The sequence below is a fragment of the Temnothorax nylanderi genome, unplaced genomic scaffold, assembly GCF_030848795.1.
Source record: "Temnothorax nylanderi isolate EJ_2023f unplaced genomic scaffold, tnyl_v1.0 TNYL_tig0201_pilon, whole genome shotgun sequence".
NCBI lineage: Eukaryota > Metazoa > Arthropoda > Insecta > Hymenoptera > Formicidae > Temnothorax > Temnothorax nylanderi.
Genome location: NW_027249263.1, coordinates 145 through 128,770, shown reverse-complemented (window position 1 = coordinate 128,770; position 128,626 = coordinate 145). Strand labels below are relative to the sequence as shown.

Genomic DNA, 128,626 nt, shown 5'->3' with positions numbered 1-128,626 from the left:
ACAAGTCTGGCTTTAAAACGACCATCCTGTTTTCGTCATAAGATCCAGCGACAGGTTAAAGGTTGCACCTGCTTAGAGGGTTTTATTAAGTCCCATGTTTTCATTTTGATCAGAGAGCTGAGTTCTTCAGACGATCACGTAAATTGGAATGTGCAGGCTGATTTCGGTTTGACGAGTCAGAGGAAACATCAGAGTCATCAGAGATACTTTGATCAGTGTTGTCAGGCGGTTGATCATCGTTTGAACCATCAGAAAATGAGTCTTCAGATTCAGAAGTTTCAGACTCTCCTCCTGAACTCTCACTTCGATTTTGTGCTAAGGAAAGTTCAATTTCAGTGTGTCCTTTTTCAGCTTTTTCATTAAAAATTACATTATCAGAACAGGTAATGTCTTTTTCTTCGGACAGGTAGATTCTATAGCAGGGCGAGTCCAAGTCATAGCCGACAAAAAATCCCTTTTTTGACTTCTTCTCAGTCTTAGCTAGTTTGTGATCTTGAATTAAGATGTAGCAATCACATCCAAAGCTTCTTAATTTCCTGATATCCAATCTTCGTCCAAACCACAATTCAGCAGGACTTTTACCTTTTACTGAGCTTGTCCCAGTTTGATTTAGGGTGAAAACTGCATAATTTATGGCTTCGGCCCACAAGTTTTCGTTTAAGTCTTGGGCATGTATAGCAGATCGAGCTGATTCAATAACTATACGCATTTCCCTCTCAATTCGTCCGGTTTGTTGAGGTGTGTAAACATTTGATCGGGTATGAAAAATTCCAAGTTCATCCAAAAGTTTTTTTGTATCTGCATTCTTGATTTCAGTACCATTGTCAGATCTTAGACACTTGATCTTTCTGTCGAATTAATTTTCCACCATCTTCATGAAGACATCAAGTTTAGAAACAGCTTCATCTTTCGTTTTCAAGAAATAGACTGTTCGATAGTGCGAGAAATCATCCTTGAACAAAAGAAAATATTTGGCTCTTCTTAGAGATTTAATATTCATTTCACACAGATCAACGTGAATCAGATCTAAAGAATTTTTGGCAACTTTCGGATTTTTAGGATGAGAAATACGATGCTGCTTTCCATAAACACATCCTATACAAACGTAGTCATTCCAGTCGTCGACATGCTTGATGCCATGTTTATTCAGAATATCTCTAACATACTTAACGTTTTGGTGAGCGAGTCTTTCGTGCCAAGTTTTAATAGAGGCTGTCAACAAACACTTGTCAGACTTTTCTCGACGAAACATCATTTTATACAAGTTTCCGTCTCGTTTAGTAACTGCTACAGTTTCTTTTCTATCCAAAGATTTAAAGATTGATTTATTTGCATTTGCAGTTTGTATATAACCTTTATCTAGCATTTGAGTGACAGAAAAAAGATTGAACGTCATCTTTGGTACATACAGAACATTTTTCAAAATAATTTGATACCATTCTTTTCCATTAAAGGCTTCTAGTTCTACGTCACCAATTCCAATTCCTTTCAGTTCAGTGGCATCACCAATCATAACCATCGTAGGCTCTTCGAATTCAGCAAAATTAATTAACAGTCCTTACGTGAAGTCATATGTTGTGTGGCAGCACAGTCCTGATACCACGAATCATTGCAATCACACTTTGATTTTATGTGATTTAGATTTGCAGTCGACAAACCAACAGTGATGAATGCGCGACGATTTGATTTTTTGGAGTCATTTTTTTTTTCAGATTCGTCATTCTTCTGGTTGTTGTCCTCACTAGAGTTTCCTTTTGGGCAATTTTTGGCAAAATGACCTTTTTGGTTGCATGTATTGCAAGCATAGTTACCTTTACAATAAGCTAGGTACTTGGCGCATGGTTTACCTTTGTAATGTCTCTTTACGTGCCCCTTCTTACCACATTTGAAGCATTCAATAGATGAATTTTCAGATAAATTTCCTCCTGCGTGTGACTTTCCGGATTTATTTCCTTGTTTAGAGATAAGAGCGTTTTGAAATTCACTTGACTGCTTGCCCTCATTTAGTCTATCTTCTTCCAATCGCAGACGTTCAAACAGTTTGCTTATATTCTTGTCCTCACCGCTAACATTATCCCAGGCAGTGCGAAGGTGATGAAGCTTGATGGTTGGTAACATTCCCAATATTCTAGTCATAATCCAGCTTTCCTTGACCTCCTCACCTTCGGCTGCTAAGTCCTCGGCATACTGTTGAATTTGCATGCAATTTTCAATAACTGACTTGCTAGTGTCATACTTATAACCAAAGAATTGTCTCTGCAAACCCTCGACTGTGAGATCAGACTTTTTACCATATAGTGTATGTAATTTGTTAAGCATTTGATGTGCCGAATTACAGTTGGCGATCTTTTTGGCTACATTACTGCTTACATTTAAACCTATAAACGTTTGAGCTTCAAGATCCTGCCTAATCCATGTTTTAACTGCCTCGTCGGTATTCGGTCCTTGAGGCTTTACTTCTACACCGGTTGCTACTAAAAATAAACCTTTCGATTTTAATGTTAAGTTTAGTTTAAACCTCCAGGAGACATAGTTTACATTTCCCTGCGAATCTTCTGACAAAATCTCCATTTGTGACTTGACTGAATCCATGACTTTAGCGGAATTACCTAATCCTAACCTTAATAATATATTCAAGGAACGTAGTCTTATACAATTACTAACTTATATGCTAATTATACTGACTTTAGGTTTTACAAAACGCAATTTGTACTTGACTGACTTTTTAGACTGACTATTTTTATAAGACTTTACACAAAATGCAGTTTTAACTTTTCGACTGTGTATTTGCTGACGTTTGACTGACGTTGTATCCTCGTTGACGCACTGACGTGAAATCTTGACGATAATCCTCTCATTGAATCCATAGAAACCGACAAAGCGATCCTGGGCCCATAACCTGTTAATACTGGTATGGATTTCAAGGACTAAATTAATTTTTGTGGTGTCGAGAATATGTATTTGAGTATCGAATAGCAGAATAAAAAACACCTTTCATTCGAAATATCAATAACTGAATCCTGCTTTACTTGATTTAATTTGCAGTAGCTTACAATGCTTTTACAGTCGCTTACAACTCTTTTGCGCACGTTAATATCTTGCACGCGGCTCGCACGGCTCGCAGTAATGTAGAGAGCATGATATAAATATAACGATGAGAGTCGTCTAGATAATATTCGAACTGTGATTGGTCAAAAGTCTGATCACCAGTAAAACAATTACAACTCAACATCTTTCCATGTTAAACTCTCGAAACCAAGGTTTTAATGCCTGTCGGTCATAGAAATTATCGAAGTAGAAAGTTTCCTTGCACGCAGATTCGTGGACGATCGATAACTGAGTCGCGTCCCACGTCTCCTTTCTGACACGCATCATCAAATCACCAACCGGCGTCTTGATGGAGGGGTCGGCCTCCTCCTCTGCCGCCTCCTTAGCCAAGTCGTCAGCCAACTCATTTCCGACAATACCAACGTGCGCAGGGATCCATACCAAAACAATCCTCTTCTTGTGAACCCTCTCCAATTCGAACAACAACATTCTAGCTTCCGTAACATAACGATTTTTGTGGACGTTTAAATGATTATTCCGTATGGACTCAAGTGCCGACTTACAATCGGACAAAATAATTATATTATTTCTTCTCGAGGTACTCTGATGAACCATCAATTGCAAAGCAGACCTGATAGCAAATGCTTCCGCGGTGTACGACGAACATAGAAAAGGTAGACTCATTTTATATGCGATGTCCTGGTCACAAATAATCATACTAGCACCCGTAGAGCGTTTAGACTCATCGTATGAGCCATCCGTATAGATAATTTCTGGAGAACATTCCAATTCATACTCATCAATAATTTTTTGAATGAGCAGTCGGTCAGGGTATTTATTACCCTTTCTGGATTTACCAATCAATGTATCTACAGCCGGCTTAAATGTATGAGCTCCAAAAAGAATCCCGAAAAATCTCAAACTTTCTCGATGGGCCAATCGTATTCCTGTAGGGGATTGACTTCTTCCAGATCTCGGATAGGAGCGACAACCTGTACATCGGTTGACGAAAACGGGCGTAGTTCTCACAATCCAGCAGCCGTTGCAGTTTCTGGCATAGACCATTCCGATTGTATACAATAGCCTTGTTGACAAAATTTCTGCCGAGCATGTCTGCCCGATCCCTAAGCATTCTCACCTTGGCCTCTGCAACAATGACATTATTGGGAGTACTGTTTCTGTATCCCAATGCCGTGCGAATGCCCATATATTGAGACCTTTCAAACTTGAGCTGAAATGTGGAATCCCTGGGGTAATATACAAAGCTGTCATAGTCCGTGATTGATCTTACGAGACTCTTATATAACATGAGGGCAGTATTAACCTCCATGCCCTTGGAGACTCTACACAAATAACTCATAATGGAGTTTGCTCTGTTTACCTTTCCTCTCACCTCCTGAACCTGACGATGAAATTTCAAGCTATTGTCAAGCCAAATACCTAGGAATTTTGCCTCACCACTATTATACACATCACAATCTCCAATCCGGATCCTCAAATTCTTGTCCAGATAGCCACTCTTGGCCTGGGGGGGCGTCGGGCGCCGGCCGGTGGCGGGCTGCCTTCCTCCTGGGGTCCGGTGCATCGCCTGGTGCGATGCTTCCGGATCCCTGGGGGGCTGGTGGCCTGGGGGCGGTCGGCGTTGGTCGTCTCCTTTTGGTCCTGCCGGGTGCTACCGCGTTTCGCTTTTCTCGTTTGTTTTGGGGGTTTCCGTCGTCGGGTTCGCGGGGTCCTCCTGGGGTTGGTCGGCCGTGGCTTGCCGCTCGCTGCTGTTTGGGGCTCCGGCCCCATTGCTTCGCAATGGGTGTCGGTAGCCTCTTTGTGGCGGCGGACCGCGGTTGGTCGTCCCCTGGGGGATTTCCGTGGCCCGCGGCGGGGACTTTCCTTCTTCTAGTTCTTCGCGCCCTTTCCCTGGGTCCCGTGCTTGCGCGGGGTCTAGGGGAGTGGCGCGGCTCTTCTCTCCAGCCGAGTACCTCGGCCTGCTCATGCGGACTCGGGAATCGGGTCCGTCTTTGTGTTGTAGGGCTTATGTCCCTCTTTCTATACGAGCGCGGGTCGCGCTCGTGTTTTGTTTATGTGGAATCCCTCTCCGGGTAGAGGTGATTCCTGTTCGTTCAGTTCGTACACGTCCTGTAATGGTTCGTGTACGTGTAGTTATGGGATGTGGACCTCCCTGAGAGAACTGTCCTCGTAGCCGATGACGGGATCCCCTCGATGCGGCTGTAGATCGGCGTCGCACCCGTCATTGTGTGGAATCCTCGAGGTAGTGGGATGGTGGCGCGTGCGTCTATGCTATCCGACTAGGGATAGCTTCTCTCGGGGATCGAAGCATCCCTGGTTAGACCTCCCGTGTGTCTTCGTCTTTGGTTTACGTTTTTCTGTCGCCTCGAGCGTGAGGACTGTTGTGACACGTGAAGTAATACCTCGTGTGTCCCGCGTGTCGTAACTATAGTCCGTCGTGCGGTATTTTGGGAGAAAGTTTTTAGTTGCGGCGGCGACTTGGGCCCGACACGTAGAGTCCAATATCGTCCGCAAACTCCACGGCTTCCACACCCTCAGGCAAATCAGCACACAAGCCCTGAGTGAACACAGAGTATAATGCAGGACTAAGAACAGCGCCTTGCGGGAGCCTCTTGAAGACAAGGCAATCCACGAATTCCCGCGAATTGACGATGAATCGTACCCTTCTTCGGTATAGCCAATTACTAATGAATCTGATTATACCGGCGGGGCAATCTAGCGCTCTCAATTTGTCCAACATAATGCGGTAGTCCACACAGTCATATGCCGACGATACGTCGAGGAAGGCCGCCAGGGTATACTCACCCGCACATATAGAGGCACGAATATCGGAGGTGATTCTTACCAAATTATCCGCGCACGATTTGCCTCTCCTGAAGCCACTCTGGGTTGAACTAAATTTTTCCTCCTTCTCAGCCCACCAAATCAGTCTTTCATTGATCATGCGCTCCATCAGCTTGCCAATACACGATGACAAAGAAATAGGACGAACCTTCTCACGGCCAACTTTATTAATAAAAACAACCTGGTACTCCAGTCAATCGGCTGGTAGAACACCTGTGAACCAGACAGTGTTAAACAATTCAAGCAAACAAACCCTCCCAGACTCCGGCAGAACTCTAATCATTTTGTACTCCATGCCGTCCAAACCCGAAGCAGAATCTCTCTTGATCATATCGATAGCTTGATCGAGCTCAAATCGCTGGAAAGGAGCCTCCAACTCGTCATCCGTGTGACCACCACCAAAATCCGTAACTGGTTTGGTCCCCACAAACGGAAGAGATGGGTTGTTAATGGTTCTTTTAATTTCCTCTTCCCTGTTATTCGTTTGCCATTTATTCCACTCAAGGTTTTTCCTAGCATTCTTCAAAATTGGCATAATGTTCCACACATAACTCAGACTGGTGAATCTATTAATATCCTTGCAGAAATTCTCAAAGTTTGCCTTTTTTCTCCGATTGATGGTTTTCTTGGCAAGAGCACATAGTCTCTTGTACTCAACCCACGAATGCGGACTTTTACTTCTCTTGAATTCAGTAAAGGCAGACTTTCTGTTTCGGATGACCAACTCGCATTCCGCATCCCATTTGTGTGACCTTTTACGTTTGCTAGGGTCCTCTGGACCTGCCAGGTTGGGGCGATCGCCTCGTCTGCCAGAAGCTGTGGCAATAGCCTTTCTGAAAATATCAATAAAATGATTATAGTAAGTCTCAAAATTATTACTAAATAGAGCAATATTAGGGAGAAGAGAAGAATCAATTTCGGGTTCCACCAAATCGTGAAAACGGGACCAATCTGTTCTCTTAGAAGATAACTTGTTTGTAATTTTTCTGTAGATTTGCGCATGATTGTCAAAAGAAAAGAAAATAGGGAACTGGTCACTACTGCCCCAGGTCTCATCCAACTGCTGGTAGTCCACTCTATTAATGACACCCTCCATTCCGAATAGAAGATCCAAATTAGAATCACGCTGTCCACAGCAGCCCACTCGGGATCTAGTGTTTGTATTGACACACATAAGATCTTCGTCGTTCATAAGATTAAACAGAGTTTCACCATTGTCATTGGTGGAGTCGCAATTCCACACAATGTTATGAGCATTCAGGTCACCAAGTATGATAGTGTCATTCTCATTGCAATTAATAGAATTGAAAATTGATTGGAAATCCCGGCGAGCAATGTTCACCCGAGGGTGTCTATAAATCGCAACGATATTAAGATTCCGATGTAAATTTTTGGTCCTAATATTGACTACATCGTAACCAGTCGGGAGAGCACCAGAGATTGGCAGTACATCAAAGTCAATATGTGACCGAACGGAAATCGAAACACCTCCACTACCAAGCAAGTTTTTACTGTGCACAGACTTAAAATTCGAAAAAAAAACGTGTTTACGGCCGGAGCATCTAGTTTCGGTGAGTACAACGATGTCATAATCCATGACATGTTTCGAGAGCTCATTCTTGCTGCTGATGTAGCCTCGACAGTTCCATAGTAGCAGTTTAAATTATTGCGAGGGGAGAATAGAATACCTCTCACCTTCAGCTGAGTCGCCCAAAAGATCGCTATATCCTTCAAACTCCCTTCTCTCCATACCCTCTTCCTCATATGATCTGAAACGATTTCTTTCTTGGGATGATAACTTACCGCCAGAACCACCGTAATCACCCGAGCCAACCAAGGCGCCGATCAAGAGGTCTCGTGCCTCGAGAATCCTCTGCAGTAATTGCAGAACATTTTCGATTGTTTCCCTGATCAGGGTGTTCTTCCGGAGGCGGGACGCAACTCCGCGCCCCTCATCCGCATCCCCACGGGCAACCTTCGACCAAGCCGTCCCGTTTCGGGCTGCAGAAAAGAGGATACCTCTTTTTTCCTTAGAGATATCACTCGCATGTGGATCGAATTGCTTGTAGTAGTCACGTACAGCACCGTGAGACGAATCGCGCTTATCCTTAACACCTCCGTCTGCCGGGGGGACAGACCTCGGCGTATCTCCGTACGAGGAGCAACAATCGGCGTCTCCCGGCGCCTGTCTCGGTCCATCCTCGCCATCTCAGAGTATGTTCTACTCCTGGAGGGGGCAGGCAATCCCGGCCAGGCCTCAGAACTCGAAAACCTGTCGTATGACCTCGCAGGGGGCGACTCACCACCCTCAACAATCCGCAACGCGCTGTGGAATGATATGTTACTATAAGCCATAACAGTTTGGGAATAGGTCGTGAATGCAAGGGTAGGTTGAGTAATCTATTCGAGTTCGTATCTTAATATAGTCTTTAATCCCACAAGTTTCAGAGTATGTACAATTCCGCGGATACGTCCGTATGCTAGCGAGTTACGATGCCGAATGTCTGCCTCTCTGTCCCCGGGATCTCGTGGTCGTTTTCTCCTCTCCGGACTTCGTGTCCTTCGAGGAGTCGCTCGTCATGTTTCGCTCAGTTTAATGTTATTAATTATTGTTTATGTCTTGCCTGTACGTTCCCGCTTATTGTTACCTATGTTTCTGTTTTCCCAATTTAACGTCTTTTCCTATTTACGACTTCGCTACCTCTTATTTTCGATTCGAGCTGTTTCGGCGGTTAAATACGACGATATAATCGCCACAACAGTATTAATATTTCTGGTTTTTTCATATAAAGGACAACCCCTAAAAGTAGGCTTGTGTGGACCTCCACAATTACAACAGCGTAGGGATTTGTCACATTGGCCATTGCGATTTGTCACCACAGATTATACACCGCGTCTCGCTTTTGCACGCAATTTTAGTGTGACCAAATCTGAAGCAATTAAAACATTGCCTCACCTGAGGAACATACGGCCTAACCCTAAGACCGACCCCACTGGTAAAAATTTTCAAGTCTCGAACTTTATCCTTCTTAAAGGTAACTATGATATTATCACATGATCCTTACAGGGGGGCGGTACGCCACCGGCGTCGTCATTACTAGCACTACTGCGGATCGGAGTCTGCTATAATTTCTTCGTGCGCATTTCCATTCAAGCCGTATATGCGACGTCCGCCAAAAAACTCCAGCTGCATGATTTTACAATCAAATATCGCATACCGTAACATAGAAGCGAGGCGCCGATGTTCTAGCGGACGTCGGTGCTCGCCTTTGTAATGCGAGACGTATATATATTGCGACTATCATTATATTTTTTATACACCGCCATTATAATTTTTTCTGACGACTTCTCCGTTCTGCAACCGTCATTGAATTCAGTCGCATCGAGTCCGCGCAAAGTGGTATACGTGTTTTTTACGAGTTTTTGTGTACGAACGCGTGTTCGAACGTGTTCTGTGATTTTGTGATGCCTCCGCGCGATAGAAAAATGTTGTTTACGACGAACATGTTCCGACAGGTTCGACGCGTTATCGGGTCGATCATCGTCCCGATGACGTCATTTCTTCCTTTGTCTCGCGTACTGCGTAGATTGTTTTACGTACTGCGTAAATTTGTCTTTTACGTACTGCGTAGATAGATTGTTTAGTCTACGCGATAACCACCCCCCTTTTCCTGGAAAAATGTTGTTTACGACGAACATGTTCCGACAGGTTCGACGCGTCATCGACGAGACACGCTCCTACTTATAATGCGCTATCGAGTTAGTCTTACCCATTGTGCGCCGCCTAGCGGCGACGTTGCGAACGTACCCCGCGGCGCGACGCGGACCCCCCGCGGACACCCCCGCGCGGACCCCGCGGGGCGACGCGCACCCCCACGCAGACCCGCGGCGCGACCGCGACCGCGAACGCGGACTCGCGGCGCGGGTGAGTCATCCCGGTGAGTCATCCCCCGGTGAGTCATACCGGATATGAGTCATACCGGTAAGTCATACACGTGGTATGCCAAGGTCACCCCCCTCACCCTCACCCCCCGCGAAATCCGATATCCTTGAAACCCGATATCCTTGAAATCCGATATCCTTGAAATCCGATATCCTTGAAATCCGATATCCTTGAAATCCGATATCCTTGAAATCCGATATCCTTGAAATCCGATATCCTTGAAATCCGATATCCTTGAAATCCGATATCCTTAAAATCCGATACCCCGCCCCTCCCCCTCCTCCTCACCCCCCCCATCTCGCGTTATCTCCTTGTAACCCGATACCCTTATGTAACCCGATACCCCGCCCCCTCCCCCTCCCCCTCACCCCCCCCGCGTTATCTCCTTGTAACCCGATACCCTTGTGTAACCCGATACCCCGCCCCCTCCCCTCCCCATCACCCCCCGCGAAACCCGATACCCCCCTTCCCTCACTCCCCCCTCGGAGCTCCATAGTTGGAACGCCCTTAGATTAACTACTCATGTTTACTTGTTCTTCATTCGGTCCATTCGCTCGTATATTAGATTTTTCAAATTTATTTATATGCATTTTGGATTTCGCGTGACGCTCGATTTGTGACAAACCACCAACAATAGTTTTATTACAAATGCTACAAAAAAATGAATTTGCGTCATGCACTTCGCATAGCCATGGTTTATATTGCTCGAGATCTAACCATTGTGGCCTAAAATTTTGTTTATAATATAGTTTTTTTTTAGCAATTACATTATTATTATCATCTGAGTCATTATTATTATTACATGATATATATTTTTTAATATGTTTTTTATGCCGCGCAGTTTCCGCATGTCTTGTTACACGTGATAACCAGCTGCATGAAAAATTTTTCTTGCACACTGTACAGTGAAAGAAATGCTCGTTAAATGGCACTTTGCGTATCCAAGATTTGAATGGGTCATCACTAAGCCAAGCTTCTGAAAAGCTTGACTTCAGATTTTTCTTTAATTTATTACTTGTTTCCATTTTTAAATGAAAAAATCTAAAAACAAATGTAATAAAGGAATTAACGTTAGCTAGCCACATTTATTTTCGAGTCGTTAAGGTAGGTAGTTGTCTCGCAAATTGCAATTAACAAGAAAAATTTGAAACTTTTAACTACACGTTAATAAATGTGGTATCTACACATTTGTACAACTTAAAAGTAATTGACCGTCCCGATTGTATTATCGCGAGACAACTACCTTAAATCGCCACATACTCCGTGAGACCGCTCGACTTTGTCGCATTGTTATTTGTCACGTTGAAAAATGTTTGGCGGTCTACTGGACTGAAGGGCTATGAAGACCACACCCACGGAGGCGCTAGAAACTGCACTCTGTATGCCTCCACTAGATCTTACCGTGGAACATGCAGCCAGGAGCACAGCATACAGATTAAAGTGTCAGGGAGAATGGAGGAACACAGGTCTGGGACACACAAGGCTCGACCTACTCCAGAAAAACTCTTTCACTCTAAAACAAGATAGAACCCTAAGGAAATACCAGTTGGTAAAACACTTCACGATACGTATACCAACTAGAAAAGAATGGACGGACCCGAAGGTAGTCAGGGACCCCAATGTGGATCTATGGTTCACTGACGGGTCAGGCATCAACAACCGCTTTGGAGCGGGATTCTATGGACCGAAGGATGACCACAGGGAAAGTATTCCTGTGGGAAGCCACTCAACAGTTTTTACAGCTGAGATACTGGCTATCCTGAAGTGCACGAAACACCTCCTAAGCAACAACACAAGGGGAAGGAAGATAAATATCTGCTCAGACAGCAGGGCAGCTATACTAGCGCTGGCAAAAACAACCACCGAATCAGCACTGGTTTGGGATTGCATGCTGGCGCTGGAGAGACTAAGTGGACTAAATAAAGTCACCTTAGTTTGGGTACCTGGGCATCAAGGAGTACCCGGAAACGAGACCGCAGACTTACTGGCTAAGGAGGGAGCAAGTGAAGCACCATCTGACCAGGTAGCGGGAATACCCTTCGCAGTAGGAAAGGAAATCATCAAAAGCTACCTGAAAAGGGAGCACTTGACCAGGTGGGAGAAATTAAAAACCTGCCGCCAGGCCAAGACCTTGATGAAAAACAGCAGACCAGGAAGAGCTAAAGAACTACTGGCGCTGAGCAAACAAAAACTGAGAGTGGCGGTGGGGCTGCTCACTGGCCACTCCGCCCTACTCAGAGCGCACCTATTCAACCTCGGACTCGCGGAACAAAAAGAGTGCCGCCTATGCGGGGACGAGAAAGAAGATAACGTGCATATACTGTGCCATTGTCCGGCACTTATATGCAAAAGATATAAAACCTGGGGACGAGTGTACCTAAGTCCCCAGGATCTGGAAAGTGCTAGGGTTATAGATCTAATAAACCTGGTACAAGGCTCAAGACTGACCTTAGAAACCTAGCAGGAAAAAGAGTGGGGAGGCACAAAGGATCAGTAAGATCTAGGTGCCGTCGGGGGCCCCAGTGGAACCACCCACTATTCTACTACTACTACTACTACTACTACTACTGGACTGAAATGTGGCGAGCTAGGATTAACTAAACAGATTAAAGACAGAAATACCTGAATATATATGAAATCGTCACTTCTTCACAAGACAAAGACTCGTTAGTTCACTAATTGTAAGAGCACAATTCAATTAGTGTAAGTCACAAGACTGTTCTAGGATAAGACACACTGCCACTGTAAATAACTTGAGATCGAGTGCGCCGCGGGCGCGAAGATCCGGGGTTAAATACTCGAAAAGTTTATAAATATTCCCGGACCTTCGCGTCCTGGTAACAATAAATCAAATTAATGCAAAGATCAGCTAACGGTCGATCAACTGTTTCGATCCCTTTTTCTAAGAGAACTCAATTGATTTCGAGATCGCGTCAACAGCCGATCAGCTACTTTTTTTCAAAAACTGATTTTACCATTATTTGCCTCCCTTGAAACCCTAAAACTTTTATATGAAACATCTTACCCAAAAATGTTTTATTTTTAAGATAATTAACTGTATTACTTAAAACAAAACACCCTATGTGTGTATATATACACATATATGTATGTATATTCATATGTATATGTATAATATAAATAAATTTTGTGTATGTATATATATATATATATATATATATATATATATACATATATCAAAATAAAGTAAATAATAAATTATATAATATATGTATAATAAATTATATATATATATATATATATATATATGTGTGTATGTGTGTATGTGTGTGTGTGTGTGTGTGTGTGTGTGTGTGTGTGTGTGTGTGTGTGTGTGTGTGTGTTGTATATATATATATAAAATTTATTATATATTATATGTATTTATTATTTATTTTATTTTTATATATATGTATAGTTTACTTATCACATAATTTTATTTTTTTCTTTGACGAGCTATAAGTGCGATTAATATTTATATATATTGCATAGTTTTGTTTTTTCCCCTGACAAGCTACGACCATTTTATAGCATTATTTTTTAGTGGAATAGGCCTACGGGGAAACCACTAAAAAAAAGAACGCGTCAATTCACAATAGTACCTCCCGGGTGACGCAAAAATCTATTGTGATAATTATATAATTTTAATTAATTATATAGTTATATAATTTTACATATACATATTATTGTATATGCATAGCCTCGAATAGTAGACGAGAACATTTCGTCGCGCCGCGCCGCCGAAGAAATCTTCTCTCGCGTTCACGAGAGATTTCTCGCTTTTCCGCCAAGCTAGCCTAGCCGTAGCTGGCCGTGGCCGGCCGGCCCGGTGCACGGTCACGTGGCTTCCAACGCGCGAGAAAGAGAAAGAATATATGTGGCTGTCCTTGTCTATTATTCCGAAGCTGGCCGAGGCTCGCCGAGCCCCGCCGAGGTTCGAGCGCACACGTACGTGCCTTCTCTTCTATGGCTGCGTTTCGCTATTCACTCGCAGTACTGACAGCACTGTAAATCCGTTCCAATATACGCGGCAGTAAGCTGTCAAAGCGTTTTCGTGTTCATGTGACGTCATAGATTTTGTCGTCACTTCCTACTTTCATTACTGCGGCTCGCGAGGTGAGGCATTCGCAGTCGTAAGAACATGCCCAAATAGCCAAATCTGTTCGAACAAATAATGCCAAATACTTGCTACAAATTTTAGTTTCAGAAATGGTACAAATTTGCATCAAAATTTGTTTTATCAAATGTTGTCGGCAAACTGCTAGCAAATACGTATCAAAACATGCGTACACAATTGACGCCAAATTGATACCAAATATCGAGCAAAGCTTAGTAGTACCTGATAACAAATTGGCATCAAATTGCCGCTAAAATTAGTTGACAAAACCTAACACCAAATTAATGCCAAATATTGAGCAAATTTTGGTGACAAAGCTTGAGAACAAATTGACGCCAAATGCCGAGCAAAGCTTAGCAACTACCTGATAACAAATTGGCACCAAATTGCTGTTAAAGTTTGTTGACTAAACCTAACGCCAAATTGATGCCAAATATTGAGCAAATTTTGGTAACAAAACTTAAGAACAAATTGACGCCAAATACCAAGCGATGTTTAGGGCGTTTCATTCAAATGGCGCGACACGTGAGTCGCCACTTTCAAAGCGCCCCCACCTCCTTCCTCGCTCTTGTTCAGTGTCATGGCCGCTCTTGCTGCGTTTCTTCGGACGAGACGAGTACGTTTTCCTTCTTTCGTAACTGATTGAGCTAAGCGGCACGTATTCTGGAGACCAACCGAGCGAGATTCGACTTCCCAAGGAGAGCTCACCGCCAGGAAAAGGAGAGCTTGAGGGAGGATTGAGGCGAGGAGTCCGGTCCAGCGAGCAGGGCCCTTCCGATATTCTCATTTGGGACGCCATATTGGAAGATCGACATTGATCGTGGTAGTACAAGGGGCTCTGCAAGGTTAATTCTCGTCTTAAGATCTGGAATTGCTCTCATTCTTGTGGCTCTGGTTTATATTCTAGCCCTAGAATTGATCTCGTAGACAAAAGCAGAGGCCCCCCTCTCTTTTCTTTTCTTTTTTTCTTTTCTTTTCTTACTTTGATTTCAATCAGTAATCCAGACTCCTTAATTCCGCCCTGTAAGATCTGGTTAATTCTCGTCTTGAGATCTTGGAATTGCTCTCATTCTTGTGGGTCTGGTTTATATTCTAGCCCTAATGTAATTTTAATATATGCATTACAATTTTACACTGTCAAATAATAAATAATATCGTTTGATAATAATAACAACAGTATAGATAATAGTAACAATTTTATTACTTGACTTATTTCATTCTATTTTTGACAACTCGTATATACATTAATTGTGGCTAAGGTCTATACTATGTCATAGTGTAGATCTTAGCTACATTTCTGGCAAGTCAGTCCAAAGTATGCGGCTTTGTTCTCTATCCTTTTTATCTGTAGCAATTTTATTTCTTTTTATTTTTTAATTATTTTTTATGTATTATCTCTTATGTATCAGGTTTCTGAAGAAGACTAAGTATATAAAGTCGAAACGTAAAACGTTAATTGTATTTAAAATTTGTTTAATTAAACGAGATTTTGTTTTTAAATTTAAATTGATGACCTTTTTATAACTCGAGAAAATCAGCCAGCCTTCCATCCTATAAGTTTATTTTGTACTGTTAGTTTAATTAATTTAGTTATATTTTTTTCCATTAACATTCCATTTGTTATAGTGATTGTGCAGTAGAAAATCTGAAAAAATAAATGTTTTTAAAAAGTAAAGATAGTATATATTTTGAAATCTATGTATTTTATGTAAACATAACATTTAAATTTATTTGCAGTTTATTTTAGAACATGCCAAAAAACACCGTTTCATAAGCTTTCTAAGAAAGTTAAAAGGCAGAAAGTGAATGTTGAAGTTGTAGAAGAACTCAATTCAACAGATTCTTTAATTGAATTCGATCAGTCGCATATTCAGCAAGCACATGCTTCCGTTAAAAGCCAAAGTTCCGTAATACCAGATTTTCTTCATAATCAAAAAGAATCTGAACTTTCTCATTATTCTTAACTTTTTCATCATTCTGAACTTCCTCACCATTCTGAATTTTCTAATAATTCTGATCATTTTGAGTACTCTGAACACTTTGATTTCGAAAATAACGATAATTATAGAGATATATTTAACATTAACAGACACACCGGCAACAATAACGAGGCTCATTCAGATGACAACGATGATAATTCTGAAAACTGCGAGAATAGTGATGAGAATAAAAAATATTCGAAATGTTTCGTGAAAACAAGAGTTATAAAGAAGAGTTATAAGAGTATAAAGAGTTATACTCTTATAGTCTTAAAGAAGAGTTATAAGAGTATAAAGAATATGTAATATTATGTAATAAAATGTTTCATTCTACTTGCCGTTTGAATCTGATTAAGGCAAAATTGTAATATTAGTTTGAAATAGAAACAATTTAAAATACAAGGGAAATGCTTTAGTTTTATAACTATCATATTCTTGCAATATTAAAAATTTTACATATTCTTTCTTTGATTAAAATATTTCTCAAAATAATCTTGGAACTGTTGATGAAATATCGTGTATTTTTTTATCTGTAAAAGTTTAAAGTTTTGTTTGAATAGTTTAAAAGTTTTGTTTGAACGGTTTAAAAGTTTTGTTTGAACAGTTTTTTTCTGCTGTATATTAATTTCTATTACATCAAACACTACAAAATTCACTTCGGTTGCTTGCACCTAAATGATGTATATTATTCTTTTGTTATTTCTTTCTGACAACAGTACTGCATTATTCCATCGTAATCGACGAACTATGCACATTGTGAACATTTGTTTATTTCAATTTTGCATTCTTGCAAATAATAAATCGTGTTTCAAGTTTGAACTAGTTGTTTAAATATGCACGGTAGTTATTATTGTATGATTAAAGAAAGGAAAGTTAGTAGTATTAGGCTTATAAGAATATTGTTTTAGATGCATTTTCATAGAAATTATACTCGTGTTTTCAGTAAGATTCTATAAATCCTTCTTATACCGGCCAATGCATTATCTGCGCACGGAGTATGTGTTCCAGGCATTATATAAGATTCTCGAGTGTTTACAAATATTGTATGTGCTGTTGACAAAGTTAAATGTTTGCATATGTCAGTAAATTCACATTGTATAACATTTACTGTAATTAATATATAATTAATTATTTTATTGCCACCGTTAGATTTTATAAATGTCTTATAATGTTTTATAAATATAAAGATTTCTTTTAACATATGTAACATATGTATAAAATAATTTATTGTAAATCAATAACAAATTATATGCTTTTTTATAATTTAATGCTTTTAATTTTTCCTTAAAAAAAAATATTTTAGTATTTATTAATGGCTACGTAACAAGGCTTGCTGCAATTTGGCGTCAAGCTGTGTCATCAAGATTTGCTCGGTATTTGGTGTCAATTTGGCGTCAAGTTCTTTCGTCAAGGTTTGCTCGCAATTTGGCACAAATTTGCTGTCGAGCTTTTGTTGGCAAGCCTTGTTCACAATATGGCGCAAATTTGCCGTTGAACTTTTGCTGCCCTGTTTTGCTCGATATTTGGCGTCAATTTGGTGTCAAGTCATGTACACAAGCTTTGCTAGCAAAACACAAGCGTATTGCAGACACAGATCGCACCGAATTTGTCGACAAGTTTTGCGCGTGTCTATTTGGTGTCTATTTGGTTACAATTTCCTGACAAATTGTTTACTGGGTGGCGGCTATGGCGGCACCTTTGGAAGAATTGGTCCTTGTGGACCTGGAAGGCAACAACGAGAAATATACAGTAATCGTTAGTCACGAACAGTGATCGGCAAAAATTCTGTTTTTAGTAATGATATCGGCGGTTATTTTTAATTAATAAAAAATAAAAAATTTGAATGTTTTTAATTTTAATTAACAAAAAATTGGTAGGTAATTAATAAAATACTAAGCTCTAAATTTAAAATAATTATTAATTGATTGAAAATATAATACTCTGTCTGAAAAATTAATAAATAATCAGAAATATATTGCTCATAATTTAAAAATTGGCCATTATATAAAATAAATTGTCAATTTTTAAAAAAATTACTCATTTAGAAAAAAATATTTATAATTTTTTAAAAAATTAGTAGTTTTTAAAAAGTAAATTATTTGAACAATTAGTAGATAATTATTAGAAAATATATTACTAATTTTTTTAGAAAATTAGCATTAATTAATTTTGTAAAGTATCCGTTTTTAGGAGTATATTAGTTGCAGTAGAAAAGAAACGATGACGTTAACTATACTAAATAATTTTTTCATACTGAAAATTCGTGTTTTTTGGGAAAATTTGCAATTACTAGATAAACTATAAACGTGCTTTGCACGCTCCCTCCCTCAACCCCTTCCCCATCAATATAACAATTATAATTTAATTATAATAATAATTATAAACAAATAATTGTGAATTTTATATGTTTATATACGTATTTTTCTTATTTATTCAGATATTTCTTGATATTTTTAACGTTTCTAACTTGACGTTGGTTACCTAGAAAAACTTAATAACTGAATCAAATGATTTCACTCTAGATAAAGCAACATATATATAATTTTCGTTGATTAAACACATCTATTCTTTAATCACACCAACTTTATCAAACATTTAAGTTTGAGAATTATTGTTTTTTTTTTACAAAATTATATTTTTTAATATAAATAAAGTTTAATTGTTTATTATCGACTTTCTTTGAATGTTTTTTCTGTTTTTTTATTGTTCTTTTAAAAACCTTATATGTACAAAAAACCCAGGTGGAAATCTGCCTCGATTTGCCGAGATTAAATACAGGGCCTGTGTAGAAAAATCCAGTTTGGAATATCCGTCTAGGTCCAGAATACACCCTAGAAATTTACCTTGATTTTACCGAGACAAAGAATAGTCGGGAAAATCTACATGGGTCCTAGATTCCCAGGTAGCAAACACAAGTCATTTTGACGTCAAATACTAGTCATGTTTGTACAAATGACGTCAAATGACCAAAAAGCGACTATGTCTTTAAAAATGACATTATACTGACGTTATTCCATAACATCATTATGACGTCTATTTTTAGTCATTTTTGGTTAGGTTAGTCTATGACATCGGCGACTAATAATGGACGTTTATAAGACGTCATTTCTTAGACCATCTAAAGACGTCATTTTAAAGACGTCTTAAAGTCGTCCAAATAAGGTCTTTTTGTAATATAACTATTTTTACTTCTTAATATTGTTTAATAAAGTAATAATAAAATAAAAACCACAAAATTAACTGCAATATGTTTGTTTAGCAACTTTATGATTGAAGTGGCGAATTTATGGTATAAGTGGATGTAGTTGCGTGTGATTATAGTTTTATGATAACTATTTCACGCAGTGTTATAGCTATCAAGAAGATTATCATTACAAGATTTTTGAACACTTTAAAGATGTACCTGTTATAGACAAGTACAGTTAATAAGGAAGCATCAGGGTGAGAAGATCGTCACTGTCCACTAGATCATCGAAGTCAAGCGACTCGGACGCGGTACTGTACTAGGATGGGTGACCGCCTTGAGAGCGGCTATACGCACATGGCATGTAACGAAACAGTTAAAAAAGTTTTTTTTTCTTAGATAAAGAAAAAAAACATTTTTTTATAAACGTTTATCAAGTAGACATTTTAACATTTTAATTTCATAAAAAACATTTCTAGAAACCGGTATGTCGTACAATGGACCTATTTTTGCCGTCAATAAGACGTCAGAAAATGACGTCAATTGTCTGTGACATTAGACCGTCATTTTAACGTCATTATGCCGCCAGTTAGTGACGTCAGGAATGGTCAGTAAAGGACCAAAATTTGACGTCAAAATGACTTGTGTTTGCTACCTGGGTTGCCACTGACAGGTTTTTCCCAAATTAGATATGAAACTATGCATGGGGCCTGGATTGGATAATCTAGCTTTAAATACCCTAATAGGTCCAGAATATAATCCTGAAATTTACCTAGTTTTTCCCAAGATAAAATTTATGTACTATAATATCAAGAGACACGGTAGTGTTTCGCGCCAAGTACGCGCGGAGCGAGACGCACCGTGACTCATTTACGCGAACGCACGAGTTGCGAGTACCCGAGATTTTGAGATCTCAATAACGAGTAAACGGATCAAGTTCTAAGTAGGCTAGGAATAAGTAGGCTTGGTGTGATCGATAGCTTGGGGTCGATTTATATAATAAGTGTTTTTATTTTTCCGCTACGTGCCCTACGAGCGGAGACGATGCAAAGTCTGAAATGGTAAATTTTACAATTAAGAATTAAACGTCGTCGTCGTCGTCGCCGTACGTACGGTTGCTTTTGCCTCGATAGATGGCATTTAAGAACATCTCGAGCGTCCCCCCGGGTCCCCTCCATGACAGTGTTGCTACACTGAAAAGAGACAGCATATACGCGTACGTGCGCGCTCGTCGCTTAGTGCGTTTGCAGGGACAGCGCGCTGTCAGTCAGTTATATAACCTAGAAATACATATCGCGTTCGCGCGTAACACCGTGGTCTCTCATCGTTAAATACTACTAAGTACGATCGCTTAATTCCCAATTTCGGTCGCGTCACGCAAGGATCGAAGTGCTACGAAATTAGGATGTGGGTGTGACAAGAGGCAAAATATCAGCGGGTCGGAGCATCGACATATCGATGGGTCCCCAGGTAGCAAACACAAGTCATTTTGACGTCAAATTTTGGTCCTTTACTGACCATTCCTGACGTCACTAACTGGCGGCATAATGACGTTAAAATGACGGTCTAATGTCACAGACAATTGACGTCATTTTCTGACGTCTTATTGACGGCAAAAATAGGTCCATTGTACGACATACCGGTTTCTAGAAATGTTTTTTATGAAATTAAAATGTTAAAATGTCTACTTGATAAACGTTTATAAAAAAATGTTCTTTTTCTTTATCTAAGAAAAAAAAAACTTTTTTAACTGTTTCGTTACATGCCATGTGCGTATAGCCGCTCTCAAGGCGGTCACCCATCCTAGTACAGTACCGCGTCCGAGTCGCTTGACTTCGATGATCCAGTGGACAGTGACGATCTTCTCACCCTGATGCTTCCTTATTAACTGTACTTGTCTATAACAGGTACATCTTTAAAGTGTTAAAAAATCTTGTAATGATACTCTTCTTGATAGCTATAACACTGTGTGAAATAGTTATCATAAAACTATAATCACACGCAACTACATCCACTTATACCATAAATTCGCCACTTCAATCATAAAGTTGCTAAACAAACATATTGCAGTTAATTTTGTGGTTTTTATTTTATTATTACTTTATTAAACAATATTAAGAAGTAAAAATAGTTATATTACAAAAAGATCTTATTTGGACGACTTTAAGACGTCTTTAAAATGACGTCTTTAGATGGTCTAAGAAATGACGTCTTATAAACGTCCATTATTAGTCGCCGATGTCATAGACTAACCTAACCAAAAATGACTAAAAATAGACGTCATAATAATGTTATGGAATAACGTCAGTATAATGTCATTTTTAAAGACATAGTCGCTTTTTGGTCATTTGACGTCATTTGTACAAACATGACTAGTATTTGACGTCAAAATGACTTGTGTTTGCTACCTGGGTCGGAGATATGTAGTGATAGTCTTGACCGTTTACTATGTTTACGCGAGCGTTACTTCTGTGATAACTTACAATAATTCACTCGTTTACGTGGAGGAATTATCGTATAAGTTACTACAGAAGTAACGTTTGCGTAAACGTAGTACGTGACAGATAGTGTGTGTGTATGTATGTGTGTGTGTGTGTGTAATCATCAATATATTATATAATATTATATATTAGAAGGTGCATCCAAAATCACACACGTATGCATATGCCGTCTTGTAAATGTTTTGTAAATTGCTGTCTTGTAAAAGTTGAAGAGAATGAGAAAGTGATCTGTAGCGCAATTCGTATTGTAGGCAAGTTATAATATTAATTGAATCGAGTCCATTATATTATTTATGATAGACGTTGATTTTATATCTTAGTGTCTGGAAATATTAATTATTCACGAAAGCAATAACAACAAAATAAATGTTGGTAAATTTTACGTTTGTATTCAGCAATCTCTAACATTTTAAAAAATAATTAAATTAAATATGTTCTTCTCACACACAAAAAAGATTAGACTCTAAAAGGATTAATTAATATTTAATCTAAATGTTAAATATATCTATCATAATAAAAATTATAATAGCAAAGTTTTTGGAAGTGGTGGACAAACCAGTTTATATTTTTAATGCAAACTTTACCTCGAATTTTTATATTCGTCAGTCATCAGAGGATTTTTTCTGCAGATATTTGAAGACTGGTGGATAATGGATTTTCTCGTGATTGAGCGCATACACGATTCTCTCTATTTAGATACTAACTTTTTGAATTCTGTTACAATAAAACTTTACTTTTTAGTATGGCGAACTCTTTGGTAATGAAGTTTTTAACAAGGTAAGATTTAAGATTATGTAATATAATTATAATTAAATTATCGTTTGGGAATATTATATATAACATTAACATAATTATTTTTTAAGGTAATTATGAAGGAGAGGGGCTTTCTTACCGATTGGCTGAAACTTCACAATTTTGTATATTTTGGTGCGTAAAACATAAATCTGTAAGTTAAAACTGTCGCTCTCAAATTTAGGAAAAACATTATTAAGTACTAAAATTGACTGTTGCGTAGTTAGAATGTCTGTTATACCAACATGATGTAGACGCACATGATCATGCGTAGTGACGTAAAAGTACATGGAATTACAGTACTATAGTGCAGTATAACAGCAACCTCTCATAATAGTCTGGCGCCTTTAACGAAAATAATCAGCCACTAACGGAAAAGGAAATTCTGAATGGTATTGGTTACTGCTTAACAAACGCGAAAGACTGGGACGGACATCGCGCAAAGAGGAACAAAGTACAAAACCTAGAGTAAAGTTCTATTTTTAAAATTTGTAGGCTAAGCTATATAATAAATAATTAAGTCTGTTAATATAAAGTGTGTTTAATTTTAATATGACAATTTATTTTGTTTTGCCGACGATAAATAAAAATATTTTCTTTTTTGGGATAAACGAGTAAAATTATTATTAAAACATCCTTCGAAAATCCTTCAAATAAAATATTGGCCCAGCCGGGATTCCAGGGAATATTTTAGGGAAAAATTTTAGATTCAAGCCTGGGCCAGACTGGATTATAAAAATAATTATGGTACAAACCAAGCAAATATCTAGGAAAATTATAGGTCCCAGCTAGATTCCAGATAATTTTTTTGAACAAATTCTGGGCGCAATCTTGGGCCGACCTGGATTCAATAATAGGGCCTATACGAGTTAGGCGTCCCAAACTTTACACAGGCCCTAGCTAGATTGTCCACCTAGGTCCCAGAAATATTTTTCAAAAAATATATGGGGCCCTGATTGTTTCCAAACAAAATTTCTACCTGGGAAGGTTAAAATATAAAGTTTTAAAAATTCGCAAATATTTGAGTCCGCCATATCCCAGGTAGCACATACACGTTTCAGAAATGTTTTATAAGCGTTTTTCCGAAACGTTTTATAACCGATTTCTAGAAACGTTTCTCATGAGTAAAAATGTCCATTCGAAAAACGTTCGATGGAACGTTTCTTTTCCAATAAAATAACGTTTAAAAAACTATTATAGAAACGTTTTGTTAATGATAAAGACATTTTAGATAAAGACATTTAAAATTCCTACTTTTCACGTCTTTTGAACGTGTTTATGACGTCTTTGAGACATGCGTGAGAATGTTCTAGAAGCTTTATGCATATACCATCTATGACGTCTATTCTTTTTCGAAGAAATTCATGAACTGGTGCACATTCGTGCAATAAGTTAAAGTGAAACAAAATATACTTGTCTCACTCTAACTTAATTGCATTACTGATGTGCACCAGTTCAGGAAGTTCTTCAAAACGGAACACACATATAAATGTTCTTTCAATGGCCACGTTCAGCAGAACGTTTATTTTGCAACTGTTGGAAGTTTTCTAAGCTCAGATTTGTCCGATGACAAATAGATAAAGACCGGTAGGACAAAATTAATTTAAGTAAATAAGTGGATATATGTGCATGGATCAAATGATTTATTTTGTGCAATAATAATTAGTGCAATATAAATTTAAATGTTTCAAAAAAGGCTATTAAAGCTATTATATATATATATAGATAAAGCAAATTATAATTTTGAAAGGAAAAATTTAACAAATAGGTATTTTTGTTAACTGTAGAAACGTAAAAAGTACGTTTCTTAAATCATGGTTTTAAAAACATTTTTGTTCAAACGTTTCTTAATGGTTCTTTACGGTTATGAAACTATATATACGTTCAAAAAACATATATGAAACTAATATGTGCTAAGGTAAACGTCCCAGTGGCCGGACGGTTAAGCATGATTTGTCATAAATAATACAATTTATAATATTTAGAAAGATGTTTAATATAAATATTTGTATTTATTCGAAAACTTAAGATTCCCTTAAGCAGGGAAAAATTATTTTAACTCACATATATCAATTAATAATTTAATATTTACATAAATAATGGAGCGTGTCAATGTACCAGTGGCCGGACAGCTGAAATAGGTTGTGGCTTAGTGTCCGGACATACTTTTGTCCCAGTGGCCGGACAGCTGAAATAGGTTAGAACCTAGTGTTTGGACATAACTTGTCCCAGTGGCCGGACAGCTGAAATAGGTTAGGGCCTAGTGTTCGGACATAACTTGTCCCAGTGGCCGGACAGCTAAAGTAGGTTATGGCCTAGTATCCGGGCATAACTTGTCCCAGTGTCCGACAAATTAAAAAATTATACTTATTTTAACATTTGTAAATGAAGATAAATTGTCGGTGAATAGTTTTAATGCCTTTAAAAACATGTAATTATTACACTTACCGCAAAAATCTATCAATTCCAACAAGCGACACTGCATGACACTAACCTCTCATTTTTTAACAAATTGCGTTCGCACATGCGTCCGGCGATTGGGACTACTGATATTTTTAATGTACCAGTATCCGGACACTCAAAATTATCGTTTTAATTGTGATTTTTAGGATGAATTTCGTCAAAACGAGTTTCTAACTAATCTTTAAAATTAGATAATTGATTATTTATTTACAAATATAATTAAATATCCAATTTTTATACTATTAGCTATATGCTTGCGCTTAACGAATCTGTTAACGATTGGCCATCATTTTGACAAACAACAGTGTTAGAAAGAGAGATTGTATATATATGTCCTAGCATATAAGTATATTCATATATAGAAGCGCGCGGCGCAGTCGGCATTGTTCGGGGGACGTCGGTCACGTGAGCCGACCGTGACTCGGTTGCGATGCGAGCCCGGGCAGTGTGTGAGGCTGTAGTCGCATGCGCGGGCCGAACATGCTCGATCTCGTCGAAGCACGAACGGCCATTCGTTACCGAAACGTAGATCAAGTAGCACGTGTATACGATCAGTCAGTAAAACGGATGTTGCATCATCCAAGAGATTTGTTAATCACTGCCTCGAAAGGGACATTGTTTTATCCCGCATCCGAACGAGAAGTTCCACGAAACACGAGAGCTGGCCGCTCAGTTAATTACACGAAGGAAGGAGGGCCAGTATTCCAGTATATTTCGAAGAAAGGAAGGACGACTATTGCCGTTACTGTTTCAAGCATTCCCTCGTAGCTAATTATTATCAACATTAATAAGAGGGATTCAATTACGGCGCAAGCCAGTCACGCCATCCTTTCAAGGATGTGCCTATCCAGAAGCGACGATTCTGCTGTTTGTGAGGTAAACCAAGAAATCTATCGATGTTTTGCTAGTTGAACAAAGCCTTAGGTAACGTGCGTTACAGTCGGCTTGTATTCAATCTCTCTTACAGAGGCCACGAAATTTGTTTACCTCAAGGAAGGTCATCTTTCGGAAAGAAAGTCCTTCTTATGATAACAAACCTTTCTGGTTTTATAACGAAAAGCTGAGCTCAGTACAAGATACCTTTTCATTTAATTGATTGCAATCAAACAAGTTTGTCAATTTCATTACGATTCATTTTGATAGTTCGAGAAACACGATTCTTGTGAAAAGTGCACATAAATGTAAAAGAAACTATGTATTCTATTTTCATATTAGTTAAGTTATTCTTAAACATATTAAGGATTTGTCACGACTATCTATTGCGTTAAAAAGATAACAATCATTACGGTGGTGATCTTGTTTACCATCTCTCGCTTAGAATTATTGAGTCATAATTTCCAACGCTGGAAACTGAATATTTCATACTTTACCATTTCTTTAATTTACTGTCTGATATTTAGTATGTATTCTGTGGGTGATAATTTCAGATGAATGATCCTTTTCATGATATACTTTTCTATGAATATTTATAGTAACCATTTTATGGTACTTTTAAAGGTTTACATGCTTGGATAAGTCTTCTTATAATGACTTAACATTAAAAGATGAAAACGAACAGAACCCTGAAGTGTTCTCAAGAAATACTACCACATTGAAATCAGATAAAGAAAGGAATCATTCACCAACTAATATTTATATTCTTTTCATGTATCTATTGCGTCACTGATTTATTGTGTGTATGTACATATGTTTTTATCTACTGAAACAAATATTATCTAGCTTATAAGAGAAAATATATGCAATCTCTCTCGAACAAAATAGACTTAAATGGATGTGCCGCTCCCTCCTTAAGATCAATATTTCTTTTGTTTAACAGAAGTTACACAATCCAACATATTTCTAACAAACAGACACATGCTCATTTAATCAATTTTTTTAAATACAAAAATGTTTAATTAGGTTTACTTCTATTTTCCAATTAATTGTTAAATAATAAATTTTTTTTACAATAATTATTATTTTTATTTTTAATTGTTTAAATAAATAGTAAATATTTTTCTCCAATTTGTCCGGCCACTGGGACGTTTACCTTACCTGGGATTGGATTTATTTTTTGGAATTTTTAAAATTTGTTACAATATGCAAAATCTACACCAACAATATCACATATATACAAAAAGGTCTAAAAAAATATTGATAATAAAGTACCTTTGAATCGGGGGATCACTTTTCGGGGGATCACATTGGATTTTTTTAATAAGAAATTACATTAATAAGAGATTTTCAATTTTCCACCGAGATGACTGGAAGTACAAGTACAAGTAGCGCTAGTAATACGCTTATGCTAAGCTATGCATTTCGTGTGCGATGGCTCTAATGGTAGCCACACACACTTTTCATAAAACGTTAACAGGTTTTGACCAATCGCGTATATCCGTCCCCTTCGTCTTGCCCAGTATCTCTAATTGTAATATTGTCAGTTACCTCATGTTCATACTTGTCTTTGCCAAGACAACTTGTTTCAGAGTCAAGGATAAAAAATTATTTTTATTTAATTGTTAATTTTCTGAAAAATTAAAAAATATTTTTTTAATTACTAATTTTTTGGAAAATTAAAAAATATTTGTTTTTTATTATTTTTTTTTAGAAAATTAGAAATTATTTTTATTCAATTATTTATTTTTGAAAAATTAGTTATAATTCTCGATTTATTATTAAATTTTCTAAGAATTAAAAAATAATGTTAAACATAAATAATTCTTGTAGAAATAATCTTTTTTTGAAATTATTTACAAATTGTTAGGTAAATAAAAATAAGTTTAAAAAATTTTTATTTTTTTGGCACTTAATATATTGTATTTTGGCTTATTAATGATTGCTTTGACATTTAAAAAATAAATAATGAAAATTTTTTTTGCCGATCACTGGTCACGAAGATGCGGAAAAAGCCCGAAAAGGTTACTAAATTAATATAATTAATATAATAATAAATAATTTCGATATTTTCATAAATCTGAAAACTAATTCTTTTTTATATATTTAGAATAGGTGCTCCTATCGTCGTGTCACGTCGTGTCTAAGATAGATTAAGACGGTTATATTTCTTTCTTATACATAACAGTCGCAGTACTGCTGATATCGTTCCGTTATTGCAGCGTTATATGCGGTAAAAGCAACAGAAGTAATTACGGAACGATCTTGCAGCTGTGCTCAATGACATCACATCGTCAGTACTTACAGTGAATACAGAAACGCAGCCTATGTGTATGTGTCCCCCACTCTCGTCCAACGAGTCAGGCTGAGTTCTATATCTAACATCCCTGTTGGCCATATGCTTTTCAACAGTTGTCAAATTCTTCTGATGTCAGGTTGTTAAATTTGAGTGCATTAATGCAACTTTCCGCATCGTTTTCTGGAACTAAAATACTTAACATTATTAACATATAATTTTTAAACTTGTAAGAACTTACCAAAGATTTTCTGATGTTCCCGTTGAGTTAGTTTTGAACTTTCTGCTTTTTTGGCAAAATATGTTTCCCAACTGCTGTTTTAAGAGAAGATTTTAAATTGGCAAGGTTAGTATATAATTTTCCGCGTTTACCTGTTCGATAATATTCCTATAAAAGCAAATTTTATAAAGATAAATATCCATACTGATCTTTTTTAATGAAAAAATGGTTACTTGACCCTATCAGTCATCGCTTATGTTTTGAAACATTTTTATTTATTAAAATTTAAAATTATAAAAATTTTAAAATTAATTACACAAAGCAATAAAAAACAAATTCATTACAATCGTAAAAAAAATTTTGTAAAGTAAAATTATAAAAAGTATTAGTCTTTTAATAAATAATACAGTTTACAAAATTTTATAATTTATGATCGTAATACAATATTTTTTTGTCTTTATGCAAGTAATTTCCAACATAAGATAAGATAAAGATATATACTTTATTTACTCCGAGGGGGCCTTAAAGGGCGTTTTTGAAGGGACGTACCCAACCCCCTATTCAACTCATCCATTACCATCACCATTCCCTTTCCTTTGGACCAACGGTTTAACGTCTCTTCCGAAAGACAGAGCCCAGTTTTTCCATCTAGGGATACCTCTTTCCGCTAGATGGGGGGGGGCAGCATTTTTGCTGAGAAATTCTCAGTGGCCTAGCGGGATTCGAACCCGGTTCTCCGGATTACGAATCTGGCGCTCTACCCACTAGACCAGCCGTCACCCCTTAATTTCAAACATTTTTAGGATTTAAAATTTTGTTTTATTTTTAGTTATGAATTATTATGAATTATTTTATTTTATTTTTTCTGATTTTATTGTATATCTACTTTAAATACAAAAATTAAATGAAGTAAATGAACTGTCGTTGCTATAACGTAATGCGATTAATGTATTATTATCTTTTTATTTTAAATAAATAAAAATGTTTAAATCAAATGTATAACTGGATGGAGTTAAGTTAATAATTTTGTCACATAAATATTATTATATCTTTGTGTTCTAAATTTCAAATAAACTTACTAATTTTTTTTCAGTAGGAAATTTTTCTACAATAATATTTCTTTTTCAAGTCTATAACTGTCTGCCATCGACATCTTAATACTATTTTCTTCGAAAAAATTCGCACAAGTATTGATCAATAATGATCTTTGTTCATCATCAAATTTTTCATATTTTTTGTAATATTCTACCAACATAATGCCCTTTGGGGTTTCATTTAAAACTAGCATTTCGGCCCGCGCTTCGCGCGGGCCTCAAAGCTAGCGCGTGGACTTCAAAGCTAGGAAACTATTATCCCTGGGATTTATTGATTGTCATAGCAAATGCCACTCTAATAGGAAACTGTCTTCGTTTGAGCTTAAACGGGAGTTCCGAGTCATTTTGAAGGAAATATATCCTTGGTAAGAAGAAAATGTACAAAGTCTTTAATCATGTGTTCTTTGTATTTCTCTCTCTCTCTCTCTCTCTCTCTCTCTCTCTCTCTCTCTCTCTCTCTCTCTCTCTCTCTCTCTCTCTCTCTCTCTCTCTCTCTCTTTCTCTTTTAAGATATTGAGCCTTTTTTTTTTGTTTCTCGTTGGAGGAGGAAAATGCCTAATGCATACCCTAGGGCCGGTCCCTAAGGTTATGCCGGACTTGCACCGGCTAAAAACCTCCCCCAGCCCCCACCCTTGGTATGATGTGTATAGTTACCCACCATTATTGGCTCTCATTCATTTTTTCTCCATAATTTACCAAATTTCTCGATATACTACATTTTTAGTAAAAGATGTATTTTTTCCTTCAATTAAGTGTCCTTGTTTGTTGGTTTCTTCTATTTTTATTTTTACACTTTCTCTTTTTGTTGCTCTAGAAAATTCTACATAAAGTTGTCCATGTGCAAATACTGTATTTCTTAGATATATTCCTACCTTTTTTAATGTTTGTCCTTGGGCTTTATTTATTGTCATTGCAAATGCGACACGTATTGGAAACTGTCGCCTTTTAAGCTTAAATGGTAGTTCAATATCACTTGGTATGAAATCGATTCTCGGTAAGAATACAATTTCTCCTCTTGCTGGCCCTGTCATAACCTCCGCATGAATCAGGTTTTGTTTCAGTTCTCTTACAATCAATCTTGTTCCATTGCATAATCCTTTCTTTGAATTTAAATTCCTTAAAAGTATTATTATGGCACTCACTTTTAATTTTAGTCGATGAACTGGCATTCCACTTGGTGTCACACTATTTAAAAACTCCGTTGGAAAATTTAAATGTTCTTGTTCTTCTTTACTCTCAATAGAGTCAATGGATAAATATTCTTTTTCTTCTCCTTCCATTAAACCTAAAATGTTGTCATTAATTTTAAACGTGTCCTCATTTTTTGGACAAAGAATCGCTCTATCTGGATTTTCCATTATTTTTTTCATAGTTATTTTTTCTCCAAAAATCTCTGTAATTAATGACTCTTTACATAAAAATTCGTGTGGAATTTCTATTGTATCTTGTTGTAGTCCATCTGTATTCGTCAAGTTACCCTCTCCTAATTCCATTAGCCAATTTGCAAATTCTCTTTCTTCCCCTGTTCTCATATTTTCCTTAAGCTTAATTTGAATTACTTTCTTCCATATTGGGTTGTGTTTTACAGTTGACTCAATTATAGCCGTTCTGTTTGCATGAGCCACTACAGGTAAATTTTGTCTGAAGTCTCCTGCAAAAAGAATTACTTTTGCCCCAAATGGTTTTGTATTCCTCATCAGATCTCTTAATAATTTATCGACTGCTGTTAGAGCTTGTCCTACAGTCATGCTCACTTTATCCCATATTATTAGTTTCGCAGAGATTAATTCTCTTGCTTCCTGCGTCTTTCCTCTGATATTTGATTTCGTTGTCTCATCTATTGGTATTGTTAGCTTGAACAGACTGTGATATGTTCTTCCCCCCTTTAGAAGTATTGCTGCTATACCTGTAGACGCACATGGTAAAACCACCTCGTTTCTTCCTCTGATTACACTTAGTAATGTATTAAACAGGTATGTTTTTCCACTTCCTGCAAATCCGTCTATAAAAAATAATCTTTTGACCTCATTCTCATTTTCAATTGCTCGCATTACTAAATCGTACACGTGCTTTTGCTCTGCATTTAATGTCAACAATAAATCTTCTCCTCTACTTCTTTCCTCATTTAAATCATATTCTATTTTAGTAATTGTCACTGGCTTTGGTTTTGGCAATTTGAAGTTTACGCAGCTAGTTCCATTATTTCTCATAATTTCCTCGATATAATTCATAGCTATATTTTCTGGATTATCCATATTTCTATGTACATAATCTTCAATCATGACGTCTTTATATTTATTCCAAAGTGTTGGTACATCTGTAGGTGTTCCATATATGCAAATATAAGCAAATAGCTCTCTAATTTGTGCAGGCATTTGGCTCTCTTTCGCTTCTTCTAGCGTTTTGTCCCATTGATCGTCTGATTCTATCAAATTCCTTGTTTTTGCCGCATCCTTGAACATCTCATAAAGAACTCCGTTAACAGTTCTCAAATCCTCGTAACATTTAGCTCCCCTAACATGTAAAAGAAGCAGTCGTAGATAATATCTTTCATTATCTTTTATGCTTACTGTAGGGGAGACCGGGGCCTAACCGTCGCCGGGGTTGAACCGTCAAATCAAATATCTCGGAACCTGTATATTGTGCGAACTCGCTATTAACATTGTAAACGCTGCTTATGGTACCCATGTGACCAACGGAGTTTCGGCAGGTTATCTGCCGTGTTATGATTTTTACGAGGGCAAACGTGTTTTCGGAAGGTGAAAGTGAAATTTTCTGCGCGTGGAAATTTTGTAATATCTGCAATAATATTTGCTCTCCAAATCTCAAAGTACGTGATTATAAAGAGTAATGCATGCTGAACACGAATCCAGTGTAGTTTTTTCATTATCGTTGATGTCTAATATTTCGTGGGCGATCAAACCTGAAACTTGTGCTTGGGGCTTATCCGTCAGTAAGCACCCGGGGTTTATCCGTCAGTCTCGTCACTGTGGCGCGCCGGGCGCACGACTTCGGCTCACGGCGATTTCAGGTTAGGTTTCCCTCGAGCGTGATTCTGTCTTCCCTTGCACGTGCGTCAGTTTGTATAGGAGGGAAATGGTACGCACGTATCGTTGCAGAACGGGTGTTTTGGCCGACCGAAAAGATGGCGGACCGTTGTTTTCGAGATCGCTCGCGCTCACGGCACGTCGCGGCGTCGGCGAGGTACGGCGAGGCACGGCACGGCTCTGAGATCCCGCGATTTCCGCGCGAGAGTTGACATGCCGCGCGCGCGGTAGATCGTCCCGACTCCCGGCCGCGGTAAATCGTCGTTGTTGGTCGTTGTGTCAGTAACAGTCGCGCATGCGACCGCATCGTCCAGCGTTCGCCGCATCGTCTCGGCGTCATTGTCGCCGCCGTTGTAGTGGTGGTGGTGTCGGTGGTGGTCATCGTTGTCGTCGTCGTCGTCGTCGTGGTGGTGGTGGTGGTGGTGGTCGTGGCCGTCGTCGTCGTCGTCGTCGTTGCTCCGTACAAACGTAAATCACAGAATCCCTGGGTCCTGACGGAGCGATTCCGACGACGTGTCGTCGTCGGCGCGTCGAGGAATCGGCGCGAGGACGCCGTCGATTCCCGTCGACAAGGAGCAACTCAAGAAGGCAGTTCTTGCGGTGAGAAAAGATAAAATAAGAAAAATGCCACACAAACAGAACCGCAGCCTTCGACGAGCAGTGGGCGTAAATCGAAATCAAGGAAGCAGCAGCGGTCGGATTCTGACGAAGACTTGGATAATACGTGCTGCGTGTGCTCAAAGAAGTTGACAATAAACAGAGCATATGGGAAACAGTGCATTGCGTGCGAGCGTAGGGCACACAACACATGCGTGCGCTTGTCAGGATCTGTATTCACGTGCCTAAAATGTTTTATGGAATAGGTAAAACAATTATTTTTTAATAAATTTTTATATTTTTCTCTTAAAAAACAATTATTAAAATGTATCCTATCATTTTTCAGGATTAGATGTATGTATATGTATTGAAAATGCAGTGTGACGGATAAACCCCGGGGGGGGTGACGGTTAAACCCCGGCATTTTTGAGATTTCAATTTTTCCACCGTTGTCGTTTTTGCTCTATACCGGTTAAACAAAGCGACGTAGATAAAAATTTTCTATATAAATTTTGTAGCTAAAGGTTCACTCTTTACAGTGGTATACCACGTTTAACTAAAATTATTTATTTTCTTGTTAAAAATCGGCACCGAAAAAAAACTGACGGTTAGGCCCCGGTCTCCCCTATATAATCTGGAAATGATCTTTTCTGTTCCTTTTTGACGTAGTTTCCATTTTATTTCTTTTTTTTCATACACATATTGTGACGCAACCTCTGTGTATAATAAATGCCTCGCTCTTTCATCATCTTGATTCAATTTAAACCATGCTGTAAGTGTAGTGTCCCTTCTCTGCGCACTTATTGCTGCTTGCTCTTCATTTCCCTCTTTAAAATATATCATTTGACGATTAGGCAAATGAACTGCCAGTCTTATTACTGTATGAGACTTCATGAACATTTCATATCCGTTTAATCTCCACATTGCTTCTGGTGTACTAACATATCTTGCATCCATGAATGATTTTACCTCATCTATTTTAATGAGTCTCGTTCCGTCTCTTGCTTGTACCTCAATGGCAGCACAATCAAATCCTTTATGAATATACTTGTATAAATATTTAACGCTCTTTACTGATGAACATATTTCCAAATTTATGTGCCGATCATATTTCATTAATAAATATGGCGAATATGGCACTACCCATCGATTATCAATTTCTTTTCCTCTTACCTTGTATTTTTTCCCTGTATTCCTTCTTTGATACATGGGATATCCATTCTCATTTGCTTTTGTTTTGTCTCTAAATTCTTTTGGATAGCCTTTTGTACACTTTCCTTCTTCCCCTATGCAAGGATATCTTCTCGATGTGTCGCTACATGGTCCGTGAATCATATGCCTTAAAACCATTGCATTAATAAGCTCTGGATACCTTTCTTCATCAGGGATTTCAGCCCATACCATCTTGTCTATTATTTCTTCATGCCTTGGCTTTTCTTCATCACCTAACATTGCAAGTAAATGCAAATGTGGTAGTCCTCTTTTTTGGAACTCAATTACGCTTACATAGGCTATGATTTTTCCGAAAATTTCCTTTCGCATTAGATCTCTCATCAATTCTTTTACATCCAAGTTGAAGGTTTTTGCTAATAAATCTGGACGATATTCTACCTGGCATCCATCAAGGTTTTCCTTAATTGACGGAGACTGTGGATTGCATGTCATTGTTAAAAAGATATCTGGTTTCCCAAACTTTCTCACCATAGACATTGCATCTTGATATCTTTCTTGCATATTCCTTGGACTTCCCATAAATGATGATGGTAATATTACTGGTATACCAGCTTTAATTCCTTCATTTTGTTCTCGATTATCTAGGTGATCCATTAACCCTGAATACAGTTCTCATCTTATCTTCGGCTGATTTAATTTAATATAATTAAGTCTATTAGCCTCAGTTTTCATATAGGCATCTAGTATGAATTGACACCTCAACTTACCTGCCATTTTAAATTAACTAAATTCTTTTCTAGGTGCCAGCAAGTAAGCATAATAATTCATCTGAGAAATTTTATATCCTTGATATAGAGGATTATTTGATTTCATTTCAGAATGCCATCCATCGTTGCCATATGGATATAATAAAGGATAACACATTGGGTCACATCTTTTATCCAGAATTGAAATTTGTTGAACATCGTTCGAATTTTTGTTATATATCCTAATGTCTCTCTCAAATGGAGGCTCACCATCAACATTATTAAAGACCACGGCTATTTCATTTGCACATGGGGCATTATACCTTCTTTTATCTTGTTTCGGATCTTTTCTGAACGACAACATCAAATTTGGTGCTTGAGTACCCTGAGGATTTAAATCTATTTCTATCTGACGCATCATCTTAAACGTCGTCGCTAATGAATTGTCATGCTCCATGAGAATTGTCAACTCTCTCATCAGACTTGCATCACAGCCTTTATTTGCTTCCTTTTTTAATCTTTGATTTACAGCTTCTTCAGTATCTATAAAATAAAGCTGTGCAAAACGTGGAGCTTCCCCTTCTCCTGGACGCATTGACGTCGAGGTCAAATGATAATATTGCCCATGAATTTTCAAGCAATAAGGCGCAATGTTCACTATTTCCACAGGATTTCTATTTCCTGGAGCACCCATCGAAGCCATTGCTAATGCACTATTATATAAACGAATATTCTTCACAAAATTCCTAGATTGAGCATATTTTCCCATGTATAATTTTCGTAGAAATTCCGGACATTTTATTGGTTCCAAATTTATCTTTTCCTTTTGGCAACAATATGTAAATATTCCTTTATTTTCATTTTCACATTCAAAGTTTAATGATTTGCAAAAATTACATATCACATTTATTAGACCTAATTTGTGAACTTTTACTTTAATTTCCTTCTCCTTTACAATAAGCGCAACATGATAATTTAAGTCTTTTTCTTGGCGTATTCTCTCAGCATGCCTGTGTGCACGTCTTTGCGAAACAATTTCCACTCGTTTTCTTCTTGCTTCCTTATTTTCATCGGCTCTCCTTTGAATATGTCTCTGGACATCTCTTTCTAAACGTTGTGTCCTCTCCTCATCAGTTTCTAACACCCTTTGCTGTGCATGTCTCTCTGCATCATTTTCTAATCTCTCCCTCCTTTCCTCCGTGCTCTCACTTTCTCGCTGTCGTTGTCTTTGCTGTGTTTGTCTCTCTGCAGCATTTTCTAATCTCTCCCTTTTTTCCTCCGTACTTTCACTTTCTCGCTGTTGTCGTTTACGCATGCCCTCCGAACTCACTCTAGACAAATTTCCTTTTCTTCTCTTTCTTGGTATTTTTCTCAAATCCACCAAATAACGCAATGTATATTAAGAATTAAGTTTATCCGTCTTATTAATTATAATGATATTTTGGTCTTTTATAATAATTTTACAATTCCGTTCTTACATATGTTTTTTTTTAATGTACACATCCGGATGTCTATACATCTATCCAGATCGATTTATCAATTTCCGACAACTCGGTAAATGAAACACACGATATATATATATATATATATTTTAATAACTTCCCAACATCTATCTTTTTATCTTTTTTTAATAACTTCCCAACATCTATCTTTTTATCTTTTTTTTAAAATAATATTTCGAATATATTTATTTTATCATTTAATTTAAAATCCTAATAAATTGTCTTCTTTTGTGAATAGACTTACCCTATGTTAGAAACTCACTTACCTCACTTGCCTTAGTTACACCATTATTCATGAGAAATGAAACAAAATTTGCGAAAATTAGGGCAATTACGTACATTTTCATTTTTTTAAACCAAAATCGAAAACTCTCTCTCTCTCTCTCTCTCTTCTCTTTCTTATAATGTGTGAATATCCTTCTTTTTCTTAAGAAATGGAAAGACAGGTAACGTACATTTTTTTTCAATGTATATATTGCGCAATATATGTGTTGTTTTAAACAAAAATCAAAAACTCTCTCTCTATCTCTTTTCTCTTTCTTATCATATATGTGTGAATATCCTTCTTTTTCATAAGAAACGATAATCAATAGTATAATATCATAATGAAATAAAAAGGAAATTAATATTTAAGATACATACCTTTCTTCTTTGTCTCTTTTCTCTCTCTCTCTCTCTCTCTCTCTCTCTCTCTCTCTCTCTCTCTCTCTCTCTCTCTCTCTCTCTCTCTCTCTCTCTCTCTCTCTCTCTCTCTCTCTCTTTCTTATCATATTCTATTTTCATTATACTTTATTAAGTTGCGTTAGTTCTTAATTTTACAGTGTATATATTATTGAAATTGGTCATATTTTGTTGCGTCATATTTTGTTACTCAACATCCTATCAATTGTTTGTATGCTGGATCATTGGTTGCTCGCCTTATGAGAGAGAGCATGCTCATGCTTTGTAATTACAGTACTGTATTTCTATCAAACTCACATCAACTTTTGTCTTTAATATTTCGCTCTTGCTTACATCATGTGTATCTTTGTATTATGCCTTGTAATTACAGTACTGTACTTCTATCAAACTCACATCGACTTCTGTCTGTAACATCTTGTAACTGCTATATTGTTACAACTGCTATAGTATGTAATTACCATATTATTGTAACTGCTATATTACTTTTTTGCCCTTTAGCCTTGCTTGGGCATAATAAATCTATCTATCTATCTATCTATCTTTCTTATGATGTACGAATATCCTTCTTTTTCTTAAGAAACGGAAAGACAGAAAGTCAATTAATAAAATAAAAAGAAAATAAAACAAAGAGACAGGTCACGTAAATGAAATAAAAAGGAAATTAATATTTAAGATACATACCTTTTTTGGTTATATATATATATCTCTCTCTCTCTCTCTCTCTCTCTCTCTCTCTCTCTCTCTCTCTCTCTCTCTCTCTCTCTCTCTCTCTCTCTCTCTCTCTCTCTCTCTCTCTCTCTCTCTCTCTCTCTCTCTCTCTCTCTCTCTCTCTCTCTCTCTCTCTCTCTCTCTCTCTCTCTCTCTCTCTCTCTCTCTCTCTCTCTCTCTCTCTCCTCTCTCCTCCCTCTCTCTCTCTCTCTCTCTCTCTCTCTCTCTCTCTCTCTCTCTCTCTCTCTCTCTCTCTCTCTCTCTCTCTCTCTCTCTCTCTCTCTCTCTCTCTCTCTCTCTCTCTCTCTCTCTCTCTCTCGCTCTCTCTCTCTCTCTCTCTCTCTCTCTCTCTCTCTCTCTCTCTCTCTCTCTCTCTCTCTCTCTCTCTCTCTCTCTCTCTCTCTCTCTCTCTCTCTCTCTCTCTCTCTCTCTCTCTCTCTCTCTCTCTCTCTCTCTCTCTCTCTCTCTCTCTCTCTCTCTCTCTCTCTCTCTCTCTCTCTCTCTCTCTCTCTCTCTCTCTCTCTCTCTCTCTCTCTCTCTCTCTCTCTCTCTCTCTCTCTATCTCTTCCCTTCTCTCTCTCTCTTTCTTTCTTTCTTATAATGTGCGAATATCCTCTTAATGACTTTCTCTCTTTCTTATAATGTGCGAATATTTTCTTAATTGCTCGTGACAGTCACGAATTGAAGTGACTGATTTATCAGTTTTGACATATCATATGTGAAAGCAGCAACTTCATAACATAATTCACTTAAAATTGCTCGACCTATGAACGATATCATTTGTTAATTTTTAAAATTTATATTTATTTTTTTAATTTATATTTATTTCACATATGATATGCAATTCTTTGAGATTCGGTCAATTATTCCCAAAAAACATACCGGTTTCCAAAAAATCGGTAACAAAAAATTATACACTTTATATTTTCACTACACTTTATAGCACTCCCCGAAAAATTCTACCCCTCTTTCATATGTAATTCTTTGAGATTCGGTCAATTATTTCCGGAAAAATTGGAAAAATTAGAAAAACCGGTTTCCAGAAAATCGGTAACAAAAAACTATACACATCATAGCACTCCCCGGAAAATTCTACCCCTACTTCATATACTTTTGGTAAAAATTCGATCCACTAACGAATGAGTAGTTCGCGGACAAACGGACGGACAGACAAACAGTCGGGTTTTATATAATAGTATGAAGTATGATAGTTGATAATGTTATCATAGTAATTTCGTCTGATGGAGTTGACGATCTTCTATAAGGTGAAAAACGAGATGATCTCGATGTCGAAGGCACATCAGATTCAGTTGATAGAGCTGGGGATGATGGTCCGCTTAAGTTGGAAAAATTCATATTTGGTATTTCCAGCGGAAGAGGTTTAAAGAATTTCTCCACTTCTCTAAGTTATTTTCGAATAATATTTGAGTGCCAAGATCGAATGATTTCAGAAGTTTTTCGATATGATGCTGCTTTATGATTTTAAGTATTTTTATTACAACATTCTCCCCTAAAAAAAAAAGTATATTTTATATTGAAACATAGGTGTCACAAGAAATTTACTTACTTAGAAGATGATCCACTAATTCTTCTTGATTCCAACTTCGAAGTAGCAATCTTAATTCCTCTCTGTCTTTATTATCTTCTAATAGTCGAAATGAATCTTGTGGTGCAATTAATTCGTTTGAAGAACTTAAGTTTTCGAACATTAGTTGCGCAGTTTCATTGTGAGGATGTTGCAAATTTTCATTCTAATTTTGATGAATTCGTGAATTTGCTGTCGTAGCTGTCAATTTTGAAAAAAAATTTTCGAAAACTTCAGGTAAATCATACTGATAAATATTTTCACCCAAAGAAGCGGTAGGATTTATATTTTCGACGCCTTGAGGTACCGATGAATTATTATTTATATGGGTTTCCATTCCTTCCTGTGTAGTATCTTGACAGCTAGATTTAGGGATAACTTCTTTATCATTCATTATCTGTATTCTATAACAGTCACAGAGCGACGTTTGGCTGCGGGATATAATTTGACCGTCAGTATAATATTGTAATATTACTAAAAATATAAATAATGACATTGACATTGCTACGACATTAATTTCTGTTTCGCGTCACCACCATATATAATCCGACATTTTGGGGATATCCGACATTTTTAATCCAAAATTTAGAATAAAATTTAGAAAAAATAAAGGTTGACAGAAAATACTGAATAACGATTCGTGCGAAACAGAAATTGTACAGAAATCACATAAAATATCATCAATTCATTAGGGGAGACCGGGGCTAACTCGACACCGGGGCAAACTTGACACTAGGCTTTTTGCCAATTTAAATCTATCGTAGAAACTTGCCTTTATTCCTACTGTAAATGCGTCTTTATGTGCCAGTATTATCAACGGAATTTGGTAACATTCTGAGTTATAGTGTAATTTTTAACGCGACATAAGCGGTTTTGATAGTGAAAAGTAATTTTTCTGATCTCTCGAAAATGTCTACTCTTTCATCGAGCTTTACTCTTGCGAATCTACCGGTAAGTGATTTTGATGGGAAATTCGATGCTTTATATGAATCCGATAATAGTATAGTTTTTGCATATTTTCAAAATTTTTATATTTTTGGAGTAACAAAAGTAAAAAACGACGTTCGGGGCAAAGTCGACGGGGCAAAGTCGACACGCTGTTTTATTGGCTCCCAATAATAAACGATGCTTGTGATGTAGCTATATGGCCCATGACAAATGTGTGCGCACGTGTAATCGCGAATTTACTTGCATAAATTGTTTTTCAGACATGAGTTTAGATGAAAATAATTGAATGTTTAACAATTTTTGTTCTCATTATTTCCAATGATTGTTTTACTTAATTCTAAATTTTTGTACTTTTTAAATACACGATAAACAAATGTATATTTAGTTTCAGACAATAAAAAATAAGTTCCAGATCAAATTGTGTCGATCAGGCACAGTGTCGAGTTTACCCCGGCATTTTTCAATTTGAAAATTTGTCTTCGCGTCACTTTTCCTTTCCTGGGGGCAAAACTAAGCGACGTACAGCAAAATTTTCTTAAGCAATTTTGTACCTGAAGGAACGCTCTTTAAATGTGTACCATTAAATTTGCTTGAAAATTTTAATTAATTGTTAAAAATTGCCTTTGAAAAAATTGTGTCGAGTTAGCCCCGGTCTCCCCTACTTAATTTATATACAACTTTTTGTTCTTATATAGAAGTATAGGTATAATATTTTAAGCAATAGATTTATAATATTTTTTTATCCGTATCATTGATTTGCCTTTAGCAGTTTTTATTAAAGTAACTGGAAATCATCCGATTATATCATTCGGAGATATTATAGAAAATTATCCTAAGATCGTTTCATCAATTTCATACGCTAAAAAATGTTGCCTATATTGCAATCTTTGCAACTTTTGACAAAAGAATAAAACTTCATCGTTTCGAAATAAAATAATGTCTAATATCAAATATATTTCAACATAACTTCCAAAAGTTGCTATATAGTTGTTTATATTGTTATACTCAACGCCTTTATACTCTATACGAGAATACAATTTGATATCTCCTTCATTAACATTGTTTAATTTTTTAATAATAATAGAATAATAATTACTCGATATTTTGTACTTATCATCGAACTTAAAAGTTTTATTTGCTAGATTTTCAATTTTTATTAATTTATATGCAAATTGTAATTCATATTTTTTACTTAATGTAAGACAAATGTTTTTTCGAGAAGTGATACAATGGGAGTACACTTTAAATTGCCGATGCTTTGCCTCATATTTAAAACACCAGAGTTTCCTTAAAGGTCCAGATTGACGAATAATTGTTGGATAATGAGTTAAATTATGAAACTTGGGCTTCAGCGTATCATTAAATAGTTTAATGTAATCACTATTATGTTTTTTAATTTTGTTTTCTAATAAAAAAATGTTCACTTCGTCAATTTGAAAGCAAAGTATAATATCAATAATTTGAATAAAATTAATTAGAAAATTCCAGACTTCATCATCAGATGGAACTAACAAGGGGAGGACCAGGTAGTGCCCTCACCGATTAAAAATAAATTTTTAATATGTTGTAGGGTTAACCCCCCACTAATTAATGGTAAAGTGGCACGATGCAATACTCGAGCATTCGCAAGATATTCGCATCGAAATTTACTTATTTAGTCCATTCGCCAGGTCGATTGAGCATTTTTATCGAGGTTGATGGCTTAAGTTAATGTTTTTTTATGTTTTTTGGGTCGTAGAACAAGAATCTGTAAATAGTTTTTTCGTAAGACAATGCAATAAAACATTATTAACAATTTATTTGTTTAAATTGCCCTAGCGATCAAACTATACATCCTATAAAAAAATGAACTCAAGAAAATTTGTTCCTCTTTTCACGACGAATAAAATGGCGTTCGAATTTTTCCAAAATCTTCATTATTGACGGAAATATGTCAATTTTTAGGTAATTACTGCCTACGCGTCGCGGAGTACCCTAAGAGCAAAAAAGGATAAAAAAGGAGCAAAAAAAATAAATTAAATTAAAATTAAAGGAGCAAAACTCGTGTGGTACAATTGAGCGCGAGCGCGCACGCCTAGGGTACTCCGCGACGCGTAGGCAGTAATTACCTAAAAATTGACATATTTCCGTCAATAATGAAGATTTTGGAAAAATTCAAACGCCATTTTGTTTGTCGTGAAAAGAGGAACAAATTTTCTCTAGTTTATTTTTTTATAGGATGTATAGTTTGATCGCTAGGGCAATTTAAACAAATAAATTGTTAATAATTTTTTATTGCATCGACTTACGAAAAAACTATTTACAGATTCTTGTTCTACGACCCAAAAAACATAAAAAAACATTAACTTAAGCCATCAACCTCGATAAAAATGCTCAATCGACCTGGCGAATGGACTAAATAAGTAAATTTCGATGCAAATATCTTGCGAATGCTCGAGTATTGCATCGTGCCACTTTACCATTAATTAGTGGGGGGTTAACCCTACAACATATTAAAAATTTATTTAAATCGGTGAGGGCACTACCTGGTCCTCCCCTTGTAAGTCTCCAACCATAAGAGGAAAATGCATAATGAATGTCATCATCTCTGTAGCTGACATTCTTAAATGTTTTTTTTTTCTAAATGTGATGATGTGATTTCACCCGAAATATTTCCAATTTTTTTTGGTCCATATTCAAAATTTTGTTTTCTTGAATTTAAAATTTTTAGATCAAAATATTTCATTTTTACTGTAAAATAAGTAATTGCATGACATAAATTGTAGTGGCAGACTCCCTCAAAAATATCATGCATGACGTCCACATAATAGTTTTCAACTACATGAAATGATGAAATATTATTTAATAAAGAATTATTTTTAATTCCAGTGCGTTGTGAATTATTTATCTTTAAGTCATCATCGTGATTTGTAATTGTTCGCATCAATTCCTTATTTTCAGTGGTTAGTTTTTTACAATCCACGTTTTCTACTTTACAAAGTCGACAGAAGGAATTACTCGAAAACGATTGATTAAAATCTAAAAATTAATTTAATCCTAAGTTATCCCCAAGCACCAAACCCAAGATAAAATGAACGCGTAAAATTGAGTTTTCATCTATTTTAATGTCTATACCATTTATTTCTAAATATTTTAATTTATTTATAAGAGACTGAAAACATTTTTCATTCCCATAATTTTTTACATCAGTAGATTTTATAATCGCAGCAAAAAATACATTTTCCAATTTAGATTCTTCCACCGGAAAACACGGAAAAGAATAGTAAACATTACAAATTGAATGAACCTTGGAGTGAGATCCAAGAGGATTATTAATTTCAAACTCATCCAAGTACAAGAAATATGGCATCACTATTTTATTAGAATATAACTACCGTTTCGATGAATTCCATTAATTGCGTCATCAATTGTAAATTCTTGTACATTTTCAATGTAATTCTCACTTTTTAACCATTTATACAATAAATATTCAGTATTTAAAATTTTGAAGAGATTTCTACAATTTGATATCAGACTACCAAATTCGTTGTGTACAGAACTGTTTGCTTGAAGTTTATTATTGACAAATGATTTCATAATATCCAATAATGGATCAATTAAACATTTGTTCGCGTATTCCTGTATTTTACAAACATCTTTCCTGGAAAAATTATTATTATTGTAGAGAGTAAGTACAAATTCCGTAACAGAATTAACCATTTTTTTAAGCGACTCTTCCATTTAAAACTCAGAAACTGAACTATTCTCTATTTCAATTATTTCTGATGGGGAGAACACGATAACTAGGGCCCCTTGATTTGACTGTGGTTTCTGGTAGTATTTTTTACGCTGAACAAAAATTTATATAGGTCTTATAGGGCTAACTGCTTTAGTTTTCGAGATATGCAGTATTAAAGCTCAAAATAAATATAATATAAATCTTTACTTTTTTAAATTGGTAATTATGCATAAAAGGGAGTCTCTCACTCAGGAGGGTGACGTTGACAATATATGTCAAAGTCAAGGTCATCGGAGAGGATGTTCCTTTTTATTCATAATTACCTTTAAATTATTAGATATAATATTGTATATTATCGTATAAATATATATCGTACAAATAATATGCAAATAGAAAAAAAATTCCAGTTTATAAATAAAATATACTCTTTATAACATACATTATGGATCGAAACTTGAATCATCATCAGAATTGTTGTCACTGCCAAAATCAAATTCTTCCTCGAGTGACATCTCACGATGACGTTTCAGTGGTGGCAATATATTAGTAATATCTTCTTCATCTTGCGAAAGAACTTCAAGATTTTTCAAAAAAAGTCCGTCCCTTTTTTGTCCATCAATGTAACCAGGATACACTTTGGCCATGTCCTCGAAGAATTGCATTATTTGAGAGCCAAGATCACAGCGATATTGTTTTTCCAAAATGTTTTTACGGTAGTAATACAATGCCATGTACTGATAAAGTAATTGAGTTGATTTGCGAGATATTATTGATTTTTTTAATAGTTTATTCTGGTTTTCTAAATCATTAATAGTGTTCAAAGAATTTATCTGCAGCCAAAAATTCTCCAACACTGTGATTAGTGGTGAGATGAGTGCATGTGGGTCCAAAAAGCTGTTCTACACCATGATATTGCTTCGCTTGGTCCGTACATATTATAGTGTACACATACACACACAATTGAAGTATTATTTAAAAATTTATATTAACTTTCTACGCATGAAAAGTTCATGCATACACTTTTCATGCGAACCGAGGTTCACCCCCACCTCCCTCCTGCTTTCGGAGGAGGTGCGGTAGTTCCTCCCTCGCTTACATGTGTACTGTTTATACACACACAATTGAAGTATTATTTAAAAATTTATATTAACTTTCCACGCATGAAAAGTTCATGCATACACTTTTCACGCGAACCGAGGTTCACCCCCACCTCCCTCCTGCTTTCGGGGGAGGTGCGGTAGTTCCTCCCTCGCTTACGTGTGTACTGTTTATACACACACAATTGAAGTATTATTTAAAAATTTATATTAACTTTCCACGCATGAAAAGTTCATGCATACACTTTTCACGCGAACCGAGGTTCACCCCCAACTCCCCCCTGCTTTCGGGGGAGGTGCGGTAGCCTCTCCCCCGCTAACGTGTGTACTGTTTATACACACACAATTGAAGTATTATTTAAATTTATATTATATTTATTTTGAGCTTTAATACTGCATATCTCAAAAACTAAAGCAGTTAGCCCTATAAGACCTATATAATTTTTTGTTCAGCGTAAAAAATACTACCAGAAACCACAGTCAAATCAAGGGGCCCTAGTTATCGTGTTCGTGCCTTTCTGATGTTCGCGTTTCATTAATATCATCGTATGACGTACAAACGGGATAATTAGCCCTTCGCCCGCATAAGTTTTTTTGGCACCTTTACGCCGCATACCTGGGTCGTTTTCGTCCTGACGTTTTTTTTTAAGTGTTAAAGTGTTACAAAAAATCTGAAAAAATTCATGGAGGTAATTCAAACCTTCAATTTGAAGTATCAATCATAAAATTATAAACAATTTAATTTTTTCACATAATTTGTATTTAAAAAATGGAGCAACTGGGGGTAAAATCATTTGTTTACTCAAAAAATCATAACTTTAAGACAAATAAAGATATCGAAATGAATCAAAACGGAAATTGAAAGGGAAAAACGTACCTTTCATAAAAAAAATATTGCATGCAATTATTTTGAAATTAAATGCTTAAGTTTGCGACCTTAAAATTGCCAATAAATTAGCCCCAAATTTCGTAGTAAAAATAGTAATAAATATTTAATAATAAAAAAATTAGTAATAAAATAAGTAATAACTCAATAGTTAAGTATCCCAACATTACTTTATTGTTTATCTAGAAAAATACATTAATGTAAGTCGTAAAAAACACGCTACACAAAGCACGGCACGCAGCACGTAACGCGATGATCATCGCAAGTTGGTTTCTTGCATTTCACGCAGCAATAGTTAGTTTTGCGATCTTTATCACTCGGGCAATAGGCAATAGATATTTCCTCGACCGACCGCTGCGCCATTTTTGTCGAAAAACTGAACAAAAACATTTTTGTAATTTTTTTTGCGGTCAGATGTTTTTATGAGACTTCTACGGACACAATGAACACTTTAAAACGAAAACACACAAAAAAATTACTTACGTTTTTGGGCAACGTTCGCCGCACACGTGGGTCGTTTTCGTCCTTTCAAGAATTGACGCCTTGAAACTCGGTAGGCGGGTTCTCGGGGAGCATAACTTTTTTTACGGATGCGCAGTGGCGCCCTCTCTATCCGTTTTCAAAAGTTACAACTACATTTGATTTTCGCCCGGACGAAAACGACCCACCTATGCGGGCGAAGGGTTAGAAACTAAAGCAGTAGAATGACTAGCACTTGCATCAAATTCCGTGTTATTTTGTATATCATTTTTAAAAACTAAAGATGTAGTAGAATGGCTAGCACTTGCATCAAATTCCGTGTTATTTTGTATATCATTTTGTGTATCATCGAAGTTACAATCTTGACTTTCAAATTTATTACCAATATCTTTATCATTTACATGTTTACGGGTTATATGCTTTTTAAAGCTACTTAAATTTTTAAAAATTTGAAGACAATTGGATTCACAACATCTAAATATTGAATTTGTTTTCAAATCATGACTGCGTTTAAAACGAAAAATCAGTAAACATAAAGACTTAAAGTCTTTGTTACAAATATAACATAACATTTTGTTTTAAAATGTATGAAATGTATGAAAGTATCTTATTCGGGCGAACTGGTACCAGGGATTTAGTTATCTCAGTCAATTGACAGCAGCTCCTCCCAGTGGGGTAAATTCAGTTGTAATTATCAACCACACAATATTATAATGATTATATAGGTTTACAAGATATAACACATAAATATAACGCAATTCATACAAAGTATTTAAAGTACCGCCAGATGAACATGTAAGTCATAAAGGTAAGAGTGGCAACGCAAACCAAGAATGTAAGTAATAAATGAGAATGATGTAATGAACGTATCATCACTCAAGCATAATAATAGTAGTGAGACCCCCGATAAAATCCGATACGTGACGGTAATGCAGTTTAGTAGTGTGAGAAATCTGATGCAGTCGATTCGAGCAATCTACACCGCGTTTTGTCGCTACCGCGTGTTTCGACCGACTACGCAATTTTCGCGTCGCTGCGGGAATCGTGAGCGCGGACCGGTAAACGAAAAGACGATCGGGCTGAACGCCCCTCGCCGTGCCCGCTGTCGCTAACCGGGGACACTTTTCGAGGGCGATATTTTTCAAACACATTTTAATATTTTAAAAGAACATATATCTATTATATTTTAAATTACCTTCAGTAATATATCTCTTCAACTCGTAGTTATATATAATCAAAGACACTTCAATATGAGTTTTATAGGAGCTCAATTCGTTTCAAAAACGGTCCCAAACTCCTAACCTATATTAACATTGTTTATTTTAATTCATTAAATAGCCACACAAATATAATATAGTTATAAAATATAGTATATAGTTACTCGTGAATGTTACTTCCCAAGCAGCATTTTGACGTCCGCCCGACGTTAAGATAAACACACTTAATAGACGGAGAGCTGGCTACGAAAATTGAGAATGATAAGGTGCAGTCAAAATTTGTATATGAAAACCCTCCTTACTATCTGAAAAGCACGTAGCACTGCAGCCAGAAGTCGTTCCCGGGGAGGGAAGCGTGGGCGGGCGGTCAAACGCGTTTATTTTTAATCAAAATAAAATCTTTAAGTGCAGTTCTGATATTTGGTGAAGTTGTAGTTTTTAACTGTAGAAATTACGGAAAATTATTGCCAGAAGTCTAAGCCGGGGCTAAAACGTTGCCAGAAGTCGGTAAACTTGTAAAAAAATTGTTTAAATTTTAATGACAAGGTGCAGTTCTGGCGATTTTGTTTTTATATTATTTAAGGCTTAAAAAAATTGGATATTAATTGCCAGAAGTCAAAACGATGGCTAAGTATGTGAAAAATGATAATATCGTAAGAAGTCAGTAAAACGGAAAACGATTCTTTAAAATTTAAATAATAACGTGCAGTTCTGGCGATTTTGTTTCTATATTATTTAAGGCTTAAAAAAATTGGATATTAATTGCCAAAAATCAAAACGATGGCTAAGTATGTGAAAAATGATAATATCGTAAGAAGTCAGTAAAACGGAAAACGATTCTTTAAAATTTAAATAATAAGGTGCAGTTCTGGGAATTCGTTTCTTTTATTATTTATACTGTTAGTGAACTATTTATGCAATTGCAGAAGGGGCTAAGTGAGGGAAATGCATAAAAAAACCATAATCATGCCGAGTAAGCGCTGAACTGTTAAAACCGTTAAGTGTTTGAAACACATTGTGCAAAAATAAATTGCATATAAAAATGTGTCATTAACTAAATTCAGAAATAAGTAAGCAAAATATGAGGTCAATAGTAACAAAAACGTAATTAAAACCACAAGCCATGAATTTTCATGTCCCTCGCATGAGGAAGCGGATACAAAAATTGTATTCCATGCTACAAATATTGATTATGCTGCAAACATAACAATTAGATGTTCTGATACAGACATATTAATAATTATGCTCGGAAACATGCATCATCGTAGAAGCCAAAGTAACATTTGCATAGAATGCGGTGTGTCAAATAAGCGACGTATAATTAATGTAAATAAATTATACAATTTACTTGGAGATGAGTTATGTAAAGCTTTACCTGGCTTCCACGCATTCACCGGCTGTGATTATAATCCAGCGTTTTTCAGAAAAGGCAAGCAACGCCCCTTTAAAATATTATCTCAATCGGAAAAATACACAAAAGCTTTCTCAGATTTAGGAAACATATCGTGTAACAAGGACAAAGTTTTTCAAGTACTAGAAATTTATACGAGTCACTTATACGGAATCACATCGAAAAAACGAATTCAATCAGTCAATAGTGCTCGATTTGAGATGTTCTTAAGAAATTATAAAATAAAAGATATTAATGAGCCCTTTCAAAAAAAATCATTTAAAAATTTCGACGCATCCAGTTTGCCTCCTTGTCAGTCAGAACTACGACAGCAATTTGAAAGGGCGAGATACATAGCAAATATCTGGTCAAATTCACACTTAAAAGTACCAACGGATCTCGAACGTTATCTAAGTCGTCTACAGACGATTCCGAGTCTCGACATCGAACTCGCGAAACTCATGTTCGACCGTTAGACGCCGTGCCGTCGTAAGCGGTGAGATCCCGACGACGGGCAGAGGCGCCGTACGGCAAACCGGGCTCGTGCGACGACCGGGCCCGCGAGGACCGGCCGCCTAGTAGTGTGTCACATTGTTTTGAGCCTTTCGACTCACGAGACTCCTAGAGATATCATTGCCACCTTTGACTAGAGAGGATACGGCCTTAGAGGCGTTCAGGCATAATCCCACGGATGGTAGCTTCGCACCACCGGCCGCTCGACCGAGTGCGTGAACCAAATGTCCGAACCTGCGGTTCCTCTCGTACTGAGCAGGATTACTATCGCAATGACTGGTCATCAGTAGGGTAAAACTAACCTGTCTCACGACGGTCTAATCCCAGCTCACGTTCCCTGTTGGCGGGTGAACAATCCGACTCTCAATTAACTCAATTACCGTCAACAGTCAAAGATGTTATAATAAATTACGAAGAATCTGAAGGTAAAGTATTTAATTATTACATGATACATACTTTTCATTGTACAACAGTTTTTATAAAAATGTTAATTTATGTTCCAGATGATGAATCTGATATTGATTATACCAGCGACGAGGATATTGATGATCAGTCAGATTGTGAATGTTAATAATAAAAATACTATTTTTATCCTGTAAAGAGAGAATATATTATTTTTCAAGTATAAATTATTAATACTTTTGTGTTATTTATATTTATCCTTCGTTTTGCTGCTTGTAATTTATCTGTAATTCATTAAAAATTTTATTTATAAAAAGATAATTTGCCAAAACTGCACGTTATTATTTAAATTTTAAAGAATCGTTTTCCGTTTTACTGACTTCTTACGATATTATCATTTTTCACATACTTAGCCATCGTTTTGACTTCTGGCAATTAATATCCAATTTTTTTAAGCCTTAAATAATATAAAAACAAAATCGCCAGAACTGCACCTTATTATTTAAATTTTAAAGAATCGTTTTCCGTTTTACCGACTTCTTACGATATTATCATTTTTCACATACTTAGCCATCGTTTTGACTTCTGGCAATTAATATCCAATTTTTTTAAGCCTTAAATAATATAAAAACAAAATCGCCAGAACTGCACATTATTATTTAAATTTTAAAGAATCGTTTTCCGTTTTACCGACTTCTTACGATATTATCATTTTTCACATACTTAGCCATCGTTTTGACTTCTGGCAATTAATATCCAATTTTTTTAAGCCTTAAATAATATAAAAACAAAATCGCCAGAACTGCACCTTGTCATTAAAATTTAAACAATTTTTTTACAAGTTTACCGACTTCTGGCAACGTTTTAGCCCCGGCTTAGACTTCTGGCAATAATTTTCCGTAATTTCTACAGTTAAAAACTACAACTTCACCAAATATCAGAACTGCACTTAAAGATTTTATTTTGATTAAAAATAAACGCGTTTGACCTCCCGCCCACGCTTCCCTCCCCGGGAACGACTTCTGGCTGCAGTGCTACGTGCTTTTCAGATAGTAAGGAGGGTTTTCATATACAAATTTTGACTGCACCTTATCATTCTCAATTTTCGTAGCCAGCTCTTAGACTATAACGTTGGTATCCAACGTTTTCGCTACGTCGTTTCAACCCTCTTTTGCACTAATTTGGGGAATCAAATTTAGGTTGTACCAACGTTGGGATCCGACTTATATAAGTTAACAATTAAAGTAATTTAAATCGACCTGACTGGCAATATATATAACGTCTTTTTGAAAAAGACGTTATATATATTGCCAGTCAGGTCGATTTAAATTACTTTAATTGTTATTCTATGTACTGGCGAAAGAAATTTATCATTCTGTTTATATAAGTTAAATTGAGGTTACATTTTTTCCACCAGTTTTAAAGTTGGTATAAGTAATTTTTGTAAACTTTGATTTTGTACACTCTGCTAGACCTGAGGTTATTTTTTCACAACGTACATTTTAGGTGTAGTTTTCGTGCTTCCATTCAAACCATATGACGGCATTGGTGTAATAAATGTATCATAATACGTACTTATCAATTTGGCACAAATAAAATGGCTTTAGAGGAAAAATATAGTTGCGCAGTCTTTGATACTATTGTAATTTTGCCATAAATACACGAACCCAGCACTGAAAATTTATAACAAAACCCACTTTATTGATAAATGTGGAAATGATAGGTCGAAATTAGACGAATCCCTTCTAAAATATTCCAATTTACTAAATATTTTATTAAATAACTAAAATTTTCAAAATGTAGATTTTAATTTTTTTTTATCAAAATTACTTTTAAAATAAACATGTTGTCAAAACTTTAACAACAGATATTACATAAATGCTTTAAATTGTTAATAAAGTGCGTTAAAAAATATAAATCTAAATATACTGGAAAATGGCGGATTATTTGCCTTCTTCTTTGAGGAATGAAAATGGTGAAGTCAGCGTTCCACACTATATCAAACTTTACGTAGTAAAAGGTGCGATAAATTCTACTAAGATTTGTCTTCTCGTATAAAATAATGAACTTTTTCAGACTTTTGCAAACTAAGTAGTATACCACTGTAGGCAAAATTGTACCTATATTGACTAAAAGTCTTAAAAGGTCGCCAAACTGACTTAACATGTCGATAAAGTATCGATTAGTCGAAAATTCTATACTAGATTTGCGAATGAGTCGTATATCTTAACCAAATCCGACCTATGCAATACCATCTATGGTGATGTGATGTAGGTTATGGTTATGGCAGCCGTGCAGCCGAGCGAACGCGCTTTCGAGCTGTAAACCGCGCGCGCATTGCTTCCCGACGACGATAACCGCGTGAGATGGACCGGTTCGGCCGTGGATCGTCAACATTCGTCGCATCGTCCTCGTAGCTCACGCACGACGCCGCGAATTGCCGTCGGCGATCCCGCTTGACGCAGCACGCGCTCTTTCTTGAACCGGGTCGAAAGAAAAGAAAAAAGAAAGAGACGAAAAGATACGTCGTTCGCTCGTCTCGGGGCCCGCGAACACCCTGTCGAAGGTACCAGCGAGATACCTCGCCGAAGCGTCGTCGCCGTCATCGTCGTCCACGTCCTAGCACCGCCACGCGTCGCTAGAATTTGTTACCATTTCTCGCGATTTCTTAACGTCAGTCAGAAATGACCACAGCCGACGTTTCACAACGTTAGCGTTTTACAACGTTTGATAACAAAACGTTGGTTTACGTTGGGAATTACGTATTGAAGTCGCTCGAAAAGTGTGGTGCAGAGTATAACGTCAGGCAAACGTTAAATATCTTAACGTCGGGTAATAGGACTTAAACTGTTTCAAATTTGACGTTGGGAAAGTGATAAAAAAAGCACGTCGTAATTTTAACGTTAAGACAACGTCCAAAAAACGTTAGTAATTATAAGTTACATTTTATAACTTTCTTGGACCGCTTACAACGTTGTGATTAGTAGAAAAGTAGTCCTTAGTCGGAAAGTTAACCGAAAAATGCTGCTTGGGTTACAATTCCGCTGAAGCTGAATTTCACAATTTTTCACACAAGAAAATTTTAAAAAACTAATAGTATGCAACAAAGCACAACTACATCCTACAAATTATAAGTTATAACGCGTATGTGAACTGTGGTCATGGAAGATCGAAAAACACATGAAAATCGGTATAAGTTGATGAAGTGGATACGTTACCTCAACAAATATTTTATTCAGTCAATGTCCAGTTTCACATTTAATGAATGAGTTTATTGATTCTACTAAACACATTCATTGGGAGAATGAACTTTTTTATTGATTTAATTAAATGTTACATTAAGCTAAGAAACGTTCAAGTACATTCTATTAACAAACAGCGATTCGTGATTTAATTAATCCTATCATTGACTAATGAAAAATATTCAATGTACGATTCGTAATATCAATTAAAATTCACTGTATCAATGAATTTCAAATCAATCAACGTTATTTACTAAGAGACAAAATGGAATAAAAAATCCTATAATACGAAAATATAGGCTATATGAGGCTACAATAGTTTTTGAGTTATAATTAGTGATTAAAATTTGCCAACAATATTGCGCAATAATATTGCGTACAATTCGCGCGCTCAGGCTCGTAACTACACACTTATACCGATTTGTCATCTGTTATTAATTTTTACAAGATAGATAATAAATAAATTGATTTTCACAAATATTTCTCCGCGTGATAAAAATAAAAATAAACTTTGTTTCTTAAATGTATCAAAATATAAACTTTATAATTCTATTTAAATGTAATAATTAATCAACCATTTATATTGTTATTTAAGAAAGAATTAAATATTTTACGTACAACATTTATAACTCGTTAATATTAATTGACCACCGTATGTAATACCCACACAGGCACATATATAAGAATAAATCAGCTGTGCAATAAAAATCAATATCACCTGATTTGTAGAAATCAATAACAGATATGACAGATCGGTACGCGCGTATATGTATATAGTTACAGATCTGAGCGCGCAAATTCTACGCGATATCATTGACGATCGCTCATAACTCAAAAACTATTGCAGCCTCAAAATTTTGGTATTAGGGTTTTTGACTCTATAATTTTACCTTTAGAATACACTGTATTAAAGTATTGTGAGACACTCTGTATATTTTTTCGTTATTTATTGTATTAATTTATTTGCCGTTGCGCTGGTAAACTGCGACTATATATACATACATATATATGTACATACGAGGTGTGATCAAAAAGTTCGTGGAAAAAATTTTTTTCTGCCGACGTGGCAACACTGTAAGCTTCTATGGTGGTTTGGCGTCTAAGGGGAAGCCTTTTTTACGAGCCATCAGTGCAAATTTGGTCACAATCGAGTGCATACGTATTTTTCTGTGCCAGTATTTGTGAACGCAGTTTTTTTGCGCGGTCAAAATGGAGCAACCCAAGGAACATATCGCAATCAAAATGACGTCATTTTAACGTCACATTGACCAAATTCACATCATTTTTTGGTCAATATAATGTCAAAATGACGTAATTTTTTAATTGCAATGTGGTTCCCTGGGGAGATGTTTTATCCGAACAAAGAACCAACATCAAATTTCTCGTGAAATTTGCTAAAAGCATTCGCCTGATTTAGCCACTTACGACTTTTTTTGTTCCCTAAAGTTAAAACGATTATGCGGGATGAACATTTTGAGGATGTGAAGAGCATTAAAACATCTCGCTCCATTTCGACTGTGCAAAAAAACTGCGTTCACAAATACTGGCACAAAAAAATACGTATGCACTCGATCGTGACCAAATTTGCACTGATGACTCGTAAGGCTTCCCCTTAGACGCCAAACCACCATAGAAGCCTACAGTATTGCCACGTCGGCAGAAAAAAATTTTTTCCACGAACTTTTTGATCACACCTCGTATATGTAAGTATATATCTAAATATTGAAGTAAATTATGTGATACATTGACATCTTATATCCAAATAAATCCGGTAAAGCTAATACGTTAATATAATTATGTGAATTCATTGTATTTACATATGCGTTATTAAGTAAGAACTAAGTTTTATACACTGGGCAACAAAATTATCGCAACAAAAATTTACGTAAAAAATTTGCCCAACTTCAAATAAGCATAACTCCGCGAAAAATTGTCGTATCTGAAAGATTTTTTTTTCATTTTAAAGGGTGAAGTCTGTATTTTAAGGAACCATTGTTAGATTTTGAATTTAGCCTCCCGCTCTCCCGCCGTTCTTCCAAAAGTAAGGACGTGTTACGTCTCCAAAAAATTGCATACTTTGACACATTCTACGGAGTAGAATGAATTTTTTTCGTAACTATCATGGCAACCATCGTAAAATATGGACTTTTCCCTGCAAATTAAAAAAAAATTAAGTCTGTACGATTTTTTTTCGCCGAGTTATGGCTTATCAAAGTTACCTATGCATTTTTGTGCATTCAATCACCGCCAACATTAGTATTACCCGATGAACACTACGGGGACGTTATTGGTCGGATTTTGCCTATCGTGTGTGTGTGTGTGTGTGTGTGTGTGTGTGTGTGTGTGTGTGTGTGTGTGTGTGTGTGTGTGTGTGTGTGTGTGTGTGTTAGCAGAGATTTGGGCACACTGATTTTCATTCAAACGAGGAATTGTTACGATTTTGTCGTTTGTTTTCGAATTAACGATACAATACAGTGATTGCAATACTGTGAAGTTATACTTACAGAAGTAATGTACTGTGAAGTTACTTACTTCAGTATTACAAAACTTCACAGTATTGCAGTCACTGTATTGTATTGCTCATTCGGAACCAAAAGACAAAATCGTAACAATGCCTCGTTTGAATAAAAATTAGTTTGCGCAAATCTCTGCTACACACACACACATACACGATAGGCAAAATCCGACCAATAACCTCCCCGAAGTGTTCATCGGGTAATACTAATGTTGGCGGTGATTAAATGCACAAAAATGCATAGGTAACTTTGATAAGCCATAACTCGGCGAAAAAAAATCGTACGGACTTAATTTTTTTTTTAATTTGCAGGGAAAAGTCCATATTTTACGATGGTTGCCATGATAGTTACGAAAAAAATTCATTCTACTCCGTAGAATGTGTCAAAGTATGCAATTTTTTGGAGACGTAACACGTCCTTACTTTTGGAAGAACGGCGGGAGGGCGGGAGGCTAAATTCAAAATCTAACAATGGTTCCTTAAAATACAGACTTCACCCTTTAAAATGAAAAAAAAATCTTTCAGATATGACAATTTTTCGCGGAGTTATGCTTATTTGAAGTTGGGCAAATTTTTTACGTAAATTTTTGTTGCGATAATTTTGTTGCCCAGTGTAGTTTAATAAAAAAAATTCATTAATATAATGGACAGATCATAAATCCTTCGATATTTCGATACATTGGTTCAATGAATTCGGTTATTGAGCCAATGTACAAACTTTATTAATTTATAAAATAATACGTTAATATGATGAATGTATTTTATCACTTCTATGAAATTTTATGGTACACATTTAATGAATGAGTTTTTTTATTCCACTGAACACGTTCATTGGAAGAATGAACTTTTTCATTGGTTTAATTAAATGTTACATTAAGTTATGATACACTTGAGTAGGGGAGACCGGGGCTAAACAGTCCGTTTTTTTTTCTGTGCCGATTTTTAACAACAAAATAAATAATTGTAGTTAAATGTGGTATACCACTGTAAAGAGTGAACCTTTAGCTACAAAATTTATATAGGAAATTTTTGTCTATGTCGCTTTGTTTAACCGGTATAGAGCAAAAACGACAACGGTGGAAAAATTGAAATCTCAAAAATGCCGGGGTATAACAGTCTGCACTGCATTTTCGATACATATACGTACATCTAATCCTAAAAAATAATAGGATACATTTTAATAATTGTTTTTTAAGAGAAAAATATAAAAATTTATTTAAAATTTTTATGCGAAACATTATTAAAAAATAGTTACGAGGGTTCCTCTTTCCGCAGAAGTCACCCGCCCGACTTGTTTTACTCCTCGACGTCCGATGACTCTATTCGGTGTCTGAACGGTTGTAATTCCCGTCTCATCCATATTCCATATGCAGTGAGCCCGAAAATGTCTTGGAAATGCACCCGGACTGCTTACTGACCGATTAGCCCCAAACACAAGTTTCAGGTTTGATCGCCCACGAAATATTAGACATCAACGATAATGAAAAAACTACACTGGATTCGTGTTCAGCATGCATTACTCTTTATAATCACGTACCTCGAGATTTGGAGAGCAAATATTATTGCAGATATTACAAAATTTCCACGCGCAGAAAATGTAACTTTCACCTTCCGAAAACACGTTTGCCCTCGTAAAAATCATAACACGGCAGGTAACCTGCCGAAACTCCGTTGGTCACATGGGTACTATAAGCAGCGTTTACAATGTTAATAGCGAGTTCGCACAATATACAGGTTCCGAGATATTTGATTAGACGTATTTACCCCGTAGACGTTTTAGCCCCGGTCTCCCCTACAGTATATTAATAAACAGTGATTTGTTATATTAATGAATCCAATTATTTGTTAATAAAAAATATTCAATGGCATATTATATTATCAATTAAAAGTTCATTATATCAATGAATTTCAAGTCAATGAGCTTCATTCATTGATACTACGAACAATATTTTTTTCAGTATGTACAGAAGTTAGCACGGCAAAAGCGGCTAAATCTATCAAGCGAGCGAGTGCGAATTTCTAAGCGAAAAGCAGTGTTAAGCGGTTGTACGAGCGGTACTATAAGTATACTGAGCGGGTGAACAACGAAAACGAGAGCTCCTGGTTGTCGCGATTATCCTCTTATAAGATCGGAAAAAAGGCCCTTTCTTCAATTAAATTAAAGCATTTGAAACAATTAGAGGAGATCGAAGGGCGACGTGCCAGGATTGGAAGCCAGGAGACGTACGCGAAATGATTCGCCCCTGCGAAGTGAGAAACGCGAATTTCGGTTGTGTGATTGGCGGGAGGCGGTCTACGTCATCGCATCGCGCAGATTTACGGCGAGTTTTGCGTTGGAAGATCGTTGCTGGTGTTTGACAAAACAAGTTTACAACATGGATTTTTTTCACGTATAAAAACGATTGTTGCTTGACTTTGCAATAAAGAGCCCAGTAAACAATTTGTCAGCAAATTGTAACCAATTTGACACCAAATACGCGCAAAACTTGTCGACAAATTCGGTGCGATCTGTGTCTGCAATACGCTTGTGTTTTGCTAGCAAAGCTTGTGTACATGACTTGACACCAAATTGACGCCAAATATCGAGCAAAACAGGACAGCAAAAGTTCAACGGCAAATTTGCGCCATATTGTGAACAAGGCTTGCCAACAAAAGCTCGACAGCAAATTTGTGCCAAATTGCGAGCAAACCTTGACAAAAGAACTTGACGCCAAATTGACACCAAATACCGAGCAAAGCTTGCCAGCAATCTAACAGCAAATCTAACAGAAAATAGATCAGATTAAATGCATTACTGTTATAAATGATTTATTAATTATATACTGTGCCCAAACTAGATAATAGCAACTAAAAATAAAATTGCAAACAAAATTATAAATTTCCGATATTTTTTACGAAATATAAATCTTTGATGATCCATTCATTATTCATTGTTTACATAGATGATATGTTAAGCATAGTTTACAGTATACATAACGTAGATGTTATGTAGATTATTATATTTTACACGTAAGACCCTGCGCACAATAGAGCATATATTATGAATAAGAATTATAAATATTAAATATTAGGATTCTGAATTAAAAATAATAATTAAACGTAACACATAATGGAAAAGGATAAAATATAAGATATAAATGTGTAGGAATAATATTCCTACACACATTTACATATCCTAATATTTAATATTTATTACAAGAATATTCTTATATTTATATATTCTAATATTTAATATTTATTCTTATTCCTACAATAATATGATCTATTATGCGCAGAGCCTAAACGTCCAACTCTGTCCACTTTCAGATTTTCCCCTGTAGATAATAAATATCTAGGGCTGCGTTCGGATTCCCCACCCGAGTGCTAAAAATCCTATAGTATACATATGTTACGTGCACTACAGATTTTCAGCACCCAGGTGGGGAATCGGAACGCACCCTAAGGGTGCGGTCACATGGACTTATATTTTCCGCGTAACGCGTATCGCGTAACCAATCAGAAGCGCGCGAATATGCGTAACCAAAAATGCGAAACGCTTCTAAATTGGTTACGCGGTTACGCGTTACGCGGAAAATACATGCCATGTGACTCCAGCCTAAGATATCTCATGCTTATCTCTTCGGGAGGGGGGAGGGGGTAATGCAAAGTATAAGAAGTGATGGCGCTGAGTACTAAGCTCTTACCGGCTATAAAACGATTATTATCAATCCATATGGATCTTTAATTCTTAACTTCCCATTAAACAGGGAATCCACCTCTTAAACAAGGTATACGCGGAATGAAGGCCGGGCCGGAATCAAACTACGGACTTTTGAGTTACTATAATTACTCGCGCAGCCACAGAACCACCCATTATCCTCAGTTATCCCACCGCCGTAGAGTTAGCAGACAAATTAAATATTTTTGAATTATTCTTTTTTATATAATTTGGGAATCTTTTAGGGAAGTTTAGAAAAATTAAATAATAATTTTTTTGTTATTAACAAAATTTTATCGAGCGTCAAGTTAGCAGATAGCAACTATGTTTAATGTGTACAATGAATATTATAGAATCGATTGGAAATCATTTGGGGATTACATCTTCGTTGTAATCTTTATTTGGGAAAAGTCGCTTTTTTATAATTTAAATAAATCTTCGGGTAATTATGAAGGAAAGTGGCTTCCCCTCACCGATTTAGCTAAAACTTAACAAATATTGTGTATTTTGGCGTGTTAAATTCGAATATAAAAGTTAAAATCGTCGCTCTCAAATGGAACAAAAGTTATCAAGTGTTATCAATTGTCAAAATTGACAGTTGTGGGATGAAGAAACCTACTTATTTTCTTCTATTTAAAAGTACACATGTAAGCGGCGAAGTCCCTCCCCCGCATAAAAAAACTAATCTAACTCCAAGCCTACTTCGAAAAACCTGAAATTAAAATTTGGTCGAAATAGGCTTGGAGTTAGATTAGTTTTTTCTATCAAATTTTAATTTCAATTTTTAGAAATAAGCTTGGAGTTAGATTAGCTTTTTTTATGCGAGGGAGGAGCTTCGCCTGTGACGGAGCCTCTCTCCCGTCTACATATGTACTTTTAAATAAAAGAAAATTGAAGATTACATATTCTTCGGATTCCCCCGATTGATTATCACTGTCGCAGTCACAACATAGATTTTTATCAAGAGAGCCGCAAAAAAATATCAAAATTCGGAAAAGACCCTATTCTGAATAATTATCGGTTTTTATTATAATAGTATATAGTATATTTTAAATTTCGCGCACTTTACGTCATTGCGCATGCTCTCTCTGATGCTCACGTACCTATAAATTCAGTCAAATCGGTGAGAAAGCCGACTTTTCCCAAATAAAAATTATAATGAAGATGACATCCCCAAATGATTTTTAATCGATTCTATTCATAGTACACATTAAACATAGTCGCTATCTGCTAATTTGACATTTAATACAATTTTGTTAATAACAAAAAAATATTATTACCCAAATGTTTAAATAATTTTCCTAAACTTCCCTAAATAATTCTCAAATTATATAAAAAAGAATAATTCAAAAATATTCAATTTGTCTGCTAATTGGACTACTCTACAGGGGTAGTTATCCCTTAGGGGTGACCGACAGGTTGCGTTCTCTGGTGGCAACCACGGGCAATCGCGCTGACTGGCGAGGCGAACCGAGTGCGTCCAGGGGTCGCTTCGCGCTGGCGTGGGTTCGTCCGCCGCAGTATCGCGCGTCTCTTCGTGCTGGTCGTTTCTCGTTCGATCTTGTCTCGCGTGTAGTACATCGTAAAGTTACCAGACGTAAAAATGATCGCGACGTGAATTCCACCACGCGGCCACGGGGTGTTTCTCTTTCTCTCTGTCCCTCGCGCGCGCGATAGCAATTGTGTACACATTATTCCCGGCTGATCTGCGCAATCTAGGAGGATGCGGCGCATCGCGGCTCTGCTGAGCTTGCTTGTCTGCGTGTGTAAGTACCGCACCGAACGGAGTAGCGTAGAATGTACACCACAGAGCTCTTCCCTCCCTTCCCACTGACCTTCCCGCGGGTCTGTCTGCCCGTCGGAATGAATCACGCGGAGGAAAGAGAGCCGATCGAAGTTTCCGTAACGATGTCTCCTAGCTTCCTCTCCCCTTTCTCCCTCTTTCCTTTCTCGCGATCCCGTGCCGATCGTCTCGCTGATTCCGGCCCGCTCCGACCGGTTACCGCGCGCGGTCTCTTCCCTCTTCCTTTTTTGACCGTCCGACGTTGTAATTACGGCTAATTGAGTTCGAATCGCGCGCCCTGGCTGACCGGACCGATTTGAATTCACAAAGGAAAAAAAAGGAGAGAAAAATCGGAGGGCGTTACGGAGCGGCCACGAATCAGGGTGTGTGAAGTTGGCACCCCTACTTTAAAATTCTGTAGTTTTGATTAGAGTTCCAGTTTCTTTTCGAAGAATATAGAAGTATTTTTATGTTTATAAAAAGAGTTCACGAATCATCCCTTTGCCCTCGCGCGGGCGATTATCCTACAATCGTCGCGGATTTTATGGCGCTATTGATTCGGGGATAGACCGGACCCGTTGATTCGAAGTTACGCCGGTCGGATATCGCCAAAGGGGCGGAAGGGTATCATTTCGTGCGCGAAGAAACCGCGGGGGTATCTGGCGAATGCATCGGCACGATACGGTAAGCGCGATACGTTACACCGAGAGCATTGTTACACGCTCGATGCACGCTGTTATTTCGCGATAAAATCGCGTAACTCGCCGAGTGAAATATTTCCGTCGTTACCCGACTGCTTTTTGAGCGTACGATTAACATCGTCTCGAGTGATGCATAAAGAGATTTCGGAATGTCCTGCAAGACCCTTTTGATCCCTTCGCGTGCGTCAGAGAAACTATTCTTTCGTAAATGCTTATTATTTTCACTCAAGTCGCGCTTGTACCTCGCGTGAAAGGCATTGTATTATTTTGCGCATAATTGCTTGCATGTCGATTATTCTTGTTGGCACTTTATAACGACTGTTTTTAACGCGATATATACTCTCTAAATCTCATAGAGTAATATATCACTAATACATTACAGTGATTGCGATAGTCACTCCAAAAGAGAGGGTTGTCACTCTAATTTGAGTAAATGCGGGCACTCATAAGATAGGAGTGAATTTTTTACTCAAATTTTTAGAGCGGCTGCTCTACCGGAGTGATACGATCTCACTCTAAAGCTGTAGTGAATCACGATTTACTAGGCCGGTATTCATAATCAAATCTTATTTCAAGACCGTCTTAAGTAATATCTTAAGATGCTAATACGGCTCTGTGATTGGTCAATGACATTTTAAGATTGTACTTAAGATGGTCTTAAATATAAGAACCGATTATGAATACCGGCCTAAAGATCGACTGATAAATGACTAACAGAGTGAAATTTTCTACTCAAAATTGTAGACATAATTCACTCCTACAGACACTGATCTACTGCACTCGAAAAGAGTGCCCTTTCACTCAAATGGAGTACAATTTCACTCCAACTTATAGGGCGCAATTTTACACTTTCTTACAAGTGGCGAATCACTCGAAGTGCACAGGCTCAATTTTCACTTTTCGTTACACTTGCATTTCACTCGTTTTGAGTGATATTTTACTCTTCGACTTTTAAAGAGTAGAGTATTGCGGAATGTTAGCAAATATTGCTCGCATTCCGTACAAAAATGACAAATCGGGAATTTGTATGCTACTCTCCCCTCAAACTTCCATCGGTGTCATCGAACTCATGAGTGAGATTAAGAATTATTTCAAACGTTGTGTTCTAGACCGCGAATTTAAGAACCTGTTATCCTATCGTTGGTTATCATTCTCTATCAACTATCTCGGCTATCGCGCCGCCTTTCAGACAGGATGAAAAAAGGAATAGAAATGAGGGGGAAGGTCACAACTTTCTCTCTGCAACGCAAATTGAAGAGTTACGAGGAAAAAAAAGAACCTATTCTCTCATCTAAATCGGAGCTGGCCAATTTGCGCCCTTCTCGCGGATCCTCCCTCGATTCTCACGAGGACTCGACGGCGAGACAGGATCCAAGTAGTGAGGAAAGGATGCTGCCACTCTCCACCATGACGGTGGTTCTCCTCTCAAAGAGGAGGAACCGGTTCGATAGCCGCGCACACCTACACGAGAAGCGACGAGTGTACGCAGACTCGGCGCACATTGCGGGGAGAGAGGGGAGGATGGTGGACGGAAGGGGGAGGTGGTTGCCGTGCGGTATTACGTAGGTATATACATATGTACCCAATATCGGCCACCACCGAAGTTAAGGGGGAGAGAGGGGGCGAGACAGGGGGTGCGCGCAATGTATGAGATAACCCTCGAGTACGCTATGGTGCCCCGTGGTTGCTACCCTTCGGTAGATACCCCTCCCCCTTCTCTTCTTCCCTTCACCTTTCTCTCCGCTCTTTCACTCGTCCCGCCCAGGCTGCGCCACTCACCGGGCACCACTTGGCCATTCATCTTGGTCCGGTGCTCCTAATTACACGTCTCGAGTTACGGACGAGAAACCGGGACCGCAGGAGTTCGGGAGACGTCCCGTGCCTCTGAAAGGAAGATAGGGGGAAGCAGGGGACACGTCGGAGCACGGCCCCCCGCGTCGCCCGCTCGCGCGATCATCGTCCTCTTCTTGTTCCCCGTGCGGTGATGAGGTCCGGACTCTCTTTCGCTATCCTCCTGTCTCTGTTTCTCGCCGGCTCGTCTACCTCCCTCTCCCGCGAACGACGACTTTTTTATACCGCTCGTCACTATGGGTCCTTTGTACGCGGCCGGCGCGCGCGTTTATTTTATACGCCGAATGTTAGTCAGCGCGCCGCGCGATCGGCGATTACTCGCGGCGCGTTTCGCGTCTTCTTCCCGCTCGCGAGTTATTAGCCACTCGCTCTCGCTCGTACGTTCTTTCTCCTCTCGTTGCGTGACGTCGTAAGCGTACGCGTGTCTCGCTGCAGGGAGCGGCAGAGAGGGAAAAAGAGAGAGAAATCATATTAGCCCTTTGATCCCTTGGGCTGCTGAAACGACTCCGGAAAGAAACAAAGAGAGAAAGAGAGGCTAATAAAGACGCGGGTGGCGCGTAACATGTATAAAGAACGAAACCTACGTTCTTTTTTTGGAAACGCCGCCGCTGCGCCGCGCCGCACCGGTCGCCGACACGCCGCACGTACTCGGACGTGTTGCGACCGTTGCGACTGTTCTTGCGACGCGGATACGCATAGAGAGTACGTGCAATTTCAATCCAATTATTTCTGAGCGTCTCAAGAACTCGCCGCGACACCCTTTACATTTCTCGCACGTGTTTGACGCAAATAATTACATTCGCGATACTTTTAAAAATGTTTTTTCCATATTAAGCAGAAACTGAAAAGACTACAAAAGACTTACGCCTTTTAAACAGCAAAAGGAGACGTTGCACGAACGCAGATAATGAATTACACGAGCGTCTGACGGCGCGGATTCGAGATATCGAATCGATGTTATCTAAGGGATGCACGCCCATCGGACGGCGCAATTTTCTTGGAAACAGAACTCCTTCATCCGGTGCTTGTCGTCCCGTCGGGCACGTGGAACTGTAAGATAAACTTTCTATCGTCCGAGATACTGAAATTCCGGCTCGTCTTTCGGCAGGAAGCACGCCTCTCTCCCCGGCGTCTTTTCCCCTCCCGGCCGCTGCGCCGTCGATTGCGGGGCCACGGCCCACGGCAGCTCAAAGCGCGTAAAATGCCTCGCCGCGAACGCAGGCGTTTGATGACCTCCGCGATAGCGCCCGGGAAGCGCGGATAATATATTTTGAAGAGCGAGCAAAGGGAGAGCGAAGGCACCCAATAGACGACGGCGGATTCTTTGAAATTTGTTCGCTCATATTGTCATTATGCGTACTCTGAAAATGGCACACTCGCATCAGATCTCTCTTCCTTCCTCCCATCGAACGAATTCTCCCTTTGACCGGTTCCCGTGAATGGAAATCGCGAACAAGATCTGGGTTCCCTTTCTTTCTTGTATTTTTTTTTTCTATCGAGCGCCCTGTGCACAGCAGTTGCGGCACTTTGCAGCGTGGTAACTTTGTTCCCGATCGCTTTCGCGATTCGTTTGACCAGCAAAGAGTCGAATAAGGAAATAGAAAGATTGTAATATTAAAACAAGTATAAAAATTGTTACTTAATACCGCGGAAAGAAATTAATTAACTTTGAATAACAGAAAATAATGACGATTTTTCCTTTTGACGGTATGCGACTGCTTATTTATCCAATCTTATATCTCATATCTGCGAGTTAAAAACAAATTCCGTGTTTATGGCCCGCAAAGGACGTATCTAATTGTAAGCTTCAAACGGCGGATTCTTGAAAATAGAAAACAACAGTGCGTGTCACAATTGTCTTCGTCGTTCGGGACACGTCGTTGTCCGTCTCGTTTTACTTCCCATTTCTCTCGTTCATGCTTCCCCAGGGCAAGAGCGAGCGGTTGCATTTTACCCTCACTAAAAGGGCGTCAGTGTTCGCCGGGTTCTCGCGTTTCCTTGCCTTTGCTTTTTTTTATCCTCCTGTACTTCCCGTTTTTCTTTTTTTTCTCTCTCTCTTAATAAACGCGTCTTATGTATGCGCGTCCTGTCTCGGCTCAGCCTCTCGGGAGCAGCGGCTCTCAGGACAAGCCTCAGAGCCGCGAAAGCGTCCTGAGAGCGTGAACTGTTTATGGCACTCGGAATGTCTAAAAGGTGGTACGGTGAACACAATTATTTGCGCCCAACAGCGCCAGCGTCTTATATAAAGACCGTAACATATTACGTGAGACACTCGGGACCTTCGTGAAAAACCTACGGCGATTCGTGCGCGCGGATGATGCGAGGGGATGTTGAAGGATCGGTTAAGATACGCAAGGTGGCGAATTTTTCTCTTTTTCATGCACACGCGAGTTTCGTCGTAAATGATGGCTCACGCATAATTCATGTCCGCGTGGTTTACCAGCTGCGAGCCGCGTGATAAAGTGCGCATTCTACGTGCACGCAATGAATTATGTATTCGCGTGCATTACATATATCCGCGCTAGGAGCCGTTCTAATTGATACAGGAAGTTTCTACTGCAAGGGGGAGAGAAGCGTTGCGAGAGTCTTTTGGGAAATTAGAAAGGCTCGAAGAAAAGCTCGATATATAAGTGTTACTATTATTATTCCGTTTGTGTGTGTGTGTGTGTGTGTGTTAGCAGATATTTATATAATAAAAAATTCACTTAAGATATAATCGCATTTATCTGTGAGTTTTGCATATGAGCTAATTGTTTGTTAGTCATAAAGTTTAAAATCGATATTTAAGACACATTGGATTAACTAGATTAATAGAAAGGAATGTCCATGCAATCTGTACAAACATGTACCATAATGATATATCAATATTGGCGAACCAATTTGATTTCAGATGTTCTATCAAAAGACTGACTGTTATTAATGTTCTAATCCTAGTACGGGGATGCACTTAAGTCGAATTGTCATTTTATCCGATTTAAAACTTACTACAGATAATTTTATGGAAATGCGTAAACTTTTTAACGGTTCCAAAGGCAATCTTTCGATAAAAGGCTGTCATTACTTGGGTCGCGTATACACATCGGGAAAAAGATTCCGTAGCATAACGAGCCAAATTCCGCTTCTACCGGCACGAACTTTCTCCCTTCTAGACCTATGACGTCTGGAAGAGGGACCGTGCGCCATGTACCACGAATAATAATCGAGAAGTGCTCCGATGAGAGAGACTCGTGCTCGCGAAACTACCCTAGACGGCTATGAGAAAACAACCCCTTGCGCCCGCGCCGAGACGAGTTACTTTCTCGTCGCTTTCGATTCACCGGAAGGAGTCGCACATAAGAGAAAGACATTTTATCATTATCTCATGATGCCCTTAGAGTTCTTAAGGGATTAAAATCAGAAATATCTCGATAGTATCGCAATATATTTAAGTTTTTTTATATAACAAAGTTACAATTAAAACAAAGTGATATTTTAATTTTACTTATACTTATTTCAAATCATAAGATATTTTTAAGAATAGCCATGAATACAAGATATAATGAGAGATGCTTTCGCTTTCATTTAATTACAAGTTAATTACTGATTTTTATTTTATTTGAAAAGTTCTTGTAATTTTGTTTAATTACCTAGCCGCGTAAGAAGGAAGGGCTGAGCTGGAGGATCAGGCCTCCCAAAAAGCGAGAAATAGTAGATAACAGTTTAGCGTATTAAGAAATAAATAAAAATTGAAAACACAAATCCTATATAAGAGCAAAGAAAAAAGAATTGAATATTTGGTATAGTTCAATGATATAGTAACGAAATCCTCATCTCACATTTCATTTCTATAGAAGTAGGGTTATGTGGGGGTGATGTGCAACACTTTCACGCGTTGCTCGGCAAACATATCCAAAAATCAAATTCTTGAATATATCATGGCTGTATAATGTAGAGGAAGGAAAATACTAAAATTCTGCGTGATTAGATTTTCAAAATTTTAAATTTTTCCAAAAAATTTTTCGAGTTTTCAAAAACGTCTGTTTTAGCATTTTCAAATTTTCTTGGGGTGATGTGCAACACAGGTAAAATTAAGGTAAAAAATGCATGAATATCGACATCAATCGACTTAAATGTTAAATTTGGGCTTCTTAAATACAAATTAATCGAAATCTGGTAAACAAAAAATTTCACTGTGTTGTAATCGACCTGAAAAAAAAATCATTTTTTATTTGATTTCTTATTTATTTATCGCTTAAAAATTAATATAATGAAAGGGAAAACGCAAAAAACTTTATTTTTTATCATCTGAATCGCAGTTGTCACAAGTAAAATAGTTGCGACCTTGCATGTCGACACATTTCACATCATGTTGCACATCACCCCAAACACGCTATTTTGCGCGGACTGGCGTGACACCAACACAATGTAAGAAAATCACAAAATCGCTTTGGATTATCAAAAGTACTTGAAAAACTAACAATATAAAAATATTTACCTATGACCTAGAAAAACAGTCTACCCCCCCCCCCCCCCCCAGAAAAACAGTCTAGCTACGCCCATGTACCTAGCTTAAGGTTGCCACAGACCTGGAAAACCGAGAAAAGTCATGGAATTGGTCAAGGAAAACCTGGAAAAATCAGAGAAATATAGCCTGGAATTTTAAACTTTGCTCACAATTTCTACAAATGCTCTTAGATTATTTTTAAATGCTTCTAAAGCTTACTTATAATCTTTCAAATATTATATTTAACATTTAGTCAAATGCGTTCAAAACTCGCGCACTTTATAAGTCATTTCTTACGTGTTACTATGAGGAGACAAGGAGTGTTACTTTTGAGATGCTCTCGCGTCTATTTCTTTCATCTATTTCGTCTGCCCCTGCTTCTTCTTACGATATTAATCAACAAAATAATTATCTATATTTTATTCAGTGCTTTTATTCAATCACCCTTTCCCTTATAACTGCATTCTTTTTTCAATATTTATTAATTCCAATATTTTTGATAGCCTGAATTTGCATTCAGGATTATATTAGTTGCTTTCCATTTACACTCAAGTGATCTGAGTCACTCAGTTATGTGAGTATTTTATACTCAGGTAAGATATGTCATTTTGTATTTACCTGCTTATTTTGGTGACAAAGCTATCGCATAATAATACAGGTCCATAGACTCACTTTTAATATGAGTTTATTAGATTCATTAAAGCACATGGTCTCGATTGTGGATAAAAACTCGGTTGAATCTCACTTGCCAGCATGCAAAAAGAACGTGCATTTAACTGAGTTATGACGTCACAAGTGAGAATTATCTGAGTTTTTATGTAAATGGAAAGCAACTATTATATTATATTACTAAACTTTCAAGGTTGTGTTGCTTCTAATAAAATAAGCTATCTTTCCTGCAATTCCTGCTTCTGAACTCTGCTTCTGAAATAAAATTTAAGATTACATATCATGGAAAATTCTCCATTATTGTCTGCAGAACATAGAAAAGTCAGAGAATTTTAAAATTCATTTTCTGTGGCAATCCTGCTAGCTAAACGCGATTTTTTGCCAACTAATCGTAAAACAGCTCTTGGTTAGACAGATCTGTAGTATTCACGAGGCTTTGGGTCTTCTTCACTTCTTTTGAAATTCATTCATTCACGTTACGTCAACTGTTATTCTACTACCAGTTGACGGATTCTACGTGTCATCATGTAGACGTCGGACATGCGCAGACACTCAGCATCGAGCAGTATAGTCGAAAAATCGGATCGCTTGTGTAAACGTTATAAAGCGGCGCGGCTGCAGCTGTCGTCGGTGCGGAGAAGAGTAAGAGAAAGGAGAAGGAGATGTTTAGCTCGGGGAGGAAGCCAATCTCGAGAGTAGATCGTAAAAGCGGTCGTGTTTACCCCTCGGGGAGGTTTCACGACCGGCAACCAAGACGACTGGCGTAAACGCGCATTCTTTTTTTAGGATGCAACGCGGCTTTTTCTCCCGTTTTTCTTTCTTTTGCTGATAAAGATTGACATCGAACCACGTTTGGAGATAACGCCTAATGATCGCGTTGAAAAGGCGCGGTACTGTCATAAAGCCTGCCGCATTAACTGAAACTCTCCTGATTTCTCATCGTAATCAGGGAACCAACGAATGATAAGTCAACGAAATTTTTGGGGGACCATATTTTGTTAGCCTTTTGAGACCAGAAAAACGGCAATTCGCCTTCCAGCGAGACGGTTCGAAATCAATTCTTTGATATTGCGCGCGCATTGACCGCAAACTTGGCGCAGAAATGCATGTTTTTCACAGATTCGTGTAATAATTATAACAACTGCGTATAACATCAATCAATACTGACCATGTAACCGCTGTGCAAAAATTTTACAATTTAACGACAGTGAGCCCTATTTCCGATTATAAATGTAGATTTAGGCGAAAAGTTGGTATTATTAAATAGCAAGTTGGCGTTATTAAATCGAAGAAGAATTTTTCCCATAAAATTTATGGATATGTGAATACGCGTCGCTTTTCGACAGTTATGAAACTTAAAGTCATAGAACATACATACCGCGGCGGTATGAGACCAAAGGAAATACCTGGATCCACAATTATAGATAGGGAGAGACTGGCACGGAACGCGCGAAGATAAATAAAAGAGCTAGGGGTCCCGCGCTCTCTCTGATAGATTTATGACCATGCATTATGGTTCCCACAGTGCACGACGGTTAAACTATATAGTGTTCAGGATCGCCATGGGACATTTGTTATTAGTCGGAATAAATTATGCCGAACGTTAGAGAATATATCTATTATACTTTATATCCAGTAAGACGACATTTGGATGCGCCGTAACAACATTCAGAACAATTATGAATGTTAGATTTAAACGTAGCAAATAGAAATAAACCGACTTGTGAGCGATTTGAACGTTTTGCGTACTCTTTAATCAAATCACCGATTTGTCGTTTACTACGAACGATTGAAACTCGACGCGATTGGAGATCGAGGACAGATCTTGTGTAATCCCCTGAAATTTAAGCGTGAAGTATACGAGGGGCGTCCAATACACAGTAAAAAATTTTGTGTCAATGGAAGTCCACTCTCAATTTTGTGTTAAAATAACTCATTCATCGTGTTATTTTTGACATTTAGAAATGTTATAAATGTCGATATAACATTTCTAAATGTCAAAAATAACACGATGAATGAGTTATTTTAACACAAAATTGAGAGTGGACTTCCATTGACACAAAATTTTTTACTGTGTAAGTAATGCAACACATTGCTTTTCTCATTCAAGGTTTGTTTTATTGCCGTTTTGCCGTTTTGCCGTATTGCAGTTTTAAATACACATCATATTTTTCCCCAATGCTTTAGCTATACAAAAATCTGTTTTTCAACATAATCTTTATTCAATTCTATGGCTTTACGCCACCTAGCAGTAGCATTCTGCTGGTCTGCCTCTCAGCCACTTTCTTACTTTGGCTACTATGACTTCCTTGTCGTTGCCATATCTCTTCCCGCGGATTGCATCTTTCAGAGCACCAAAGAGACGAAAGTCAGAAGATCCGAGCTGTAGGGTGGACTGTCATTCCTCACCTAGAGTGGTACCGCAAGAGCATACAGGCTCTCACATCTAGGTGGCGTAAGGCCATAGAATTGAATGGAGATTATGTTGAAAAATAGGTTTTTGTAGCCAAAGAATTGAGGAAAAATATGATATATTTAAAACTGCAATAAAACGAACCTTGAATGAGAAAAAATGTGTTGCATTACTTATTGGAGTAAGCCCTTCGTATATGTGTAAATGTAGTAATGGACGCGATACGATATTTCGCGATCATGACCGCGACGGATTAATTATTCCCAGACACTTCCATAGACGCGGTAGCGTTGCGTAAACGAGAGATCGATGGTGTACGAGAGACGGCAAACGGCACGGGTGCAGTCAGCGTGCGCGTTACACGGTGCAACGTACGTACAACGTGTTGCTGGCCGGCGGCCGTGGCGCAGAGAAACACACCGATCGATTTTCGCCCCGGTACAGAGGATTTAATCCACACCGATGCGACCATTGTGTGTATGCAAAACCCGCGCAACGCTCGCCCGGACGTAGACTGGTGAATCACGAACTTATACGTGTGTCATATTGTACATTTATACCGGCCATCTAGCCTTTTTTCTCATCTCCCTTTTTCGGTACTCGACGAACAGAAATATCGCTTAAACGCGCGATCCTCGTTGCGGGCATTTTGCTCCTGCACCGAGTACTCGACGCCGCTCGTTCAGCGTCTCTTTGTACCTCCTGTGATCGTTCAACGAAATTGGACACATGTGTACTCTTTTCACCAACAATCGCACGAACGATGATACGTGACTCAATTGCACTTCTGGTCGCTCAAACTTAGTCTTTGAAAAGAAGATTATATCACGGAAACTTTAATATTTATTTAAAGAAATAATTTTTGTACCTCAGTATAGCAACAACAAAGTCAAACAACGATTTTTGGCCGATTTTGAATATGTCCGATGTTTGCCGATTGATCGATATTTTATTGTTATAACAAGACAATATTTCTTTTTTTTTCCACAGCAGTACCTGTCCACGGCCAAGATGGCGATCTTTACTTTTCGGTGAGCCCTGCGGAACACTCGGTTGTCGAAGGACTTCCGGTTCGCTTGAGATGCGAGGCTCAGCCAAGCTCACACGTCAAGTACTCGTGGAAAATAGATGGACAGCCGCTTGCTCCCAGTCCGCGAAGGCATCAGATCGAAGGCGATCTTTATATCACTAGGGTCAATCGAATCTTGGACAGCGGGAACTTCGTTTGCGTGGCCACACACGAGGAAACCGGCTATTCGATTGAGAGCTCGCCCGCCAAGATCGACGTTCAATGTAAGACTTGTTATTCAGATATCAGCGCATATTTGCGACGTATTGTATAATTATGCTGGCTTGCTTTTGATTTTGTAATTACATTTTTTTATCCGTGTTTCAAAAATTTCGCTTTTTATATATTACCAATTACAGCATCGTACGTGACGTATAGTAAATTTAAAATTTGTTGTACGTCGTACGCCTATTGCCATTAATTTTCATACATTTGATTACAGTTATCACACTAATTTGTAAAGATAACGTATATTTATATAGTGTATTAGACAGGTATTTGTTTGGGTGAAATTGCAACAGAGTCATTGTTTGAAATGTCATATGTACAAATTTTGACGGCACTAATTTCAATTAAGGTAGTCGTCTCGTCAGGGCATGTATTAGATAAAGTTTTCGATTTCGGATTTTATATCAAATTATATGATCAGCTTTGCAGTCGATTTTTTCTGTGGCTCCTTACCGACTATTTACTCTAGAAAATCGATCTCGAAAATCACAAATTTTGCATTACTTCATACAGACGGCCAGAAAAAGAAGGCTCTATCACGGTTTCAATCACATATTTTCGCATTTTTCGATTAGATGAAGTGAGAAAAAACATTGCTTTTTGTACATTAGATTTCGAAGAATCCGATGCAACCATAAAATATATAGTTTACCGGAGATTTTGCTGCTAATTTTTTAGTTTATTTTAGTGAAAATGCGGTAATCGAGCAGACATTTTTTGGTCGAGGTGAGGTTGGGAAGACTTGGCAACGCCGCTGGCTAATCACTGTAGTTGCAGGTTATGGGGCTCGTCTTTCTTAGCCGAATTGGATAGTGATTGACACCCCTGTTATGCGTTTTGAAACTCTTTCTCAGTAATTGTCAAAATTCAATCTATTTTTCTCACTTGTAACCTTTCTCGACGACTCGCATGATCAGCTGATCAAAACGGAGTCAAATGAGAATAATCACAGAATTTGGAAAAAGTAACATACTTTGTCACGTATGAAATTTTACACCATAATTCATAAAATTATTTTTCCCTTAGCAAAAATTGCCTGAAATATATTTCTGAACGTGAAAACCTACAAACAGTCACATGACTAGCACGTAGCGAGACGCCTGCCTTAAGTGTTGCAAAGTGGGAAAATATATGAATTTATTAAAGCTCGACGTTCGTGAAAAATATAGTGCAAATTAATATATTATTACAAAACATATACACACACACGCACATACATACGTGTGTAAATGTTCTGTCTGATAATGAACGCTCGAACTAGCTTCAGGTTCGTATCTATATTCAATGAGACAAAGAGAGGTACCAGGTGATATATTCAGAGTAAAATTTTATCTGGAGACACGAATGATTCAATAATCACGTTTTAATAAGAGATTAATTGGGAATATCAATTGTGAGAAACGGAATGATTATTTCCGTAAGATCCGATGACATGAAAATGGATTATTGTGATTAATTTTTACAAGTAACTGGACGCAATAGAAAATAATTACTTACTCTATCATTGCTCCGTCATCATCCGATGTCTTCTAGGCCTCTTTCATCTCTCAGATTCATTCGTTGCATTCGTAAAACACAACACTTATGAGAAAACGATTAGTTACAGTGGCGCGTACTAATTGCGAAAATAGGATAATCGCATGGCACTTTGTACGACACTCCGACATTAATTGCACGCAACGCGCATTTTATGCTGTTGTACGTTCGACGGAAGAATAACATGAAAAAAATATGAAACTTTATGGTTTACTTGACGCTCAAGAATTTCGTTAATTAGTACAATGAACGAAATCTCAAACGGTGCAATATATTTCAAATGCTATAAAACCGTGAAATATTATACATATTGTTAATAAACAATATATCACGGTTTTCAAAGCGACGATTACTTATCGAAGCAAATACGTTGCACGATTCATTTAAAGCAGGAATTACTTGAATCATTCGTAATTCGATTATTCGTCCGTGCTCTTAGTTTGAAAGTAATGAGTGAGTTATGCATCAGTGTAAAATTTAAAGCGCGAGGCATATTGGAACCTAACAAATATCGTTATGGAAGTTATGTCAGTTCGAGTCTCACCGTGCGAATATAGCGCGGCGACTTTGTATACAACGCTTCGTCGCGAAAACAAACACGAAACTCAACAACAAATCTCACTGTCACAAATCTCACAAATCTCACAAATCACTGTTAAATGTGTCCTGAAATAAATGTACGCTAAATATTCCGTTTCTTCTATTTCAAATTAATTACCAAGAAATATGGGTTCTCGTTACTTAAATAACTCGAACTATATATTATTATGCATTATCAATCCCAAAACGATAGGCAAATTACATTTCAATCAAATATGTATATCCGAATCCAAGCACTGTCAAAGAGATAATTCGTCTATAAATATCGCGAAACAGTAATTTATAATTTTTTCTGTCGTTCCCTACATACTCCTGCTCAAAACCGCACGAAATATTTGCTTCGAGAAATAATCGCTGCTTCGATACATTTATGAATCCGCGAAACGAATCGTAACTCTTTATTTTAACATTCGTAATTACGTGCTAATAATCGTGAAATATGATGGTGTTTGGCATGTCTTTTAACATTTGTCATGATCGCGAAGAGAACGCGAGAGATAAAAAAAGGCGACGGTGTAGCCCATTTCGCTCGTTACCTGGCTTACTCGCGTCGTCACGTCGCGCGAATGATAACACAGTGGTTTGTGTATGCGACAGCGTTCGTTACGAAAACAAATACTAAGGTCGTCCAATAGACACGTTCGTCTCTCGCGAAATATTTAAAATATTATGAAATCAATATCGATCAAATATTCCTTGTCTCTCTAATCAATTTTGAAAAATAAACTGCTATATATACGCTTCGTTTTATAGTCTCATCAACGTCGTCTGAGGCAATGATTAATTGCGTTCAATTAACGAGCGCATTGGAATAGTTACTTGCATCGTAACTGACAAGAGCATTTGCTTCAATAGTAATAGCAGTCGATACATAATGTGTTGGTCGATATTATACAGATTTTAATGGCAATTTTTAAAATGGTCAATAATTACTTTATTTTAAAATAATTATTAAATCTATTACGTGAAAGGTAAAATCTATTTGGACTTGGACTTTAACTCAGGTTTTTTACGTAATCATTCTCTTTTGATTCTCTTAAATCATCTCCGGAAAAAATTATGGGATCGAAAAACTATTAATGTATATACACACGTATAATCTTCTCTCAAGAATCGATTATATCGAGTCGTGATAAACAAAACTTTCTTTAAACAAATAGTTGGGCACCTTGTTGCACTGCAATTGGATTCGTGTAAGTTAATTTTGTACAGTCGCGCTCACATGTCTAATGCTGCTTGGCTGCCGAACATCGAATTAGAGCCTCCGCACAAGACTTTCGTATAGTAACGTAGTGTAACGAAACGTGGGTCAACGCACATAAAACGTATCGGTTACAGCGTTATATGTCAATACGTTTCTTGTGCGTTGATCTACGTTACGTTACTATACGAAAGTTTTGTGCGGAGGCTCTATAACCGATATGTTTCTTGTGCGTTGATCCATGTTAAGTTACGCTACGCTATCATACGAGAGTCTTATGCGGAGGCTCTTATTGTTAGTGAAATTTGACTACCGGACTCGGTATTAATATAGCTAATATCGTTATTTATTCGAGTGCGCATTAATTGTGCTACCATCCGCCCGGAAACGTACGAGTTAAACGTTTCTCTCGAGAGTTTCCAGAACGAAGCGAAAATCGACGAGTCGTAGTATAGCGCGCGGCGCACGGCCCTCATAAAGTATGCACTCGCTATTCAATGATGCGACTGCACCGGTCCGATAAACCGATATAATCCGCCGTTCAGCCAGCACCGTTGCTTAGTCAACAAAGGGACGCGAGGCAATGGTGGACCTTGTCATCATCGCCCGGGGGACCCAAGAGAGCGAGAGAGAGAAAGAGAGAGAAGGAGAGAGAGAGAGAGAGAGAGAGAGAGAGAGAGAGAGAGAGAGAGAGAGAGAGAGAGAGAGAGAGAGAGAGAGAGAGAGAGAGAGAGAGAATTGAAGAGGGGCTCGTCGCCGAAGCAGCATCGTCGCCACACTTTTTAATCGCCCCGTCTCCGCAAAAGCGTACATCAAACGCCTCCATGTGCAGAAATTACACGGGCCGAGCAGAGTGAAACAGATGAGCGATGGAAAGAGTCGGGTTCGAGAGGTAGAGGGAGGAAAACGATAGGGGATTTCCGCGAGGGGTACGGGCCGCGCAGAGGAAGGCAGAAATCGATTCGTGACGGTTCGAGTTACCCCTCCCCCTGCCTCTCTCCAATTATTCGCCCGTGCGACATTAATTAAGCAAGATAATTTGCTCTCGAACCGTGCGCTGCGCGCTGCCCACGTCCGGGTCCACGGCGACCGGGCAGAAGTGCCGTTCTCGCGTTCACATTTTAATGATTCACGTATACGCCCGAGGTTTGACTCTCCAGCTGAAAATATAATTCCGCGGATGTGTGTGTTACGAGAGAGAGAGAGAGAGAGAGAGAGAGAGAGAGAGAGAGAGAGAGAGAGAGAGAGAGAGAGGAGGAGAGTCAGAGAGCGACGTAAGTGGAAAGCGTTTACATGTACGCCAAGTCGTCCATCTATATATAAGCATTTTTATGCGCATCCGAAACGCAGAAACGAAGTGATGGGATGCGAAAGTTCGAAAAAAAGAAAAAAGAAATAGGTAAAACGGAGATACATCGTCGGCGCGCGCGAGTATACGAATGAGTAATGAAGAACTTTGCAGAAAAGTACATATTAGAACACTAAAGAGGATGGAAGAGGGTGATGCGAGAGGAGACGATGCGAACAAAACGAGAAAGGGAAACGGGTGCGGGTGCGTCGTTAGCGTACCGGTGGCGACTCATTATCATGTATCGCTTCGTAATTATTATTACACGCAGCTGCCAAAGCTACCGGCGACGACGTAGAGTGCGCCGGGCGGATGTAAGTGCATTTAGCGCACGCTTAATATCAGCGCGCCAATTTCATTTAGTAATTGCAATAAACATGGCAGTATTGGCAGCGATAACGACGATGTCGCGTTTCCTGCGATGCTCTTTGTCTTTGTCTCACATTGCTTTGAGAGTTTCGTCTAATCAGTGAAGTTTTTTTTAATGAACGATATATACGCGTACGGGTGCAGCGAATAAATGTACTTATCGATATTAAAATAGCAAAAATATCACGATTCGTTAATAACGCATCGCGTTATTTTCTGCTGTTTTAATATCGATTTAAAATGAGAGACCAGACATCATATTGGTCGTGCATTGTATGAATCGTTTTCATCGTTTGAGACTTTAATTCATATTTGATTATTTTAATCTCGTCGCGAAAAGTATAACGCACCGACAGTTTCAAATCGAATAATTCGCGCGCGATCAACGTACGAAAGAAATCCAATTCTGCAAAAAATCGGGAATTTGCCAGTGCGAAGAATAAGTGCAGTATAATAATAAATCAACGTACCGGTCAAAATTATACGGAAATTCCTAATTTTTCTGCGCTCGTGAAGAGCTGAATTTAGTTTAACGATGACACTGACGGCATATCCAATTGCTAATTAGCTCATGTCTATTATTAACGTGGTATTCTCGCAGCGATTATAAGTTACGTTAGGGTAATTGTCCGCGAAATATGAATATTTGCATAAAGGATTTTGCATATGAAAAAAACGATTTTATTTATTTATTACTAGCTGGTTACCCGGGCTTCGCCCGGAAGTCGTTTTAAGAAAAACGACTTCATTTGTCTTTCAATATCCTTATTGTGGACAAACATAAGGAGTGTGTCGGGTGGTTGATTTAAAGACAATAGTTTAACTTTTCCGCATGAATAACACATTCTAGGTGCTTAAGTTTTAAACTTTTTTGCTTAACAATAATCACATATTGCATCCATTTGCCCAATTATTACTCTCGGATAAAATTGATATTCGTAATTTGAATCAAAATGCCTCTAATTTCACATCGGACCGCATAAATGTTTTCATGGATTAAACATGTCGTAACCGATTTTTTTCTACTCGAGTTTCACACTATTGAGTCATTTCCGCTTTTCCGATATTTCACTTACCGATCAGCGACTTCATCCCTTGGTTTTCCTAGGCGTTTTTTCGGGAATTTCGAGATTGCTCGCTCGCGATGTACACAGAACCTCGATATTTCACTTAAAAAATGCCTTGGAAAATCGGTTATTGGTAAGTAAAATATCGAGGTTCTATGTACATCGCGAGTAAGCAATGTATAGCACTCCCCGGGAAATTCTACCCCTGTTTTATATACAATTCTTTAAGATTCGGTCAATTATTTCCCGAAAAATTGGAAAAATTTCTAATACCGGTTTCCCAAAAGATCGGTAACGAAAAATTATACACTTTATGGCACTTCTCAGGAAATTCTACCCCTGTTTTATATACAATTCTTTAAAATTCGGTCAATTATTTCCCGAAAAATTGGAAAAATTTCGGATACCGGTTCCCAAAAAGATCGGTAACGAAAAACTATACACTCTATAACACTCCCCGGAAAATTCTACCTCTATTTTATATACTTTTGGTAAAAATTCGGTCAAATAGTTTAAGAGTGTATAAAGAACATACATACATACAGACATTCTATTTTATATATATAGATTACAATACTTGATTTGTGACGCCTATGTAGATTTTATTCGTAAAGTTATTTTTTGTTAATATGTAATATTTACATATAATTTTTGTTTGCGATGATACAACAAATAGATAAAATATATATTTAAGAAAAACAAAAAATTACATAACATGTTAAATAAAAAACGATAAAAAATAATTACAAATGAGATTTCAAAATAATAATTACGAATTAATTATAGGCCTATAAATTTGATTATTGTTATAGGAATTGCCCAGCTATTGTTTATTAGTCGTATTTCTTATTTCCCATCTTTCCAAAATTTTACTATCTCTGTCTGTAACATTATTGTAATTTTATTGATGACTGCATTTTATCACGATTTGACCTTTTGATACTATTTTACCGCTTCAATTTCTCACATTTTTTTACTATGACCACGATTATTTAGCCAAATTTCACGTCAATTTTCTGATTCTGAATTACATGGTTTTTTGATCATCCAATCTTGAAGCACTCATCTATGGCTCGACGGAAAGCATGAGATTTTTATTTTGTTTTATTTTATTCGGCATCATTGAAGATGACTCAAAGCGAAAGCTGAAACGTCTGAATTTATAATTAAGTATTGTCAATAATAATTAAATTTTTATTTCGATAACTTGCGCTTCAACTGCGTTATACTCTCAAAACCCTTGCCTCTCTCTCAATACCTTTAGTAACTCCATATTATTTTAATTTCATTATCGAGAGTCTTTCGTTAATTCTTTCTATTCGTTAGGAATTTTCCATCCAATTTCGGCATGAAAGAAAATAGTAGGCTATTGTATACAGTGACATCGTAGAATATACCATGGTGGCATTGAAAGGATTAAGAAGTAAAATATTGCTATAGCGCACGTGTATTTATACTGTAACGTGCACGTGCAGTTTAACCGCGCGCAAGCATACACTCCCAAAGCGTTCGTTACGAAACGACCATTTTAGTCAATCCCTTAAACCACGGTTTAATGCCTAAATCTCTTCAGCACGTAGGGAGAGTACGATGTGCATGCGCGAGTGGCACTTCTCTCACGCCTTGTATTTTTGTTTCATTAAATTTAATGACCGACCATATTTCGGTGTATCCGGTGCGACGGGGGTCCTTTTCGGGACCGGTAATTTGCGTTTCGGGGGTTACCGGACGATGAAACTACAATTTTAAGCAGTTCAACTGTCCAGACGGGACAACTCGTTGTTATTTTCCAGTGCCGTTTCTACCGTGGGTCGGCGACGAAATCAATTAGATTATTAGACAGTCGCCCGGACGATTGATCGATAAACGCGTCGGCGGAATATTGAATCCGAAACGAGATAAATTACATCTAAAAAGCCTGGACGAAGTATCGAACGACGGATTGATAGCGCGCGGCTACGGATAATAATTACTTAAATCAATTAGCGTCGCGGCAAACGTCGAGCCATACGGCGAACGAATATGTCGAACGAATTTATCTCGGCCAATTTATTTGCAAGTACAATATAATAACCTTTAATTAGGTTCGGAACACACCGGTTAACGTTTCTCATTAATATTCAGCTATGTGTTAACAACAACGCTGATGAAGTTGAGTACATGCATTCGCTGGTTTTTTCGTGCGATTGAAATTCCGACAACTGTGACGGGATACTAAATAATCGTTAATTACCGCTCTCACTCGCAACTTTATCTAATACAATACGCAATTAATTGCGTGCGTTAAATGATGTATTCTGTTCCCAAGAATCAGGATCTCTGGTGAAAAATAACGGGATAGGTAACGGAGGAATATGTCACTATGTCTCTAGTACAGTTGAATAATGTTTAGACACGTAATCTCTTGAATTTTTTTCTTTTGTATTCAAATTAGAAATAGCATAAATAAAAATTCTTTTAAATAAGTCAATAAACTATCTTATTTTATTAAAAACTATTATACTGATTGTAAGATATTTTTACGTCGACGCAATATTGTTGCGGATCTGCGAGTGCGACAATATAATAAAACTGGAGCGAATTGTATTAAAATTAAATAACACTATTTAATAAATCAAATGTGAATAAGGAAGATTATAAATACACGATTTTATGTTCATTAATTAAAAGTGCAATAAATCTTATCCTTAATTTCGGTACGGCTTATGAAGAACCGCTACGGGTAATATTATTCGAAGAAATTAAATCATCGCCGCTTAAATGTGACCCTTCGTTAATGTTTTGCTTCTTATAGAACGATACCGACGCTATGGTGTTTCCTAAAGAGAACATAAACACATATGTATTTAGGTTATTTTATGTGTCTCTTGTATTGTTCTTCGAAGATATTTCGCAAATCAAATATTAATAAGCTGTTTTGCGCGTTGTATTTTATTTTAACTTTCATCCTCGAAAGGTCGAACGTCTGATGTGTGATCTCTCGAACATGTACGCCCGGCGGTGATCATTCCGCACGCCGCGTCAACCGTTCCCCTCTTTAATTTCCAACCCCTTTGGTACCGGCGAGTGGGGTGACGAGCGAGACAAGCGGGAAGAAGAGTAATAACACACGGCAAGGAAGAGCCTTTGTTCAAATAAAAAAATTACATCTCGCTGCGACGGGTAAAAGATGCTGCGTGTCGCAACAATGGGTGGGAAGTTGTTCGGCCTCTGGCAAGGGTAAAACGAGGAGTGCGAAGGAGGGAAACGGGGAAGATTCAACCGTGCGTCGACGACGTTACGGAAGATCGTATCTGATTTATACGGCGCGAACGCAAATTCGACTGTGCGCGCTCTGCCTCGACACCTTGCATTAAGGCATTTCGCCAGCTGCTATATGTTTACCGGATTATTGTCAGAGGACGTCTGGTTTCGTACCGTTACTTTCATTATTACTTAGCCGCTTCTATTTTTATGCGCGATAACATGGACGAGATGGAATAAAATTCATCCGTCTGACTTTACAAACCGCGCGTTCATGCTGCGGACTCGATTGTATATTTTATCACGATATTTTTTAATATTTTACTGTAACATTTTACGGTCTACTTTATTACTTCAACATTATTTCAAACAAAAGCTCGTCTACGCAGTTCCCTCTTCAAGTATAATCCTCGATCATGTTATCACCCGAGTTTTTTGTCATTTGGCAGTTCATTTTTATTCATTAATAGGAAAAAAATTATAAAATGCTTTAATTTTAAGTACAAATTAAATTAATCCTTAAGACATTAATTTTTATGTGTGAAAAACAATTTCAGTTATAAAATAAACTACACGTCGTCTCGTGATTCTAAATCGTGTCGCTGGAGCTTTCGATCGTTACACACTTATTATTAATTGCGGTCTTAATATATTTCCTACAAGACCGTTCATTTCTCCTAATATTGGTGATGTAATATTAATGTAGATGTCCCTTTATCGTCTCTTGTTGCGAGGCAGGGCCACTGCCGCGCATAAAATGATAAAGCGCTTGGCCATTCATCATCCCGCGAGCGGCTAATTGGCCGCCATCAGCCTGCGGGGCGATGCAGACGTTAATACGACGAAGAAAACTCTTGAAGAGGCGCATTACGTGGCTATTAACGCAATGCGAAGTGCCAGCGTACGCGATGATAAGATCCGAAGTGCGTGCAGTCATGCAGAAAAATCTCGTCTTTGCCCTCTTCCGATGCGAGTAAGTGGCAAGAGCTCGTGATTAACAGTTGCGTGCCAGGAATACGATCGCGGCAAGAGCGAAGCTACCGTTTTCGATTTAACCAGCGATTTTCTACGTTCGCCATTCGTTTCGATCGTCGTCCTAATGCAATGACGTTAAACCTGCCAGATCACGCGATTTATATCGTTTTCTATCGTGCATTCCGTTTCTCTGATGAGAGAACCACCTTTTCTTATTTAAATAATTCGCGAGGGCTCAATATTTCTCAGATGGAAAATCAAGGATTATCAGTATTCAACGTTCCTTTTCTTCAAAGATATCTTTTAACGTTAATGCGCTTTATATAATTTGTACGGAGCATGCTTTGCACATCTTTTTATCACATGTAACTGTATAATTCTATATATTTATATATATGCTACATATTTTATAAAAAGAAACATTCTTCACATATCTTATACTTATTGGCTTGGTAAGCATCATTAGTCGTTTGCTAGTAATGATAGGTCTCTATCACTACCACACAATTTCAAGACGTATTATCCAACTTGCAGATTGCGCAGCATTTCATGCTCCCTATAAACGCGCTTATTTATAAGGTTTTTTTACGTACACGACTGCATCGAAGGATACCTGCATTATTGCATTGCACGCAGTCGTCCCGCATAATGCGCGGGGCCAAACGACAATTAGGCCTCACGTATTGTGCCTCACAACAATGGCTATTTTTCATTGCTTCTACTTAGTTGAGCGGAGTGCGTGCACCCTCTTCCCCGACTGCGACGGCGCGACGCAGGAAAGCAGTACTTTGCGAATATGTCATGAAATTTGTCGTGCAGAAGATTTCAGCACGCGAGCCTACTCAAATTATAATATTAGAAGATTTAAAAAACCCACTTTACTTTCCTGCAAAGGCATCACGGTAAATTCTGTTAAATCCAGCTGTCGCTTACAGATAAATCAGTTTAAATTTGAGATATAAAAATATCATATTTCATAATGATAACAATCTTTTATGCATATAAATCGTTTTATCCAATTTTTATCTGTTTTCTGCAATTTTACACGGATATTGTCACAAAAATACAAAGCGTACATATCTTCTTTCATTCACTATAATGCCAAAATATCACAATATTGAACTGCCTCGCGTACATTTTTTTGAGTTACTTTTTTATTCAGTCGGAACAATTTTTCTCGAGCTCTCTCGAGCGCACGCGCCTATTTCATGGAAATGAAGATATACCTGCTTGGCTATAATATCCCCTTTAAAGGAAGAAATCCGCGCGTTCTCGAGTCGAGACCCCGACCATAGCTCTCTTCTCTCCTTTTCACCACGTCCGCCTGTTCTCCGCTCTCTTTCGCTGTGCAGCCGGAGAAGTCAATTCAGGGAGGGTTTGCTTGCATTTTCATTGTCTCGCCTCTGTGTGCGGGCTGCTCGTCACCATCGTCGTCGTCGCCGTCGTCGTCGTCGTCGCCGTCGCCGTCGCCGTCGCCGCTACCGTCGCGGTCGTCGTTGACATTGACGTCGACGATATCCCTAGAGTACGAGAGAGCGAAATGAAAAAGAGAAGAGAAGGCGTGAGGAAGGATGATGGTGAACTAATCGTTGCTCATGCGCGCAAAGGTGCGTCTGCATTTTTGAAAACTCCACCGCATGTATGACGACCTGCAGTCCGCTATGCTTAGTCTTCTTATCCATTTTCACTGCCTCTTCTTCTACATCATTCGTTCTACCTGTCTCGCATCTTCTTCCTCTCTCTCTTTTTTTATCACGGCATTGTATAGACTGAATTGTACATGCGCGGCTGAATTGCAGCGTGTGCAACACTTCACGCCCGTATACGGGCGGCTACCGCGCCTGCACTCTGTGGCGACCTCAAAAAGAGGCACTAGAAAACGCGTTAACGCCGTAAATCATGCCTTTCCGTGATGTCTATTTTTTTCCCCTCTGCTTTTCTCTCCGACGCGAGAGGCGCAACAGAATAATCGCTAACAGGTGCGCCGGGTCTGATTAGTCGCGACATAAATGGAAGCGCGAGAATTGCATCGACAAAGTGACGCACCGTTCTCCACCCGCAACGCAACGCTATTCTTTTCTCGTATAAGTCGGAACTCGTGGAGTAGAAACAAATTATAGCTCGATATTACATAAATCAAAATGGTTAATATCTCGATTTTTTGCCACGACTATTTAAGCGTGTGACTATTTCAGCTTTTTAATACACTTATATTTTTGGATTTACTTTGCGATTTCTTAATACAGCTAGGGAGAATAAACGAATACGGCGAACGAGAGAATCGAGAAATATCGCGGACTTTTCTTGCGCATGAAGACTGCATGGTTACCCGCGCTTCCTCCGCCCGCGTTTTTGTTCGTCAGGATTAGTGCCACCCCGAAGCGATGAGATTGCATGAATCCATCAGGAGAATTGCTGGCGCGATGCACTTGGGCGTCTTAACAACTTGCGGTCCCCCGTGTAAAAAAAATACGATTCCATTTCATTATTGCAAATTGAGTTTGCGTGGTATTCTGCAGTGCATTTAAGCTTCTTACTTCTTCTGCTTACATATTTTCCATGTTTATTGCCGAGTCGTGCGGAATCTGTCAGTATTATATATTTCGCAAAATATAAAGGCGCGCAGTCTGTTCCATTAAACGCGGAAAGGGTGGCCGTGGAAAGGGTATTCTTCCTAGAAATTCTAAATGCATCAACGATAATTGCTACGACTAGTAGTAAAATATTAACTCGATGAATTTGCTCGAACTCCAGAATCTTTGGCCGGTATTCATAGTCGGTTCTTATTTTAAGACCGTCTTAAGTAATGTCTTAAGATGCTAATACGGCTTTGTGATTGGTTCATAACATCTTAAGATCGTACTTAAGGCGGTCTTAAATATAAGATTCGATGACTATGAATACCGGCCTTTGCTTTTGAAACTCTGATTTGTATAACGAATGACGCGGTTAAAATTATGTCAATTCTCTGTGCATGAAAAAATTAAACGAAATTTCGTACAAACATCATTCGTAGATGCGAGTTATTTAACAAGTTACTATATATACCAGAAAATTATATAATCACATGCTGGGATTACTAAAAATGTAACATTAAGGAATTTATAAAATTACTTTGCATTCCAAAATTCTCAATAAAAGTGTTACGTTGCAAATTATATAATATAAAATTGATACAAATTTTCCTAAATAAAAATATGCAAGATTGTAAAGCATAATGCATACGTAACAGCGATGTTTAACACGAACGTTTTGCCACCACCTAACATATGTGCTTTTCAATCAGTAAGTTTAGCATCATCGAAATAAATAACCGACTGCCAGGGTACGGGGCCGCGGCATATTAATTGGCATACGAATGCAACTATAATGGCAGGGCGAAAAGATGTACGGTACGCGCATGAAAACGATTCAAAAAAAGCGAAGGAGACCAAGAAGGAAGGCTGCGGAAGGAGGAAGAAAGAAAGACGAGAGACACGAGAAAAAAGGCTTCTCGGCGCGAGGATCCGACCGTTGAATGCGGAAGGCTTGACTCATCATTAATTTTACTCGTCGCTAATTAACTCTGCGCGCTTTTGCTAATTAGTTACGCGACTGTGCGGAAAAAAGTCCGCTCTCGCAAAAAGCGCGCGCGGAGCTGCGCCTCGCGAAATTCCGCGGGATCGCTCGCGCTCCCGAAGACTCGAAACAAATCTCCTGATGTGTACATACATATATCTAATGTATATCTACATTAAAAAGGATATCGATAATCGCCACGATGCACCGGCCAGCAACTTCAATGCGTATTGCATGCAATGTGAACGATGCGCTCGAAAAAAAGTACGCCGCGCCGCCCGTAAAACTGCCGGGTTCCCTCATTCTATTTTGCCGCCCGCGGCGGCGATTTCGATGTAAACGATACAGGAAACGTACGGTTTCCAGTCAAATCGGGGCGCAATTTTCTTCCTCTTTTTTCTCTCCTTTTCCCATATTTTTTTTTAAATAGTCGACAAACTGGAAAAGCTGCGATAAAAAATGCGGCGAGAAGTTCCACGTCAAAAAAACGTGGAATTGGTTATTTCGCGCAAGTCCGGGAATGTATTTTTTATATTACGGCGTTCTGCCGCGAGAACATAACGAGTTGCCACTTCGGTGGATTCACGTGTCGCCGCGTCGCTTCGTGGCGATGTTTTAATTTCCCCTCGCGAGAAACTGCGGATGCAGGAGAAAAATGGCAAGCTCACGAAGCTGCGAAATGTGCGCTAAACTGAAAAAAAAATTTATTATTTGCAAGAAAATAGATTACTTTGAATTTAGTTTCCTTAATTCAAAGAAGTATTGGGTAGATTTAAGAAAATATTTTTCTGAGTTTAAAATATTTTCTCGAATCTACCTAATACCTACTTCTTTAAATTAAGAAAAGTAAATTTAAAAAAATCTATTTTCGGTAATTATTTAGTAATACGGACCACCCTCCGATGACCTTGACCTTGACATATGTTGTCAAGGTCACCCTCCTGAGTGACCTTCAGAAGTTTTTAGCCGGCGGTCGTTATTCGTTAAAAAGTTATTAACAAAAAAAGTTTGGAAAATATAGCAGCTATTTTCAGTATTGGAAGGCATAAATGACTAATATTACGTTTTTTTTTTTTTAAAGCAGAGAATACTTTATTTCGCGAGAAAGTCGCTGCTTTACCAAAACACAACATTTAAAGCAGTAAATTGTTGATAAATTAAAGTCTTTTTGTTAATGCAGTGAATACTTTATTTCGCGAGAAAGTCGCTGCTTTACCAAAACAACATTTAAAGCAGTAAATTGTTGATAAATTGAAATCTTTTTGTTAAAGCAGAGAATACTTTATTTCGCGGAAAAGTCGCTGCTTTACCAAAACACAACATTTAAAGCAGTAAATTGTTGATAAATTGAAATTTTTTTGTTAAAGCAGAGAATAGGGGAGACAGGGGCTAAGCCGACACTATTTTTTCAAAGGCAATTTTTAATATTTAATTAAAATTTTTAGGCAAATTCAATGGTACATATTTAAAGAGTGTTTCTTCAGGTACAAAATTGATTCAGGAAGTTTTGCTGTACGTCGCTTTGTTTTGCCGCCAGGAAAGGAAAAGTGACGCGAAGACAAATTTTCGAATTGAAAAATGCCGGGGCAAACTCGACACCCCGCCGGGGCAAACTCAACACTTTGTCTGATCGACACAATTTGATCTGGAACTTATTTTTTACTGTCTGAAAATGAAAATACATTGTTTATTGTGTATTTAAAAAGTACAAAAATTCGGAATAAAGTAGCTAGAACAATCATTTAAAATAATGAGAACAAAAATTGTTGAACTTTCAATTATCTTCATCTAAACTCATGTCTGAAAAACAATTAATGCAGGTAAACTCGCGATCGGACGTGCGCATACATTTGTCATGAGCCATACGGCTGCATGACAAGCATCGTTTGTTACTGGGAGCCGACGAAACGGCGTGGTGTTGACTTTGCCCCGGACGTCGTTTTTCACTTTTGTCACTTCAAAAACATGAAAATTTTGAAAATATGCAAAAACGATTATCGGATTCATATAGAGCATCAAATTTCCCATCAAAATCACTTACCGGTAGATTCGCAAGAGTAAAGCTCGATGAAAGAGTAGACATTTTCGAGAGATCAGAAAAATTACTTTTCACTATCAAAAACGCTTATGTCGCGTTAAAAATTACACTATAACTCAGAATGTTACCAAATTCCGTTGATAATACTGGCACATAAAGACGCATTTACAGTAGGAAAGGCAAGTTTCTACGATAGATTTAAATTGGCAAAAAGCCTAGTGTCAAGTTTGCCCCGTTGTCGGCTTAGCCCCGGTCTCCCCTACTTTATTTCGCGAAAAAGTCGCTGCTTTACCAAAACACAACATTTAAAGCAGTAAATTGTTGATAAATTGTATATTGAATATATGTGAGTATTGGAAGGCATAAATGACTAATATATATGTCGAAATAGTTCACGCATATACTTTCCACGCGAAACGAGGTGCCACATGGGTTCGTGGCGTGCTTTACAAGCTCGTTTATTGTATATACATAATGAATTAGACATCGCAGTGCCCGTAATTAATTAGTGTTTATTATGTGTATTAATTTTACAGCGGATACATTCTACGCATAATACGAAAGAAAGCATCAATTCTTTCGTTAAAAGTGTATTTTTTTTTTTAACAAATTCCGCCAAGTAGTGAATATAATGTGTTTCCACATTAGTGGAAGTAAAGCAGCGACTTCTCGCGAAATAAAGTATTCTCTGCTTTAAAAAAAAAAACGTAATATTAGTCGCTCGATTAGTCATTTATGCCTTCCAATACTGAAAATAGCTGCTATATTTTCGAACCTTTTTTTGTTAATAACTTTTTAACGAATAACGACCGCCGGCTAAAAACTTCTGAAGGTCACTCAGGAGGGTGACCTTGACAACATATGTCAAGGTCAAGGTCATCGGAGAGTGGTCCGTATTACTAAATAATTACCCTATTTTCTTGCAAATAATAATTTTTTTTTCAGTGTACATTTCTTGCTGCTTTTGAAAATCTTAATAGCACGCCATTATACGTTATATTTGATTATCATACATTCGATAAAGTGATTATCGGATTCTACTAAAATCTCTGCTTGCATTTGAAAACATAAGCTAAAGGCTTACTTTTTATATCGCAAAATATGTAGCAATATTCTCGTATATATAATGATACCAAAAACTGGCGCCAACTTATGGTTGTCAATTAAAAATTAAGTGTTTCAACATTTTATAATTTTACACCTATAGTTAATAAATCCTTTTATCACATGCGTACAAAAGATTTGATATAGAAAACTGATGTCTCTCAACTAGATTATATATAAAATTCTATAAAATATAATTACTCTACTTTAATATATTTAAAAACTATGCAAAAAAATTTGGCGCTGCTAGAAAGTATATCTTAAAAGACTTAAAGTATAATTCTAGACTATATGTTGTTTACATTATTATATTAATAATAAATCATTAGATGTTATTAGCAATGCGCTCTATTGGGCTATATTTTTATAACCCTTTTTATAATATTTTATTTATGAAAGCAGAATTATTTTTTATAATATTTATGAATACAGAATAAATAAGAAATTAATAAAGATCTGCGAATAAACATGTAGATCCGCATGATTCAATTACAAAAGGCAGCCCCGCGTATGTGCACGCGCTGATTGCGACTATAAACATTGGGAGCTTTCCAGCAAGCGACACAAGTCGACACACGTTTTATCTTTGTTACATTGCTAAAAAAGAAAGATAGAACGATGTTTGTGTCGACTTGTGTTGCTTGCTGGAAAGCTCCCATTGAGAGCAATGCGTTTCTAACAATGGCCAATAATACGTTATATTGGATTGTCTTTTGCCGTTGAATCGCACGAATGCACGCTCATTTACAGATCTGAATTATTTCATAAAAGAAAACAAGATCGCTATGATACACAATCGAATAAGATATAAGCCGTTTTCGGTCTAAGCTTAGATCTTATTAGGCAGCTCAATATATTAATTTTCCGTATATATGTATTTCCAGGTTCGAATCCTGGCTGAGGTAATATTTTTCGCAATAAATTCTTTACAGTTTTTAGATAATTAAATCGCGTCGATTTAATTCCGAGGAGGGAAGGGTTTTTAATGTTCCAACGATAGCTATGTTTCAAGTCCGACTGCGTGATCGGCGCGCAGTAAAAATTTGGAATATATATGTATTATAATAATACATATATACGGAAAATTAATATTGAGCTGCCTAAGATCTAAGCTTAGACTGAAAACGGCTTGTATCTTATTCGATTCTGAATTATTTAATTTCTTAATAATTATTGCAAAAATGACAAAATGATAGGCGACTTTTTTATTCAATTTAACCCGCTCTATTTACCTACGAGCAATGTTACACTTATTATCAGACGTCTTATATATATAAAAAATTAATTAAATAACATTGTTTTAACATATCACACAAGAAATATAATTGTGTATTGCAACAAAAACTGCAAAAACATTTCGTAGAAAGAATGTTGACATGAATAATAAAATTGTCGTCTAACATTTCATAATCTCGTTAAAAATGTTTTCCAAAAAAAGTGTTTACCAGAAAAATTAAACAATGTCGCCAAATAAAAAAAGAAATATGTTAAACGTTTTAGAAAACTAAATATTTTTAAATCTACCAAAATAATAGAAAATACCTAAATGCAGTTGAACAGTTATTTTGATATAATGAATTATATCAAGGATGAAATAATTATTTGAGTTAAATATCCTCGTTTATATATATATATATATATATATATATATAAATCGAGCCGAACATATACTCATAAATGTCACCAAGTTTCAAGCTAATCGGCTTCTCACATTCAAAATTCAATCTCTTTTTCGAGTTGTTTTTCTTGAACGGTCGCTGTATAAAGATGCGAGCGAGCAATCTCAAAAATTAAATTGAGCCTGAGGGGAGAACCACTAATGTGGTATATAAAAAAGTTTTAAAATAGAAAAAAAAGTCGTAGATATTTTTGGAGAATTTTAAAAAGAAAGTATGAAAAAAAATATAATATTCGTAGAAGAGAGAAAAACATGTATGTGAAAGACATCATGCCTGTTTGAGAAAACAAATAAGGAGAAAAACATGTGTGAAAAAGATTTATATAATTTTGTTCATTTTTATGGAAAAAAATGACCTATTCTTAAAAAATTAAACGAAAAAAATGATATTTTGACATACTAAGTGACTTATCAACGTAAAGGACAAACCATTAAAATAATTTTTTTAAAATATAAAGGAAGATGTTCTGACTGACTGATTCATCAATGCCAAGCACAAAATAACTAAACCAAATTTATTTAATTTAATATAAATATAAGGAAGATGTCCTGACTGAATTATTCATCAACGCCCAGTCCAAACCCATGAAATTTGGAGATAAGCAATCACTAAGAAGGGATTTTTAAAAATTCGACTCATAACGGAGTGAAAAGGGTTAAAATCTATTTACACGGATTCATTAATATCTCTTAGGCACGATGAGAGAGTAAAAAACATCATGTATGTAAGAAACACCATGTCTATAAGAGACACTATGTTTATGAGAAACATGAAGTTTATTGAAGTTATAATGTATTTAAAGTAATTAAATACGGGAACAAAGCACGGATTTCTTTACAGTGGAATAGGTCTACTGGGGAAACCACTAAAAAAAAAGGCATTTACAATAGTACCTCAAGGGTGATGCGAAAATCTATTGGCGTTAAATGTAAATATACGCTATTACCTATTTGTGTGTCTTATTACATATGTCCTCCAGGGCGTGTCCTCCGGGGCGAAGCCCGGGTAACCAGCTAGTAATTTTATATTACAATTACAATTTATATACAATTTATATATTTTTTAATAAATATATATAGATTTATACATATCTATACATATCTACAACTTATAGTCTCTTGTTTTCACTTCTTCTTTTTCTTTATTTTTTCTTTATTTTATATATATCTATATATATAAGTAATAAATAAACTATACACTTTATGGCACTCCCCGGGAAATTTTACCCCTACTTCATATATTTTTGGTAAAAATTCGATCCACTAACGAATGAGATTCGGTCAATTATTTCCCAAAAAATTGGAAAAATTATATAAAATTTGAAAAAATTTCGGAACCGGTTTCCAAAAAGATCGGTAATGAAAAATTAACCACGACATTTTCATCCCCGGAAAATTCTACCCCTATTTCATATACTTTTGGTAAAAATTTGGTCCACTAACGAATGAGTAGTTCGCGTACAGACAGACAGACAGAAGACGTGACTTATATATATAGATATAATAGTATGATATATAAACTGTTTTATTAAAAATCTATCGTGTTATTAATTAAAATGTGTCCATTTTTTACGATTTATTTCCATATGTCAGTTTTGAACAAATAAACACAGTACCTAAAGCATGTTTCAATAACAGTTTTGTAGTAATTATATTATTATTAGTTTTAGTGCATATATATATGAAGAGCATTTCTATAAACCCTATAATAATTCATTCTACATAAAATAAACATTACATACAGACTAGAATTATAAATATATTCGAGGTTTAGTATTAGAATACTAATATTCAATTATCCAAATAATTTTAAATCCAGAATTTGATTAAGTGGATAACAATTATTTCGAATAATATCAATATTATAGTATTCGAATATATTCTATAATTCTAATATATTTATGATGTTGTCGCAACACTTATATATTTGTAGAGATTTTTACATAATTTTTACATAATTTACATAATTATATAAAACGTTAAATAAGATATACAAATGAATTGATACATATATTAATGTAAAGAAAATGTATATAACTGGAGATACTATATTAATTAGTAAATCGTTAATAGAGCAATTAGTAAATTATATTTGTAAGAAGATCAATGTTTAAATCATAAAACCGGTTTTTTTTTACGTTATGTAACAATCCCAAATATAATTCCTTGTCAGTTGCATCTATTTATTGATATATTCCAATATCTTCGTCAAGCTACTCTGTTATTGCCGGTATTACATATAAATGTAATCTGGCAAATCTTCAAAGTCCGAAAGTGTATCATAGGATTTAGATCCTTGTTGTTCACTGTAATTGGACCTGCATGTATACACAGAGTGATTAGGAAATCGGAAAACTACTAAAATGTAATTGGAATTACAAAATTGTATTGCAGTCATCAGTCATGTATGTTATTTAATTATTGAATCACAACTCTTATTATTCACATTTTGTAAAATGAAATATTTAAACACAATTACGATATTTAAATTTTATAATACTTGCGCAGTTACTTGAGTATGAGAATATCTATCAATCACTGAATATATTAGATAATAAATAAATAACAGCATATTTGAATTAACAAAACTTGATACAAACTTGTTCAAATAATATTACTTAACTCTCTCTAGAATAATTATAACATTTATAAAAAAGTCATACGTTAAATATTAGACTAAAATTAAATTATACAGTCTCTATATTTTTAAATGTTAGATATTAATTTTTTTATATATTAGTTGTACATAATGAAATAATTGATCTAAATTAATAATTCAGAACAAATAAAAGACTAATATCTGAGATGTTTACCCCTGTTGACGTTCTTGATTTTTAGCTGTAAAGGTTATTATAAGAGTTTGTGTACATTGAAATTGTTTCTTGGTTTTTCGTCGGTACGATCATTACAATATTAATTATAATAATTATTGTAATAAAAATTAATGTTTAAATTTTTAATTTATGTTAAAAATATTAAATTGACACATAAGCAGCTAACATTGGTGTCCGCGTATGAGATTAAACGCGCGAAGCTGACCAATGTCAATGATTAGCTTTAACTGATTCTAAAATAACAAATTCAAATCTTATCAAAACTTGACATAGACTTAATTGTAAATTAGATTATTTAACTCAAATAATTATTGAGTCTTTGATATTTGTTATAACTTGCCGAGACGTTACCACGTCTCTCGATGTATAACATAAACTAAAGAGAGAAGATATGCTATGATGTAATGCGATTGTTCGCCTTTAACAGATTCGCTTAATTTTTTAACAAACAACGCACGAATCTGCGATGCAACGCGTCTAAACGATGCGAGTCGAGTGACAGGAGTGCCTTAGATGGGCGAAGTATCCGCGGGCCCATTAATTTCTTCTACCCGTTCACCGGTAAACGACGTCGAATGCTGATGGATGTGCATCGTGATGGTCGTAGATCTCAGGTTGCATATGCACGATGATCTGTCACGGCCGGCATTTATGCACTTCCGCCTACTTCTTCACTCGTTCGCTCGTCGGGCTCTCGACGGTTTACAAACGAGAACGATGCATTTACGATGCCTGTTCGTTTGGCGATGCAGCCGTTCCTTATCGACATCTATCCGAGTGCACTTAATGCGCGGACCGCACGATGCCAACCGTTCAGCGGAGAATAAAACGATCGCGCTCTCGAAGAAGTCGTCCATTTGCCTTCCGCCACTCATCTGCTTGGTCCACTCGTTAATTTAATATCCGACGAATGTAAAGTAACAACGCTTCATCGCGGTATAAAATTTATGGGCATGTACTGCACCACCGTTAGGTATCTCAAGTATATTTTCTTATATATTTCTCAAAGATGAGATGTGTTTTTTTTTTCTATATCTTTTAATTTATTTGTTGTCATAAGTAAATATATTTTGCGAAGAAGAATTAGAATTTAAAATATGAGAAATGATTTTTTAAATTCGTAGAATGTCGTGCCAACTTCACAGATCTTTAAAAGATTAACTTAAACGGAAGAATATATAATTCTGGAAGATATTTATCCGTTTAGCAGCTCATTCTACGACATGGATTAACTCTCACACGGTCGCAGCACCGCGATTCGCATCGTCACCTACGAATAAATAAAGAAAATTGTGCAACGTTCATTAAATCGCGCGGCTCATTCGGTACAATTTCACGCGCTCGCGCGCATAATGATGACGAAGGACGAAAATAGTGGATGATCGCGTCGACGTCAATCCGTGTGTCCGCTTTTTGTTCAACGGTCAGACCTGTCGTCTATCCCATATCCGTTGCATGTACGAAAAAGGGGAACGGATCGGCGAGTTCGATGAAACCTGAATCGGCTATACGACTGTAGATCGTCCATCGTGGAGCGTGGCCATTATTATCGAGACCACAAAGCTGCGCTTCTTCCTCCTTTCGATATTCTTCTCGCCCGCTTCTGTTCCCCGCATCGCTACCTATTACCTCCGGGTGCATGTAAGCCGGTGCAGTTATAGCGAGATGGGCTACAGAGGCCAAATCACCTTTCATCTCTGGAATTGCACTAGAAGCGCAGCGGTAGACTCGGGTAGACCGCGAAAAAGACAAACGGGTGTTTTTCCTCCTTTTTTTCTTGTTTTCTTTCGGCGTTAATATAGCGAACGCCAGCGGGAACAAATAAATTGCGGTTTGACCGAACGAAAATGTAAGTGAATCGACACGCTCGAACGATTCACGAAATGATACCTAACGTGAAATAATTCAGTACTATAATAAGGATATTTGTGCATTTTTATAGTCGCTAAAATGCGCATAATATATTATAGGTACATAAAAGATAGAAATGAAATATCAAAATAATACGGAAATAGAATTCTCTTAATATTTATTTTTTCTGTTTTCTCGATAATAAAGAATTTCAGAGCTGTAGAATTAATCGTATATCAAAAAAGTAGGCAATGGCTGAAATATTGAAACTTTTGACAAAAAATAATTGTCCGAAAACGATAGAAATATGTTCACCGACGTAAATTATATATCTCGAAAGACAGCTTTGATATTCTATACGCTGTCCATGCGTATATCAAAACCATTCTACATACGAAGCCTAGCTTCATGTTTTATCTCTCGCTTATACAGGCCGCAGCAAGTCGTGTCAAAGGGAACAATGATTTATCTTCTGAGTCGCACCATCTCCGCTCATCCGTGGGTGCAGGCATGTATATCTGCTGTATTCGCAGATAGGCGACACTATTTTCAGCAATTTTATCTGCTCCCCGAGCTGCCTTTCGGGCGCGAGAGGAACAAACGCAGCGATACCAGCGCGAACGTTACTTGGAACGGGTCTTCTCTCTGGCTTTATTTTTTTTGTTCTGTTTTTCTCCGTTTTTCGCTCGTATACCCTACGAGAGATCTTCTGCGTAATCGTAATACAACCCGGAATTTTATTTTACGATTATAAGCAACTACTTTCCGACCTGCGTCGAATGGTCGTGACGAAAAACAAGCATTGTCAGTCTCAAGAATTACTCTCCCAATACGACGATAAGATATCTACCGATAAGTTCAAATTAGCATTGGTAATAAATGGTAATAAATGGATCTGTTGTAATTAATTAGTTAACAAAAAGAAATGAAAAATACGCATTTCTACTTTTCATCTATTTTTACATGAGCGTGTTTATACCTTTTCGTCCCTACATATCTTTTTCGCGAATCGCTTCTGCGATCTCTTTTCATCCGGCGTTCCCTCATCCTGTTCTAAATTGCTCGTTTCTGAGTTAACAGCGATTTCCGCGCACTGAGCAAATCTTTCCTGCAGATTTCAAACGATGTTAAGCACTCGCCTTGATGTGCTGCCTCATTAAAACTTCGAGATATTTTCGTGAATGTATATACGTATATTAAATTTGATCCACAAAATTTGATTTCCGCTTAGGGCAAAGAAGATTTTACAAAATCCGTTCTTCATATCCGCGAAGTTACAAAATAATCTATGTGCGGAAATCTTATAAAATTTAATTTTTCTCTCTCATTTTAAATTCAATATATTTAATTTTTTGATAACAAAAACAGACCGAGACGATATTTTTCTTATACAAAACGATATTTTTCGATACGAAAACAGACCGGTACGATATTATTTAACAATAATACGTCTAGTTTTCAGCAACATTGTAACTCCGTACCAACAGAAATTAAATTTCTAGATAACTAACGGATTCTCCTTGTTCTGTTTTCGTTACAGAATTGTTCGGCAAAACTTTATTATACCACCGTATTACTACTGTAGATATTGTCTGCTGTCTCGTCATCTATTACACTTTATCCTAATTAATCAGAAATGCATATCTGATTTTCAAACGCGCAACAAAAAGGCAACAATAAGCTAGGCACTTCGCAACCGCGCGATGCGTGGATGATTGTCTTTCTCTCTCTTTGGCGCGTACACGTGTATCCTCTAATAAAGTCGAGTATTATCCACACAGGGAGACAACCCTTGACTTCCGAATACAGACGGATTCACCCTACTTTGGCCGAGGAGTAGTAGGTTGGAAAATAATTATCGTGCTCTCCCGCTCGCGCTGAGTTTGCCTCCGCCTTGGTTTTGTATTTTGTGTAGTGGCGTAAAGGGTGGCGTTTTTTTAAGGATTGGCACTCGGGACACGTTCGCAATACACTCGAGTCCTCCCTACGGTTGTCACGCCGTTTCCATCCACCTAACGATGAATTAGATAATTCAGAATACGTGCTCTTTGTATCGCGTTGCCTGATGCTCGTCGCTCGAATCAGGAATTAAATCATGCTAAAGGAATATCGCGTGTCGTCTCTCGTTATTTTCCCCGTAATCTCCCTTTTCACCACTATTATGAACGATACCGTATCGCGCTGCTTTCCGGAGAGAGCAAAAACGTGCGCAGATAGTCCCCCCCTCGGTTGATTTATTCAGCCGGCGCGCGCAGGTCAAAGATAGATACATATTTTCACGCATTCGCAAGCATTTCAAGCATTTACAAACGTGTACGCGCATACAGTCTTACGGCCGCGGGAAGGCAAGGCGAGTAGCGTGAAGACAATCTCATTCTGAAACATGATCCGCGCAAATCTGATAGTGTACGATATACTCTCAATCGCATTCCTCTCTCGCGCGCCTTACGCTTACGCCACATACATCCACTTCTGAAATCTGAGACGTATAAGTAATTACTATACGTGAACTAAGGAAGGGGGAAAAAATAAATTCTGCCCGGAATTAACTCGTAAGAAACGGTGCTTGCTTTAATCTCTTTCTTCATTAGCGAGATTAATACCACATTCCGTTTCTGCTGTAGCTATACGAAAACTAGATTTCCTCAGTTAACGAGATTATTCAGACTTTCGTGTATTTTCTTTTTTGCGTGAGAAAATCGCCTCGCGCGAGTAATTGCCGGTGATTATCTCTCTCGCAGTGATTACCTCTTCCCTAATTGTTATTCCGTTCCCCTATATTTCTCTCGCGCCTACTCGAGATGGGATCAAAAATCTTTTATAGATAATTGCTTTGCGCTCGCTTCGATATTCATTATTATTATACCTTCTCTGTAATCCCGTAATCATACGAAGCAGGAACACACGTTGCGAGCGAATCGTGTGAATGAGCGATCTCATTAGTTCCTAACTATTTCTGATATGGCCTGACACGCCTTTTTTTTAACTGGCTTTAGTTAATAGTTTCAGTTTTTGAGTGAAACAGTATAGCTACTCACATTATTCTATATCCTTTTCTTATGTCTACTTAGAAAAAGAAACGAGAAATAAAATATTCGGTAGAGTATCATATTCTTCATATCCTCGTTTTGATATCAATTTTTTGAAACAATAATTATTCCATGTTTCTTTTATGATTCCGTTAGGTTAATGTGAGATGAAAAAAGAAAACAGCACTTTATAAAACTTTTCAAACAGTATGACTGGAGATTCGTCAGAATTTTTTGTTCCTGCATGTGATTGAAGAAACTTCTCAAAGAACTTTATTCGTTTGATTTTTCGCATTGCTGCCGGCGCTCAATTATCGATTTACCGATGCCTATCGCGTACATTCCGGCTACAAAATTAATGATTACCAATCTATTCTCTTATTAAACGGATAAAAGAGAGGAATATTATCGGGGGCTACTTGGTAGAGAGAACCGTCAGAGCTCAAACTCGACAGACGAGGGCGCACGCTGGATAGGTACAGTTCTGGAGAGCCATAAAACTTTATGGTGCGTTTGCATCGACCGACCCTTTCCTCTCTAGTCCCACTATACCCCTCACCGCCTATCCCCATAGCAACGACCGACCCCCGAACGCTCAGCTACCCTGCATCCTTCTCGTTCTCTCACCCTCTGCTCGCTTCTCCTTCTGCCACGTACGTGCGTATATACTCTGCTTCCCTTCTCTTTCTCTCTCTCTCTCTCTCTCTCTCTCTCTCTCTCTTTCTCTTTCAACGCATGAGTTTTGCCATCTTCTTCTTGCTCTCGTGCAAACATAAGCTTTCTGTCTCTCACTGCCACAATTTCTAACGCACAAATATTCTCTGTCTATCGCATAAATTCTCTCCTTATCTCTGTTTCCCCATTGCACCCTCTCATACCTTCTCACTCTTTCTTTTTCCAGTTTGATCCGCATCGCACAATTAAATTTTTATTCGGAACGGTACAATTAGAAACGAATCCTACTGTGCAATCAGCCGCATTACCAGTTTCGCTTGCCTCCCCTTAGGACCGGTAGTATAGCTAAAATAAAACTGAACCCTTTTATATCCAGCATTCGCACTCGCCTCATTGTATCCCATCTAGCTACCCAGCTACCTAGCTACCTACCGCTCGCGTCATATCGTATTACGTTCGCCGTCTGCCGACAGTGTTTCTCGGCGACGAATTAGCTTGTCACGCTTTTCACCTTCTTTTACCTCCCCCTGACTTCATTTTCTGTCCCACTTGCCCCCGGGATGTCCGTTCCTCCTTTTCGCCGCAAACGGGGCGAGGCTAATGTTCGCTGTTAGCAAGAAAGAAAAAGGACAAAGAGGCGTTCTCAGCACGACATAATCCACTAATAATTCAACGAGGCTAGACGAGAACCCGAGCGGCGCGAGCGTGCGCGTGTTTCTCTCGTCGCTTTTCGTCTCCTTCGACGAGAGGCTGTCGAGAGAAAACCACAGTTTGTTTGTTCGTCCAAAATAAATAGCTCACTCGTGGAAACACGCGCGCGCGTCTCTCTCCTCTCTCCCGTGTCCCGCTCTTACACGCCGCAGCTACAAGGGAGCTGAAGCCTAAATCACAGAAGGATATTTCTAACTTGGGTGCTTCTTTTAACGGATTATCGTACCGTTTGAGCTATTTCTCGCGAAGAAAGGAAATTTTTCTTTCCAAGATTAACAGGGCAGTTGTTAGAAATCATATCCGTATATCTTATGCTTTATAAATTTCGACATCCGATATTTGAAGATTTGACGATTTTTGTCTTGAATGCGAGGTACAAATACCTCGCAGTATTAACGTCCACATTTGATCTCAAGAGGGGTTTGTCTCCTCAGGGAATTCCGTTTACAATGTGATCGACTGGTTTACGGTATACGTGAAAGGGAAAAATGATCCGCCGGGCTTCCGCATCTTTTTGAAGTCGTCAGGGCTTCGAATTAAAGGAGGCAAAGGCATTGACGTTACAATGGCTTACCCGTTACAGGTACGAACAAGACGTACATCCCGAGCCTTTGATAGAAGAGCGAATGCCCCGATGGCTTTCGAGCAGCGAATACCGATATAATTTTAAAAGGCGATTTTTCTAATTAAATGTGCGCTGAACGTGCAAAATTAAATAACGCTCTTGCATACGAAACCTAATACGTTTATAATTTAGCATAAAATCATATTGGTCTTCACTTTAATATTCAAGACAATATTTCGCGAACGGTATGAGAAATCAATATTAAAGTTTTCCTTCAAAATAAATTTCCAAGTTAGAAAATATATCAAAATCCATACAAGGAGATAAATATATTTTTGCTTTAAATTAATGCTTTTGGTATTATTTAAAAAAACAACGCAATTTAGTTTCAATTATATAATATTTTGAAATAACCTCTCGATAATTCAACGGCCTGAAATGAAGAAATGTCGAATTCAATAATGCATTCAATTTCAGATCTGTGAAGTAGATGTTAATGTTTTTCGACAGAGAGAAATATTTATTCGAAATATTTACGCTGCTTGAAGTATCTTTCGCCTACAATCTATCACATATTTGTCATAATTTTCTTTCCTTCGTTTTCTAGCCGTCGTTAGGTTGAAGAACCTTTGTCCTAGAGGTCATGTTTATGATACAGAAAGCCTGTGTATAGTCACAGGAATTTTATTTCTTATCTAATTGTAAAAGCTAAATCAATCTTCGAGGCAATAATTACCGTCAAATATTTATTATATTGCATTCGTCATTTTTTTATCTGTTATCATAAAAATGTTATTTGCGAAAATTGCTCGTGACATTAACTCGTAATATCGATTTTCGGAATCTTGAATCAGTCGACATATGATAATGCTTAAAATAAATTTGTTTCGATGAGAATATCCTTTGCTTAATGCATTTTAATCTGATGTAACATAGTCTAGCGTATTCTTAACGCATAACACATTAAAATGTAAGACTAATTTAAATGCTTCCCCCCCTTTCGTACTCTCGAACTCCTGGCTTTTTGTTTAGCGATGACGGCCTGCAAATTATTACTTCCACTTCCGAGAGTGGACAGTCGGATAAGTATTAGGTATACCGAAAAGTTCCGGGTTATCGTCAAGTTTGAGAAAACTCGTCAAAGAGGAAATAAGGCGGCGCACCATTTTTCCCGCCACCCGTTACGTCCCGTCCTTTTCGGCGGCCTTCTTTCAAGTCCCGTTCTGTTTGGAAGACCCGTTTTCTCCCGGGCGTTGCGTTTACAAGGTAAACGCCTTTGAGAGAGAAATGAGAGAATGAGAAAAGCAGACCGGGATATAAATCGTTTTGAATACCTTTCACCGGGCTACCGTCTCAACGTCTTGTTCGAGGATCCCCGCGTCTTTTGTCTCAACCGCTTTTATTCGAACAGAGACGTGAGTATTTGTGGAACGTAATATTAGCTAAATTAACCAAGAACGATAAACGACAATCGAGATAAAACGAATGTACCATCGTTGTCCTCGAACAATTGCGCGACCACTCGAGACTCGTAATTATGGATATTTAGAGCATCGATAATGAATGATGCGCGCGATAATAAATAATAAAATATGTGCGGAGAACTGCTCGATATCAACAAAATATTGCAAAATATGAAAATATATCACCTCCCTATAGGACTGTGCGTACGAAATGTCGATTATCGACGTTTTAATTTTATTTATGACTTTTATAAAATAAACATCGCTTTCGATAATTGCATGTTACATATTGTGTTAATATGCCATTATTATTTTATAAGTGTTTTATATTGTGTTAATATGCCATTAATATTTTATAAGTGTTTTATAAGTGTAATAATATGTGTTTCTATGATTTTGCAAAATGTTTGCGATTTTTAAATCGCAAGCTAATGAAAATGTAGAAAACTGAGAAAGAAATCTCAGATTAGATTTTTATAACAGAAACAATTGAAACATATATAATCCAGTTAACGTGAACGTGGCATTACTAAGGCTGGCGACCTATGAAGCGGATAACGCGGAACGGGCGTATCACCAATCACGGGACCGTTTCAACGGAATCTTTGACATGGTTCTATCAGATCGATCCCGTGATTAGTGATACGTTTGTTCCGTTCCGCGTAATCCACTCCATGGGACGCTAGCCTAAAGCGTGATATAACAAACCCCAAATGCTATAAACATATCATTATTTTCACAATTACTTTGTGTCTGTTATTATAATAAAGAAAGTTTAAAATAATTTTGAATCACATCAATTCTATTAATATAATTTAGTTCAAATTTTATTTAAAAAATATTCTAAAAATTGTATGTTTTACAATTTACATCATGACTTAAGCTTTGCTGGAATTTAATAAAACTCACTTTAGTAATCGTGCTATATATTTTCACCTTGTTAACGTCGGGTTAAACATATTGTTAAAAATTAATTAATAGAAGAAGATAGGGTTAGCAAACAAAGCTAAGTGTACGTGCTTAAAATATTTATTATAAATTAGACAAATTAGTAACAATAATGATAAACAAACGTTTCGGCCTTACTCGTAAGTACGGTCATATTCAGTGCGTAAGATGGGAATGAGAATTGTGTAACTAAATCTTAAACATTGAAATCCAACGTGATCAACGTTCTCTTAATGTGACGGTTCCGCTCAGGTTGTCAGATTTTACACTATCAATCTAAACGGAACCATAAGAACGGTGGACACTTATTTTGACACTAACAAGAGGCTCTCACTAAGGTATACATATTACATGTATACCTATGTATATATACATATGTATTTTATATCAGCTCGATTTATTATTATAATGCGGGATATTAATCTGCGTTGGATTTCACTGTTTAAGATTTACAATTAGTTACATAGTTCTCATCCCCATATCTTGCGCACTGAAGATGACAGTATTTAAGGTCGAAACGTTTGTTTATCATCATTGTTACTAATTTAGAATATACATTTCAAGCACGTAGCTAGCTTTGTTCGTTAGCCCTTTGCTCTTCTATAATTCTCTTAAATATGCAAACTTGGTAATGTTTATTATTACATAAAAATAAATTATTTATGTGAACAAATTTTTATTAAGTGTAGTGACATTGGATATAGCATCGCCTTTTCAATCTTATCTTTTTTATCGGAGAAAACACATTATAGGTCAACACGTGTCTTTACTGTAACGAAATGAGCACCCGAATCACTCATCCCAACGAAAAAGTTATTTTTTCTCATTATCAGAGTCTTGGCCTTTTAAATGTTTATCGATAATATCGCGAAGATGGGAAAGTACCATCTGTTCTTCCGCCGGCTATCCTCGAAGTTCTTACATCGAGACGTCGCGTCGGCTCGTTTTTGCGCCGATATTAAAACTTTAATAACAAGACGAGATCTTACAACAGCACTCGCTTCCTGGAATGCTTTCGTGAAAATAACTTGGTACTTGGATAGTCTTGCGGATCGAAGGACTCACGTTTAAGTCGTATCGATTTCGTGAATCTCATCAACAAGTTCCCGAGCGCGGAGCAACATCCTGTGTGTCCTTTATTCCTCTTTTTCCGTGCCGCTCACGCAGAATTTCTTTTTCTTTTTATACTCCCGAACTTCTGAACGATACTTTCTCGCCTGATTGGCTCCTAATGGCTTCCATTCAGTACTTCATTAACTCATTAACTGATAAACTCCAATGCTGTCACGATCCTTCGAGGAATTAATACACGACCGCGCAATTTGTCATCTTTCTTGAAACGAAACGAGAGTGGTGTACTTGTGCTTATCGTTTGAACGACAAGTTTTGACTAATAAAGATTGATTTTTTATTTGAATCTCTCTAGTACTAAACGAGATGCGCGACTATTCCGGTTACGAATCATCTGCATCTGGACACGCGTGCGTCGACGGAAAGGTTTGTGAACCTGGAACCCCACTTAAAAAAAAATGATTTTTGAATACAGAAAATAATAGTATTTTGTTTGTAGTTGATTGTAGTGAATTTACTTTTGTTTGTAGTTGTACCGTTTGAGTAATAGTTGCGTTTGAACAATTCGCCAACTGTTAACTTTGTTAATTATGAAGATTTCTTAATTCCGTTTTTTCTATATGATTCAGAATCGTTTGTAGTTGTTTGTAGTGATTTTACTTTCGTTTGTAGTTGTATCGTTTAAAAGTTACGATTGTTTAAACAATTTTTTAAGAGTTAACTTTGTTAATAATTAAGATTTTTTAATTTCGTTTTTTTCCATATAATTCAAAATCGTTTGTAGTTGTTTGTAGTGATTTTACTTTCGTTTGTAGTTGTATCGTTTAAAAATTACGATTGTTTAAACAATTTGCCAAGAGTGAACTTTGTTAATAATCAAGATTTTTTAATTTCGTTTTTTTCCATGTAATTCAAAATCGTTTGTAGTTGTTTGTAGTAATTTTACTTTTGTTTATAATTGTACCGTTTGAGCTATAGTTGTGTTTAAACAATTCGCCAACAGTAAACTTTGTTAATTTAACAATAATTCTTAATTTCGTTTTTTTCCATATGATTCAGAATCGTTTGTAGTTGTTTGTAGTGATTTTGCTTTTGTTTGTAGTTGTATCGTTTAAAAGTTACGATTGTTTAAACAATTTGCCAAGAGTGAACTTTGTTAATAATCAAGATTTTTTAATTTCGTTTTTTTCCATATAATTCAGAATTGTTTGTAGTTATTTGTAGTGATTTCATTTCGTTTTTGTTGTATCATTTAAAATTTACGATTGTTTAAACAATTCGCTAAGTGTATGCTTTGTTAATTATCAAGATTTTAGACAACAAAAAACGAAAACAAAATCACTACAAATAACTGCAAGCAATTCTGAATCATATAGAAAAAAACAAAATTAAAAAATCTTGATTATTAACCAAGTTTACTCTTTTGATGAATTGTACAAACGCAGCTATTACTCAAATGGTACAACTACAAACGATTTTTTTCTATATGATTCAGAAACTATGTGTGTGGGTATACATATACATACATGCATAATATATCTAACAATAAGTTTACCAATATATCTTAATCTTTAATATGTATATATATATATATATATATATATATATATATTATTTATTTTTATCATCTATATATCAAAATACATTGTTTATATATTATCACAATACATATCTATCTATATTATTATAATATATTATCACAATATATTATTATCAAAATTATTATCAGAAAATCATCACATCTTTAAATAAACATATTTAAATTTAAACAATTTAATATCTAAATAGAAAAATCTGAAGTGGTTAAACTTCAACATAAAACATCATTGGTTTTAATTTCATTTGACTGCATCAAATTCAATAATCGTTGACGAGAACTATAGCAACTGTAAGGATTATCTTCTTCACCATCTTGTTCAGAAAAAGCCACACACAAAATATCAATAAGCAATTGTCTAAACTCCTTAACAGATGTTTCATTGGTGAGTATGGCAACGCATCGTACAAAAAAATGTTTTAAGCTCATATTTGTTTTAAAACAAGGCCAGCGAGTTACGAGCTTTATTAAATGCGCTATATCAATTCGCAGCATACACATTTTTTCAGATGATGGTATCTTTGAAGCAGTTGTAAGTTGTTGAAAACAATCGTCAATAAACTTTGTCAATCTTCTTTCATTAAAGGCAAGGCTTCCTGCATTTAATAAAGCCAGTGAAAAATCGCTTACAAATTGCTTTGGAGGATAACCACCAGTTCTCAGAAATTCTCGCATCCAATGTGCTAACCAATTCGCGTCATGTCGAGAAGAAATCATTTGATATACTGGAAGTGTTTTCCCCAAAAAGTCAGCTATGGCTTGATATAGATAAGTTACTTGTCCATATTCTAAAGGTCTACAAATAGATCCAGTAGCATCGAAACTTACACTACCGACCGAGTCTTTTTTTAAAAATGTATTATTTAATGTAATTTGTTCGGGAAGCCAATACATAATATAAAAATTGTTCTCACTAAAATCACGGATACTTTCACTAAATTCTGTACTTGTATATTTTAAATCTCGAAATGTTTGTATCGCATTGACAGCAGGCTTCACATTTAAATCTTTATCTTTTTCTTGTTGTGTAGCTTTTCGTAAGACATCTTCGGAATATAAAAATGCTGGTTCCACGCCACCAAATTTCATTTCGCGATCTGCAATTTCACGGCGCCACATGTACGTCGACTTTGCTGCTACTTCCGTCGCAATAACCAGTCTATTAGTTCCTCGTAATTGTCTTCTTCTTTTGTGGACAATATCCCTTGTATCCCAAGCCGATACAATAATATTTATTCCGTCGTCTGTTGGTGGAGTTTCACTGTATAAATGAATTTCGGTCCTGCATTCACGACAAAATCCTTTTATAGTTAAATATACTTCGCCATTTCCACAATTAATTTTCGACTTGAATGCGAATGGGCATGGAAGTTCAAATAGATTCCAAATCTTGTAATAAATTTGGTCCGACCAGCCAGGTTCCAAGACATCATAAGTTCGAGAATTGTACTTCTTAGGATGAACCCCAAGTGAGTTCCATTCTTTTTTAGTTAGATGGAATGAACACCTTATTGGTCGTAAATCATGTTTTGGCTTGGACATCGACCAATTATCATTTTTAGACGTTAAAACTTTTTTTTTCTTCTTTTTTAATAAATCCGCTTCTGTTAAGTTATGAAGCCGACAGAAAACGCCATTTCGATTTTGTTTCAGATATTGATATAAATAATCTTTGCTCATGGATAAATTGTTTACAGCCAGATCCCAGACCGGATCATTCCACTCAACCATATCACCATCTTCTTGACGAAAATTTAGACCTTCTAAAGCTTGATAAATTTCATCAGGCGTTTCTCTGGGCTTGCGAGGCATTTTCAGTTATTATATTTAAGAATTGTTCGACACTTGAAGAAGATGCTGAAATACAGAAAAAAATCATAAAAATTGAAATAATTTGTCCATAACCAATATGTAAAAACATAATAAGTTAAAATCGAATAAAGCCACTTGAAATAGTATATTGTACAACGAGGGGGAAAAGTCGTCGATTCGGAATGAGTGTGAAATTGGTCGCACAAGCGTATTTGGAAAATCTTTATAATTAACAACGTTCACTCTTGGTGAATTGTTTAAACAATCGTAACTTTTAAACGATACAACTACAAACGAAAATAAAATCACTGCAAACAATTACAAATAATTTAGAATCACATAGAAAAAAACGGATTTGAGAAATCTTAATAATTAACAAAGTAAACTCTTGTCAAATTGTTTAAATAATCACAACTTTTAAACGGTACAACTGCAAGCGAAAGCAAAATCACTACAAACAACTACAAACGATTCTGAATCATATAGAAAAAAACGAAATTAAGAAATATTGGTAAATTAACAAAGTTCACTCTTGGAAAATTGTTTAAATACAACTATAGCTCAAACGATTTGATTATAAACAAAAGTAAAATTACTAAAAACAACTACAAACGATTCTGAAGCACATAGAAAAAAAACAGATTTGGGAAATCTTGATAATTAATAAAGTAAACTCTTGGCGAATTGTTTAAACAATCGTAACTTTTGAACGATACAACTACAAACGAAAGTAAAATCACTACAAATAACTACAAACGATTCTGAATCATACGGAAAAAAATAAAATTAAGAAATACTGCGATAATTAACGAAGTTCACTCTTGGCGAATAGTTCAAACGCAACTATTACTCAAACGGCAGAATTACAAACAAAAACAAAATCACTACAAACAACTACAAACGATTTTAAGTAACATAGAAAAAGTGGATTTGAAAAAAAAACTTGATAATTAATAAAGTTTATTATTAATATTGTTTAAACAATCATAATTTTTAAATGATACAATTATAAACAAAAGCAAAATTACTACAAATAACTACAAATCATTGCAAATCATATAAAAAAAAACATTTGAGAAAAAAGGACCGGTATAAATGAGGCCAAACTTTGCACACACATCCTGATGGGACCTAAATTAATTTTTAAAAATCCTTTTTCAGATCCTAAGAAATAGGAAAATAACAGTCATTTATCCGAGAAATGGTGGAAGTTGTAAATAATAGCGTATTAAAAAGTATTAGAATTTATTATTGGTTTATATATAGAAACCAACTATCTGCTCTATACAAATTATAAAAAAAATTTTTTTTTTTTAAGTGGAATATGAACCAATACTGTTTTATTTATGACATTTATGAGTAGCTAACGTATTCTGGAATAGCCCTTAGTCTAGCCACGCATAAAAGGAACTCACGATATGTGACGTATTACTTCCATGGTAACATGTGTGAACACTGGTTACTTGCTTCTAATAATTAACTGTTATCGATTTTTTTATTGTGATTATTAATTTATTAATTGTTTTAAAAAAATTAAATAAATATTAAATCTTAAATCAATAAAGAAATTAGAAACTGGAAAAAAAGTTTTAAAATAAAAAAAATTCTTTTAAAGCGGACAGTTGGTTTCTGTAAACCAATATTAAAATCTAATATCGCAATGCACCATTTTCGCAACTTTTCCACCATTTCGGATAAATGATAATTATGTTCGTATAATCAACAATCGTGTGCCAGTAAGAGACATTAAGGCTGCTGAATACTCATGTCTGTTTTATGACGTCAAAAACGATAAACGTCGTTCATAAAAAATTCTTGCAAAATAAATTGAAAGATAAGAATACATCCGCAAAACAACGCTTGCAATAAATTCAGTAAAATTGTAAAATGCTTTGAATGCTTTTTCTTTCTCATAACAAACAATAAATAGCTGTAAAAGTGACATAATAGAAAACATAAAGAAAGTCAAATGAAAAGGTGAGTAATGTGACGCATTAATTTTATGGATATTTGTTATTATACGGAAAAGAAAATGTTTGAAGCATTTTACAAATTTGCTGAATTGACTACAAGCCTCATTTTGAGAATATATTTTGTCTTTAAATATATTTCACAAGAATTTTTGGCAAGCCATTAAACTTCTAATGCCATCAAACACGATAGACGAATATAAATACTCATGAGTATACTTTTGCAAAAATATATTTTTTAATTTTTTCCGATTTTTGTCTTGAAATCAACACACGCGCTATGTGTTTTCGTGCATACTTTAATTGTGTAAAAACAAATTTAAGTTCTGTGCAGTCTACGCAAAACTAGACCCTTCCCTGCAATTGTCGGTAATTTGGCTTTAGGATCACCTTAAGACGATCTTGAAGACTATGGCCGGTATTCATAGTTATTTAAGACCGTCTTAAGTTCAATCTTAAGATGTCATGAACCAATCACAGAGCCGTACTTAAGACGATCTTGAAGACTATGGCCGGTATTCATAGTCTTCAAGATCGTCTTAAGTAATGTCTTAAGACGCTAATCCGGCTCTGTGATTGGTTCATGACATCTTAAGATTGAACTTAAGACGGTCTTAAATAACTATGAATACCGGCCTATGAATACCGGCCTATGAATACCGGCCTAAAGAGAGGCCGGTATAATTGAATTTGAAATTTAAGGCTATCTTAAATGCTGTCTTAAGATATCATCAATCAATCACAGAGCGATATTGGGAGCTTTCCAGCAAGCGACACAAGTCGACACAAACGTCATTCTATCTTTCTTTTTTGGCAATGAGTAACAAAGACAAAACGACACTTGTGTCGATTTGTGTCGCTTGCTGGAAAGCTCCCATTAGTATTTTAAGACGTTATTTGAGACGGTCTTGAAATAAGAATCAATTTTTTTCGTTCAACTACAAGTTTATTTGTTAGCACAATACTTTTATTAACTCAAATGCATTAGGTTTCTTACTGGAAATACAGTATTTCTTTCGTTTAACAATATATTTAATTGCGCGTATTTAAGCATTCTAGTTTCTTATTGCAAATAAATTATTTCTGACATTCAACAAAATATTTCTTTGCAAGCATTTTTATTCATTTAAGAATATTATATTTCTTGTTGCAAGTATAGTATTCCTTTCGTTCAACAAAATATTTATTTGAAAATTGTTTTATTCTTTAAGTTTCTTATTACAAATAAATGATTTTCTTTGTTCAATACAATATTTATTTCACGTCATTTTACTTCTTTAAGAAATTCGGTTTTTTTATTACAAAGAAATGATTTACTTTAGTTTAATAATGATACTATTCATGTCATTATATCATTACTTAAAGGAACAAATCAGAGATATATGAAATGATTTTCTTAAAACAATAAAATATTTATTTACAAGCATACATTATTTAATGCTGTGAAAAAAATATTTATTTGTTTCGAAGAAATCTGTTTCAAGAAAATGCATTTACGTGTTTGAAAGAAATTTTTTTTCTTAGTGTATTTCTTAGGATTTAAAGAATTTTTATAGATTAGATTTTATAGATTTAGGTTCCAGGTTTAAGTTGCGATGCAAAATTTGACATTGTTTATTAGTCTTTTTTGATAATTAACAAAGTTTACTCTTGGCGAATTGTTTTAACACAATTATTACTCAAACCGTACAATTCTAAACAAAAGTAAAATTACTACAAACAACTGCAAATGATTCTGAAGCACATAGAAAAAAAACAGATTTGGGAAATATTGATAATTAACAAAGTTTACTCTAGGCGAATTGTTTAAACACAACCATTACTCAAACGGTACAATTTTAAACAAAAGTAAAATTACTACAAACAACTACAAACGATTTTGAATTATATGGAAAAAACGAAATTAAAAAATCTTGATTATTAACAAAGTTCACTCTTGGTAAATTGTTTAAACAATCGTAACTTTTAAACGATACAACTACAAACGAAAGCAAAATCACTACAAACAACTACAAACGATTCTGAATGATATGGAAAAAAACGAAATTAAGAAATATTGGTAAATTAACAAAGTTCACTCTTGGCAAATTGTTTAAACAATCGTAACTTTTAAACGATACAACTACAAACGAAAGTAAAATCACTACAAACAACTACAAACGATTCTGAATCATGTGGAAAAAAACGAAATTAAAAAATCTTGATTATTAACAAAGTTCACTCTTGGCAAATTGTTTAAACAATCGTAACTTTTAAACGATACAACTACAAACGAAAGTAAAATCACTACAAACAACTACAAACGATTCTGAATCATATAGAAAAAACGGAATTAAGAAATCTTCATAATTAACAAAGTCAACAGTTGGCGAATTGTTCAAACGCAACTATTACTCAAACGGTACAACTACAAACAAAAGTAAATTCACTACAATCAACTACAAACAAAATACTATTATTTTCTGTATTCAAAAATCATTTTTTTTAAAGTGGGGTTCCAGGTTCACAAACCTTCGACGGAAGGCTCAACGTGCGAACGCGGCTTATTATTCAGCACTGTTATGTTTGATGATAAACCGACCCGGACTTACTTACGGACATCTGGGTGGTCCGCGTTGCGTCGCGCGCGAGACTTCCCCGGAGGATGACACGCATCTGTCGACGTGTTCTCGTTTCGTCGATGATCGTCTTTTACAAAAAAAAAGAAGTTACACCCCTTACCGCGACGCGGCTTAGAGTCCGTCCATATGTCGGACGTAGTGCGTTTTAACTGTCAGTTATACGTTTAGACCGACAAATCGCTCCTGCGCGGTATATTTGTGTATCTTGAATCTTCCAAAAGGCCAAGATATGATCTTGATCTGGTGCACCAATTGCAAGAGAAGAAGTCACTTAAGTTTGTCCTACTGAATATTCATTACTCGCAACTGATGCCCGGAACATTACAATATATGTATTCCGCGAAGCAATCGATGCTCGAGTGCCGCTTCAAAATTCTTGTCGGCGGGGGCAATTAAAATCCCAATCTACGTTGCGAGCAGCCGGTCAGAAGGGTCGTTGAAGATAGCAGGGTCGGCTATCTCTCGATCCAAGGTTGCCCACGTAACAGACAACGAGAGGCAGAGAGAAATAACGAGCATTTGTACACGTACAAAACACGTGAAAAAAGAAAAAAAGGTCATTCGCTCATACACAGCCCGCAAAGAGACAATGCTTCAACATGTACAACTTTCTTCTAAAAATGCTTATTACTTTCCTTGTGTTGTAGATTAGAATATTTCGCCTGAATTCGTGAAATTGACAATCGTGCACAAATATCCGAATCGGAATGAAAACTTCCGTATACGTAAACCGAGGTGAAGATATCACAGCGACATTCATGACGTATGCACGCGTGCTGCGACGCGTGCGTGCAGTCCGATAACGACAAGGGCTCTGTTTGCGCGAAAGTTAATCTCGACTGTACGAGATGCTGAAGGAACGGCGAGACGAGGAAGGGCCACACGGGCGCGCGTACGATGATAATAATAAATGTTGTCTATTCCCTTCACCCTTCGCCTCTCTCTCTCTCTCTCTCTCTCTCTCTCCTCTCTCTCTCCTCTCTCTCTCTCTCTCCTCTCTCTCTCTCTCTCTCTCTCTCTCTCTCTCTCTCTCTCTCTCTCTCTCTCTCTCTCTCTCTCTCTCTCTCTCTCTCTCTCTCTCTCTCTCTCTCTCTCTCTCTCTCTCTCTCTCTCTCTCTCTCTCTCTCTCTCTCTCTCTCTCCTCTCTCTCTCTCTCTCTCTCTCTCTCTCTCTCTCTCTCTCTCTCTCTCTCTCTCTCTCTCTCTCTCTCTCTCTCTCTCTCTCTCTCTCTCTCTCTCTCTCTCTCTCTCTCTCTCTCTCTCTCTCTCTCTTTCATTTTACCACCCATTCTCGCGTTGTGCGTACCCTGCCGGCGGTTCCTTTGATCTGTCGCTTCGTTTGTGCATTTAAACACGAGTCGCCTAGATGCGGAGTGGAGCAGCGCGAGAGGCGACGAACGGAAAGAGACGGAGCGAAGAGCGAACCCACCGGCAGGGGGAGAGAAGGGGGGACAAAGCGAGGAAAGGGTGCGGAGCTCGAGAGGGAGAAAGGGAAGAGAATGGCGGAGAGAAGCGGATAGAAAGAAATGATTTCGCAATGAGAGGGGAAATATAGCTCGAGTGCCCTGGTAAAATCTCATCCGGACCTATGAAAGGTAAAGTGAGACTTTCGTCATTGCAAACGAGCTCTCCAACCTTCAATTTTCCTCCCAGAATCCGGGGAGAGGGGTTTCCTCTTTTTTCTTCCTTGTTTCGTGACTACACCGTGCACCTTCTCCCGAGTCTCGTGGCGCTCTTTGTCGCAGCTTTGTACCAACAATTGTCGGCACTCTTAAATCCGCTTCCTCGATGACAACTCGAGATTAATGCTCTTTAATAGATTCAATGGCAGAGAAGCGCATTTTCGACGCAAGCCCCTTCAAACTGCTCGTCTGTTCACCAACAAGCACGCGTTGCGGAAGGTAGGGGCCAGAAGGGAAGGAAGAGAGAGAGAGAGAAAGAAAGGAAGAAGAAATAACAATCAAACGATTCCGCCTCTCATTTCATCCCGGATTCGTTGAGTGCCCGGGGTCCGATTGCGAATCGCTCGCGGAAATTTTCACCACTAATTTCGCGCAACAATTCGAGCCAGACGGTCTGCGGAGTGGAAGGTCGATCAATGATCAGGCTCCGGAAACCGAGAGGGACTGTCACGTGAACACGTGACGATTTCAAGGTTCATTCCCACGAGCGGTGACATTAAAAACGCATCTCGTTCTCGACGATCGCGGACAACAAAACGCGCGGTAACAAATTCAATTGCGATTTGTCGATCGCTAAATCGTTCCTTCGTTAACATTTGCATTTAAGCTCAATCAATTTACGTAGAATGTACGCGTCCTGCACATTAAATTTACGGCCTGTAAAGGATAACGTACGCCAGGCACAACGGCGAAAAGATAATTGTTGCAATACACTCGCGCGGCCGATGTAACACGTACACGCCACACCAACGTGAAGAAAGTTGTTACGCAGTCCGCGTGGAGGATTCATTTTCGAAGTAATCGCGTTCACGTGCGCCGCTCGTTGATGAAGCGTCTCTCGATGCGTCTCCCGATGAGTCTGCAGTCGGCCGCCAGCGAGAGCGAGAGAGACGCGGCGCGAGAGAAAAAAAAGTGCCGACGACAGGACAGGAGTTCGCTTCGTAGATAGAGGTAAAAAGATCGAATCGGCTGAGGTGTTAATAATGCCGCCTCGGGCAACTCGAGAGTGCAGTTTCACGGATGGCCAACACATCGTGCCTACTGCAAAATGAGTTATTTCGCAGATCCTAGTTTTACTTATCAATTAAAATTATTTAATTCCGTTTCAGAGTAAAGAAAAGGAATTATATTTGTTGCGCAGCGTTTTATAATTGAATGGATTGATCGAAGGGATAGATATTATGACTTAACATATCGTGAACTGCAAAAAAGAATTATTATATCTTATAACAATAGAATTATTATATCTTATAACTTATAACGATATAATGTTATATCGTCGTTTTATTGGAACCAGACAATTTCTAAGGACGAGATTCGTAATTTTGTACTTTTGGACACATGCATGAAATTAAATATTTGCGATCCGACTTGCAATTAGGATTTTATTTTATAAATCGATATCCGCTAATTGAAACGTAGATCAAAAGCTGTTGTTGCGGCTCGGCTGACGATCCAACCGCCGGGTCCGCCGGTGCGATAATAAATTACTCGCGCGCTTTGTAGAAATGCGAATCGTTACGTTCGCGGGAACGAGTAAATTATCGCGAGCCTACAGACTCCCAGCTGTTCCGGTTATGCGTAACGCGCGAGCGCAATTTGCGACGTTCGTCCGAATGCAATTCCCTCCGCGCGCGCTAACGACGCGCGTTTTTCTTTCAACTATTGGCGTATTTTTTAACGAGGCCCCAGGCGCGCGTAATTACGTTTCATTTTATCCGTCGAGGGTGCCGGCACGGCCGATCAATTTCATGGCGTGGACTAATGAATCAAATTAATGAACGAAGCCTTATCATCCACACGGTCTTCGGTAACTGTTGCCCTGTGAGTTACGATGCACCCCCCTTCTCGCCTTCGTTTAACCGGCGTTTCTTCCCCGTCGCATAGTTGAACGTATCGGGGCTTGACTTTGCTTCTCTTCATTAAGAACGATTTCCAAGATTTATCAGCAGTTATTCATTTACATTCAATCGAAGTTACAATGATTCATCGCTGTTAAAATATCATTATTATTTTTATTTTTATAGGATTTTTAATTTCGTTTGCGTTTGTATGAGATAAGTCGAAAATTGCAAACTTTAGTTTCGCGAATAATAAATAATGCCGCCAGACACGGCGAGCACATCGACGGATTAAATGTTCTTCCCGAATCGATATGGGTTCGCTGCACCCTCGGACATAATTGAAACCTCAGACAACTCCTGCCGCAAAGTCCAGATAAGTTGAGGGAAAAAAAGGGACGAGAGTATCCGACGCGAAGGGCAGCCGAGACCCTCCGGCTCTTCCGTCGAGTTCTATCTGTCCCTCACGAATAATACATAGAGAATACACATGGAGACTGGAAACGCGTCCTTCGCACGGGCCCACGGACTTTGACGAGCTCGCTCGCGATGTGCTCGTCGCGGCGAACAGCCGCGGAAACGAAGAATAAGCGGAGTGGAACGCAGCCTCTGCTCCCCTCTTAAGTCGGGGTTTTATTTGACTCGATTAAATTCATCGAGTGGGACCTCGCGCGGGCGCGGGCGCTCTCATTTTCAGACAACCGACGGCGGGTTTGATCCCCCCCCCCCCCTCCCGGAGCAGACGCAAAAACGGCGAAGAGCGGCGATGGGAGGAATCGACCTGACATTCTCAGGAACCAAGCCATCCTCTTCTTTCTTCTGATCCCTTCGCCATCCCGCGCCTCTCTTGCTCTCGCCGAGACTTCTTCTATCTCTACAGAGAATTGCTTTCCTTCCCATTGTCCTGCCTGCGCGAGCGCTTCTTTCCCATTCTAGAATTCCAGCCGGTCTGCCGCGATATCCACGCGGTTATTCGTCGCCGTTCCTCCGGGCGTCTTCCTCGACGACGCGACGGACGGCGTCGAACGTGAAGAAATTGGAGGCGGGGATCGTTTGTCTCCGCGTTCGTCTCTCTTTTCCGTTCATTCGGAGAACACCGCCACCGGCTACTCTCTATCCCGATTTTTCTTTGCCGATCTGCGTAGCACGAAGGAATCTCGCCGAAGGGACGGGATGCCGATGGAAAAAAATCGCTCGGCACGCACCACGCGCGTAATTACGCGCACTCGCTTCGCCGCTCCGCAGTATATCGCGTATAATCTTCAAGTTATTAGCGTCGTGAATTCGCCGCGTGTCTAATATCCGCGATATTTAATAGCTTACGGTTTTCTTGCCTTCTTTCTTCCACGTGCTGTTGTACGCACGTGCGTCATAAATGCGGTAACATTGGGTTTATACGAGATATCCGCAGCATACCACCGCGGATGACAACTCGCATGTTCGTCGTTAATAATAATCAACACACACCGGGGCACACGGTTATTAAAAGAGCAGAAATAAGTATTATCCCGATGCGGAGGCCAAGGTTTTATACATGGGATGAGTGCAGGAAGGTAGATAGAATTAGAATGTACTTTCTAAAAGTCGAAGAGTGAAATATCACTCAAAACGAGTGAAATGCAAGTGTAACGAAAAGTGAAAATTGAGCCTGTGCACTTCGAGTGATTCGCCACTGTAAGAAAGAGTAAAATTGCGCTCTATAAGTTGGAGTGAAATCGCACTTTATTTGAGTGAAAGGACACTCTTTTCGAGTGCAGTAGATCAGTGTCCATAGGAATGAATTATGTCACTTTACAATTTTGAGCGGAAAATTTCACTCTGTTAGGGTCATTTATTAGTCGATCTTTAGTGAATCGTGATTCACTATAGCTTTAGAATGAGATTATATCACTCCAGTAGAGTAGCCGCTCTAAAAATTTGAGTGAAAAATTAACTCCTATCTTATAAGTGCCCGTTTGCCATTTAGTCAAATAGACAATCCTCTCTTTTAAAATGACTATGAGATTTAGAGTTTTTTTTAATGAAATTGAGATACATGCTGAAGATAGGAAAGGATAATATACAAATTAAGTAAGAGAGCGATGGAAAAATATTGTAATTATTGTAATTGTAAGTTAAAAACGAAGTATGGATGATGTGAGTGTTAAGGAAAAAAGTGTGCAAGTAGAAACTTGCACATTGCTTCCTCATAGTTTTTAAGTGTGCAAGTAAAAACTTGCACATTGCTTTCTCATAGTTTTTAAGTGTGCAAGTAGAAACCTGCACATTGCTTCCTTATAGTTTTTAAGTGTGCAAGTAGAAACCTTCGCTCACAAAGCTCCTCTATGAGGAAGCTTGTATTTTATTGTATGTATAATTATTAGTATTTATTTGTTTTGGCTTTCTCATAGAGGAAGCTTTATGAGCGAAGGTTTCTACTTACACACTTAAAAACTATAAAGAAGCAATGTGCAGGTTTCTACTTGCACACTTAAAAACTATGAGAAAGCAATGTGCAAGTTTTTACTTGCACACTTAAAAACTCTGAGGAAGCAATGTGCAAGTTTCTACTTGCACACTTAAAAACTATGAGGAAGCAATGTGCAAGTTTCTACTTGCACACTTTTTTTATTGTGATAAGCTTTATTGCGACTAATATCTGTTATATTAGTCGATATCTCAAAATTTACGAAAATTAGAGCAACCACGGACATTTCTAAAAATAGCCAGAAATCGGTAATCCCTTCACCGATCCTTGCTAAATTCAACACCAACTTACCTTTAATGATACTCTATCTATAAAAAAAAAATTAAGCTTGATATCTCAAAATTTGCGAAAATTAGAGCAATCACGTTGATTTTTTTAAATAGAAGTCGGTAACCTCTTTATTATTAGCAATTTTTATTAATTTTATTATATTCTTCAATTTTTTCTACCCCTATTTCATATACAATTCTTTAAAATTTGGTTAATCAGTTCTTGAGTTATAGAAATTTCAGTAAACTTGACTGTTTTTTTTTAACAGAAATCGGTAACCCCTTTATTATTAACAATTTTTATTAATTCTATTATATTCTTCAGTCTTTTCTACCCCTATTTCATATATAATTCGTTAAAATTTGGTTAATCAATCAATAATTCTTTAAAATTTCTGTTTAAAAAAACAGTCAAGTTTACTGAAATTTCTATAACTCAAGAACTGATTAACCAAATTTTAACCAAGATTAACGAAATAGATCGATATCTCAAATATTGAGAAAGCTACAGCGTAAAACACACTTTTCTAAAAAATGAAAATCTCCTTAAAATCCATACCGGTCGACAGATTTTAATAAAATTAGAGAAGAACATACTTTCTATGATACTCTATTTGTGTACCAAAATTCAACCCGGTATCTAAAAAATTGTAGAAGTAGATGCGTGTACAAAAAATCCGTACACACACACACACACACACACACACACACACACACACACACACACACATACTTCCGGACATTTTTTACTAATATGATTTCTCGACATTTTAGAACATTCTAAACCTATTTCCATCAAAATCTCGAAAAAAAAAATTTTCACCATCACAAAGCTTCCTCTATGAGGAAGCAAAATTGTAAAGGAAAAAACCAAGTCCACTTCTTGTAAATTATTATATTAATATTATCCCGATGCAACATATTTTCTAATATTTTTTTATCAGCAATAGGTACATAGTAACATAGTTGACAATCTATTAAACATTTATTTTGCTTTCTGCTTTCTTGCCTCCGCTATGTATGCTCGCGTGTTTGGTAATTTGTGGTACAGCCGTTTTTGTACCTAGTTGGTTGATACCAAGCTATATATACCAAGTAATGAAGCAGAGTACTTGTTAAGTTGCAAATACGCGTCAAATATAACACAAATAGATATATAAACAATGTATTTTACATATTTATTTGTAATGATGTGTAAAATTGATCTTAGACTCGTTATTTCAATTACAGTTATCCTATAAGTACAAGTTTTGAGTTCGCGCGTATAGAAAAAAATCAGTATATGTTTTAGCGCACCCCTACCAATAGCAACCTTGGTATATGTACCAAATACATCGTACACCGCAAACGTTTATCTTGTTAATAGCTGATCACCTTCACGGGGCACCATCGATTTCTGTTTCAGGGGTCAGCGAGGCGAGCGTGCAGCTGCAACAGCCGAAATTACCGTCCGCGATCCGCGTGGACAGCGAGGTCGAGCTACGATGTCACGTTGACGGTTCCGGCGACATGAAATACGAGTGGTTCAAGTTGGTTGCTCTTCATCTGTTCTAACTTCGTCCAACAATTTATCTGAGCGTCTCGCGCGCACAATAACCGGGGCGAGGAGAGGGGCAACTAATGCCGGTAGAGCCAGCGAGATGGGCGACGCGGGGGTGGACCGGAACGAAGAGGGCGAATTACTAAGTTCCTAGCGTAACTGACACCCGACGTTTACGAGATTGGCCTGGTTAATTATGAAGTGACACTCCCTCGCCCCGGCGTGCGCCATCGAGAGTCTCACCTTTGTGCCGTCACCTCGAATCATCCCCCTCGTCGTAAAGACCCAACGCCCGTTCTCCGCGGAACACGTTGTGCATTTAATGACGTCGGTTGCGTCTACACGTCGAAAAAACCTTTCCTTCGATATATTTTCGAGAAACCATCGTGTCTGTCGCTATTTTTCAGTTAGGGGCGCGAACAAAGTCGGTTATCGCGCGAGATCGTTTACGCAGTTCATTAATCTTTCATAAGAAATATTTTGGAGAATAAAAGAATGCACGCGTTCCAAAAATCAAAGTTAGTTCGCTAAAGTTATACAAAGACAGAGACTTGGCTTGTCAGATAAATCTCTGCCTGAATATAGAAACGACAGCGATGTAATTAGCGATATAATTAACGCAAAATTTGATTGCACATTTGTAAGATAATTTGTACGTTTCGCGAAGATGATTTCAGTCAAGGATCGGCTGTTCATTTTACAGGAATACAATGAGCGTAGCGCGAAGCGATCGTGTCGACATCAAGAAGAAGAAGCTGCACATACACAGAGCGGTTCCCGAGGACAGCGGCATGTACACCTGTCTGGCTAAGAACGAGGCGGGATCCTCGCCGGTGACCGAGAGCTACCCGTTAATCGTTTCCGGAAATGAAACTGCAACGATTAAAGTCGTTCCGAGAAACCTGATCGCTAAGCGGGGCGAGCCGGCCACTCTACACTGCGTCTTCGAGGACGCCGACGAGGTACAGTGGTTCTTCAAGGAAATCGGCCCGCTGGAACCTGACGAGGAGAGGATGATCTTCGAGAACGGTACTCTCACGATACACGCCGCCGATCAAAGGGACCAGGGATTCTACTCCTGCCATGGGATAAGGGACGAGACCACAGTCAGTTACACGGTCGAATTACAAATCGCCTGTAAGCACCAGTGAATTTTCGACAGACCGACGATAATAGAAATTAAAATAATAGACTAAAGATAACAAAATAATATAAGAAGACGATAAAATCAAAGATAATATAGATAATAGAATTAAAAATACGTTTAGATTATAAAAGTCTTTAGTATTATAATATTAATTGACTGTAACGGTACTGTTTTTTAAACGACAAAAATTGTTAAATGGTACAAAATAGTAATTATTACAATTACGAAGTAAACTTTTTATTGTATTTTTTGAAAACATAGAGTTTTGAATATGAATAAAACTTGCAGATTTGCTGAACTTCTCGATGGCCGCCTTCGAACCGAAACGTCCAACTCAACTGGCGATTGTCGGTGAGGATCAAGAATTCCAAATAAGTTGCCTAGAACCCTTAGGGCTTCCTCCGCCCAAGGTTTATTGGAGAGATCCCACGGGACATATTATAAGCGATACCGGTCCCGTGCGCGTTCAAGACAACACGCTCATCATCGCGAGGGCACGAATGGGCGAGGACGACGGCAATTACACTTGCGTGGCCGAGAATCTCGCCGGTGAAACGGATATATCCGTCCAAATAGTTATATCAAGTAGGTATATAATTTTCCCGACAGGGAATTATAAGCGTAACTAAAAATGATACATTTTTCTATGTTTAATTAAATTAAAATCTTTATTGCGTAATGAGATTCAGAAAAATTACAAATATTCTGTTATTTTAACTTTTAGCCCCGCCAAGTATAATAAGCTCCCCCGAGTCGCTCAGCGCGATGGAAGGTGATTCCGTGACGCTGACTTGTTCGTATTCCGGCATGGAACCGCCGGTGACGCACGTGCACTGGTTGAAGGACGGGACGCAGCTGAGGGAATCGGGCGGTCCGACGAGATACCGCGTGACCGATAATCACGGCAATGTCACGCTGCATTTCAAGAGCGTTGACCTGTCCGACAAAGGGCACTACATGTGTCAAGTATTCACCACGGGTTTCCCGTCTCTGCTTTCGGACCCGGCCGTTCTCACGGTTGAGGAGAAGCTCAAATTCTCGCCACAGCCTGTCAATAAACGCCTGGAGCTCGGCTCCACGGCGAAGGTGTCATGTAAGGCCCAGGGTACCACGAACCCCACGGTGAAGTGGGTCAAGGAGGGCGAGAACGAGGAATTCCCCAAACACGTTCAGGATATTAACGGCACTCTACACTTCAACGGCGTCCTGGAGGAGGACAAGGGTCGATACACTTGCATCGCCAGCAACGCCCAGGGGTCCATCAATCACACGATCAGCATTGATGTAGTTAGTACGTATCGATGCTTGTACGGTGAATGTTAAGCAAGCGATAAATTAATATTATATAATAAATAAATTAATTTCATGTAATAAATTAACGTGCTCCATTGTTTTTCACAGTCGCTCCAAAATTCACGGTACAACCACAAAATCCAACGGAGGCGATCGAGGGATATCCAGTGATGTTGCATTGTGCCGCCGAGGGTGATCCTAAACCGACTATTCAATGGGATAAAGATTCTCGCATGAACAATCTAGATAATCCTCGATTCGAAGTGTTAAGTAATGGAAGTTTGTACATTAAGGAGGTGTATCTCAGTGACGAAGGGAAATACGGGTGTACCGCTGGCAATAGCGGTGGTCTAAAGCGAGAGGAAGTTCAATTAAATGTAAAAGGTACTTGCATTAATCGCTATTACATTATTATAATATATAATTTATATATAATATATAATTTTCTCGAATTAACTATTTTAAATTGATTAGAAATTAATACGATCTATTTTATGATGATAGATATATGATAGAAATAATTATTATTTCAGCTGGGGATAATTATAGAGCCGACATGGATCTAGAAGCCACTGATGACGGTACGATGATGACTAAGACTGTAACGATTACTCTCAGCGCAGCCGCAGGGTATATGGTACTTGTCGTTGGTCTCATGTTATATTGCCGTTATCGCCGTCGCCGTAGGAAGCAACAATACCTGCAGGAACAAACAGAAGGTATATTGTCAATATTAATGTATGTAATAATTTAATGATGTATTATACATATATATCTAAAATACATCCATGAATTCTAGAAAAAATGGAGAACGGCGATGTGCAGGAGGAACAGACAGAGTTGAAGGAAACTGGGAATAAAGTTAATTCAACGACTAAGAAGAAAGAAAACCGCGATTCCCATAACAAGAGTGACGGCGCGGATACAGCTCACAGCCAGAGTAGCAACCAATCTAAGAAATCCAAGTCGAATTATGACAAGATCGCCGTTTCGCGAAGCAACCTGAAGGAATTGAAGCCTCTTGGTCGGGGTGAATTTGGTGAAATTTATTCTACAAAGTATCAAGTTGACGGTGACAAGGAATCCTTGGTTATGGTTAAAAGTCTGACAAACACGAAAGACGAGACTGCTCTTCAGGAATTTAAACGGCATCTGGATCTTGTCCTTAAGCTTAATCATGAGAACGTCGTCAAGTTGATTGGTCTGTGTCGAGAAGAGGAGCCCGACTATATGATTTTAGAGTACACTGACTGGGGCGACTTGAAACAGTTCTTGATTGCCTCACGAAAGGACAGCAACTCCAGTCCGACGCATGAAACAAAACAACGTGCGCCTCAGCTATCAGTGGCGCAAATACTGTCGCTGTCGAATCAGGCCGCGAAGGGTCTGAAACATTTAGCCGATAACCGATTAGTCCACAAGGACATAGCCGCGCGCAATTGTTTGATCGCCAGCAACCTGACGATCAAGATCTCGCTACCATGCATGACCAAAGAGCCGTATCAGCAAGAGTACACGAAGCATCGGAATCAAGTAATTCCACTGAGATGGCTGCCCTACGAGGCAGTATACGAGGACGAATATTCCACCAAGAGTGACGTGTATTCGTTCTCGTGCCTGGTCTGGGAGATGTTCCACCAGGGCGAGTTGCCGTTTAACAAGTTAAACGACGAGTCCGTTCTGGTTCAGCTCAAGGCGCAAACGCTCACGTGGAAGCCGCACAAGGCGGCACCACCGGCTCTTCAAGATCTGCAAGCTCAATGCTGGGCGAACGATCCGCGCGAGAGACCGACCTTCGACGAGGTCGTGTCGAAAATAGGCGAAATTGTGGTCGACAGTTGCCTATAGGCTGTAAAATCGCGACCGAATTGTGCGAGGCTCTGAATATCGGAAATACTGCAATAGAGGTAATGATTGTGTGGAGCTGTACGTCGAGAGGTAAGGCTGACGAGCGCCGAAGACCACGCGGCGGTGATCCCTCCCACGCGAAAAGGAGGGATTCAAGGACGCCGCGGTTTCGCGCGAGAATAATTAACCGGCTTTCATGTTAAACGCTTCGTATTATATATACGCATAATGAATTATAGGGAACCCTATACTCTTTTGTAAAAGGAAAATGCTTACTCATTGAATGCGCGATGATTACGTGTCTCAATGACGTCGCCGCGGACCGCGATGTATAGACTTTATGTGGAATTCAACATTTCGCGTTGTGCGTGTCATTGCATTGTAATCAAGTGAGTATAGCATCTTCAGTGTACGAGGAGTTTTGATATATTTTATATATGGAGCTCGCTTTAGAGATTCAATTATCATTGTATTTTGAGCAATCTTGGATTTCTCTATCGTTACGCGAAACGTCATTTTTCCGAAATCGCGCGCGAGCAATCTCCGTGCTGTGTGATTATTGAACGTTATATCTCGATCTCTACTGCTTCCCTGTTATAGATTATCAGATGGAACGAGATGAAACCATTGGTTGCGCAATAATTATTCATATTACAGTATTTTGTCGTGTCTACTAGCTCGATAAGAAAATAATATTTATTTCGAATAGCATCTCCGCTCCAATGACTGTTCTTCTATCGTCGGACTAAGTAACGATTCTGCATGGGCCCATTACACGTTATATTACGCAATTAATGCAATACTTAGTATACAGTATCGATATAATAATAGGTATCATCACTACACATCGAATACTCGTAAGATACGTTAATTGTTAGGTGAGGCCGAGGCCAAACACTGATAAACGGTAACGTTCAATCGGATCGTTCGAGAAAACGATCTCGATTGAACGTCGGTGTTCAGACTCGGCGCTGCAATGACATGCATATTAAGAAAGTATCGCGACCATATCAATTGACGAAGGAAATCTTATCTCCGCCTATTTACTTCTACACCGCTAAGATATATAAAAATAAACCTTTTATAACGTATATTATTTATAACGTATATATTTATGTGTGATAAGAACGCAATCGACCACTCGTATTTGACGAAAAAGACGGCCTTGTACATATACCGATGGTATACATGTAAGTTTTTTTTTTAGCGCGAGAAATTAGCGTGAATTATCGTGTTAATTTTTTATTTATCGTGATTCGAATCCCTGATGGCTTTTTTATTTAAGAAATTTCGTATATATTCGTATCAGAGGTAAAAGGATCATGGCGCGTAAGGCTAGTTGCTAGCACGCAAGGAAATGATAACGATAAATCAGCATATACAGAATGGTACTTAAAAAACCTATTTTTACACGCGGAAATTAGAGAGTCGATCGAATCAGAGGCGAAGTATCGCTCGCGATACTATTTTTGCAGTTGGAATCTACGGTTTGATAAGTAGCGCGAACAATCTATTTGACGCGATGGTCCAATAAGAGGGATGTGCTGAATATATATTTGACTCCGTATCCGATTTATACAACGAATATCAATGTTTATATTTTAACGGTATGTAAATTTTAAACGTCGACCCTATTTTTGCATTTAATTCTACTATGTAAGAAACTGTAAAGGAGGGAACTCGCGAGGCAATTATGACGCGCACGCGTTTGCTTCTTCCACTTCATGCAAGACTTCCGTTGATGCTTCATAAGCCAAGTGTTCGCAGGGTACGAGAAAAGAGAACCGCCGGCAAGAGTAACGGCATTGAGTCGTGCAGGATAGACAGCGTTAGAAAATGCTCGTAAAGATAAATATTCGTGTTGTTATAACTTATTCCGCGTCGGACTTACGTATTACGAGTACTTACCGGTTCTAATAATTTTTGGATGTTTAACCCGCAGAGCAGTACAAAAGTTATTTAGTTATTTGTTCGGCTTCGTTGATCAACAATGCGGTTCGATAGAACTTTACATCTGGATATACACGCTTTTGGTTTTTGAAACAAAAAAGGAAGCAAAGAGTAATTGGCACGTTGTCGAAAGACCTGTCAATCCTTCGTCAACGTCGATCTCCAGCATGAGTCTTATCAGGTGCAAAGTATAACATTTTCATTAAGAAGTAGTGACTTGTTGCATCATGAATTAAAATCGATCGCGCAGTTTGTTTGATTCGATACACGTGTCTCTAGCAACGGAAAGAACTGAATGTGGAATCAATTGAAATAGGGCGAGTTTTTAAATTCATCGATTGATAGATCGCATTATGCGCAAATGCAGCTTTTACGGAGCAAAGTTGCCTTTGCGCATAATGCGATTGATCAATCGATGAATTAAAAAACTCGCCCATAATAGAAAAGAAGCAGATCAATGCGATGATGCTGCTCTGACATATCCGTTTGTTATTGGCGATCCGTCTAAAATTCTTCCGAGAATTTCTTCTCGAAAAAATTTGATGTTTCTTCCGAGGAGCAATTACGAGTGAATCTTCGGCTCTGTGCATGTTAATATAAATATGATGTATCATATACGTATATTAAAGCACTGACATATAACACTGCCAATAATAAATAAATACTGTTCTCTAATTTAAAGCACTCTCGTCATACCGGAAAAACGCGCGAGGCAAACCGCGAAGGCACTTTGCCTGTGAGAGCATCGTCGTGTATTCGTGGGCGCTCTAATTAAGGATATGTAAAAGCACGAAATGAAATAATCTTTCAAGGTATCGAATTAGCTCGTGGCGTCTCTACGAGCGAATTTTATAATGCTTCCTAAATGTTCGCTATATACGTCAAGAAATATCCTTGTGATCAGTGATGGCGAGCGTACTTAGCAACATGAAATCCGTCGCGTACTTTTCGCATTTAATTTCGAGAAAAGACTCGGCGGAGAAGATTAAAACTGTTCGAATGGAAAAATTGGTAGAGATCTGGAAATGTATCCAGAGTACTTTCGCAATTCGTAGTAATTCGAATAATAATACGAATTCGAAGTAATTCGACAGTTTTGTTGTCGAATAGGAATCTTTATCCAAAGTTCGCGTCTGAATGAACAGGAATATTAAGTTACACGCGGAAAGTACGGGGATCGAGTATATCTAAATGTAAAGGGATATTCTTAAAGCACGGAGTGCGACCTGAGTACGACCCATCACTGCTTGTAACATAAACTGCGTTATGAATAGTAACATTACAGCGATCTCTACTCCGCAATTACGAGTATGTAAAGTTAAGATCAATTATCTAAGTCCTATGTGCTCATATCATTCGCTCAGATTTTAATCGTGAAACGACCATCACTGCCATAAAGAAAGCAAACAAGGCACGCCGGTCGTCGCGCCGTGCCGCATGCCGGCGAGTTTCGTGAAGGCTACCTATTATGTCCAATATGTCTAGTCATATACGATGACGAAGTGAACAGCGTACGGGAAGCTCATTTGAATGACGTTCATATCCTTAGGAGTTCCAAATCGATTTCTTTTTTACAGTATTTTGTAAATATTTGTACTTTTTTATCTACGTCGTACTTATGAATTTTTGGAATAGTATGTGCTACGATTAAATAAAGATGAGAAAACACGTATGTAATGCGTATCATGATTATACTCAACCCATCTTATCCTTATCAGAACCTTATCCCATGCTAAACTGATAAAATGAAAAATAGATGGCTTATTCCATCTCTCGAGGTTTTAATTTTCAACTTTATCTAATGATTATATCTGTGTTTGTAAGAATTATCGCGGAAATTCTGATAATCTTTTTTTTATAAAAAAATGCTTATTTTAAATTCATTTAAAATAAAAATTGACGCAACGTAAATAAAATCGCTATCTGAATGCACGTGATCGTTAATGTTCTAAGAAATCTAGGAAATAAAGATATTAGAAAATATAGAGACTTAATGAGAGGACTTGCATACAT

The 128,626-nt window shown here is 37.4% G+C and overlaps 1 protein-coding gene and 3 long non-coding RNA genes across 5 annotated transcripts; 3 read left to right on the top strand and 1 right to left on the bottom strand.

Annotated features, from left to right (window-relative positions):
- Nucleotides 1-14,597: 14,597 nt before the first annotated feature.
- Nucleotides 14,598-17,572, bottom strand: LOC139778907 (uncharacterized). The gene is made up of 2 exons (XR_011719721.1): nucleotides 17,270-17,572; nucleotides 14,598-15,615 (listed from the first exon to the last, which is right to left on the bottom strand). It is a non-coding gene; the product is annotated as an uncharacterized lncRNA (long non-coding RNA).
- Nucleotides 15,613-16,287, top strand: LOC139778906 (uncharacterized). The gene is made up of 2 exons (XR_011719720.1): nucleotides 15,613-15,872; nucleotides 16,060-16,287. It is a non-coding gene; the product is annotated as an uncharacterized lncRNA (long non-coding RNA).
- A 4,570-nt stretch (nucleotides 17,573-22,142) lies between the features above and the next one.
- Nucleotides 22,143-23,046, top strand: LOC139778908 (uncharacterized). The gene is made up of 2 exons (XR_011719722.1): nucleotides 22,143-22,411; nucleotides 22,498-23,046. It is a non-coding gene; the product is annotated as an uncharacterized lncRNA (long non-coding RNA).
- A 38,002-nt stretch (nucleotides 23,047-61,048) lies between these two features.
- LOC139778913 (tyrosine-protein kinase-like otk) lies at nucleotides 61,049-128,285 on the top strand. Of its 2 annotated transcripts, none has more exons than XM_071717052.1 (9): nucleotides 61,049-61,282; nucleotides 72,410-72,709; nucleotides 120,241-120,364; nucleotides 121,079-121,512; nucleotides 121,811-122,107; nucleotides 122,247-122,813; nucleotides 122,924-123,199; nucleotides 123,349-123,534; nucleotides 123,615-128,285. In XM_071717052.1, exons 1-9 carry the CDS (start codon nucleotides 61,240-61,242, stop codon nucleotides 124,661-124,663), a joined length of 3,276 nt encoding a protein of 1,091 aa, XP_071573153.1. In that variant the 5' UTR covers nucleotides 61,049-61,239; the 3' UTR covers nucleotides 124,664-128,285. The 2 variants fall into 2 exon arrangements, with proteins under 2 accessions (XP_071573153.1, XP_071573152.1); XM_071717051.1 differs by having other exon boundaries at nucleotides 72,407-72,709.
- The last annotated feature ends 341 nt before the right edge of the window (nucleotides 128,286-128,626 follow it).

Coding starts and splice junctions, on each gene's coding strand:
- LOC139778913 (XM_071717051.1), top strand. CDS start 61,240: ATGCGGCGCATCGCGGCTCTGCTGAGCTTGCTTGTCTGCGTGT. Junction 72,710..120,240: donor CGCCAAGATCGACGTTCAAT/GTAAGACTTGTT, acceptor TTTCTGTTTCAG/GGGTCAGCGAGGCGAGCGTG. Junction 123,200..123,348: donor AGTTCAATTAAATGTAAAAG/GTACTTGCATTA, acceptor TTATTATTTCAG/CTGGGGATAATTATAGAGCC.